This window comes from Patella vulgata, chromosome 6, assembly GCF_932274485.2.
Source record: "Patella vulgata chromosome 6, xgPatVulg1.2, whole genome shotgun sequence".
NCBI lineage: Eukaryota > Metazoa > Mollusca > Gastropoda > Patellidae > Patella > Patella vulgata.
In genome coordinates, this window is record NC_065884.2 from 72598651 (window position 1) to 72742829 (window position 144179).

The 144179-nt window shown below is 37.5% G+C and overlaps 7 protein-coding genes across 12 annotated transcripts in view; 1 reads left to right on the forward strand and 6 right to left on the reverse strand.

Moving 5' to 3' along the window:
* The window catches only part of LOC126825561 (kinesin light chain 1), a 10391-nt gene extending 9895 nt beyond the window's left edge, over positions 1-496 (reverse strand). For 2 of the 3 annotated variants that reach the window (XM_050555213.2, XM_050555215.2), the window contains exon 1: positions 1-386. This exon is cut by the window's left edge and continues 169 nt beyond it. The gene's annotated coding sequence lies outside the window, so the exon portion shown is untranslated. Of the gene's footprint in view, positions 387-423 lie in introns of those variants that run through there. The other variant, XM_050555214.2, reaches the window with a different exon arrangement.
* A 6191-nt stretch (positions 497-6687) lies between these two features.
* On the reverse strand, positions 6688-9055 carry LOC126825566 (E3 ubiquitin-protein ligase TRIM33). The gene has a single exon (XM_050555223.2). The coding sequence runs from the start codon at positions 8244-8246 to the stop codon at positions 6795-6797; it is 1452 nt and encodes a 483-aa protein (XP_050411180.1). The 5' UTR covers positions 8247-9055; the 3' UTR covers positions 6688-6794.
* A 4129-nt stretch (positions 9056-13184) lies between these two features.
* Positions 13185-25124, reverse strand: LOC130010235 (prolyl 3-hydroxylase 1-like). Its single transcript, XM_050555209.2, has 5 exons — positions 24954-25124; positions 23551-23701; positions 19435-19552; positions 18410-18482; positions 13185-17352 (listed from the first exon to the last, which is right to left on the reverse strand). The coding sequence occupies exons 1-5, from the start codon at positions 24954-24956 to the stop codon at positions 16576-16578; spliced, it is 1122 nt and encodes a 373-aa protein (XP_050411166.1). The 5' UTR covers positions 24957-25124; the 3' UTR covers positions 13185-16575.
* Positions 25125-25245: 121 nt separating this feature from the next.
* Positions 25246-56121, reverse strand: LOC126825556 (prolyl 3-hydroxylase 1). 2 transcript variants are annotated; one of them, XM_050555207.2, is made up of 14 exons: positions 55637-56121; positions 46869-47021; positions 42149-42320; positions 39738-39863; positions 38881-39011; positions 37591-37716; positions 36246-36428; positions 34179-34235; positions 32311-32461; positions 31844-31937; positions 29973-30045; positions 27747-27984; positions 26988-27094; positions 25246-25442 (listed from the first exon to the last, which is right to left on the reverse strand). In XM_050555207.2, the coding sequence occupies exons 1-14, from the start codon at positions 56048-56050 to the stop codon at positions 25278-25280; spliced, it is 2190 nt and encodes a 729-aa protein (XP_050411164.1). In that variant the 5' UTR covers positions 56051-56121; the 3' UTR covers positions 25246-25277. The 2 variants fall into 2 exon arrangements, with proteins under 2 accessions (XP_050411164.1, XP_050411162.2); XM_050555205.2 differs by having other exon boundaries at positions 25246-26559.
* A 3275-nt stretch (positions 56122-59396) lies between these two features.
* On the reverse strand, positions 59397-95754 carry LOC126825553 (NACHT and WD repeat domain-containing protein 2). 3 transcript variants are annotated; one of them, XM_050555195.2, is made up of 31 exons: positions 95619-95754; positions 94934-95164; positions 94482-94536; positions 93538-93694; positions 92521-92723; positions 92167-92279; positions 91262-91467; positions 90801-90932; positions 89540-89656; positions 88402-88607; positions 86956-87095; positions 85627-85729; positions 84083-84295; positions 81941-82147; positions 80569-80746; positions 79968-80123; positions 78679-78852; positions 77695-77839; positions 76592-76754; positions 76071-76251; positions 74522-74947; positions 72977-73207; positions 71130-71463; positions 70137-70275; positions 68527-68758; positions 67724-67821; positions 66115-66361; positions 64531-64662; positions 63316-63482; positions 61882-62056; positions 59397-60625 (listed from the first exon to the last, which is right to left on the reverse strand). In XM_050555195.2, the coding sequence occupies exons 2-31, from the start codon at positions 95014-95016 to the stop codon at positions 60579-60581; spliced, it is 5160 nt and encodes a 1719-aa protein (XP_050411152.1). In that variant the 5' UTR covers positions 95017-95164; positions 95619-95754; the 3' UTR covers positions 59397-60578. The 3 variants fall into 3 exon arrangements, with proteins under 3 accessions (XP_050411152.1, XP_050411150.1, XP_050411154.1); XM_050555193.2 differs by having other exon boundaries at positions 93538-93697; XM_050555197.2 differs by lacking the exons at positions 70137-70275; positions 71130-71463; positions 72977-73207; ... (19 more) ...; positions 94934-95164; positions 95619-95754 and adding an exon at positions 69933-70077.
* A 2946-nt stretch (positions 95755-98700) lies between these two features.
* On the forward strand, positions 98701-110006 carry LOC126825574 (uncharacterized protein CXorf65 homolog). The gene is made up of 6 exons (XM_050555237.2): positions 98701-99029; positions 101691-102353; positions 104042-104128; positions 106686-106802; positions 107780-107854; positions 108772-110006. Exons 2-6 carry the CDS (start codon positions 102290-102292, stop codon positions 108930-108932), a joined length of 504 nt encoding a protein of 167 aa, XP_050411194.1. The 5' UTR covers positions 98701-99029; positions 101691-102289; the 3' UTR covers positions 108933-110006.
* Positions 110007-113780: 3774 nt separating this feature from the next.
* Positions 113781-120397, reverse strand: LOC126825562 (adhesion G protein-coupled receptor L4-like). The gene is made up of 3 exons (XM_050555217.2): positions 120324-120397; positions 116588-117715; positions 113781-113798 (listed from the first exon to the last, which is right to left on the reverse strand). The coding sequence occupies exons 1-3, from the start codon at positions 120336-120338 to the stop codon at positions 113781-113783; spliced, it is 1161 nt and encodes a 386-aa protein (XP_050411174.2). The 5' UTR covers positions 120339-120397.
* Between the last annotated feature and the right edge of the window lie 23782 nt (positions 120398-144179).

Consider the following 144179-nt stretch of genomic DNA (forward strand, 5'->3'; position numbering starts at 1 on the left):
CATTTGAGATATTTTTACTTCCCCGGTCGGTGATAACGTTTTGTTTCAATCAAATGCAATGTAATTTTGTCGTACAAACTTCCCAACATCTGCAGTTATACGTCGTGGTGTCAGGGTTAACATAAGTTAACTTGCTACAATTTCTCAGAAATTCAACTTTTACTTTCATATTAAAATATCGTGCTATCACGCCAAGATCTATATTTAGAATATTATCAACAAGTCACGTGTTTCGTCATTGTCATATAAAGCGATGAATAAAGTACGGTATAGGTGTTACGTAAGTGTAAGAATCATTATGTAATATAGAACGAAGCTCTAAAATATCGCGCGAATCGCGATTCTTGAGCAAAGCTCTTTTCCTGTAACACAGGAGCGTAACTAAATCTGCCACCACAGACTATTGATAAAAAAAAATCAGACCTGAACCGGATACACTGGTCAAAAATGGCAATGCGCATGCCAACTTACCAAATCTCGCCCAAGCGAGATTACGCGACTCATAGATATATATTTATGGCGCGTTTAATCAATGACGTCACATATTTCTGACGTCAATGAAAATAATTCTCACACTTTTTTGTTCTTTTTTTTTAAACAAAATTAATCATACAATTTAGATCTAAACTAAATTCAGTTCGGAAAAACGAAATTATTTAACATTTTTTGTATCAGTTGAGAAACTTAAATATATTTAACAACAATCACATCAGCTTCGCTCTACTCAGGCTATGCCTGTTACATATTATGAGAAATAGGTCACCATGTAGTTATCGAATTATGTCGGTATACTGTATATGATTGATGTTAATGGCGGTTAGAATGTGAGTCAGTATATTAAGAGTTTTACAACAGTTTAAATGGAGGAATAGGGACACCGTGTAGGTTATCGAATCCATACAATAGCCATAGGAAAATCATGTAATTTTCAGATCAATTCGGTATACTGTATAGGTTTTATGTTATTTTGTGTCGTCTGCTTGTGATTAGCACGCGCTCTAGTTATCACCGGGTTACATTAAAGTTTACTTACAATGAAATGAAATGAATGGCGTTTTACGACCCACTGTTCTGCACCGACAGGGATACTGAAGACGAACGTACGTCCCCTATCTTTCTCTCCCTCAGACGAAAAGCTGCCGATCAACCACAGACGATAAAATTAGACAGCGGACACAAGAGCAAGAAGAAAAAGTGTTATTAACGGAGTTTTAGCTGATGTCAGCAATACTTTTTGATATGACATCATCATGTACATACACCGAATACAGTTGTATACAACACAATTACTATTTATCATTCAACAACGACTTTAGAACATAAGGTCTGTCATTGAGTAAAGTGGTATAGGTTTGATTCGATCATGGCTTGTACGTGACAAGGAGTGCGGTTGCCTGTCCGATCTAGTGGTCTTTCTCTGTGTCCTCCGGTTTCTCCCCACTGCTAAAGGCCCCTATATGCACAAGAAAATAATTGAAATAAAATTGAACCATATATTACTCCCAATTTGACCTGGTTTGTGTCAAAGGTCGCTTTAAACCCAATATCTTTCTTTCTATAAACATCAAATTTGTTTTTATACTTGTATCGTTTCTGCGGGACATCTTGAATTTTTATATAAATGAATCGTATAAATAATTTGATGTGCTGTTTCGAATGATATTGGTACACATAAAGTCTGTCATAGAGTCGACTGGCGTGGTTTCGAATCCCCGGTTGTACGTGGCAAGGAGTAGGGTCGCCTGTCCAACCTCGTGGGTTTTCTCCGGGGCCCCGGGTTTCCTCCCACTGCTAAAGACCCCTACGCGCAAGCGAATTATGTAAATAAAATTAAAACATATGTTAGTCCCGAAATGACCTATAATCACCTGTGTCGAGTGGACGTTAAACCCCATTTCTCTCGCTCTCTGTTACAGTATATTAATTAATATCTCGCTCTCGACCATTAAACAATACTTAATGTCAAATTGTTCACAGTTTAATCAACGCTGAAATGTGCTCAAATTGATTGTTTAACATTTAATTAAGAAATCAAAATACCAACGGTATATAATCTCCTGGGTTGGTATCAAATCTCCTGGGTTGGTATCAAAGGTATATAATCACCTGGGTTGGTATCAAAGGTATATAATCACCTGGGGTGGTATCAAAGGTATATAATCACCTGGATTGGTATCACAGATATATAATCACCTGGGTTGGTATCAACGGTATATAATCCCCTGGGTTGGTATCAACGGTATATAATCTCCTGGGTTGGTATCAAAGGTATATAATCACCTGGGTTGGTATCAACGGTATATAATCACCTGGGGTGGTATCAAAGGTATATAATCACCTGGGTTCGTATCAACGGTACCAAATCTCCTCGGTTGGTATCGATCAGATTACAATGAGACCCATCAATAGATGTTAAATATATTGTCTACTGTGGATGCAGAATGTGCGAACTGTTCCAATTCACCATATCTGTGTAAATATTGAACGGAATTGAATCATTTATGGACTGATATCCATTTTAGAGATTCAACTTTTACTATATTGTATTTTACAGTGGATATAAACTCCCTCATCAGCTTTAAACATCAGATATTCTGTTTACTGATTTTAATAATCTTTTGAAATCAGGTTTATGTCAAAATTTCTTATTGTACAAAGATAACCTATTCATGAAACAATTTCTATTTATATCAAAGAGAGTTGACAGTTGTCAATTAATAACATTGCTTGATAAACAGGGGCGGATCTAGGAATTTTGAAAAGGGGGGGGCGCCGCAAAATGGGGGCACTGACCGCGGAGACGGGGCACGCCGCTGAGAGGGGATTTTTTTTTGGGGGGGGGGGGTCCCCAAGAAAATTATCCGTCATTTCCTTGCATCTGTAGCCATTCCAAGAGCTATTTGGCTGATATTTTCGTCTAAGTAAACGTTCGGAAATCGTTGAAAAATAGCCTTAAAATCTAGCAAAAAAGCCAGTTGAACATGCGACTCGAAAATTGTCAAGGCGAGCGAGGCATTATGATGGGAAAAAAGACGAATCTTTTCCCTAGCCACTTCACTATTTAAGCCTTGTAACTTGTACTTTGTACTGTCCACACATGAAACAATGCTACATCAAGTTGCACTCATGTGCGTCGGTGATGGGCATGAGTGTATACGCCGCCGATTCCACAAGATGTCTGTCTATAGCCACTCTATAGGATTAGGGCACCGTCAGCTAAACAACAAGAATTCGTTTGAAAGTGAAAGCATTAATTAGACCAGACTGGTGTGTTTGAATCGATGGTTTGAGTAATTTGGGATCACTGCGGAACGGACATATTTGGGTATGAGAAAGGGCACTTTCAGCAGTAAAAAAGGGCACTTGCGCGCGCCCCCTTAAATCCGCTTCTGATAAAGATACCTGTAAGAGTATTGAAACGTTACAAGTATTAAACCAAGACGTAGTCAATCTATAAAAGTGTGTGTGTTTTAAATTGCATATATTTATGTACATTAAAATAAATTATTATAAATATTGTAGATTAACATGATATTAGTTTCTACTAAAAAAAAGTATAGTTTCTTTTGATTATAGTTGTAAAATTTTATAAACAAGGGTGACATATTATTGTTAATACATAGATCGTCTGTAAATTCATATTATCTACTTCTGTCGTCTGCTTGATGTACATGTTGGGGGCACGCGTTCTACATGCATAATGTTACTAAAAATAGCCCAACCACACCGTATATGTACATTATGTACATTACTGTTATTTTTCCGGTGGTTGAATAAACAACATGTCTTAACTTCTACACCAGGGTATTTATATTAATAAGTTGTTTATGTATATATAAGTTTTTTAATGACTATATATGCCAAGTGATATTGCAACCTTCTGTAGAAATTGTTGATTATTCAAATTATAAAACTTTACCATTTGAGACTCGTGATTCTGTGGACACCATTTTCTTGTGTGTATCAAACACAAGCGATATTTCAAATACTCCCCATCACCACCCTAAATTACACGGGGTTTTTTTCGTCTTTTAGATTATTTTTTATAATTTATACAATTTGTACAATCTGTTTATCATCGGATGTAAATCTTTTCTGTCTGACTGGCGTAGGGTGTTAATTTGTACAACATGATTGACATGGGATGTTAATTTGTAGGTCTACACTTTGATTGACGTGGGATATTAATTTGTAGGTCTATATTGACATGGGATGTTAATTTGTAGGTCTACACTCTGATGAACGGGAGATGTTAATTTGTAGGTCTACAGTCATATTAACGTGGGATGTTAATTAAGTAGGTCTACAGTCTGATTATGATATAAACTTTTCTAGCGGTATTTAAAATCTGTCATCTAGCGTGGAGGTCGGGTGTTCGATCCCTGCATTGGCCGAGAAAGTTCATCCAGATTTTCCAGCGTGGTTTCCCCCTTGTCAGTGATGCAGGACGGAGGGCCTGACAAGGACAGCTATCTAGCCTTTCGAATGAGACGAAAAGCCGAGGTCCCGTGTACACATTGGCGTGCACGTAAAAGATCCCTTGACACTTGGAATTCGATATAAGAGTAGACCGTAGTGCCGCTGTCCGGGCAAAATTTCCCTCATAGCACACTTTATGGCGTATGCCCGTCTTCATTAGCCCAGTTCGGAGCAAAACAGTGGGACGTTAAACCCCATTTCATTTCATTTCCATGCGGATGTTGTTCTAATATGACCATCAAATCCTGTTTATAGATTTGTATATATGCCGTCTTCTGTGTCCGTCCGTCGGTCAACAATAAAATTGGCTGGTTAGCGCGATAGAGGTTACAATTGGAATGAAATGGGGTTTAACGTCCTATGTTTTTGTTTTTGCTCCGAGTGGGCTAATGAAGATGGAGAATACAATGGGGTGTGAAGCATTTGGGTCACAAGAGCATGACTGCTATGACCTTTCCTGAATTAACACCGCCTTTTCCGTAAAACATTGTTAGCTCGATAGAAACTACAGTATTAACGGATTTGTTTCAAATTTGATTATCTGTTACAGGGACAAAAATGTATCCCCAAATCTTGTTAATGCGATAAAGGCTGCAAATTGTAACGGATTTGTTCAGATTTGGTGTGAATTATTGGGATTACGAGAGGACGACCCCAATCGTTTACCGATGGTCCGCGACGGGGATAAATCCTGTTGATTTTCATCAATCTAAGATTTTTCTGTTGTAGTCGAGAGGGGGATAAATCCTGTTGATTTTCATCAGTCTAAGATTTTCTGTTTTAGGGATTTATTTTATGTCAGGAAAAGCTTGTTAACACGATCCAGTTTAGATTTGTTAAAGTTGCTACATCCGTATGAATTCAATTTGATCAAAATACAAGTTTTCATTTCAGACAATCTGCTGTTGAGACATGGCAGCTGTGGGAACGTATTTCTTAATCATAAAGTCTATAAAGGTAGCCAATATATCTCTCCCAGAATCGCCCCCTCCCCCTCCCCCCCGAGACAGAGTAAGCGCTACTTAAGCAGGGGCCCAGTCCCAGAAAATTAAAAGCTCAGTTCTAACATATATCCGCGCCTACGGCGCTCGAATCCATTATACCAATTTCTTTGTGGTCTTATGCTATCTCGTCACTATCATATGCATGGTTGTAGCGAACCACCCAGTTGTTAGTAGTACCACTAGTGTGTAGGTCGTGGGGGGACAGATTGTACAAATGTTCTGTCAACTCTCAAACAACAAGCAGAATTGGAAGGCATTGGTGACAAGAATTTGCTCCCATCACTGAACTCAAATGCCAAGAAATTGTCTCAAATTTTCCTAGAAATATCCATTCACGCCCCCACCCAACCCCATTCACAAACATCATGGCTACGCCACTGCCCTAAGGTTCACAAACAAATAACTACAAACTCAATAACAATCATAATACATATTCCTGAAGCAATGGCCCGAGAAATCCCTCTCTGCCCATTGCTGGATTGGTGGATTGGCGTATGATATTTGAGCTTTTGAGAGAGTGTATCTGTTCTTCCCGTTCAATCACATCTATTCTAAGTACAGCAACATGGCAGTTCTTCGTTTAATCGTGGTTCTTCCCTTAAACTTTGGACAGTGATTTAAGGTATTAAAAACGGCGAAAGTCATGTTCGTCTTCATACAGTATTGTTTATATTGTATCCGTGTTAATGTCACGCAATTATTTTTTCTGCAATATTATGCTATGCACTGGTTAATTGTGCATAATAAAATCGTGAGTCATGCCGTAACGTTATGTAAACATATTTGGTCCAATTAGGCGCTCTGTTTAAAGCGTAATCATATAGTTACGCAGTCAGCTATTAGTTGTTAATCGGACTATTGACCAGTATTAATTTGGAACAGAAGTTTACTTCCATTAAAGCAGTGTTTAGTGGGATTAGCTCTAATCAAACGAAACACTGCGGGGGATATGTCATAATATGACATGAACATTATGTCAACTTGCATAAAACTGCCTTCCGTGGAGATAACGATCGGCTAACAACTATATAGGTAATACAATCTATGTTTTACAGGGGCGCATAGATGGCCAGTATTTTGTTGACATTCATTGTGGGTGGGATTGTGGATGGCGCCAAAGATTTGGAAACGCCCCCCCCCCCCAACCCGCACCTAGATCCACTACTATTTATCGGTCTATTGAGAAACATATGACAATGTGGAGTCAACAAGAAAATAGTTTATCTCCCTGCATCATAATAATTAGATTATTTAAAGATAATTCAGCCACCCGTTCAATTATTGGTTTTAATCCGAATAACAGTAACCTTATTATTCACGTCTTTTAATGTCAGTTATTTTATTAACTGTTACCTGAATTGTAAAGTTTTTATGATCATCAATAAATCCACTGACAGGATTACTGAGTCTCTTCCAGTCAATAATATCAGTATAACAGTATGCATACTGACAACCAGGTTCAACAGTCCCATTGCATTGTTTAACTACAGATTGTCTATTATCTGTTTTATTTATGACTTTATATGTGACGTCAATTTTACATGACGTAATAGTTTTATCTTCTACATCTGTAAGATATAACAAAGCACGTAATGATGATGAGCCTTTATACACAGTGATACTCCATGTAAAACCTGAAACTACATGGTGTTTACCATAATAGAAACCCTGACCGGTCCCTGGCACATTTTGTAGATCAAAAATATCTTTAAACATATTCTGATGACAACTTACAATTTTACCAAGTTGATTAGTTAACAAAGTTTTATTTATCTCTGCTACTTGAAATGTTGAATATCTTACATCAGGTATATCCAATTTTCTACAACAATTTTCATCTTTCTCCTGTCTAACTTTAAGTAATCTTTGCAAAACTTGAACAATGGAAGAATCTTCTAAAACATTCACTGAATATTTAACACTGACTTTTAAATCTTCTGTTAGTCTTTTAATGTCTTCCATTAGTTTCCCAAATTTGGATTCTTCCTTTTCACTAGATTTCTTCATTTCCTTTTTAATATTTTCCCCGATTTTACGAAATTCTGAGCAGATTTTTTTCACCTGTGTATCCACTTTGTCGCATTCTGTTTTTGTAAAGTTTTTGACTTCAGTTAACTTACTATTTAAATTATCATAATGTTTCTGAAAATCGGTAATTTGTTTTTCTAAATCTTCATTTAGCGTTTTTAAGTCTTGCCTGATACTTTGTCGGACCTCATCTTTCTTTAAATCTAAAAACTTATGTCCGTTATGATCGGCCACCAAACAGTTGAAACAAACGGCTAGTAAACAACCTTTACAGTAGATGTTTACTGTCTCTCCTTCATGGTTTGGACAGAAATCTTTCGGATGTGTCACGGAAGTGGCTGGGGTCTTTCCTTGCATTGATTTGTTTGATTGTTGACAGACTTGTGTATCATCATATCGACAAAGAACGTGGTCTTTACAAGATTTTAACTTATTGTGCGTGGTTTTACACGATTTACATAAATATTGATCACAGTCTCGACAAAAGTATTGAGATGTATCTTCAGTACATACATCACATTGTGGAATAGTAGAATTGACCTCAATGTTTAGTTTACCCCCGTCTATAAGACACAGACATAACGGACATTGGAACTGGCCTTTAGTTGTAGAGGTTTTCTTCATATAATCTTCTAAACAGATGAAACAGAACGTGTGCCGACAGCCGAGAATTACAGGTAACTGAAATTCGTGTAAACAAATACTACACAAATCCTTGTCTGTCTGTTCAGCCATGTTTAAATACACTAGTTACACCAAATACGAGTTGAAACTAGATAAAGCTATAGAATGAACTAGTTGGTTCAATATACTAGAAGGATTGAAACGCTATACAGTCTTCCAGGTAAATAGTCTGCTAGATCACTATAACATCAACACCTCTTATCTACAGTCTTCCAGGTACATAGTCTGCTAGATCACTAACAACAACACAACATCTCCTTCTCTTATTTAAGTCACCTCGAGCACTTTATCTTGCCTTGACCCCGGTATATAAACGCGGCATATAACATACCGTATATAAATCAAAAGGATTAAAACACTATAGTCTACAGTCTTACAGGTAAATACTCTTACTAGATCACTATGACATCAAGACAAATACTCCTTCTCGCCAGCAAACGTTCTTGTCTCTCGTCACACCTGGGCGCCTTATTTTTCCTTGACTCCGGTGTCATCGATCACGTGATTTTAAACAACAACTATTTGAGATATATTTACTTCCCCGGTCGGTGATATTTCACGCTTTGTTTCAATCAACATCAATGTAAAAATTTGTCGTACAAACCACCCAATTTGTACATTTATTCGTCCTTGTGTCAGCCTGCTAGGGTCAATATAATTAAACTTGCTCCAGTTTCTCAGAAACTCAACTTTTATTTTCACATTGAAATATCACGCTAGATCTATATCTAGAATATTATCAACAAGTCACGTGTGTACCATATTCAATCATAACTTGTAAGTTATATATACATACTGGTGCCCCGCACAGCCAAAATATGTCCTATTAAAAGTTGCACATGCCACAGCGAATGTGCACACTTCAGTGACTTGTCCCGGACGGATTTCTCGCTAGGGCACGCAGAGCGGGAATACACAGCAGAAAAGTCGAGATCAATGAGGCTATAATTAGCCATCGCACGCGATATGTTCAACACGATTAAAGACGTAAACAGTCTATTGTTAAATATACAGACTAATTAATCTATCAAAATTTACTTCAAATCATTCTCAAAACATTGTATCCGAGAGGGAATACACCAGCCATAAAAAATCTGTTAAAAGAGGTCATGTGTGTGTCACCCGACTAAGCTGACGTGGTACCCAGCAACGGGTGCGTGGCCGGGGGTAGTCCGGTGGCAGAAGGTCTTGTGGTGGGAGGGGGCCGTGCGTAGCCGGAGGTAGTCCGGTGGCAGAAGGGCTTGTGAGGGGGCGGGGGCGTGATCGCCACCCGACCTGTGAATTTATGAGACCAAGTTTTTTCTAGACCCGTTGTTTGCGCAGATTCCGAATCTGGGTGGTGATGGGGCGTTTGAGATGGCGTTTTAAAGAAATCAGTTGGTGTAAAATTGACCTTAAAAAGATGCATATCGTTAGCTTTTTCGTTTAATAACAATATTGTCATTCAAAATATTAAATTATAATGGTACCATGTGTTAGTACCGAAATGACCTAGTTTGTGTCGAGTGTTAAACCCCATTTCTCTCTCTTTCTGATGATAAACATATTACACTCGAACATAGTATCCTTTGATACAGACAACTCAAATACATCTTTCATATCAACTTTTACAATATTTTTATTGAAGAAAATATTTCATGGAGTTAACTGAAGATGATAGAAAATCCATATTTAAATATGTAATCTCAATATGTAAAATTTACCAGCGGCTGCCAGGCAGGATACGCCCACATTTTCGAGAGATGGATAGAAAACAAGCTAAAACGAAAGTGATTTTTCCTACAATCAAGGGCCATAATTCAGGAAATTACAATTCGATATGCACAAATATCGAAAGGAACCAAGATCTTTGAGTTATAAACTTACATTTCAAGTTTCAACAAAATCGGATAAAAATTGTGACCTCTATAGGGTTGATATACCATATTTTTACGCAATTTGAGAACGAGGGGCAGCCATTTTGTCTGTCAGTTTTTGGCCGATTTTCACGAAATTCGAACTCAGTCGTCCTTAGGGTGTAACGGTGATATAATAATATGATTTTTTAAATCGGGTAATAATTATGACCTCTATAGGTTCCACAAGCTAAAAACGTGATTTTCCGTACAATCAGGGGCCATAATTCAGGACGTTATTGTCCGATATGCGCAAATATCGAAAGGAACCGCGATCTTTGGGTTATAAACTTACATTTCAAGTTTCAACAAAATCGGATAAAAATTGTGACCTCTACAGTGTTCACAAGCCAAAAACGTGATTTTTCGTACAATCAGGGGCCATAATCCATGAAGTTACGGTCCGATAGATGCCAATATCGAAAGGAGCCGAGATCGTAGGGTGATAAACCTATATTTCAAGTTTCATTGAAATCGGATAAAAATTGTGACCTGTAGACTGTTCACAAACAATTGTGCACGGACGGACGGACAGGGACGACGACAATATACGTCCACATGAAAATGTGGGCACGTCCACATGAAAATGTGGGCGTATAAAAATAAATATTATCAGGATATGTGGACAGCAGATAGATGCTAAAAACACCAACACGATTGTCTAGGACAAGGAAATTATGGGTACGGGACAATTGGTCCCCGGACAACTCGTTCCCAGACAACTCGCCCTATAGGACTATTCGCCCCCGGATAATTCGTCCCAGACAATTCGTCCCCGAATATCCAAGGGGATGAATAGTCCTATAGTCCTGATACGAATTGTCCGGAGACGAATTGTACTCGGGGATGAATTGTCTTGGGACGAATTTCCGGAGACGAGTTGTCTGGGGACGAATTATCCTAGAGCAGGAATTTATAACACCATCGACAAGGAAAAGGTCTATCGTCTAGGCCATCGTGATACATTGATATCAACTTAAATCTAAGTGATGACCAATGATTAAATCACATTAAAATAAACATCTCTTGTTAATGGTATTAACAAACATTTGGGCCGATTCCTATTTAAGATTCAAACTTTCACAGATATGTTGATAATGATATAAAAATACCCCCGTATAATATGGCCCAGGAACCATGCATGACGTCATCACAGCCATCGTGGAATTGTGACGTCACATAAAAAAAAATTCGAAGTTTGTCCATCGATGCAAAATGTTCAAAATTCATGTTGATCGTTCATGAATTGGCAGAACCTTGAGCTATTGTCTAAGAACATTGCCATCAAGAAGAGGGGGAGAGAAATGGGGTTTAACGTCCACACGAACAAACATAGGCGTACGAGCCAGGGGGGCAGGAGCTGCCCCCCTAACTTTCGGGCAAGCTGACTTTTCGGGCAAACGGGTAAAGTGAAAACAAAAATTTATTTCATCTGCTTGGCAAAATAAAGTGCCTGAAATCTAATAAAACACTAATTTTACGGGCTGGAATAGCAGGAAAACGCGTTTGCGGCTGTCAAATATTCCAAAATTTTCTTGCGGGGTCCATACAAGGTCAGTTCCGCTTCTTCGCCTCTCGAAGAAAACCGGCACCGCTGTCTGTAAACCCGAAATTTTTTCGGGCATTTCTAGTTTTGCTTGCCTTACTGTCATCGAGCCCTAATATAACACTAATTTTACTTTTCTTTTAATTGAATGCCACGAATTTGTACAGAGTTGACTATGGATTAAAAAATGATGTCTGGAGTCACTCTACTCTGTGCGACATTTTTCGGGCATCAATTATTATTTGTGAATGCAGCTGCAACAGTCTGATTGGATGGTTGGAATTCAGAGTGGAATTTCGGTTACAAAACCATTGGATACTTTTGGAGTTTACACGTGCTAGAATAGCAGAAAACGCATTTGCGGTGGTTAAATTTTCAAAATTTTCTCTCCGGGAGGGTATACCCCCGAAACCAGCGACGATTGATTGGTTGTTTGGAATTCCGGTCAGCCAGGTAGGCTATATTGGACCAAATTGAAGTTGCTGTATTCACAGGCTGGAATAGCAGGAAAACGCGTTTGTGGCAGTTAAATTTTCAAAATTTTCTCCCAACGGTCCCGTCTTCGTGGACTGTAAACGATTGATTGGAATTCGAGTCAGCCACCTGAGGGGGGGGTGGGGCAGGGTAAGCTCCGCTCTCTTCGCCTCTCAAGGAAGACCGGCGCTCTCGAGTTCTGCCCCCCTAGCTGTCATCGAGCCTGTACGCCTATGCGAACAAACTAGGTCATTTCGGGACTAATATATGGTTCAACTTTATTTCAATAATTTGCTTGCGCGTACGGGTCTTTAGCAGTGGGAGGAAATCGGAGGACCCAGAGAAAGCCCGCGAGGATGGACAGGCGGCATTACTCCTCCTTGTCACGTACAATCAGTGATTCGTAACCACGCTAGTTGACTCAATGACAGGCATTATGATACAGCATGCACATGGTAACCATTCAGCCATCCAACCCCTCAACAAGATGAGTAAAGCTGGGGTCCCGGATCCTTGTCCTAAAATGTCACGATATATTCTCTACCATGTGACACCAACCATTAGTAAAGAAATATAACTCATTTGTAAAAATAAACCTATATGGACCAGTAAATCGACCGGACTGACCGCTTACCTATGTACCATGTACCTGAAAAAAAAGTTGTAGAAAACTGGAATTAACTGTTTTTGTATCTAAGGCACTTGTTTATTAACATACCAAAAGGTATTGAAATAAAATAGAACCATATGTTAGTCCAAATATGACTCAGTTTGTGTTGAGTAGACTTAAACCCAATTATTTTCGCTTTCCTACTACAATTGATTATCAGCTTTCTGCCAAATATGCAATCTCATTTCTGTAATCTTTTGAAAAGTAAGTACTTTAGATACATGGAGAAAACACACAAGATTGGACAGGGGACCCCCTACTCCTTGGCTCATACTAGCGAGGGATTGACACCTCATCACTTGACTCAATGACGGACCTTTAGTTACAAAAACAATTGAATCCAACTTTCTGTCAATCTGTTCCTAGTAGAAATCTTATATAAAATAATACAACAACGATTAAAATACACTTAGAATAAAATTTAATTTATTGCACAGTCATTAAAATAATAAAACTTTATGATAGAAAATATATTTGATAAATGCTTTCCATATCTGTGTGTAATATTGATATACAAATCTACACTAGGACTTTGATAAATGCTGTCTATATGTAAGTATTGATGGATTGACGTAGATTAAAAAGTCTGACTTATTAAATTTAATTGTGTTTATCCTGCCTTCACATCATATCAGAGCTTTCACTTTAAAACCAGTACCTGTCAGTCAAAACTTGATATACGAGAGAGAGAGAGAGAGAAATGGGTTTAACGTCCACTCGACACAAACTAGGTCATTTCGGGACTAACACATGGTTCAATTTTATTTCAATAATTCGCTTGCGTGTAGGGGTCTTTAGCAGTGGGAGGAAACCGGAGGACCTGGAGAAAACCCACGGGGTTGGACAGACGACCCTACTCCTTGCCATGTACAACAGGGGAATCGAAACCCCACCAGCTGACTCAATGACAGACCTTATGATAAAGCTTGCATGCTAAAAAACTACCATATTGTCCTTATATAAACCAGATATTATGGCATTATTCAAATGTTTATAATCAAAGTAACTAACACAGAAAAACTAGATATTTCACTGTGATGATTGTGTTTAAATGTTACTAATTTCATGGTATGTTAATTGACTGACAGGTGAATTATCTACTAAGTTATTATCAATTAATGCCAATCAGTCAAGACAGGTAATTATGACTTAAACCAGAGATCTGGCCCTGGTTTCACAAAATATTCTCAGACTTAGTTAAGAATTTACTCAAAATTGTTTGCCTAATTTTAACTAAAATATAGCCCTTTATAAAAGTTTTGTTGTTTTAATGTATCAAATACATCAATAAGAAACAAAGTTCAAAGTTTTGTGCTTTTGGAACCAAGATATTTCTCATAAATAGGGATTGAAAGTTGATTAAATTCTGAACTTAAAAGGGAGCCACGGTGGCCAGGTGGTTAAGACGCTGGCTCGCTAGCCAGGAGGTCGGGTGTTCGATCCCTGCATTAGCCGAGAAAGTTCATCTGGATTTGCCGACGTGGTTTCCCCATGTCAGTGGTGCAGAACTGAGGGCCTGACAAGGACAGCTGTCTAGTCCTTTGGATGATACGAAAAACTGAGGTCCCGTGTATACATTGGAATGTACGTAAAAGATCCCTTGGCAGTTGGAATTTGATATAAGAGTAGGTGATAGTGAGGCTGCCCGGGCAAAATTTCCCTCATAGCACACTGTATGGTGTATGCCCATCTTCATTAGCCCAGTATAGGAGCAGAACAGTAGGACGTTAAACCCCATTTCATTTCATTTCTTAACTTAAAACTGAGAAATCTATGTAAAACCGGGACCGGAGGCCTGTTTTACGAAATTTTAAGTAAGATAAAATCCAAATTTTAGTAATTTGATTGGATAATATTAGATTAATTTTAGTGCTTAGCCAATCAAAATTGAAGTATCTACTAAAATTATAATTTTATCTTTAGTTAAGATTTTGAGAAACCGGGCCCTGGTTTATGCTTATACTACACTGGGACTATAAATTGATGTTTGATATAAGATCAATTGTCAATAGGTTATATTAAAAATAAATTATGTAAGATTTCGATAAAGAGCTAGCCATTCTTGCTATAATAGTTTGAAAATAGATAATGTAAAAGGAAAATATTGAAAATTTCATTCAAATTACTCTATTGCGAACGAAGATATTAGCCTTTGAAGATTTAACAGTGTGCAATAATTGCAACCACCGTACTGGTTGTTTGAGATAAGTCTCGCTCCTCCATTTTTATATTAAATCAAAATATGGCTTAACTGTTCTAATTTATTTAATATCGGAGAAATACGATGCCATCTAGAGTTGATTATGGCCTGGATCAGTTAATTAATGTCTAATTAATAATTTATATAACATTTCAGGCCTAAAGAAAGACCTGCAATAGGCAGATTTAGCTCTTGCATAATGTATTTTTATTAAGGTTACTACAGAGTATAGTAATGTTTGCTATTAGATAAACTGTCAGTAAGTTAGATATATAAGGTAATAATGTACAGCAAGAAACTTCTGCTTTCACAGAAAAAAAGTGAACATAATATCAGTCGCTACACATAAATTTTAAAATGGCCATCCTACTAATGATACAGATAAGGACGGACGTACAATGCATTTCTTTTGTCAATATCGCACAAAATATTGCAAAAAGTGACCAATAAAGAAAAGATACGTTACAGATATGCACAATCTACATCCAAGATATTTATGGTTTCATAAAAAAAATTCATAAAATTTTTGATAATTGAAATTGACAAATAAAGGCTACATTCAAGAAATTTATGGTTTCATAAAAAAAAATATTGATAAGATTATTGATAACTGAAATTGACAAAAATAAAGGCTACACCCAAGATAAAAAAAAATTATAAAATTATAGATAAGTGAAATTGACAAAAATAAAGGTAAATGTCGGTGATTATTATTAATAGTAAGACTCCAAAACGAGGTTAGATCCATTTGATAAGGCCAACTTCAAGTATGGTCAAAGGTCACGAGATATAAACAGGGCTAGCTTTAATCCCAACCCTAACCCTCCTAACCCTGGACCTAGCCCTAATGCTTACCCTAATCCTAACCTACAATCTCACCAACAACAATCAGGTGCCCTAATCTTATTTACATCTCAGCGACTTTGATGATAATTGAGTTGGCCTTAAAAAATAGATCTAGCCTGTCAATTAATTACAGAGAGTTACCTGCCCATTATTATCAAAATGGCTGCCTTATTCACTCACATTTTTACAGTCTACACTCTATTCTCTCTATTTAAAAGATATGATAATAAAAAGATAAAAAAATTCCATGCATAGTTGACTGAGATTCTGGAACACAGAAATAACAGGTTCTACAAGGGTCCCACTTATTCCACACTATCTTGTCAAGCATTCATAATAAAAATAATTAATATCGCATGCGTAGTGGATTGAGATTCTGGAACACAGAAATAACAGGTTCCACTAGCTGTCCCACTCATTTCACACCATCTTCATCTCGTCAAGCATTCATAATAAAAATAATAATTAATATCCCCTGCGTAGTAGACTGAGATTCTGGAATATGGAAAAAAATAGGTACCTATAGGGTCTCGTTCATTCCATGCCTCTTCGTATCGTCAAATAATAATAAAACAACTCAAAGTAGGAGACCAGGATTTTGATCAAATATGATTATTTATCTTTGAGATCAAGGTATCCATATTTTTTAAGATGTGCTGAAAGGAAGGAATCGTGACACTGATAGTGCTGACAGTGAACCCCTCGTGCACCCACAACGAAACAAGAAATAAAATAATCGTTTTTTTTTTTTATAAATCATTTTTTTCGGTAGGAGATTCTTTATTTTCGGATGTTTCGCCATGACGATTTCCAACTTTTTCAACTTTTATATTTATGTCTATTTTTGGCTCGAATTTTAAACCACAGGTTTCCTGGCTGTCAAGGTCACTACTGCATGTAGCACCATCAGCCTCGACTTCCAGTCCAGAATCCATCACAGACACAGTCTCCGTTTCAATCTCTGAAATTCGCATAGAATCCAACTCATCTTCTTCTGTTATTTTGAAAACATCACTATCACTGTTGGAGTCAATAAATTTTGATTCTTGATTTGATTCAACTTTTTGAGAAATCATCCTTTCGGATTCTTCTTTAAAAATGTCGCTATCACTTAATGTATTTTTATCTGAAATTCTTTCGGATTCGTCCACGGACTGCGATGAGCCATCCTTTCCTGAGTCATTTTCTCTTTGTCTACTAATATTTTCTTCTTTGATATCTTCATCATCGTGGTTAGATTTTTTACCTTTATCCATTTGGCTCTCGGTAGATTTTTTGTTATTTTCTCCGTTCTTTCCATCTTTTTTATCCAGGTTCAAATCAGAGAGTGGATCCTTCTCTGCATTTCCTTGAAATATCCTGGAGATGATCTTACGGGCCTGAACATGGGCCAATTCTTTATAGTTTGGGTTCAACGTAAACCACAGAGCCAGAGCACAACGCTGACCCTTTCGTACAGCTTTTACTCCATGGAATTCCTTTGAATCAAAACCAACCAGACGTCCACACCTTGGCTTGACTTGAACCTTAAAGAAAAAAAAAATATATTGAGTTAATCCTATATTTTCTCCTCTGTTTAGATTTCATAGCGAGAGAGAGAAGGGGGAGACAGGAACGGGATAGGTAGAGGAGAGAGAGAGAGAGAGGGAAAGAGAGAGAGAGAGAGAGAGAGAGACCTCATTTTATTTTATCTCATCTCAAAGACAAGATGCTGTTCCTCACCAAGCTGTCTGTCTTGCTACACTGAAAGGTGGAAACCACACTGTAAAACCCTGAGATGCTTACATCAGGATCAAACCCTGGACCATCTAGTTCCTGTACTAGAACCGAATCCAGCGCCCACTGGTTAGTGTACATGGATTGGGCCAAACACCAGACTTTCTGGTTAGTTAAATGGTATCTTACTCACTGAGCCACTGTGGCTTCCAGAGAGATTTTAGGACTAACATATAGTTTAACGGCCACTCGACACAAACTAGGTCATTTTGGGACTAACATATGGTTAAATTTTATTTCAATAATCCGCTTGTGTGTAAGGGTCTTTAGAAGTGGGAGGAAATCGGAGGACCCGGAGAAAACCCATGAGGCTGGACAGGCAACCCTGTTCCTTGTCACATACAAGCGGGGCATCGACACCACGTCCGTTGACTCAATGACAGACCTTGTGATCAAACGCACATGCATTAACCATTCGGCAAAGGAAAATCCCCTATATATATACAGTAGAATCTGTATGAGCAGCCACAAAATTTACAAACATTCTAAATTGCCAATAAAACAAGAAAACTTCAGTGGTTTAGCTACAGTAGAATCTGTACGAGCAGCAACTCCTATTCAGCGACATCTCTTAAATCAACGGTCACTCCTCTAACGCAGCCAGTGGTCATTGTTTTAGTTATAAATTTAACAAAAACATCGAACATTCAATGGCCATTGTTGAATGATACAATCTTGTCGTAGCTCGTAGCACCTCCGCTAATCCTGTGATTAATAGTTAATTATCTGGCCCCAACTGATCAGGTAAAAATGTCTACCCGTTCAACAAGACATATTAAAATAAAACACCATATTGTTCATGTCTACCTGTTCTGTTTTGTTGGAATGTGCAAAGAAAAATTCTCCTCCTTCAAACTCATCATTCAGATACAAGATGGCGCTAGAATGAAAATTGAAATTAATATCAATAAATACATGTACATAGAGAATCTCCTACTCGTCTTTTTTGATATAAAAAAAATATCAACATAAGTTGATAAAGTAAAAAAAAACGAAGCTCTGCCGCGCTTTTTTTTACTTTATCGACACAAATGTTGATAATTTTATTTATTACTCAATCCTTTTTTACATGCACAAATAAATAAATATATTTCTTTGCTATAGATTTCACTTTTACTGAACCTGAATACATTACGGCGTAGTGATACATCATTTTTTGACAGCAATTCAACCATTGCAAAGTCCTTTATATTGAAGTAGTGTTACCATCAAGGTCAAATAGTTCATTTTTAATAAAAAAAATGAAGCGTTCTTTGAAAATAAAAAATGAACGGTTCTTTGAAAATAAAAAATGAACTGTTCTTTGAAAGTAAAAAAAGAAGTAGTTCCTTTTCAACTGACCAATCAAATTCATGTAAAGCGATATCCCCTAAGGAGATATCACAGTAGATTATGAAATTTATCACACAAGCGATATCTACACTGTAGAATGTATTATTGGGGGATAAATAGAAAATAATGAAAGGGTCCGTCACGGGTTGGGACTATTGGCGGAGACCAAGGACAGGAATTCGCTTCATTGTCCCCAGATAAACATCTCAATCTTATATGTTCGCCATATGTATGAACATTTTGACAATGATAGACAGGGGTCAAACTTTTAAAACTTAAATAACAACCTGTAATGTCTAGAGAAGAAAGGGAGGGTATATATATGTATCATAATATCTCGACGGTATATATACCTACCTAAGATATATATATATGCCTACCTGTAAGGTATATATATATGTAAGGTCCAAAGAAGAAAAGGAAGGTATATATGCCTACCTGTAAAGAATGGGAGGGTATATATTCCTACCTGTAAAGAAAGGGAGGGTATATATGCCTACCTGAAATCACGTTGGGTAAAAGCAGGAAATGATTTAATACATGATCCATCAGGTTGTAATATACAATTATCAGCATGAACAGGATGACTTAAATCATCTCTCTCTTCGCCAGATTTCACTGAAATATATAATATATAAACATTAGAACTATCTCTTCCCCCGATTTCACTGAAATATATAATATATAAACATTAGAACTATCTCTTCCCCCGATTTCACTGAAATATATAATATATAAACATTAGAACTTTCTCTTCCCCAGATTTCACTGAAATATATAATATATAAACATTAGAACTATCTCTTCTCCAGATTTTACTATAATATATAATATATAAACATTAGAACTTTCAACATAATGTAAAGCCATTAGTAAAGAGCATAACAGAACCCCCTTCCCCAATAATTTGTAGATATTTGTAGATATGTGTTTTTTAGTTTGAAAATTGTTCAGGGGATAAAAGCACCTGGAACCCCATTTTGGCTTGCTACGTCGATAGCTCCCTCTAATATAAATTATGACTTGCTACGTCGATAGCTCCCTCTAATATAAATTATGATGTGCTACGTCGATAGCTCCCTCTAATATAAATTATGCCTAATACAAATTATGACGTGCTACGTCGATAGCTCCCTCTAATATAAATTATGCCTAATACAAATTATGACGTGCTACGTCGATAGCTCCCTCTAATATAAATTATGGCTTGTTACGTCGATAGCTCCCTCTAATATAAATTATGACGTGCTACGTCGATAGCTCCCTCTAATATAAATTATGACGTGCTACGCTGATAGCTCCCTCTAATATAAATTATGACTTGCTACGTCGATAGCTCCCTCTAATATAAATTATGCCTTGCTACGTCGATAGCTCCCTCTAATATAAATTATGACGTGCTACGCTGATAGCTCCCTCTAATATAAATTATGACTTGCTACGTCGATAGCTCCCTCTAATATAAATTATGACGTGCTACGCTGATAGCTCCCTCTAATATAAATTATGCCTTGCTACGTCGATAGCTCCCTCTAATATAAATTATTACGTGCTACGCTGATAGCTCCCTCTAATATAAATTATGACTTGCTACGTCGATAGCTCCCTCTAATATAAATTATGCCTTGCTACGTCGATAGCTCCCTCTAATATAAATTATGACTTGCTACGTCGAAAGCTCCCTCTAATATAAATTATGACTTGCTACGTCAAAAGCTCCCTCTAATATAAATTATGACTTGCTACATCGATAGCTCCCTCTAATATAAATTATGACTTGCTACGTCGAAAGCTCCCTCTAATATAAATTATGACCTGCTACGTCGATAGCTCCCTCTAATATAAATTATGACTTGCTACGTCGATAGCTCCCTCTAATATAAATTATGACTTGCTATGATGATAGCTTCCCTCTAATATAAATTTTGGCTTGCTACGTCGAAAGATCCCCTCTAATATAAATTATGGCTTGCTACTTCGATAGCTTCCCTCTAATATAAATTATGACTTGCTACGTCGATAGTTCCCTCTAATATAAATTTTGACTTCCCTCTAATACAAATTTTGGCTTGCTACGACGATAGCTTCCCTCTAATATAAATTATGACGTGCTACGCTGATAGCTTCCCTCTAATATAAATTATGACGTGCTACGCTGATAGCTCCCTCTAATATAAATTTTGGCTTGCTACGACGAAAGATCCCCTCTAATATAAATTATGGCTTGCTACTTCGATAGCTTCCCTCTAATATAAATTATGACTTGCTACGCTGATAGCTCCCTCTAATATAAATTATGACTTGCTACGTCGATAGCTCCCTCTAATATAAATTATGACGTGCTACGTCGATAGCTCCCTCTAATATAAATTATGACTTGCTACATCGATAGCTCCCTCTAATATAAATTATGACTTGCTACGTCGATAGCTCCCTCTAATATAAATTATGACTTGCTACGTCGATAGCTCCCTCTAATATAAATTATGACGTGCTACGCGGATAGCTCCCTCTAATATAAATTATGACTTGCTACGTCGATAGCTCCCTCTAATATAAATTATGGCTTGCTACGTCGATAGCTCCCTCTAATATAAATTTTGGCTTGTTACCTCGATAGCTTCCCTCTAATATAAATTATGACGTGCTACGCGGATAGCTCCCTCTAATATAAATTATGACTTGCTACGTCGATAGCTCCCTCTAATATAAATTATGACGTGCTACGCTGATAGCTCCCTCTAATATAAATTATGACGTGCTACGCTGATAGCTCCCTCTAATATAAATTATGACTTGCTACGTCGATAGCTCCCTCTAATATAAATTATGACGTGCTACGCTGATAGCTCCCTCTAATATAAATTATGACGTGCTACGCTGATAGCTTCCTCTAATATAAATTATGACGTGCTACGCTGATAGCTCCCTCTAATATAAATTATGGCTTGCTACGTCGATAGCTCCCTCTAATATAAATTTTGGCTTGTTACCTCGATAGCTTCCCTCTAATATAAATTATGACGTCCTACGCGGATAGCTCCCTCTAATATAAATTATGACTTGCTACGTCGATAGCTCCCTCTAATATAAATTATGACGTGCTACGCTGATAGCTCCCTCTAATATAAATTATGACGTGCTACGCTGATAGCTTCCTCTAATATAAATTATGACGTGCTACGCTGATAGCTCCCTCTAATATAAATTATGACATGCTACGCTGATAGCTCCCTCTAATATAAATTATGACGTGCTACGCTGATAGCTCCCTCTAATATAAATTATGACGTGCTATGCTGATAGCTCCCTCTAATATAAATTATGACGTGCTACGCTGATAGCTCCCTCTAATATAAATTATGACGTGCTACGCTGATAGCTCCCTCTAATATAAATTATGACGTGCTACGCTGATAGCTCCCTCTAATATAAATTATGACATGCTACGCTGATAGCTCCCTCTAATATAAATTATGACGTGCTACGCTGATAGCTCCCTCTAATATAAATTATGACGTGCTACGCTGATAGCTCCCTCTAATATAAATTATGACGTGCTACGCTGATAGCTCCCTCTAATATAAATTATGACGTGCTACGCTGATAGCTTCCTCTAATATAAATTATGACGTGCTACGCTGATAGCTCCCTCTAATATAAATTATGACTTGCTACGTCGAAAGCTCCCTCTAATATAAATTATGGCTAATACAAATTATGACGTGCTACGTCGATAGCTCCCTCTAATATAAATTATGGCTTGTTACGTCGATAGCTCCCTCTAATATAAATTATGACGTGCTACGTCGATAGCTCCCTCTAATATAAATTATGACGTGCTACGCTGATAGCTCCCTCTAATATAAATTATGACTTGCTACGTCGATAGCTCCCTCTAATATAAATTATGCCTTGCTACGTCGATAGCTCCCTCTAATATAAATTATGGCTTGCTACGTCGATAGCTCCCTCTAATATAAATTTTGGCTTGTTACCTCGATAGCTTCCCTCTAATATAAATTTTGGCTTGTTACGTCGATAGCTCCCTCTAATATAAATTTTGGCTTGTTACCTCGATAGCTTCCCTCTAATATAAATTTTGGCTTGTTACGTCGATAGCTCCCTCTAATATAAATTATGACTTGCTACGTCGAAAGCTCCCTCTAATATAAATTATGCCTTGCTACGTCGATAGCTCCCTCTAATATAAATTATGCCTTGCTACGTCGATAGCTCCCTCTAATATAAATTATGACTTGCTACGTCGATAGCTCCCTCTAATATAAATTATGACTTGCTACGTCGATAGCTCCCTCTAATATAAATTATGACTTGCTACGTCGATAGCTCCCTCTAATATAAATTATGACTTGTTACCTCGATAGCTCCCTCTAATATAAATTATGACTTGCTACGTCGATAGCTCCCTCTAATATAAATTATGACTTGCTACGCTGATAGCTCCCTCTAATATAAATTATGACTTGCTACGCTGATAGCTCCCTCTAATATAAATTTTGTTTCCCTCTAATATAAATTTTGTTTCGACGTGTGTCCATAATATAATTACTTGATAGAGTTGAAATTTCCAAAAATAATTAACCTTAACTTACACTCAATAGCTGTTCTACACACTAGATGAGTAAAATCAAAATATAGAGGTCGAGTCAAGTTGAAATATTTCTCTACCATTAGTCGCGCTTTCTCAGCTAAATCCAAGAATAAATTGACTTCCTCTTTGTTTATTTTACGGAGATGAGCCAACTGTAATTATAGTAAGTCATGTTAAAATATGAGAGAGAGAGAGAGAGAGAGAGAGACAGAGAGAGAGAGAGAGATTTAACATCCACTGGACACAAACTAGGTCATTTTGGAACAAACATATGGTTCAATTTTATTTCAATAATTCGCTTGGGCATAGGGCTCTTTAGCAGCAGGAAGAAACCAGAGAGGAATGAAAGGTTGGGTTTAATGTCCTTTCTGCAAGGTCATTTAGGGAAAGATATAGGGTTCGATTATTTTTCAATAATTTCCTTGTGTGTAGGGTTCTTTGGCTTTGGTAGGAAACCAGTGGACCCAGAGAAAACCCATAAAGTTGGACAGACAACCCTTATTTTTGTGACCTACACCGCTGGGATCAAAAGACACCCCCATATGAAGGAAAGAATATAACATACAGTTTATTTCGTTTTCTATGGTCACATGTTTAATAATAGGGAGGATAATTTTGTCGGGACAGCAGCGTTTCCGAGTTTATGTTTTGCATCTCATTCGAGATACAATTTCCTTATAGGGTTAACGAAACGCCACCTGTGGCAAGCGGGAGCTGGGTATGACAAATCACAAGACTTTCCTCGGCTCTACCGGGACAAAAGTTTAAATAAACATGAAAAAATACAATAATTACTAAATCTGAAAACAGTTTGCTCTGGTATAATAAATAAATACTAAATTATTGTTACAGATTCAATGATCTAAAGTGAGAGATTGGGGTTAAGAAAGGAGGTTGTAAAAATATTTTTTAAATAAATTTAATGTTAACTAGAAGGAAGAATAGGCATATTCTGTCCAGTGCACAATACCCTTAAACATATCTACTATATAAAAATGTTTGCCTATCACATTTATTATCTTCCCTGGCAGCATGTTTAGCATATTACTTTGCGATCCTTATATTCCCTTTTCTATCAACTCAATGCTTGATGAATTAAACCATGCTGTCTGTGTCAAACCCAAATCCTTATTAAGTTTTATAAAATATTGAGATTAAGAATATGACTGTGTTATATTATTCAGGTAACTCAGGTATAGGACTAGAATATATCTTGATACAGGTAATGTAGAGGAAATATATCTTGATACAGGTATATAATGTACAGGAAATATATATACTAATGACTATAAATGGTAGTGCAGTGGTGAGGTCCCCACTCCTACCTCAAAGACTTTGCATGAATACAGTAATGTAGAGGAAACCCTACTCCCACCCCCACCAATGTAGAAGACACACACTCACCATTTCAAAGACTTTGCCTTTATACAGCAATGTAGGTGACTCCCTTCCTAACAACCACCTAGACCACCCACTTCCACCTCAATGACCTTTGCCTTTATACAGCAATGTAGGTGACTCCCTTCCCCCTAACAACCACCTAGACCACCCACTTCCACCTCAATGACATTTGCCTCTATACAGCAATGAAGGTGACCCCCCCCCCCCCTTCCACCTCCAAACTTCCACCTCAATGATATTTGCTTGATACAGAAATGTAGGTGACCCCCTTCCACCCCGCCCCCAACTTCCACCTCAATGATATTTGCTTGATACAGCAGTGTAGAGTTAATCCGACCAATAGTTATATATCATGCTAAGTAATATACCAATACCAACCGTAGCTGCTCTGTTAACAGTCAGCCCAATGAACATTTCGTGTATCGTGTGAGGGGAGATAAGCGAAGGTTTTGTATGTAAATGGTCGTATCCATCACCTAGCAAAGCACCATTCTAGCAGAAGGGAAGAAAGAATGATTAAAATATAATATAAACTATACAAATCACCATTAAAAGAATGTTAGAAAACATGCAAAGCTAAAATTTCCTGAATCCTCTAAATATTGTTTATGCATAGGTTAAAAAGTTAAAACTAATATTTTGTTTAAAAGCTTAAAACCGCTGATCGCCATTTAATATTTTTCATATTGATCACAAAATTTTGCTCAGATTAAAACTAAGGTTTCATTAAAAAAATTTAAAACCACTGATGTTGAATCTCCTGTTAACTATGACATTGTTAATGTTGAATCTTCAGTATCGACAGGAATGAATTCAAAGTTTCACCAGATTCTGAACGGCCTGTTCTTAATTTGATTGTATGTAAGCCTGGAGATTATCCCTCGTTACTATTTGGGTTTTAATAATAATTCTTTCCATATTTGGATTTTGTAAACAGTCTCTCCATATTTGGGTTTTAGTAATCAATCTGTCCATATTTCGGTTTTGTAATTAACGTGGTTTAAGACGTGAAAAAGGTAAATAACGATCAGCAGTCTTAAGGTGTACATGTTTCGTTGCCATGGATTCAAATCTAGATTCACTTCTCAGATTAGATTCAAAACAGACTGAATGAATGAATCAATGAATGAATGAATCAATGAATGAAATGGGGTTTCACATCCCACGTTTCTGCACCAGACGGGCTAATGAAGACAGGCATACCCCATACAGTGTGCTATGATCGAGGGGAATTATCCACACCAACAGACAGACTCTGAACCTTTATCTGCCAGTGTCTCGTTCTCAACCTGATTCCAACATTTGTTTGAATGGCTTCCGAGATTGAAAATTTGATTGAAACAAACAGAACAGAGTCTGGTTTAAATCTTGATTCAGAATCATGACAACCAAACATGTATGACACCACAAAGATAAAAAGATATATTTATTGTTGCTAGACAACGGTCACCATGGAAACTATATTAGCCCAACACCTGTATATAGAATCAAATTAGCTACATGTCATTGTCTCTACCTTTGTCACACTGTTCAAGTTTAAACCTGAAAATGATTCTTTTTTTGTATGAGGATGAACGGAACGATATCCATCTCCTAATCCTCCATTCATCTGAAATAAATCAACTTTTCATCATGCTCATGCATTCAAAACAAATAAAATTGGGTTTTATGTCAATATGTCATGAGAATGTGGGCGTATAAAAAATTCAGCAAAATGAAATAAAATAAAATGGGGTTTAATGTCATACTTTTCCGTAACAGGATCTTTTACGTGCATGCCAATGTGTACACCAGACCTTGTTTTTCATCCCATCCAAACGGTTGTATATTTGATGACAACACCACACCGCTCTCCTGCACCACTGACAAGGGGAAACCACACTGGAAAATCATAATGTTCTGGGCCAACACCGGGAGCGAACCCACAACCTCCAGGTTATCGAGCCAGAGTCTTACTCACTTAGCCACCATGGCTCCAGAATTGATAGTACATGTATTAACACCTACAATAACTCATGCATTATAGAATTCATTTACCTTTACTAGTTTTTGTAATACTTCACATTCTCCATCTTTAGCAAGACCATCTGCTACAAATGCCTTGTTGTCACGGAGATCATTACTAGTCATAGAAACAACTGTTCCTGGAAGATGAATTAATATTTGGTCAAAGTTAAAACCGAACTCGTCTCTCAGGACAAACAACTGTGGTCTGAAGTCAAATTACCTCCCTTAAATAAGCCTGATAGACAGACGTATATTCGTAATTTCTGTTTGGCTCATATCATATTTTTATATCTTTGATTACTGCCACATTTCTTAATCTACATTTAACCTGTTCAGTTAAAGTGGGGGGAGAGACAGAGAGAGACAGAGACAGACAGACAGACAGACAGACAGACAGAGAGGGTTTGTCCAATCCACAGAAACTAGGTCATTTCGGGACTTATATTTGGTTCAATTTTATTTCAATAATTCGCTTGCCTGCATGTAGGGGTCTTTAGCAGTGGTAGGAAACCAGAAGACCCAGAGAAAACCCACGAGGTTGGACAGGCGACCCTACTCCTTGTCATGTACAACCGGGAATCGAAAACAAGCCAGTTGACTCAATGACAGACCTTATGATACAATGCGCACACGCTAACCATTCAGCCACCCACCCGTTTGGCCTGAAGACACATAACACCTCCTTGATCCCCTCCCTCAATTTTTTAAGAATCGGATGTAAAGCCTGTTTATTTCAGATGATATCCTTTCCCCTAATCAAAAGTCTAAATTAAAAATTAAAATATTTACCATTTTTCTTCAATTCTTTTAAAACTTCTTCGCTACTTTTTCTGGCAACTGACGTCTTCTCGTCTTCCATCAACTGAAGCGCGATCAACGTCTGTACATAGTCTTTCTCTTCTTCCTTTTTATTGGTTGTATATTTGATGACAACACCACACCGCATCTCGATGTCAGGTATAGTGACGTTATGATATTCATTGGGTTTCATACCCACCAATCGACCACATCTACTGGAAACATTCCGCTAAAAATACACAACTTAATATATATATATTCGGTCATCTACTGCATTGGTCGAGAAAGTTCATTGGGATTTTCGACGTGGCTTCCCTTTGTCAGTAGTGCAGGACGGAGGGCCTGATAAGGACAGTTGCCTAGTCAATTGGATGGCATAAAAAAACAAGGCCCTGTGTATACACTGGCGTGCACGTAAAAAATCCCTTGGTAGTTCGAATTCGAATTAAGAGTAAGCCATGGTGCTGCTGCCTGGGAAAAATTTCCCTCATAGCACACTGTATGGCGTATGCCCGTTTTCATTAGCCCAGTTATAGCAGAACTGTAGGACGTTAAACCCAATTTCATTTCATTTCTGTCATCTGTTGAATGACATGACATCATTAAACCAGAACGTCAAAGCACTAGCAACAATAATAGCGGATCAAGCAGCTAGAATCACGAAGAAATAGCCATAATAATTATATTTAAACATACATTATACAAGAGCTAAATCTGCCTATTTCAACTCTTTCTTTAGGCCTGAAATGTTATCTAAATTATTAATTAGACATTAATTAACATGAAAAGACTTTAATTAACTCTCAATGCCATCTTATGTGTCAGATTTTCACTGAATTCGAATCCTATCTGCTGTTCAATGCTCATTTACCGATTTTAGTAATGATGATCGTGGGTAGGCCTAAAATTCAACCACCAATATCTCAAATCAGAGTGGAGCAATTTGACTGACATTTTCAGCAAATCCCCTTTACATTATCTAGTTTTCAACTATTATAGTGCGAACTGCCAGCTCTTTATCTTATCTCCCATAATATATCTTTAACAATTTGAGAATAAATACAGATAGGTGACAGTAATTGTATTATATAACGGTATCATTGTACAAGATATGATGAGCTATGTAAGAAGTAAGGGAGATAATCGAGCTAGAATTACAAAAAAATAACAGAAAAAGCATTTTTAATGAGAGTATAGTCTCATTTACACAACTCTCATAAGTGCTAATGACAATCTTAAATGATACTGGATAATCATACATTCGTATTAACAGCATGATGTGATAAATGTCTTGTCTTAAAATTTAGCCGAGTAGTGATCCTTTGAAAAAATAAAACACAAAAATAAAATCCTCCCGGCCTTATCAGATTTTAGGAAGATTGTCTGTGAATCATAATAGTTTTTTTTTGTATGGTCTTATGAATAAATTGGAAAAATATTGTATTATTGTGGGAGATTCAATAACGAATTGCCAGTTCTCACTATAATAGTTAAAAACAAGATAATGTAAAGGCAGTTTGCTAAAAATTTCATTCAAATAGTGAAATTTCCGCCCAGCCTTGATCGTTATTACTAAAGTCAATATGATAAACAGCATAGTCTCGATTATCCATTTAATCGTTAAATCGCGAAGGGAAGTTATGCAGTAAATCGGCTCATAATCCAGTAAAGATCGAAGGCTAGCGATACCATCAAGAGTTGATTATGGTCTGGATAAGTTAATTAATGTCTAATTAATAATTTAGATAACATTTCAGACCTAAAGAGAGACCTGCAATAGACAGATTTAGCTCTTGAATAATGTATCTTTAACTGTATCCTTGTATTATATGATGAGATCTATAAATATTTGCATTATATGATGAAATGAAATGTGGTTTAACGTCCTACTGTTCTTCTCCTAACCTGGGCTAATGAAGACAGACATACGTCATATAGTGTGCTATGAAGGAAATTTTGCCCGGGTAGCGGCGCTACGGCCTACTCTTATATTGAATTCCAACTGCCAAGGGATCTTTTAAGTGCACGCCAATGTGTACATGGGACCTCGGTTTTTCGTCCCATCCGAACGACTAGACAGCTGTCCTTGTCAGGCCCTCCATCCTGCATTACTGACAAGGGGAAACCAAGCCGGAAAATCAGAATGAACTTTCTCGGCCAATGCAGCATTATATGATAAGATCTATACGTGATATATATTAATACATAACAACTTACAGATGGTGTTTTATTCTGGTTGAGAAAATATAAATCAGCCGTGTTGTTCAGATCTTTCAGATATAATACAGACCTGAAAATATAATACCTTACATCAAATAGATTCTTAATATTATCATCACTATGGTCAAGCCTGGAAATAAGGCACCTGTCACAGACAATGTCAGGCACAGATTCAGGATTTGTCAGGCACTAAAACCTCTGGTGCCTGTCATTTTGTCCGGCATTGATTTGTCTTTTTTAATGATATTATCAATACATGTCCGGCACCAAGTTGAAAATGTCAGGTACTATTTCATTAGTGCCTGACATTTTGTCAGTTACATGTAAAACCGTTATTTCCAGGCCTGACTATGATCGTATGTGGCTTATTTTGTGAAATTCACTGTTTTGTTTCTTCAGAATGGGAATTTTTTTGTAAATCTTTTTATCTAGTTCTCATATTTCTAAGACAATAAAAAGGGGTTTTATAGACATTGTTTCAAAATGTTGTATATGGAGCGTTCCAAGTGAAAGTGTTGTATTTCCTTAATTTTTGTCCTACCTAAAGCATTACAATCAAACCAATGCAGCCAGTGTTGTTTAATAGTTAGCAATTACGTGTTATTGAAATTAACGTCAAGCCTCTATTGTGTGAAATCTATGAAATTGAATGCGGTAAAGATACATCATTGCTGTATATAATTGCAAATTACAAGCTTTCACTCTTATTTCTGCACTAGATGTTTAGTCTGTTATGTGTGGATAGCTACACATGTACATCTTTTACAGAAATACTTGAGAAAATCTTTAGAAATACGTCATTTTATGTACAAAATTTCTAGTCACGTTTCTATACAACAATTTGATTTGTAACCCCTATTCTGGACCTCGTAAACAACAGTGAACATCTCTTGTCTCGCTCCTTTTACATGGGTTCGTTCATCTGTCCCTTTCTGATCGGTCCCTCTGTCACATCTTTTAGAAAACAATAACTCTGCTTCTAAATTGTGGCATAATTTTGTCTCAAGACACTTTCTAGTGATAAGAGTATATACCAACTTAACAGAGCTTAGCTCGTTAATAGTGTACTTTTATTTTTTTATAACTTAAGGGGTGAGCTCGAGGCTACCTGAAAATTGTGTTCTGAAAATTTAAAGTTATTGAATTGAAAACGACACAAGTAGTTAGGAAATGTAATACACAATAGAAAAGTAACGTTAAAAAAAAATTTAAAAAAATTGTTGCTAGCACAAATTTTTTGGGAAAAAGTATGAAAATTGTTGGTACACTATATCTCTGGCACTAATAAAGATAAATGTCTCATTTTCAGACTGCTTATTCTTTAATGATAACCCTAAAATCAGACGGGGAGTTTTTCTCTATAATTTTCATAGTTTCTTGGAAAATGGTGTTTAAAACATTTGCCTTACCACAATATTTTGTCTTTTGAGAAATATTTTGATAACTTTTGAGAAATATTTTGATAACTTTTGATTCACGGTTAGATATTTGTTTATATATCACACAAATTTGGTGTAAATATCTTAATTAGTTACAAAGATATAGTGTACCAATGCTTTTCATAATTTTTCCCCCGTAAATAAGAGTTACCCTGGCAACAACATATTTTTAAAGTTACCTTTCCCTTGTTTATTACATTTCCTAACTACTTGTACCATTTTCAATTCAATACCTTTAACAATTCAGAACAAAAATTTTCGGGTAGCCTCCCCTTAATTACCTAAATCCGTTAAGTAAATTAAGCAATCATTATACATATTAAAGTTAATTGCGCTATTTCTTTGTATTTTGGTGTTTCGTTTGCAAATTTAAACCTATCTGGAAATCTGTGATTGTTTCCTCCCTTAACATATTATTAAATTTCTTACATGTATCCATTTTCATCATCGGTGGGTAATTGTGAAATATCTTCTAAACAAGATCCATCCTCTTGAGGTAAACATCGTTTATTATACTGGGACTCTATAAAACATAAATAGAATTTAATACGCATGCGGGAGGACATCATCACACACAAACAAACAGAAATAGGAAGGAGGACAGCACCACACACAAACACACAAAAATAGGATTTAATAATCATGCAATCCACTCAAACAAATGGAAACCCTAATCGTTTGAATGGGATGAAAAAGCAAGGTCCTGTGTACTCATTGGCGTGCATGTAACAGAACCCTTGTCAGATGGGATTTGATAAAAGATTAATAGTACCGCTGTCCAGGTAAAATTTCCCCATACCTCACTGTAGCCTCTTATCACATTCATAAGCCAATTGTTGATGATTGACAACAAAATATGCCCCCCCACCCCACGAAAAAAATATAGCAATATTTACCTTTGCTGAGTCCCCAACATACGATGGAAGTCTTTTTAAAATACAGAGCTGTTAAATTATAATATTTCTGCATGTAATGTCGACTAAGTTCTGACGATCGTAACAATAATCTTAATGATAACTCCAACTCATCTTCTTTACTGCCGACTTTCTATAGAAAATATAAATAAAGATAGGTTGCCATGCAAGACAGGCCCACATTTTGCCAGTTGACAGAAGACAAGCTAAGAAAAAAAAAAATTTTTTCATACAATCAGGGCCCATAATCTAGGATGCTACGGTCTACAATGTATCAATATCGAAAGATACCAAGATCTCTGTGATATAAACCTATATTACAAGTTTTATCAAAATGGGATAAAAATTGAGAATTCTAGAGTGTCCATAACCTTGGTATTACATGCTTATAGAGAAAAACAATGTTTTCATTTTTGAAACCAACCAAAAATGTAGCTCTGTAGATCTCAAAGCCCGTCTTAGTTGCATAACTAGTTGATTGGCCTTGAATCGTTCACTGCTATTAACATGACTTGAGTGGTTGAAGGACTATAACATCTTAATGTTAAGAATCACAGACTTAAGTTAAGAATTTACTCAACTTTTCATCACTGTTTATAAGAAATATTTTTGATCCATAAACACAAAACTTTGCACATAGTTCCTTTTTGATGTATATGATACATATAAAAGTTTTATAAAGGACTATATTTTAGTTAAAATAAGGTGAACAATTTTTGAGTAAATTCTTAACTTAAAGTCTCTTAGTCTCTAACTCAATATCATCCAAAATCTTCAACATTGAAAACACGAATTATTTGTCATTTTAAATTAACATTGATGCTGTGATCTGACCGGAAATAGATGGGCTTCTGATATCCAATATATAGGACAAAATAAACATTTTACCATTGGTACACGAATTGTGTACCATAATGCGTTTCAGCCCCAGTTGTAACAAGAGACTCGAGGAACGAGGCTAGAGACATTGCACCAAATCAAATGGCGTCGCCATATTCTTATCTGGAGACCATGCGCAATAAATACAATGTAGACTGGAATAACCAGATGCTAGAAATTTGCATTTTGCCGTACATAACTGATTTGAAATTAGAGTAAAAATGGAAACCATTGAATGTAAATCAGTTTATATACATTCATACTAAGTATTATATGCGTTGAGATCCAATTGTGTCAATTTCTAGGTCCCAAATGTTACTGATTTAGCTCCTTTAAGTCTGAGAATGCTTTGTGAAATCTTGAGCTTCAACCTGGATTAAATTTGCCTTTCTCTGATTCAGTCCATGAAAAAATCAACCCTTGATAGAGAAACTGAGATCAACTATTGTTGATAGACAGGGACCTACAACATGTTAATACGGCTGTGGGCCTAGGGCAACAGTATATCTAAACAATATCTATTTACAGAAACTGTATTGGAGAACAGGCAGAATCCTATAGACCTCCTGTCCAGGGACCTGTTTCAGGAAATTTTTACTAAGATAAAATCCAGATTTTAGTAATTTGATTGGATAATATTAGATTGATTTTAGTGCTTAGCCAATCAAAGTTGAAGTATCTGCTAAATTTGTATTCTATCTTTAGTTAAGATTTCGAGAAACAGGTCCCAGGCACTCCACAGGAACCACTCCTGACCGGGTTTGACAAATCCAGAATTTTATTTGAGACCTAGATTCGAACCCATCCTAGAGTCTAGTACCACTGTGACCGATCACCTTCCGCGTCAGTCTTCTGCTGTTCATACTAAACTGACACTATCTACAATTAGCGTCGATTGACAACATCCACTAAGATTGGAGCACAGACAGAAGCCTATAGACTCCCTGTCCAGGGTTACAGTATCAACTTACATCAAATATATCCCTTATTGAGATTATTCTTGATCCATTTTCGTTGTCATAATAATCCTAAAATATAATATATTATAATAATTTATCAAGTAGTTACCTTAAAACAATTCATGGAATTATATCTGGGATTTCTTCTTATTTGAAATAAATGGGGTGTAAGTCCAACTTTCCTGCATCAATTGGGTGTATGAAGGAAATTTTGTCTGGACAACGGTGCTACAACCTACTCTTATTCCAACTGTACATAGGCTGTTAACCTGAATCCTCTGACACGGGGGGAAACTCCACTGAAAAATTCTGCAGAACTTTCTTGACCAACACAGGGATTGAACACAGGGTCTCCTGGTTAGAGAAATGGGGTTTAACATCCACTTGACACAAATTAGGTCATTTCGGGATTAACATATGGTTCAATTTTAATTCATTAATTCACTTGCGCATAGGTGTCTCTAGCAGTGCATGTGCTAACCATTTGGCCATACAAAATAAAGTAAAGAAAAAATAAAATGACAGTACAATCTATTTTAAATCCACTGTCTAAATTTGACGCAAAAGATAAAGAGAGAAATGGGGTTTAACATCCACTCAACACAAATTAGGTCATTTCGGGACTAACATATGGTACAATTATATTTTGATAATTAATTCGCTTGTGAGTAGGGGTCTTTAGCAGTGGATGGAAACCAGTGATGGGATTTCAAAAAATTTATGTCGGACATTTTTTCCCGAAAATAAAGGGGCATAACTCTTACCGTAATTTAAGCAGACGTTTTCAAAAACACAATTAAGAATCACGTGTCAACAAAATATATTCAAATTCATATGTAAAAAAAAATAGGTGCACCTCGTTATATTTCATGTTTAAAACCCGCACGGTATTCAAATTTATGTCAATAATATTCCTACAAAATTACATGACATCGTAATACTATAGAATTGGCAGCGTGCCGACTGCTGCCGATTTGTTTCAAACTCCCCCAAAATTACCGTATTTTTCGGGTCATACGTCGGTACAATTTTCAGCAAAGTCCAACTTTCGTCTGATACTCCGTTTCGATTTATATACGGAAGATAAAAAAAATGACATCCCGAAATTTATTTGGCCGTATACCGTAGTTAACGACGCTCTAATGAGCGAGTGACACCAACTGCTAAATAATTGCATTCGACTGTAGCACGCGCTATCGTCTAAAACAATTAACTACTTACGTCATTCCAATCGAAATATTCGTCAACATTTCTTAGCGTGTTTATTTATTTATTTAAAGACATAAACCCCCTTCAAAATATGATCATAAATCCGACAATATGCCATCAAAATAGAATCTTTTCTCGGACATCAGGCGTATTGAATTCAGCACGTATACATCTCTTAATTTCACGTGTCTCGCGAGATTTATACTTTCATTTTAATTACTGAACTCTAAGCGCCATGTGTGTGAAATATCTTTATTTAACTTCGGCTTCCACCGAAAATATATCACAGACAAGTTATCGGATACAATGTATGTTGATTTGAGGTGTTATATACTATCATGATATGTGACATATATGACTAATTTCTACGTGTTATTGTCCGACACAAAGGAGATTAAAACGTGAGACAATGGTCTGGAGAAATCACGGGTTAATCCGATTAAGTTTATAATCACTCTTATTGGATTGATATATCGCCCGACAAAGGAGAAGCAATGACTTCTGTTAAGGATTGATTTGATGAATTGTCCGATAAAGAATTAAGTCAGCTAATCAAGGCAGAATAGTAGTTAATCAAGGTAGGTGTGTAAGACGATATAACACGATAAATAGTCGATCACTTAATTACCTAATCAATCCAGCCTATTATCAACGATAATCGGGTTACACGGTAGTTATACACTCAGTATACTATATTAATTTTGGAATTTGAATATTATTCACCATGTCTTGATGTCCGATTGGGCATATTCCCGGTCGGACAATTTTGGGCGTTTCGAAAAAAGATTCGGACAAGTCCGGAATATACGGCTAAAATCCCATCACTGATGGAAACCCACAAGGTTACACATGTAAAATTTTGAAACCAACCTCAATCATATAACTTAATTCTGTACATTGTTCATCTTTTAAAAATCCTTCAGAGGCAAATCTCTTCGTACCATTTAAATGATTTCCATTGGCTATAATTTTCAGGCCTACATCTTCATATCTATGCATATAATGTTCAAATGGTGGTTTATACGATTCATCACTTTCTTCTTCTCTTCCATACTACAAAAAATATCATCATTTCAAATAAAAAGAGAAAAAGGGGTTTAACATCCACTCGACACAAGCTAGGTCATTTTGGTACTAACATATGGTTCAATTTTATTTCAATTATTCGCTTGCCCATAGGGGTCTTTGGCAAAGGAAGGGGAACCATAGGACCGGGAGAAAACCCACTAGGTTGGATAGGTGACCCTACTCTTTGTCACGTACAAGCAGAGATTCGAAATAACATCACTTGAATCAATGGGCCTAATGATTTCACGTACAAGCATTAAACCCAAATTTAAAATAAACAGAGCTACATCACGTGATCTGAACACTGTCTTCTAAAAATATTCCAGATAGCAATGTTTTATTGTACAGGATACAAAAAATATAACAATTTAAAATAAATAAAGCTGAATTAGTTCAAACATTCAAATCAAAAACATGGCACAAAATAAAGTAATTTGACTGAAATTTTCAATATATTCATTTTGCATTATCTATTTTTGAACTAGTATAGCAAGAACGGACAGCTCTTTATCTAAATCTTACATATATATATACATGTATATATATATATATATATATGTATATATATATATAACAGTATGTAAAAGAACATATCATAGGAAGCATAAACAAAAAGCCATGCTTAATTCTAACGATGCACAATCAACAACTAGGACTCCATCGTCAATAGCAACATGTCATAAAACAGGATTCTATCATCAATAGCAACATGTCATATAAACGCTACAGGATTTTATCGTCAATAGCAACATGTTATACAAACAGGATTCTATTGTCAATAGCTACATTTCATATAAACAGGATTCTATCGTCAATAGCAACATGTTATAAAAACAGGATTCTATCGTCAATAGCAACATATCATATAAACAGGATTCTATCGTCAATAGCAACATGTTTTAAAAACAGGATTCTATCGTCAATAGCAACATGTTATATAAACAGGCTTGGAAAGAATATATTCTAGTAATCTGACAACTTTAAGGCCTTGAAAGAATACATTCTAATAATCTTACAAACATCTTGGTCTGGAAGTAATATATTCCATGGTATAGTTATCTGACATTAGGCATGTCTCAAAAGTAAATAAGCCTAGTGAATATGAGACTAATGAATAAATATTTGGCCATGCCTATAATTACATTACCATATCATCCATGCTGTCATCATGCACAGAACTCACTTCACTGTAGTCAGTGGTTACCAGATGTTTATCAGAATACTCAATTATTTTCCTCATCTCCTCTCTTCTCTTCACATATTCTACAACTTCCTGAAAATTTACCAAATGTATTTGAGACAGTATTAACATATTTTGGTCATGATTCTTTGTGCGACAGGAATAAATATTAGAATCCATGGTTACACAACGATGCTTCATATTTCGTAAATGAAATGAAATGGGGTTTAATGTCCTACCGTTCTGCTCCGAACTGGGCTAATGAAGAAGGGCATATGCCATACAGTGTGCTATGAGGGAAATTTTGACCGGACAGCGGCACTACGGCCTACTCATATATCGAATTCAAACTGTCAAGAAATCTTTTACGTGCACACCAATGTGTACATGGGACCTCGATTTTTCGTCTCATCCAAACAACTAGACAGTTGTCCCTGTCAGACCCTTGGACCTGCACCACTGACAATTCTGATGAACTTTCTTGGTCAACACCGGAAGCAAACCTGCGACCTCCAGACTAGCTAGCCAGCGTCTTACCCACTTAAGCCACTGTGGCTCCCCGTTTATATTTCAAGGCCCCTGGCTGACTAACCTGAAGGTTCAGGGTTCCATCATAGTGTTGACTGCAAAAGTTCCTTGGGATTTTTAGCGATGCAGGACGGGGTGTCTGGCAACGACGGTGCCTATTCATTTGGATAGAACGAAAAACTAAAGATCTGTGCACACATTGGCATGGATACAAAAGAACCCTTGACTGCAGTTCCATGGAATTTAATTGCAGAATAATATGACGTTAAAGCTCATTTCATTCATACATTCACGGAAGCCAAGTCGAAGCTAAAGCCAAATAACTCTAACAAAATGTGTCTTGTACACCAAAAAAACGGAAACAATTTACATGTAAAGGTACTTAGGAGTTAACCTCATTAGTGCTACACAATATACGTTTTGTTCATCCAAAAAAAGGAGGAAAAACACAGAAACCTACCCACACGTCTAGGCTTGTGCGTTTCTTACATGTCTAGGTTACCATGGAAACAAACTTACATGTCTAGGTTGCCATGGAAACAAACTTACAGGTCTAGGTTACCATGGAATCATACTAACAGGTCTAGGTCACCATGGAAACAAACTTACATGTCTAGGTTACCATGGAATCATACTTACAGGTCTAGGTCACCATGGAATCATACTTACAGGTCTAGGTCACCATGGAAACATACTTACAGGTCTAGGTCACTATGGAAACATACTTACAGGTCTAGGTTTGTGCGTATCTTCATAACCCTCGCTAATAAAATATTCTTTATTTTTCATCATAACCTTATCTTCTGGTTTAAATGCGAGGAACGAGGCTGCTGCTTCGGAGGCCTTATCAGCCTGTAGTACTGTTAGAAAAAAATCAGAGTTGATTCAAGGTTTACAACTTACAGATTAATCTGGACATACAGCCACACAAAAATGGTAATTAATATTTTCAACATCCTTATACAGAAAGTTATAGCACACTGTAGGCAAGTGAAGATCAGTTGAAACGTGGCTGTTATTCCATATACATGTACATGTAATTAATTAGTTATTATTATTTTTTCATGCTTGCCAATTACTAAAGGTCATTTAAACAACAAATTTCACATACTTTTATAATATTACATTATAATATGCGTAATGGAGATATTGTTACATACTTTTATAATATTACATTATAATATGAAATGGGTTTAACAACCTACTGTTCTGCTCCTAAACTGGGCTAATGAAGACGGGCATACGCCATACAGTGTGATATGAGGGAAATTTTGCCCAGGCAGCGGCACTATCGCCTACTCTTATATCGAATTCCAACTACCAAGGGATCTTCTACGTGCATTCCAATGTATACACGGGACTTGGTTTTTCGTCTCATCCAAAGGACTAGATAGCTGTCCTTGTCAGGCCCTCCATCTGCACCACTGACAAGAGGAAACCACGTCTAAAAAAACCTGATGCACTTTCTCAACCAATGCATAGGGATCGAAAAACCAGACCTCCAGGGTAGCGAGCCAGCGTTTTACCCACTTAGCCACCGTGGCTCCAGAAATAATAATATGCTTAATGGAGATAATGTTACATACTTTTATAATAGGTATATTGTAGATAATGATAATGTTCTGGTAAGAGATCTTCTATATCTTCTGGGAAAACAGAACTTAATTCATCTTCACAATTATACTGACATTTAATCATTGATACATAATGTTCTGAAAAATACAAAATAGAATTTATGTCCATGAAATATGACAAAACCAAGAACAGGCTGCTAGTCCACAAAGCATTTTCAGATTTAAGTTAAGAATTTACTCAACTTTCAATCACTGTTTATGAGAAACACGAAACTTTGAACATGGTTTTTTATTGGTGTATTTGATACATTAAAACAACAAAAGTTTTATAAGGGGCTACATTTTAGTTAGAATAAGGCGAACAATTCTGAGTTTATGAGAATGTTTTGTGACCTTGGGACCTGGAGTATTATTTGGATTCTGCTGAAGTACATGTATTTAACTATAGGTTATAATAGGTGAAACAAGCCAACAGGGAGGCTGATGTCCCCGGCTAAAATCTCAAAATAAGTAGATGACATAGACTAATTAATTGCACATTTATCTTTTTGAAAAGTATCGAGCAATCAGACTGATTATCTATAATTAGTCTCAGCAGTAAATATTCACGATTTTGGATTATATCAGACAACTGGCATGGTTTCGAATCTGCGGTTGTATGTGACAAGGAGTAAGGACGCCTGTCCAGCCTCGTAGGTTTTCGCCGGATCGTCCAGTTTCCTCCCACTGATAAAGACCCCTACGCAGAAGCGAATTATTGAAATAAAATTAAACCATGTTAGTCCCGAAATGACCTAGTCTGTGTCAGTGAAGGTTAAACCCCATTCATCTTTCTCTCTTTCTCTCTCTCTCTCTCTCTCTCTCTCTTCTCTCTCTTGGAATATACCAAGTACACATTGAAGAGAATATTAAAACAATGGGGTTAAACAAGGTAATGAAAACCAGCATACATCTAACAGTGTGCCGTTGGGGGAAATTTTGCCCTTGCAGCACCACTGTAATATGGAAAAGATATGAAATGGTTTATACAGTCAACTTAATTTGATTTCAATTATAAATTATCACTTGACTCAATGACAGATCTTGTGATTTCACGTTCATGTAATACAAATAGGTTCATAACAAAACACAACACAAGGTATAGAATGGATATAACTGTTACTACTTCTCCCTTTTCATGTTAACTTGAAAACGTGACCTGTATGTGTTACGAAACATGGTTATTACATAATAGAGAAGTAGTTATATCCATATATTACGAAACGTGGTTATTAAATAATAGAGAAGTATTTATATCCATATATTACGAAACGTGGTTATTAAATAATAGAGAAGTATTTATATCCATATATTACGAAACGTGGTTATTAAATAATAGAGAAGTATTTATATCCATATATTATGAAACGTGGTTATTAAATAATAGAGAAGTAGTTATATCCATATATTACGAAACATGGTTATTAAATAATAGAGAAGTAGTTATATCCATATATTACGAAACGTCGTTATTAAATAATAGAGAAGTAGTTATATCCATATATTACGAAACATGGTTATTAAATAATAGAGAAGTAGTTATATCCATATATTACGAAACGTCGTTATTAAATAATAGAGAAGTAGTTATATCCATATATTACGAAACGTCGTTATTAAATAATAGAGAAGTAGTTATATCCATATATTACGAAACGTCGTTATTAAATAATAGAGAAGTAGTTATATCCATATATTACGAAACGTCGTTATTAAATAATAGAGAAGAAGTTATATCCATATATACCTTGTGTTGTGTTTTGTTATGAATAGTTAACCGTGCATCTAGATGTCATTAAAAGAATTGATACAAATAGGTTATTACAAAATTATTTAAATAATTTCCTTGTGAAATAGTTTTATTGGAAATCGACTGAAAGCGTGTTTAACGTCCTACTGCGCTGGGTTAAAGAAGACAGGTGTTTTATTAGAAGATGGAGGAAACTGGAAAATATCCACAATCCTTGTCTCAAACAATCGACAATCATGGAAATTATTTTTCCTTTTATTTCAAATGAAAATGAAATGAAATGGGGTTTAACATCCTACTTTTATGCTCCGAAATGGGATAATGAAGATGGGCATATACCATCCAAACGACTAGACAGCTGTCCTTGTCTGGACCTCCGTCCTGCACCAATGACAAGGAGAAACCAGGTTGAAAAATTCTGATGAACTTTTTCGGCCAATGCAGGGATCCAACACCCGACCTCCAGGCTAGCGAGCCATTATTTCAAATGACTACATTTAACTATTTGTAGACAACATACCCGATCAGAGATCTTATTGACTCCACTTAGTGACTTACCTATGTGTAGACAACCAAACCCGATCCAGGGATGTTAATGGATTAAGAAACCTGGCCTGACATGTTGACAACTTACCTGCCATTGAACTAACAAATTCTAGCGGTGCTGAAGTCAGAAGAGGTCCTTCACACTCCGCTCGACATCTCTCCTCCTCTTTATAGAACTCTAATAACGCTTTCTCTATTTCTTCCACTACTTCCTCCCATAACTCATCTTCATACGCCATCATCGCTCGAATATAATGTTCCTATAATAACAGACGAAATAATCATAGTTCAAATATAATGTTCCTACACTAAATACTAATTGTAGCACCATGAGCCTTCTGTCTGACGTGGAGAGCGTCTATGGGAAACCGGTCGCCACATCCTACATACGACCCATGCATCTTTTCTTACTACATATTTCTGTAGCCTTGTGATCGTCTAGAATTTGTCTCTAGCTGTCTTTACTTCTGCTTCACGTTGTGTATTTACTTCTTACAGTTTCTTAAGACGTCTGTCTTACCAGGAATAACAATGCGACAGTTTGCTTCTACATATTTTATATATATATATATAGCTGAATACAGGTATACAAGCATAATCGATAACAATACAAGCTAAAACCATCTCTCTACCCTAGCCAGCCTCGCGGCTGTCTAGGATCTCAGATGTAAGCCCTCTGGAACCTAATAGAAGTCTGACTTACAGGGTTCCCCGGTTTCTTTTAAAGGTAAATGAATATCATGCACCATAAAGCGTGATCATGGCCCTGAACTTGTGTAATTAACAAAATGATTGGTTACTTTAAATCAAATGATGCAATTAGAATAATTCCACTCACGTGTAATTCTGGTGGTAAATGAGTGACATATGTTTTCGATAAATAACTCTTTTTTATGTGTCAACTGTCAATTACAGACTAAGTTGATTTAGTGCACACTATATATGTGAATATGTTTGAAATTACTAACTTGCCAAAGATATTAATTAATGAAATATAAAGGCATCTTATTTCAAGAGCAAAAATTCTAGCAATATTATTACATAATGAAATGGTGTTTAAAATCATACTGTTCAGCTCCGACTGGGTTAATGAAATGGTGTTAGCATCCTACTGTTCAGCTCCGACTGCGCAAACGAAATGGTGTTTAACATCCTACTGTTCTGCTCCGACTGCGCAAACGAAATGGAGTTTAATGTCCTACTGTTCTGCTCCAACTCGGCTAATGAAATGGTGTTAGTATCCTACTGTTCTGCTCCGATTTGGCTAATGAAATGGTGTTTAACATCCTACTGTTCTGCTCCGACTCGGCTAATGAAATGGAGTTTAATGTCCTACTGTTCTGCTCCTATACTGGGCTAATGAAGACGGACATAAGCCATACAGTGTGCTATGAGGGAAATTTTGCCTGGGCAGCGGCACTATGGCCTACTCTTATGCAAAGGGATCTTTTACAATGCATACAATGTGCCAATGTATACACGGGACCTCAATTTTTTGTCCCATCCAAATGACTAGACAGCTGCCTTTGTCAGGCCTTCTGTCCTGCACCACTGAAAATGAGAAACCACACCGGAAACACTAAACACAGGAGAGAGAGAGAAAGGGATAGGGTTTAACATCCACTTGACACAAACCAGGACATTTCGGGACTAACACATGGTTCAATTTTATTACAATAATTTGCTTCTGCGTAGGGCTCTTTAGCAGTGGGAGGAAACTGGTGAATCCCATATAACCGGGGAATCAAAACCATGCCAGTTGACTCAATGACAGACCTTATAACACAACGTGCACACGCTAATCATTCGGACATTCCCCCCCCCCCCCCCCCCCCGCCCACTAAATACAAGTAAATATAGTAATTGGTAAGGGCAATGTTTTCTTAACAATTTTGTGACCATCTTTTGCCTTGTTTGCAATTTCTCTTTGATTTCCAATTGTTTTTATCATTGAGTATTATATGATTCACTTTAACCCAGGTATCATTTAATCTTGTGTATCTAGCACTAATTTCTTTCACATTCGTTTAATATCAAATCTTTGTTTAAAACTCTATAAAAAATATCATTAAAAATCAACCAAAATCATCTAATTTATACTTATTTTGATAATGAGTGTCCAATTTACAAGTATTTAATTTCCTGCCCACTGTTTAAACATTAATCATTATACATCAATAATCAGTTGGGTTGTTTATTTTGTTTAACTGTGATCGAGAAATTAAACTGGACAATTGGACACCAGGCCCCACGCTGTCGGTCGCCAAAGTCGCAATTTGCGATAAAAATATGAAAGTGGCGATTAAAGTTTGATTTTGGCGATAATTTTGGCCATAATGTTTTGCGGTACTGGCGATTCTTTTTCAGAACTTGCGGAAAAAAATCTTAAAATTCTAATCGTATTTATCCTGGATTAACCATTAATTGAGTGTCAATCACGTGGCGGAATACTATAAATTAATCAACTGGCTGATAATCGGGATTGCGTCAATGATACTAATCAGTTGTCTTGGATTAATAATTAGTTGATTGATAATTGCTAATGATGTACATGTATATAAAGCCTATAAATATTTTAATGGACTGCAGAAAATAAATGATTTTAAAAACCAAAGTTGTGATCTGTATCAAAGGACTTTTTAACTAACTTTTATTATATGTGATCTAGGTGTTAAAGGATTTTTTCACTAACTTTTATTAAATGGAAATAACCACACGGATATTTTTATTTGTAAATACTCCACGGATCTAGCTATGTGGTTTTTACTGAGAGAACTTCGCTTTTCCACATTAAACAGCGGATTCTTTTTCCCACGGGGTTTTTTCAATCCACCAAGCTGGATCTCCTATTTTAACTTGTTTTCATTATGACAAAGTGAGAAGATGACCCGCCCTCTCTTCCCACGACAACGATTTCAAAACCGTGTTTAAAACCGTGTTTTAAAGTGATTTTTAGATATACAAGAACTTTTTATTTTTTTAAATCTGTTTCAAAGTGACTTTTAGATATAATATACAAGAACTTTTTATTATTTAGTGTTTTTACCTATCTTCTATATTTTACTCATTCAGATGTAAATAACTTAATTAATATCATGCATTATGTATTGGATGTTAAATTTGTAATAAACAACAACAACATAATTATTTACTCCTAATGATTAATCCAAGCGATGATTATTTGATGTTTCGTTTCGTCTTAAAATAAATGCTAATACATGTAATCAAAATGGCCGACAATTCCTTTCGAAGAGAATGAAATAGTTTGATAGTTGAACTGTGGCTTCATATATGGCACATAAGGTATACAAGTATGCCGATCGGATATCATTATTTCAAATTATATGATCACCACTGGTCGAAAACATAAGAAAGAGTTGAATAGCGACGATTCTTGAGCGAGAAATCATTTCGCCATATGTACATGTATCATATTAGCGTCGCCAAAATGCTCTAAAGGTGAACGACGGGTATAATATAATTGTAAGCAGCTCTTACAAATATAATTGAAATTTGTATCATTTTATCAGGGATTCTGATTCTGATACCTTTACGGTACCTGAAAATAACTATAGGCCTATTGTACACACAACACATAAATTTATAGAAAATTGGCAATCCTTGAATGAGATCTGACGTGTAAATACTGAAATATATTGTGCAATACGGTGTTCAAATAGACTAAAATCACCCCCCCAAAAAAAGGATCTTATTAAATCCAAACTGTGCTAATGTATTATGTACAAACAGATTTTTAAAGTTGTTGTATATTGTATTGTATATATCGGTATTGTTTTAGAATATATATAAGCCTAGCTGAGACATAAAATGTTAGATGATTTCTTTTTTATCACACATTTTTGGCAGATAAAATATTCCAGTTGGCGGAAAAAATATGAAAATTTTTTTATATAAAAATTATCATCCATTTTGGCGGAAAAAAATTGAAAGCCAGTGTGAGCCCTGTTGGACACTCATTATCAAAATTGAATGGTCAGCGTTAAACTGGACACAAGTACAAATTAGATCATTTTTGGTGATTTTAAATCATTTTTATGAATTTTTAAATAAAGATTTGATAAAAAATGAATGTGAAAGAAATTAGTGCTAGATACACAAAATTAAATGATACCCGGATTACAGTCTTATTCAGCATTTGTCATTTTAATAAATGGCCTATTTCTAGTCACATCTCGTTGGTCCTTTAGGCAAATCAAGCCCTCATGAGTGAGTGAATCGCAAAAATAATCACCTGGGTGAATGAAATGCTACCGGCACTTAAACAGACTTAAACAACTTACCTGTAAGCCAATTAACACGCCCTGTTAAGTATATAGCTTTATTATCTCAAAACCTTTCAAATATATATGAAGAGTCCAGGGGAAGAACGATCTACATGTAAGACATATAAAAGGCAAAACAGACTTTTGGTCGAGAATACGTGAACAGAACAACAAATGGATTTAATAACAACTTCAAAATGATGTTTAATATGAATCAGAATTACCAGTACAACAACTGACTTCCACTTTTCAGCCAAATTAAGGTCAAATAAAGGGTAGATGGGTGTATTTCCACAGAAAGCTTATACAATTTGCTACCAGATGGTGCCATTTATTGGGGTTCGTTGAAAAAGTGACTTAGATCGTTCTTCCCCAGACAGGGCTCTTCATATAGAAAATTGGGATAGTTCTAAGTTCTAAAAATACTTTGGAAAACATCTTGCTAAATAAAATACCTCAAAAATTGACAGACTTGCAAAAGTTTGAAGCAAAATCCCAGTGCAATAAACCAAAGTAATAACCTACCTTATATGGGCGTAACTCCAGATCAATGAATTCTGTATCTCGAACGCCAGCGTTTTCACGATAAAATTTAATGTTACTGATGGCATCGTTATTATCGGAGTTAACCACATAATATGTATACGCTGCCGATGCGGCATTCGTCACTTTATTCAACTGAAATAAAGAAATATATAATATCAAATTAGATTAGAAATCTATGAGTGGCGAGTAGCCGTCCCAGACTCATCAGACGTAAGTGAGATTCTGGGTTCGGTTTCTCGTTTGAGGTGCCCAGAATTATGAAATTCTTAGCTGGTAAGGTTACTCCACAGTAAGAGTGAAATTTTTAGCTGGTAAGGTTACTCCGCAGTGAGAGTGAAATTTTTAGCTGGTAATGTTACTCCGCAGTGAGAGTGAAATTCTTAGCTGGTAAGTGGGTAAGGCGCTGGCTCGCTAGCCTGGAGGTCGGGTGTTCGATCCCTGCATTGGCCGAGAAAGTTCATCCAGATTTCCCGGCGTGGTTCCCCCTTGTCAGTGATGCAGGACGGAGGGGCTGACAAGGACAGCTGTCTAGTCATTTGGATGATACGAAAAACCGAGGTCCCGTGTACACATTGGCGTGCACGTAAAAGATCCCTTGACAGTTGGAATTCGATATAAGAGTAGGCTGTAGTGCCGCTGTCCGGGCAAAATTACCCGCATAGCACACTGTATGGCGTATGCCCGTCTTCATTAGCCCAGTTCGGAGCAAAACAGTAGGACGTTAAACCCCATTTCATTTCATTTCATTTCGTTACTCCGCAGTGAGAGTGAAATTCTTAGCTGGTAATGTTACTCCGCAGTGAGAGTGAAATTCTTAGCTGGTAAGGTTACTCCACAGTGAGATTGAAATTCTTAGCTGGTAAGGTTACTCCACAGTGAGATTGAAATTCTTAGCTGGTAAGGTTACTCCGCAGTGAGATTGAAATTCTTAGCTGGTAAGGTTACTCCGCAGTGAGAGTGAAATTCTTAGCTGGTAAGGTTACTCCGCAGTTAGAGTGAAATTCTTAGTGAGAGTAAATAAAATTAGAAATCTATGAGTGGCGAGTAGTCGTCCTAGATTTCTCTCATGAAGCGACTAGTTTCGTTCAGTTTGAACTCATCAGGCTTAAGTGAGATTGGATGTTCCTTTCATATAGACTAGTTTGATTCAGTTCAAACTCATCAGGCTTAAGTGCGATTGGATGTTCCTTTCATATAGACTAGTTTGATTCAGTTCAAACTCATCAGGCTTAAGTGAGATTGGATGTTCCTTTCATATAGACTAGTTTGATTCAGTTCAAACTCATCAGGCTTAAGTGAGATTGTGTGGATGTTCCCTTTATATACATGTAGTCTTTCACGTAAAAACTATTTTCACCTCACCTAAACGAAATTTGATTGTTAATATAACGGATTATGATCCCACTATTGTTCCATTTAGTAAGCCCTCCCAAGATAAATGGCATCTATTATCCTATTCGGAAATAGCCCATGCCGTACACTCTCCAAAAAAAAAGATGAAAGCCAATCACATCACAAACTAGGTCATACCGGGACTAACATATGGTTCAATTTTATTTTAATAATTCGCTTCCGCATAGCGGTCTTTAGCAGTGGGAGGAAAGAGGTGGACCCAGAGAAAACCCACGAGGTTGGACACACGACCCTACTCCTTGTCAGGTACAACCGGAGAATCGAAACCACGCCAGTTGATTCAATGACAGACCTTATGATACAGCACGCATGTGTTAGCCATTCGGCCATCCACCCGCCACCCCGCTCCATGGATGAACCCAGAGGTAAGTGGAGTAGAACGGAATGAGACCAGTGTGGATACCAAGGATGATAGTGTGCCAGGCTGTAAATTGTAAACTCCTTCTCACTTCACTGATGAAAGCAAATTTTTTTTCAATCCTGTATTTTTGAAAGAAGTTTAACCTACATATATACATATATTGAATATTTGGTACATTATAATGATTCAATAATTATCAATATATAGAGAATTAATTTAATATACTATAGATCCCATTATTCTCCTGATAATCAGTAAACTAGGGTATATACAGAAAGAATAAATAGGAGATAGATTTCTTATAAACATTACAAATAGGTTAATATGTATGTAGTCAGATAATTTAACAGCTGTCCCCCGTATATACAATGTTACTATAAACCATTTGACAGCTGTCTGTAGAATAATTTAAATCAAGTTGTTGATATAGGAATATAATATTAATTAAATATTCACATTCAAGACTAAATCGTAGATATCGCAGTATAATTATAATTTAATATTCACATTCAAGAATAAATCGTTGATATCGCAGTTTAATAATAATTTATATTCACATTCAAAAATAAAATGTTGATATCGTAATATAATATTAATTGCATATTCATAGTTTTACACCAGATTAAGAATAAATTATGTAGTAGAACTTATCCTTTTCATCTACGAATCAAGGAATGGTTGATATTGCCATATAAAATTACAGTTAAAATATTCAGGAGTTTAGAAGTACATGTATAAAATCAGAAGGACAAATACTGTAATTCAAAATGCAGATGTCTATACTCAAATATTCCAATAGAAAAAAAAGAGGCTGCCATGGAGAGCAAAAGTTGGCTCGCTAACCTGAAATGAAATGAAACCGGGTTTTCCTAATGAAGACTGGCATACACCATACAGTGTGCTATGAGGGAAATTTTGCCCAAACAGTGGCACTACAGCCTACTCTTATATCAAATTCCAACTGTCAAGGGATCTTTTCGTCCCATCCGAGCTGTCCTTGTCAGGCCCCCCGTCCTGCATCACTGACAAGGGGGGGGGGGGCACGCCGGAAAATCTGGATGATCTTTCTCGGCCAATGCAAAATTTCCCTCATACCACACTGGAAGGTTGTACACCCATCTTCATTAGCCTAGAACAGTAGGTTATTACATCCCATTTCATTTCATAACTTTTGTAAAAAAAAAAAAAAATTTATGTTCTAATTCATGACATCAATTAGAAGACTCGCACCTTTCATTCAGCAGACGATCATCATTAAGACAGATCCCATCATTTCTAATGCATTATCCTTGTATTCATTGCTAAGCTTTTCTTTGTTTTAATTGAGAGTTTCGTATTTCATTTTTTGAGTGACGCCTCTTGCATATCATGTACAAGCCCAGGTCTGGAGGCTTACGACTGGCCTACGACTGGCCCCCAGATCTATTCACTTAATTTGATATTTGTTTTTTATTGTTTACAGTGTCTGTGTAGTCTGTATCTTGTCTGCCGGTTTGTTTGTGTGTTGTGCAGTGCTCCTGAGCTTACACTATTATTAAAGATTATGGAAAACGCTTCGTAATTTTAGTCCTTCTGCTCATATTCTAGTCTATATCTTTACGAACAGATGGACAAAACTTAAATCACGGCTTGTTTAATGGCAGAAAGTTACGACTACTCACTGAGAACAGAGAAAATCTACCTGTTGAAATTTACATGTAGCAAGTACCGTATTTTTCGGTGTATAAGGCGCACTTTTTTTTACCAGGTATTTTATTTTCTAGAAGGGGTGCGCCTAATACATAGTATTTAGCAAATCTTGGCCTTTCTGTGTGTCAACATAGAGGTCTGAAGTTGATCATATCGACAACAGCAATAAAGATGGCGGCCATTTCCCATACCGATATCCCGTATACCGTTAGTCATAGACGACAGTGGCAACAATATGGGTCAATAGCGGTTTAGTGTTATTAAAATATCTGCAAAGATATCGTAAATAATTAGATGACATATTTTTCTGCTATTCCGACATTCCGATGTCGTCATTTTTCGTGCAATAAATATGGCGGCCATTTAAGATACGGTATCGGCTTTTCCGTATACCGTTAGTCATATTTCTATTATTCCGGCTTTTCCATATACCGTTAGTCATAAACGACAGTGCTAACAATATCTGCAAAATTCTCGTTAATATTTCTATTATTCCTGCGTATTTGATGACATATATTTCTGCTAATCCGTTTACCGGTACAGTTAGCCACTGTCGGCAATCCAAACATCGGGGTGTTTTCTTTGAGCAAGACTGTCTTTTAGTAACCGTTTTAAGTTACCGACGGTTTTCATTCAACATGGATTCAGTGATTGGCCCATTGTTATAATTTACCGGTATAGTTAATTATCTACCAGTGAGTTGTTATCGTTTTCTTTATGAAGTCGTTTGCAGTTGACAAAACCATTGTTTCTTTGATTGGTATTAAAAATGCTATTGTATTATTTTACCGGTATAGTTAATTATCTACCAGTGAGTTGTTACCGTTTTCTTTATGAAGTTGTTTGTAGTTGACAAAATCATTGTTTTTTTGATTGGTATTAAAAATGCTATTGTATTATTTTACTGATAGATCTAAATGGCTACAATCTGGGTATTGTCATGACGCGTGGAGTGGGCGGGGCAACAGACGCTATCGTTTGTCAGTTGTTTGCATAACTTGGAGTAAACTGGAATTGTTGTTTCTCTTTTACCGGTAGTCAGGATTTAAGTTGTGAGTAGCTGATCATGATATATTATTTCTACAGGTATTATTTAATTTGTTTATCATCAAAACCGATTCATTTATCACAGACAATTACGCACGAATTTAACACGATGTAATAGACGGCCATGTTTGTTGTGGGCGGGACTTGAATGACAATTTCACTACCGTACGAGCAACAGAATTACAGCTGAAAGTTATGCAATAATGCAATTGCGTGTTATAATTAATATAAACAAATGTAACAAAAGCAATTTATTTCATAAAGAAATATAATTATATAAAGCTTGATACGGCTAAATATCGGTAATTATTATAACTGTAAACAATAGAGTTTGACCTAGTTACTGGAGATCGCAGGTGGATTTGAGTCACATATGCTATGGCACGAGTTTCACACGCGCTGGGAAAGGGTGCGCCTAAGCCACGCATATTTTTTTTTCCCTGAAACACCTCTGCCAAAGTCGCCCTGCGCCTTATCTACGCATGCGCCTTATACACCGAAAAATACGGTAACATTGACATTTTGGATCGTGTTACACTTATGGAAAGGATACATGTATGTTGACCTAATTACTTGTAATATTTAAAATATTTATGAAGCTTTTAAGATGATCTTTAAAGTGTGTTTCAGTTTGTGCAGAAGTATCAAAATAAATAAACTGATGGGTTTAGAGTTACAAAAAACTGGTTTAAAAAAAATCCTGACAGAAAAATAATCAAAATCAATAAACTGATTGGTTTAGGGTTATAAAACACTGGTTTTAAAAACAAAGCTTTTATTTATTTGCACAACCACTAATAATTTTGAATCTACACAAAAGACAGTAGGACGTTGAATCCCATTTAATTTATTTCACTTAAAGGGAGAGAGCGAGAGCAAGAGAGAGAGAGAGAGAGAGAGAGAGAGAGAGAGAGAGAGAGAGGGGGAGGGAGAGAGAGAGAGGGGGAGGGAGAGAGAGAGAGGGGAGAGGGGGAGAGAGAGATAGCAGAGAGAGAGGGAGAGAGTAGGCCATAGTGCTGCGGCCAAGGCAAAATTTCACTCATAGCACACTGCATGGTGTATGCCCGTCTTTATTAGCCCAATTCGGAGCAGAACAGTAGGACATTAAACCCCATTTCATTTCCAAAATAGAGATCATGTAGATGAAAGATAATTATACCACAGTTTGTATGCATGTACATGTATACATGTATATATACACAGGACTGTCAACTAAGGGATAATAGTATACAGTAACCTTATACACCACACCTTGTCTAACCATGGTATAACTAAAAGGTCAATACAGTTTTGTAAGATACATGTACAAGTATATACCCCAGTGGAAGATACAAGTATATTCCCCAGTGTGTCTGGCTTAATCACCACTGCCAGGGTGATGAAATGCTTGGCTAATGAAGACGGGCAGTGGCACTATCGCCTACGCTTATATCAAATTCCAACTGCCAAGGGATCTTTTACGTGCATTCTAATGTATACACGGGACCTCAGTTTTTCGTCTCATCCGAAGAACTAGACAGCTGTCCTTGTCAGGCCCTCCGTCCTGCATCACTGACAAGGGGGAACCACGCTGGAAAATGTGGATGAACTTTCTCGGCCAATGCAGGGATCGAACACCCGACCTCCAGGGTAGCGAGCCAGTGTCTTACCAACTTAACCACCGTGACCACTGCCAGGGTGATATCACGGATATGTGTTCACTGGCAAACTTGTGAGGGGAGCAAAATAAGAGGCTTGTCTCACACAGGTTGGAGCTGGGTAAGTGATAAATAGACCCCATCATTTCACTTCCATCTGACAAGGACAGCTGTCTAGTCGTTCAGATGGGACGAAAAACCAAGGTCCCGTGTACACATTTGCATGCACGTAAAATCCCTTGGCAGTTGGAATTCGATATCAGAGTAGGCCGCTGCCCGGGCAAAATTTCCCTCATAGCACACTGTATGGCGTATGCCTGTCTTCATTAGGCCCAGGTTAGGAGCAGAACAGTAGGACGTTAAACCCCATTTCATTTCATTTACTGTGTGTATGTATGTTTAATACATATAGTAATACCAATAACTCACTGTGTATGTACAATGTATGTTTAATAGTTATCATACAAATAACTCAGAGTAAATACACTTATCATACATGTGTATATATGTTTAATAGTTATCATACAAATAACCCAGAGTAAATACACTTATCATACATGTGTATGTATGTTTAATAGCTGTCATACCAATAACTCACAGTAAATATAGACATCATACCATGTGTATGTATGTTTAATACATGTAGTAATACCAATAACTCACAGTAAATACACACATTGCTCCATATCTCCATATACAATTGTATATAACCAATAGTAAATACACACATAACCCCATGTATTAATACAGTGTATATTATCAATAACTCACAGCAGCCTACATGGAAATACACACATAATTCCATGTTTCATCCAAATGACTAAGACACTATTCTTGCCAGGCCCTCTGTTCTTAACCATTGACTTGGGGGAAACCACACCTAGGAACATCCTGATGAAGTTTCTTAGTCAACACGAGAATCGCACATGGGACCTCAATCCTGATTGGCGAGCCAGCAGCTTACACAAAGAAGCACTGTGGCACCCTTTTGGAAACACCATCCCTTATTATATGAAAGATTAGATTTAATTAACAAAGCACGTGCATTTCTAAATAATGATTTATTTGTAACCCATGTGACATAATACAAAGAATACACACGTATAATCCTAATACACAAAGGAGCCAAATCGCTAATATTTGGGATCTAGAAATTGACACAAATAGGTGGCAATGCACAGGGGCGAATCTAGGAATTTTGAAAAGGGGGGGGGCGCGCCGCAAAATGAGGGCACTGACCGCGGAGACAGGGCACGCCGGTGAGAGGGGATTTTTTTTTTATTTAGGAGGGGGGTGGGTCCTCCCAAGAAAATTATCCGTCAATTCCTTGCATCTGTAGCCATTCCAAGAGCTATTTGGCTGATATTTTCGTCTAAGTAAACGTTCAGAAATCATTGAAAAAGAGCCTTAAAATCGAGCAAAAAAGCCAGTTGAACATGCGACTCGAAAATTGTCAAGGCGAGCGAGGCATATTATGATGGGAAAAAAGACGAATCTATTCCCTAGCCACTTCACTATTTAAGCCTTGTAACTTGTACTTTGTACTGTCCACACATGAAACAATGCTACATCAAGTTGCACTCATGCGCGTTGGTGATGGGCATGAGTGTATACGCTGTCAATTCCACAAGATGTCTGTCTATAGTCACTCTATAGGATTAGGGCACCGTCAGCTAAACAACAAGAATTCGTTTGCAAGTGGAAGCATTAATTAGACCAGACTGGTGTGTTTGAATCGATGGTTTGAGTCATTTGGGATCCCTGCAACGGGTTGGGAACGGACATATTTGGGTCTGAGAAAGGGCACTTTCAGCAGTAAAAAAGGGCACTGTCGAAAATTAGGGCGGGGCACGCACCCCTCGCGCCCCCCCTTAAATCCGCCTCTGATGCATATAATAATGTAATATGAATGTATATTAGCTGATGTACATTTAATCGTTTCTGTTTTTACTCTAATGTCAAATCAGGTATGTTCATAAAAATACGCCAGAAGTTTCAAGCAAATGGCAATCTCTATTATCTGGTTATTCCAGTCTACACAAGTAGTATTTATTGTGCATGCTCACCAGATAAGAACAAGAGGTCACTGTTTGACATGACTTGTGGAATATGACTAACCTCGTTCTTAGAGTCCCTTGTTACAAATGGCGCTGAAACGCATTATGGTACACGATTTGTTACCAATTGTAAAATGTTTATTTTGTCTTAAATATTGGATATCAGAAGCCCATCTTTTCCCCGTGAGATCACAACATCCATGTTGATTTAAATTGACAAATAATTTGTGTTTTCAATGTCGAAGACTTTATGATATTGAGTTAGAGACTTAGCTACTTTAAATACGTAACTACTTTGAACTAGTTTTATTTGTTTGTTTCTTTCTTACATGTATATTTGTTGTACTGTATTAATGTACTCATGTAATTGTATGCTGTTCCCCGTGGGCGTTTGTATGCAATAAAATTTATCTATATCTTTATCTTTTAAACCCCCCATGTTTTATGAGACAATGTATTATTCACCAATGCATATAATAACTGTTAATACACACTGACTAAATATGCATATAAAAACATCAAATACACACAGCCAAGACCTACCTTATAATAACAGTACTGTAGATATTCATACGGTTTTCTTTTCTTGAATAAATCTTCTATTTCTTGATTCGAAGTGCCTGGAAGTCGGTCACCTATCTTGGATTTCTTACATTTTCTTATACACTCCGACTTCGTTAAAATCTCCATCATTATTGACGAGAAGGTGCTGTTGTTTGAATTGGTCTGCGTTTTACACGAAAGCCTACAATCTATCACAGTTTTTTTGAAGAATTTATAATCGGTCAAAGCTGTTTCGAAAATCATGTAGCATTGGTACCAGTTCGACTCGCGATAGGCTGTAACTCCTTCAGAATAAAGCACGTCATAGTTGTACTGATATTCTTGTCCAGCCTTGCAAGCGATCAACGAAAGTAGTAATGTTAAAACTATACATTCGAACGTATGAGTTCCCATTTTACAAACGTTTCAAAACTTTTAGATCCCGTTGAAAACTTTTGACAACTCTAAGCGATGTTCCATGTTGGATCGCCTCTGGGTTAATGACGTCACATTAAAGGGAGGTAACTGTAAATCACCGAACAATAGGTCGTCTGCTATTTCAGACCAGTTCAGACCAGACAAATGAATTGATTGTTTTCGTAATAGGAAAATAGATTTAAATGACCAAGAATCTAGTTTTCATATTATTAATCGATTTAGATTTAGCAGATAAGCCAAACCAAAAGGAAATTCAATGGCTATAAGTTGTAAGTTATAATTGAAACATTGTTCATTTTGCGTGGGTTATAATACAGCGTGCGTACCATGTGGTGGTCGAAGTTTAGGAAATACGTCATGTTATATGAATGTCGCAAAGAAACATTGTTGATATAACGTGCAATATTTGACCATAAATCACGGATTGTTTTTGTTATAGCTTTCATTTATTAGATATATCTATCGCATAACGTCTATCTAAACAGCAAGGGTAGACTAAGTGTCTAGTCTTTCGGATGGGTCAAAAAACCGATGTCCCGAAATCTTAGGTGTAACGTCCAATCGACACAAATTAGGTCATTTCGGGACCAAAATATTGTTCAGTTTCATTTCAATAATTATTTTGCACAAAGGGGTATTTAGCTATAAGAGCAAACCGGATGACGTACACAAAAATTAAAATGGGGTTTAACCGTCTACTGTTTTGCTCTGACTGGGACAACAAAGAGCGCATACACGTGTACACCATAGCCTACAGTGTGCTATGAAGGAAATGGAAGTTTTGCCCGGACATACGGCGGACTCTAATCTCGAATTCCAACTGCCAGCCGGGTTCTTGTACATGCATGCCAATGAGTACACGAAATACGACTTTACTAATTAATAATAATTCTTCAACATTAACTGTATTAGTAATGTAATTTAGGGAGTTGGCGTCGTGGTTAGCACGGCCTATTACTCATTTATTTAAATAGACTATTTCAGAGTCTGTACTTGAGATGGGGGGATCACGGTGGCTAAGTGGGTAAGACGCTGGCTCGCTAGCCTGGAGGTCGGGTGTTCGATCCCTGCATTGGCCGAGAAAGTTCATCCAGATTTTCCGGCGTGGTTCTCCCTTGTCAGTGATGCAGGACGGGGGGGGGGGGGGGAGGCTGACAAGGAAAGCTGTCTGGCCGTTCGGATGAGACAAAAAACAAAGGTTCCGTGTACACATTGGCGTACACGTAAAAGATCCCTTGACAGATGGAATTCGATATAAGAGTAGGCCGTAGTGCCGCTGTCCGGGAAAAATTTCCCTCATAGCACACTGTATGGCGTATGCCCGTCTTCATTAGCCGAGTTTGGAGAAAAACAGTAGGACGTTAAACCCCATTTCATTTCATTTCATTTCGTGCCTGAGATGCCAACGAAGAGTCGGGTTAAGAATGTGTAGGCCCATGGCTTATAGTTAGTGTTAGACTAGACAGATGCATGTGCTTTTAGATCAACATGGTATATCATTGAGTCAAGTTGTTTGGTTACGATCCCGCGCGTGTCGTACACTATAAGTAGTAGGGTCGCCTACCAAAGCTCTTAGGTTTACTTCGGGTTCTCCGATTTCCTCCCACAGCTAAAGATTCATACAGGCATGCAAATTATTGAAATAAATGTCGACGGCTTTCGTGAACCTGAATTTCTGCGGGTCCCCCGGTTTCCTTCCTCCACTCTCAAGTAAATTATTGAAATAAACAAACGCACTATAGTTTATGTAGATTGGCTTCATGCAATCTGAATAAAACACAGATCCTATTTCGTTTCGTTTTTTATAGTTCAAAACTTCATTTTACTTGTGGGTAAATCACTAGAAACGTCAACGCTGATTGATTAATCAATGTTTGACGTCATAGGATCAAAAGCCGCTCGTAAGACCCCTGACACGACCTTCGAGTACACACACTTCTCCGCAGTTAATATTTGCTTGGCCGCTACAATCACTGATAAGGATGACATCGATGCGACTTAATGAGCCACAAATATTAACTTTTGTCCTCCGACAAATTAAATTCTAAAACATTTTGTTTTATGTATTAGAAAAATAAATAAAGACGTTTGAAGTATTTGTAGGTAAAAATTATTTCCTATTTAGTGTAAATGGGTATTTAATTGAGTAAAAGACAGCACTCTACCCGAACCAGTCACGTCTTGTAAACAATGTACGCGTCATTGAAGCAATGATTGAAGCCGCGTGATGAGACGTCACGTGTTGAAGGTAGTCATCTTTTACAGAGATATTAGAAGACTTTCTCAATCCTCTGTAAAACAGATTGCTTCATGTAGTGTAGACCATCGAAAGTATAAAAAAAACGAAACGAAATATCGATCTGATTGGGTTTCGCGTATCCTGTATTTCTAATGTAAAACATTTATTTAGATTGTGTAAGTTTGATTGTTGCGCACCCCCTCACGTGGTGTCAATGTGGTTTTCATCACTATACCATATTGCTCAACCAGCAACAGACATACCGTGGCGTAGATGTGCTACAAATCGACTCAAGCATGGTCTACATAGCCAAATTTGCTCTGCGCCGGGTGGAGTGAGTCCCCAAATACTACCTAATGATGACCACGTTCCTCGTCAGCAGTTACCTACAGCCGCTGGGTTTAACTCTTGTGGGAATGACAAGCGTTGCAGAATCGTTCGGATGTCCGTCTATCGACGTTCACGTACAAGAGCAGTTGGCATTCGAAAAAGAATAAGTAGAACCGCCACTATCCGAGCACTATCCCCACCCTTCACGATGCATCAATCTCGTTAACTTATGCTCTAGGCAACCAGTAAACTAAAGAATAACTGGAGATCTTGTAAGATTGGCAATGTTCATTCACGACACCTAGATGCTAACATTTTGCAATGAGTTTCATTGGGTTCGCTTCTGAGCTGATCTTGCTTACTTTTTGTAAATTAAAGAAAATTAAAGATATTTTGAAAACTTGTGTTCAACGGTTTGTTTCTGAGCTGATCTAGTTCTTCTTTTTCAATTCTTTCATGGCTTTCACGATCTGCTCATCTACGAGCGCATGCCAGACATCCATATTTATGTTAATACCGTCACATGACACAACTAAAGATTCATATACTGCACCCAGCGATTCATCTAAGTCATATTTCTCAGGTGGAGCTAGCTGTAGACAGGCAGCCTAAGTTTGGGATGCTAAAGATTGGTGTACTTGAGCTAACCAGACCTACCTGTGGCACCCGGCCTAATCTTGTAAAGTTGCTAAAATCAAATCTTTATGAACACTTTTAAATTCCGTGACCAGTAACATTGCGATTAAGGTGGCAAGGTTTTATTATTTCATCATATACATTGCTATAGTTTAAATAATGAATTGAAATGAAATGAGGTTTAACGTCCTACTGTTCTGCTACTATACTGGGCTAATGAAGACTGGCATACCTCATACAGTGTTATTATTATTATTATTGTTCGATTTATATAGCGCTTCATTACACATGAGTGTTTCTAAGCGCATTCACAACAAAACAGTTCAAAAACATTTTTGAAATAAGTATGTTTTTAAGTTAGTCTTAAAGCTCTGGATGGAAGAGGACTCTCTAAGAGTTTTTGGAAGATCATTCCACATTTTAGCTGCTCTGACGGAGAAAGCATATTCCCCAGAACGATTATTATATTTGGGGATCCTCAATATGCTACGATCACTTGATGGAAGGTTGGATCGCCGGGGAGTATAGAAATCAAAGAGTTCTTTTAAATAACTGGGTGCGGTGTCAGAATAAATTGATTTAAACACATTCACAAGAGCTTTAAATTGAACCCTCGCTCGAACTGGAAGCCAATGGAGTTTCTCATGTAACTTAGCTGATATATGATCAAATTTTCGTGTTTTAGTTATAAGACGTGCAGCATTATTTTGCGCTATTTGTAGTCTGTTTAAAGCTGTTTAAAGTGTGCGATGAGAGAAATTTTGCCCGGGCAGCGACATTATGGCCTACTCTTATATCAACTTCCTTCTGCCAAGGGATCTTTTACGTGCACACCAATGTATGTACGGGACCTCGGTTTTTCGTCCTATCCGAACGACTAGACAGCTGTCCTTGTCAGACCCTCCCTCCGGCCTGACAGGTGGAAACCACATCGGAAAATCCAGATGAACTTTCTCGGCCAATGCAGGGATCGAACACGCGACCTTCAAGCTAGCAAGCTAGCGTCTTACCCACGCTTTAAAAAATGAGAATCTTGACGAATCGAGGCTTTAAAGAATATATACATGCAAAGTATAAATTGTACATAAAACTAAAAAAACAAAAATAAATTTTAAATAAAATATATATACAATTGGCCGTTCCGTTAATTCTTATTTTTTTATGTTATGATAAAACAATTTTAAAAGTAGAGCAAAGCATTTTTCGGACAACATCTTCTGTTTTAACTCTTCGGATCATCAATATATCTCGTATTTTTACTTTCTTCCATTCTTCATCCCATCATTTCCCACCCATGTCCTAGTCTTCGTCTGATTCTGGGTTGGGTATTTCCTTGCTGTATTCATCTTAAAGAAAAAAAACCCAGAAAATGGTCACATTACATTTATATGAGATCGACCTCGCAGTATCGTCACAATATTATGACATCGCCTTGCAGTCCAAATATTACAACATCGTCGTATCACCACAATATTACAGCGTCTCCCTTTCATTATAAATGAAATGAAATGAAATGAAATGGGGTTTAACGTCCTACTGTTCTGCTCCTAAACTGGCCTTTCATTATAATATTACGTCACCATATCATCAAGTCACCGCTTCGCCACAATATCGCCACGTCGTCGTACCGTCATAATATCAAAGAGCCGATCCAAATATTATAATTACTGATAATTTGTAAGCTATTTAAGTTACACAAGGCGCACATACGGTCCACTTTATACTAGGCTTCGTCATATACGCATCCACACTGATCAGTCTCAAATATTAACTTTCTTCCTCCGACAAATTAAATTCTAAAACATTTTTTTTATGTATTAGAAAAATAAATAAAGACGTTTGGCGTATTTGTAGCTAACAATTATTTCCTATTTAGTGTAAATGGGTATTGAAATGACTAAAAGGCAGCATTGTGCCCGAAACAGTAACGTCTTATGTAAACAATTCGCGCACCATTCAGCCAATGATTGACGCCACGTGCTGTGGCGGCACGTGTTAAAGGCAGTCGTCTGTTACAGAGATATTAGAAACATATTGATACGCATCTAGCAGTCCTTCGCTGACTCAGTGAGTATCAAGAGGAGCATACGTCATCATGTAGTGTGCTAAGAGGGAAATTTTTACGAATGCCATGCCATTCTCCACACGCGTCTCGCTATCGTGATCCGATGTCAATGGTTATTTTACGTGCACGTCAATAAACGTGTACACGTCTGGACTCTGTTGTAACATCCGAACGACGAGGCTCTTCTGCCTTGTCCGACCCACGCTAGGCATCCCTGGCAAGGGGGCTGGGGAACAGGCTGGAAAATCCCAAGGAGCTTACTCGACTAACGCAAGAGTCTGACCCAGATTCTCCTAGTTACTGAGCCAACACAATACACACTGTACCCCCGTGGTCTTTACACAATTCCGCTGGCACTCATGCGATTTACATGGGTTATCGTCAATGAATAAACAAATAAGAAAGTGACGCCATATGTTTCGAAAGTCACGTCAGGTGTTTCAAAAGTCACGTCATGTGTTTCAAAATTCACGTTACGTGTTTTGATAGTGACGTCAGGTGTTTCGAAAGTTTAAGCCTGTACTAGTTTATTCTTACCGTCGACGTGAAACCAGATGTCAGTGTTGGTGTCTACTGGTGTTGATGATGAAGACAAAGATGATGATGAAGTTTGTAATTTTCCTGGTTTGATCCGTAAAGACGTGACACAGCAGGGTATTTGAACTCCAGCTATAACAGAACAACCGTCTGATCCTAATTGTGGATGATGCAGCTAAAGAAGAAAATAAAGTACATTTTTTTAGGTCTAACATACGGATTGAAAATCGGGAAAAGCAACCTAAGTGCCCGGGGCCGTGACACCCCCTGGGTGCCTGTTTTAGTGTCAGAACTATTGGGACTAACATTAAAGTCACTGATTATCATTAGCATATCTTCGGACGATGTTTTAATTCACGCTACATTATACTTAAAGGGACCATCCCAATTTTAACAGAGTCTCAAAAATAAAAGTCAATGTACGTATAAAATTTAAGCGCCAAAGTATAGAGTAGAGGACTGGTGTATTTACCGTGTCTCAAAATTTTAGCTCAAAATATTGAGTCGTTTGAACGTGAACCGCTTATCCGGACACGTAACCTTTTTAAGATTTCGGATCATTTTTTTCGTTGGGTGACCTAATAATCTATTACCGTTCCTTTAGATATATTGCATGACTCACGTGCTTTACTTGCTAAAGAAAGGTAAATGTCACCTGCACGTTATTTCTATAAAATAAAAGTCTGGTTTTATCTAGACACCGTATAATACAGCTTGAAGACAGTCGGGTTTAAGTTGTTTGAAAACGTATTACCGATATTGAGTTAGTTGCCCGGCCCTTAGGTAGAGAACTTTATGGGATTTTAACACAAAATTAAGCATTTTTATTCTCCAACATATTATCGGGATTGGCCCTTTAAGTTGTTTGAAAACGCATTACGTATATGAATATGGAGTTAGTTGCTCGGTCCTAAAGTAAAGGGTTTTTAAGGGCTTTTTAACACAAAATTAGGCAGTTTTATTCTCCAAAATATAACATTTTTATAATTCACAAATCGATACCAAAATATCAACAGTAGACACTCTTCCGATTTGGATTCAATTTCATTTAAAGGACAATATCACATTGGGATCACGTGGTAGATTAAGCAACACGTGGTAGCCTCTGGCTCCAAAGCACGCATCAGGTTCAGCATGAAAAACTTGAAGAAATATAAACTGGAAGTAGAGATAAATAAACATGCAATTTTCCGCCCTACATTTCAACCAACCAACTTCTTAACCCTTGTATCCTTCGCCGCTTCATGAATATTCACTAAAACCTGGCAGAAAATGTATATCCAGCCCCCTTTTTTTTAAATTCGACACCAAAAAGTCATCAGAGATCGTCATGCAGGGGGGGGGGAAGCTAAAAATAGCTTTGGCCCTTGCTTCGTAGGAGACGGTGTAGGAATAATTGTTGAGCTCGGTCCAAGTACAATAAAGAGAAGGTACCTTCATGTCTGAGGTAAATGATGCTACCAGATTATTTGAGTGTTTATCTCTGATATAAAGAGTTTGATCTTTCTCGGCTATACCATAAGTCGTGTAGTACGGACTAGACAGATTACCATCAATTATAATCGGAGCATTGTGGGCATCTCTAACTTCATACGTTTTACCTGTAATAAAATACAACCGATTGTCCAATCACAAATATCGACTAGGCCAATATTAAGACTTGTTAACGCCATACAGTGTTCTATTAGGGATATTTGTGCCTGGACATCACAACTATCAGGGGCGGATCCAGCTACATAGAAACAAAGTTTTAAAACAATACTTTTTTTATGAGAAAATTGTAGCTTTCGTAGTGTTGGCTTTCTCTCTTTAAAACGCTCAGTGTGTTTGCCTACGTATTAAAGGGACAATAACACTCTTGCTGACTTGAAAGCTCCAGAAAATAAATAATATCTCTATCTAAGTACTAGATGTTTAAAGATACATTATGGGAGATTCGGTAACGAGTTGGCAGTTCTCACTATAATAGTTAAAAACTAGATAATGTAAAGGCAATTTGGTGAAAATTTCATTCAAATTGATCCACTATGAACCGAGAACAAAGCGACTGAAATTCCCATAAGCCTCGGTCATCATTACTAAAGTCAGTACGATAAACAGCATAGTCTCGATTATCCATTTAATCGTTTAATGGAGAAGGAAAGTTATGCAGTAAATCGGCTTACAATCCACTACAGATCGCAGGCTAGCGCTGCCATCTAGAGTTGATTATGGCCTGGATAGGTTAATAATTTAGATAACATTTCAGGCCTAAAAGAAAGACCTGAAATAGGCAGATTTAGCTCTTGCATAATGTATGTTTAAGTGTCCTACCTGTTGTGTAAATTATCCATTACAACCTATTTTACTTGTCCAGAGAGTTCGAAAATATTTTTAAATCACTGACAAGGGGGGAACCACGCCAGAAAATCTGGATGAACTTTCTCGGCTAATGCAGGGATCGAACACCCGACCTCCAGGCTAGCAAGCCAGCGTCTTACCCACTTAGCCACCGTGATCTCCCGTTTATTCTGAGATTTGATACCTTACTGCTATTTGAATGAAGGCACTTGTACTAAACGCAAACTCGGTTGTATTTTGTTTGCGTGGAGATTGCCCCCCGAGCGAATATTTGGGAACAGTTATTTACTGTTCGAGGGCTTTACTTACCGTCGTTCAGATGGGACACAACCATAAATGTACCGTTATTAAATGAACAAAGGATTTTTTCCTCCGTTATAAATACAGCATGGTCAATCCATTCATTTCCATGACGACACAATTCTGGGGAAACTGTTTTATCTGTAAAATAGAAAATTGAGCTATACTTCTACTGGTATTAAAGGACCAATAAAACATTAACGGTTAACCGTGGTAGCTAAGGTGGTTCTGCGAAAAGATCGCGGGGGTGGATGGCCGAATGGTTAGCACGTGTGAGCTGTATTATAAGGTTTGTCATTGAGTCAACTGGAGTGGTTTCTATTCCACAGTTGTACGTGACAAAAAGTAGGATCGCCTGTCCAATCTCGTGGGTTTTCCCCAGTTTACTCCCACTGCTAAAGAAATAAAATTAAACCATATATTAGTCCTGGATTGACATAGTTTGTGTCGAGTGGACGTTAAAACCCATCTCTCTCTCTCTCTCTCTCTCTCTCTTTTCGTGTAGGACAGTAGGCCGTTCAAACCCATTTCATTTTATTTCACTTAAAGGAGCCAAACCTCTAACTAAATATAATCCATAATATTGGAAATTGAAAACACAAAATAGAATTCAAAATTGGTCCCTTTCAATCAATATTGATGTTGTTATCTTACCATTAAAATATGGGATTCTAATATCAAATATTTAAGACACATTGTAACATGCTTAAGGGTGAATCTTACGTTTTGATTGGTCGATTAGACACTGTCTATTGGACAATAACACCCCTCTAAATTAGAAAAATCACTGCGTATTAATATTATGCGTACTACTTTAATGGAGATAACCACAATGGAGACACTCAATTTTGATCTCGGTACATTAGATGAAATATTTAGAGATATGTCCGAAGATGAACTTGAAACGCCAACCCCCTTGTCAGGTAACCGCTACAAACAACAAAATATACAATAATCTATTACAAAAACATAATCTATTACAAAAACAGAAACATAAAAGCGAGCCAAATCTAACATGAGCAGCCCGTTATCCCGCTACGTCACAACGTTTTCATTACGTCAAAATTGATTTCTTTGGTTTTTACGTCACTAAAAACCGATTTGCAGTGAGACGAATTTTGTAAAAATTCTAAAAAATAGCATGTTTCAATGTCGATAAACACCTCCTGTTTCGCATTTAGAGGGGTGTTATTGTCCAATAGACATGTCCTGAGATTTTACATTGGAACATTACATTGCCACTGTCCGGGCAAAATTTCCCTCATAGTACACTGTATGGCGTATGCCCGTCTTCATTAGCCCAGTTCGGAGCAGCCTGGGCCCTTATTCACGAAAACTTAAATTAAAATCCTTAAAATCGATTTTAAGAGATTTAAGTTTTCGTGAATAAGGGCCCAGAACAGTAGGACGAAAAACCCCATTTCATTTCATTTCATTTTTTTATTGATGGTCTATATATAATTGCCCTAAACATTTGTTACTTTACTTGTTTAAACACGTCGAGAGAATGTTCTCTCCCACGGCCACGTTGCCCAAATAGATTAGTTCGTCCATGGGATAAGTGTGTGTTGATTTCTGATGTAGCCTACTTACCATTAAGACGATCATATACAATGATTTTAAGGACTTTAACAAGGAAAATGATAAATTGCCCGTCCTCAGAAATAGACAGGAGGTCGAAATCGCCTCCCTTTAACTTTGTTTCTTGCATTTCGCTGCACATGTCACACTTCTTCAATTTTGTCGAAACTTTATCAATTTTGCCTTCTTTTATTTCAAAGACTTCTATCATAGATTTGCTTGATGTTTCAGCAACAAGTATCGTCTCCTGCTTGTTAACCTTAAACAAACAAAATGAAGGAGAACTGTGCAGCAAACCAAGAACAAAACAAACAATAATAGAGCACCAGCAGCTGACTTTAGATATATATATTGTATGAATGGAAAAAAATATTGGTAAATTCTCTGCAAATTAATGTACATGGCTTCGAAACTGTTACCGTCGCTCACCAACCCGGCGGTGTTTATCCGCCAACACCCGGACCTCAAGGCTCTGAGCCAGCGCCATATACTCTCTGCGTCGATAAGATCGGAAATAGCAAACCAATATATAAATGAAATGAAATGAAATGGGGTTTAACGTCCTACTGTTCTGCTCCTATACTGGGCTAATGAAGAGGGGCATACGCCATACAGTGTGGTATGAGGGAAATTTTGCCCGGGCAGTGGCAATGTAATGTTCTAATGTAAAATCTCAGGACATGTCTATTGGACAATAACACCCCTCTAAATGCGAAACAGGAGGTGTTTATCGACATTGAAACATGCCAACTGCCAAGGGATCTTTTACGTGCATTCCAATGTTTACACGGGACCTCGGTTTTTCGTATCATCCGAAGGACTAGACAGCTGTCCTTGTCAGTCCTCCGTCCTACATCACTGACAAGGGGAAACCACGTCGGAAAATCGGGATGAATTTTCTCGACCAATGCAGGGATCGAACACCCGACCTCTAGGCTAGCGAGCCTGCGCCTTACCCACTTAGCCACCATGGCTCCCAAACCACTGAAACTATTTATGGCATAACAATTACTGGTTTATTAAAATGGAACGTTTCGACGAAGATACTCTCATCTATATCAAGCAAATGATATATAACACAAATTACTAAATGCCACTGAAAGAACAATACATGTATATATAACACAATGTACACAAATTTAAACCTAATTTCGGCCCGCGCATCAGTGACAGAGTTCCTAGTGCTTGACCTCGTAAGGAACCCCCTACTACTGCCCCCCCCCCCCCGCGCCAGGAGAAAATATTTGGAACATTGTCTCTAAATGGTGTTTAATCCTAATTGTGGTACGCGCATCAGGGATGGAACTCTCTGCGCCTGACCCAGCTACCAGTTCGTCCCGACCAGGAGTAAATGTTAGGAACACTGACAGTAAATGGCGCTTTCCAGAGTATATTGCATCCAGATGTTTCTAACTTATGCACAAATTAAGTGCGTGGCAATCTTTCCAATTCATCAAAAACGACGTACATTCAAGACCCAAACGACGTAAAGACTTTTGGGGCCCTAAACTATGTGAGCCCCCCCCCCCCCCCCACACACACACACACACACGGCCTTCTATACTAACAGACACCTTCGCAGTCTATCGATACAGCACAATCAGAATATTTGTCTATTTACCCAGTATCCGGAGCATCTATCGACATAACGTTCTGACTTTTTATCTTCTATAGATATTGTAATTAAGCTGTTTTCATCACCATGTATGCCGACAATACCTGTAAAACAGTAGGTACAAAGTAGGTATAAATTAATCATTTAAACTATAACACATGCTTAGTTTCTCCTTGCAGTAGTCCTGGGCGCAACAAGGCAAAACATAAAATGAAGTAGTGCAGGGCGCAACAAGGAAACACATAAAATAAAACAGAGCAGGGCGCATAAAACAACACATAAAATAAAATAGAGCAGGGCGCATAAAACACATAAAATAAAATAGTGCTGGGTGCAACAAGGCAACACATAAAAAAAAATAGTGCAGGACGCAACAAGACAACGCATGAAATAAAATAGTACAGGACTCAACAAGGAAACACATAAAATAAAACAGAGCAGGGCGCATAAAACAACACATAAAATAAAATAGTGCAGGGCGCAACAAGACAACGCATGAAATAAAATAGTACAGGGCGCAACAAGGCAACGCATGAAATAAAATAGTACAGAGCTCAACAAGGCAACACAAAAACAACATAGTGCTGAACGCAACAAGTCAACACATAAAATAAAATAGTGCAGGGCGCAACAAGGCGACACATAAAATTAAATAGTGCAGGGCGCAACAAGGCAAAACATAAAATATATTGCGATTTTAGCAATCTAAGACCCCAAGCCCACCCTCATTCTGCTGATAAGAATATTATCATAATAATAATTATAATAAATTGTATCTGAAATCAGATATAAAAGAAAAACACCCTTACTCATGTTTGATTGAATGAAGCTGAACGATGAAAGGTCCACGTCTTTGGTTTCATCATCATTATCATCATTGTCTACCTTGTAATCATCCTCTTTAATCTCCATGGTATTCAGATCCAATCGATATATCTTCTTGGTCTCATTCCGTTGGCGTTTGGGTTGGATGATGATTGAAGGGTCTGGGTTGGATTCTGATGTAGGTATCACTTCAATATCTGTATCTGTAGTCCTCCACTAAAATCACAAAATACGCACAAAACTAGATTCTAAAAAACGTATTATATTTGTTAGATTAAACACCTAAAACAAATCGTGAAAGTGTTGCGATGGGAGAATTCAAAATGATAAAAACCTTACCAATTAATAGACTTGCTATTTTCAGAACAACCGATACAGTTTATCATTCGGTGAGGTTACATAGCTAATAAGTTTTGTTTGCGGAATAGTGGACTACCGTGAACGTCATCTAGATTTACATATTTTATATGTGCGTTTGTTGTTTGAGGGTGTCTGTGTATATTATGTCCTGTTCACAGGTTACGTCATCTAGATTTACTGACGCCATCTAGATTTACTGACGTCATCTAGCTTTACTGACGTCATCTACATTTACTGATGTCATCTAGCTTTACTGACGTCATCTAGATTTACCTACGTCATCTAGATTTACTTATGTTACACTCGGCAAACCTCGGCAGATTCCGATACCCTGCATCTAGCCTCGGCTGTATGACAGTAAGTGATATGTACCCACACCTATACAATTGCGATGCGCCACCGGCTTACTTATTAGGAAAACTTGCCGCTTTTGGAAAGAAGTTCTCACAATTGCGTCGTTCGAAGAGTGTGTAGAATTCTCAGTGCAAACCTTTCATTGTCTAAAGAAAATCGGATAAACTTGAGACTTCAGACTTTGTATGATAAAACATTTTTCAAATGCGTCGCCATGGGCAACGCCGTTGGTAATCCAGGAACTTGAAAGTAGTTTCAAAGGCGGATTTCGTCATACCGCCGAAGCCAGATGAAGAGTACTGGAATATGCTGAGGTTTGCCGAGTACTTATGTTATATGTGCGTTTGTTTTTTGAGGGGTCTGTGTTTATTATGTCCTGTCCCCGGGTTACGTCATCTAGATATACTGACGCCATCTAGATTTACTGATTTCATCTAGATTTACTTACATCATCTAGATCTACTGACGCCTTCTAGATTTACTTACGTCATCTATATATATTTATGTTAGTTATGGACGTTTGTTTTGTAATGTGTCTGTGTTTATTATGTCCTGTCCCCAGGTTACGTCATCTAGATTTACTGACGCCATCCAGATTTACTGATTTCATCTAGGACACACGAACTACATATACATTGCAAGATAAAAACAACCAATATCATCTAGTTTTACTTACGCCTTTTAATTGTGACTTTCTAACCATTTTGTTTTCTATAACATCCCAAACTGATATATAATGGACGTAATCCTTTTCTTTTATTTCTACTGACGTCATCTAGATTTACTGATTTCATCTAGGGCACACAAACTATACATACATATATACACATTGCAAGATATTAACAACCAATATCAAATTAAGTGATCTAGTTTTACTTACGCCTTTTAATTGTGACTTTCTAACCATTTTGTTTTCTATAACATCCCAAACTGATATATAATGAACGTAATCCTTTTCTTTTATTTCTGCAGAATGTAACACACAGTATCTACCATTGCCTGGAACACACTTCACAGATCTGTCGCATATAAAAATTTTATTAGACATGAATTCTAAAGAATACATTTTATCGAGCAGTTTTCAATTAAAAGGTCATGATGATGTAGGCTGATTAGGAACTATAACCTACTTTCTACCAGATCAGATACAAGACATCTCGGTCATGAACATCCAGCACCATTGAATACCAAACCCTGAAGCACATTTGTGTCCATAGAAACACCATAAACCTCAAACAAATGTTTGTCCATGGAAACACAACAGTTATTACATCAGGAAATTTATAATTAGCAAACGGCATACCTACTATAGGTCACTGGGTGCACAAAATTTCAGAGAGATAAATTGAACCGGCTGTGGTATGCTCTGAAAAACTTATTCTGGATTCTGGTTAAAACTCAGATCCTTTCGTTTCGGTGTTTTAGTTCACTGCACTGTGATCTGGAAGAGTTGATAAATGACACACATTCTGTTTTGAAACAACGACGCTAATCGGTTAATTGATTGACTGACATCATAGGGCCAATAGTGTCTTGTATGACCCCTTACGCGACCACTCACTACAAACGGTCCGATCGTCATGTAGTGGAGGCTACCGAAAGCATAGAAAAAACACAAAAGCATAAATCTGTATTTTAATCCGATTGAAAAAACGGAAGGACCGAAGGACGCAGAGATGGAAGGCTCGATGGAGCCCATTTCAGTATGCCACCCTCAACTTCAGTCGGCACAGAACAAAAGATGTACACCGTGGCGATCACGTCACAAAACCCATGAATGGCATGGACAGAAAAGATTCCGACGCCCCCTTCCCATTTGAGATGCTCAGATGACTGACAAATAATGAATCTACTTTTATATAAAGAAGACCACCTTATTATCGGTAGCTTGTCACCAACATCCGTGTTTTGAATGTCGTCCGATTCTTTCAATAACTTGGACAGGTTTTCGTATTTCCATATCCTGAGATTGCCATCATCACCAACAGTAAGGACACGACTTGACGACGTGCCACCACCATCATTCTCACTAGATAGTGAAGACTGTAGAACTGTTATACCAGCCACTTTTAAATGACACGGATGGATATCTAACCACGCCCTCTGCTGAGTTTGAACATCAACCAGAACTACTCTCCGTTTAGATGGGAAGTACAAATATTTGTCGGAGAAGAATCTGAAATCCTGCGGAGAATCTTCATCGTACCCTGAAATAAGTGTAAGATTGGTTATGGGACCGGATCTGGTTACAGATCCGCACAAACTACAGAGCGAAACCCGATTTCTGATTGGTTGTTTTTTGAGTGACTTCAAAAATGGCTGCTTCCGCCCAAGTAAGAATTGTTTAGTTTGTGCGGGTCTGTAACAGTAAATATTTAACAATATCAATTCAATGAAATTAAAATTAAAAATAAATAAACAGACAAGGAAAATATATTGATCTGAAAGATCCACAATTCGTCGCTCTTCTGGCGAACCGACGAATCTGATATATTTAAGTATTGAGAATTATGTGTTTAAAATTTGCGATCTGTTGTTATCTCTGAAGCCATCGTATAAAAACATTTATTTGTGATTTAATATTTTATACATATACATCAGGACACCGAACGCCATTTACATAAACGTTATTATTTGATGGCTACAGAGATAACAACAGAACGCAAATTTCAAACGCATAATTCTCAATCAGATTCGTCGATTCGCCAGAAACGTGACGAATTTATAGAAAACATATAATGCACCCCAAAATTAATCCGTTATACATGACTTCGAATATTGTCATAGTAAAATGAAATGAAATGGGGTTTAACGTCCGACTGTGCTATGGGGAAAATTTTGCCCGGACAGCGGCGGCCTACATATATTTCGAATTCAAACCGTCAAGGGTTATTTTACGCGAATGCGAATGTGTACACGGAATCCGCCGTCCTGCACCACTGCCAAGGGGGGGGGGGACGCTGGAAAATCTTTAGGAGATACTAGAAAAGAATGCTTTTCTTGGATTTGTTTGTTTTTCAAAGTGAGTGAAGCTTGTGTCACTACAGACCCGGGACTGTACAATGCGATGGGCGCTTACGACTGGCCGCTGGATCCATTAACTTATCTGATATAGGCACTTGTTATTTTTTGTGTCGTCTTATCCACAAATTTGCCTTGTGGCTTCTGTACAGCTGAGTCGGGATTCAGGGATAGCTCAGTCTCTGCCCTCACGCCGCTAGATAGATTACCGTGAAACTTTCATCTGGAATTTGAATTTTTTCTCGTTTTGCCATGATCGGCGGTAACCCCTAAACCGCGGGGCCCTGGTCCTGGGCCCCTCAGGCCCATGCCTAAGCTAGGCTTTGGCCGTAGTGTTTAATAGCCTGATCAAACTGAAGTACCGCAGTAGACGCTTACGGCTAGGCCCTGGATCCGTTTATTTGATCTGGTATTTACGTTTGCTATTTGAGGTGTCTGTGTAAATTGTGTCGTGTCCCTGGTTTGTCTTGCGCAGTTGTTAATGTGGCGTATTATTAGAGAGAGAGAGGGAGAGAAATGGGGTTTAACGTCCACTCGACACAAAATAGGTTATTTCGGGACCAACACATGGTCTTTTAGCAGTGAGAAAACCCACGAGGTTGGACAGGCGACCCTACTCTTTGTCACGTACAACCGGGGAATCGAAACCCCGCCAGTTGACTCAGTGACAGACCTTATGATATAACGCTTAGACACTACCTTTAATAAAATGAAGCTGTTTTAAATCTGTGGATGAGAGAATCAAAATATATTTATCACATTTACTGCTGATCACTATACCACTACCATCACCAGTAAAACACATAGCATCAATCTTGTGACTCTCTTCGCTATAAGGCTCATCCGATCTTTCGGCCGTCTGTTTTCCAATATCAAACACTCGCAGTACACGACGTGTTTCGTCCGTCCACGCCATGTAATTCTTGCAGCCTGAAACAATAAAAATGAAATGGGGTTTAACGTCTTACTGCTCTGCTCCGATTTGGCTAATAAAGACGGGCATACTCTTACATCGGATTCCATCTGCCAAGGGATCTTTTACACAGGACCTCGGGTTTTCGTCACACCCGAAGAACTAGACAGCTGTCCTCCGTCCTGCATCACTGCGCCCCCACTGTGCCAGTCCCCCCAACTGTCATCGAGGCCGCGCCTATGGATTTGTTTTCAAATCTAGATTACTATAATGATGAACACAATATCATCAGTGAGACAGAAGACCGTTGCGGCCGTCTGTTACCCGAAATGTTTTCGGGCATTTCGGATTCTGCTCCCACTAACTGTCATCGAGGCCGTACGCCTATGGATTTATTTTCAGATCTAGATTACTATAATGATTAACACAATATCAGCAGTAAGACAGATTACAAATACAAAGCTAGCACCGAACGCAGAACAGTTTTGGCACATGTAACCAGCAGAACTTTAGAATGGGAGGGCAGTCCACGAGACTCCTTGTTTCCAATAATGTAATACTCTTAGTTTCTTGTCACATGGTGAATGTTGCCTGACTTCCGTTCTATTTGCAGCATTATACTAGACGTTAAGTAGCTGACAATGTATAAAATTCTCGCGAGACAATTATGATCCAGTTCCCCACAAATGTTAAGGATATGGTCGTGGGGTCCCAAAATACCCCTTGCATGCACAGATCTACATGATGTTACTCATTTTATTGTCAATGACGTTATACGTACCTGATGTTAATGACTGTAGACCTACCTGATGTTAATGACGTTAGACTTACCTGGTGTTAATGGCTGTAGACCAACCTGATATTAATGACTGTAGAACTACCTGATGTTAATGACTGTAGACCTACATGATGTTGATGAAGTTAGACCTACCTGATGTTGATGACGTTAGACGTACCTGGTGTTAATGACGTTAGACTTACCTGATGTTAATGACCTTAGGCTTACCTGATGTTAATGACATTACACCTACCTTATGTTAATGACTGTAGACCTACATGATGTTGATGACGTTAGACCTACCTGATGTTGATGACGTTAGACGTACCTGGTGTTAATGACGTTAGACATACCTGATGTTAATGACGTTAGACTTACCTGATGTTAATGACCTTAGACTTACCTGATATTAATGACATTACACCTACCTTATGTTAATGACTGTAGACCTACCTGATGTTGATGACGTTAGACGTACCTGGTATTAATGACGTTAGACCTACCTGATGTTAATGAACGTAGTCCTACCTGATGTTAATGACGTTAGACTTACCTGATGTTAATGACTCTTTACCAGTTTTATAATTTTGTAACGGGTCCATTTTCTGTTGTTCATAATCCTTTAAACTCCCATCCTTCACTTTAAGCAATTTCCAATAATCATTCCAAAACAATCCGACATATTGTTTAGCATCCTTGCCTGCAACTTGTTTAGCATGTCCGCCTAGGCATATTATCGGCAATTCGGTGTTTGAATCAATAGGTGGTCGATGGTCCTTGAACGTGTACGTTGATAAAAGAATCCTTTTCTGGGTATCGTAAGCTGTCAGCGCATCCTCTGTCATCACCAAGATAAATCTATCATCCATAGTGAGTAATGTTTTTGAAACACGAGGTCCTGTTAGTGTTAGAGTATTTATTGGTCGCACCTCATGCACGTCCCAAAACTGCAGCAAACATTTCCTTTCATTGGTTCCACCTGTAAAATGGACGTTAGCATCTTAAACATACAATATGCAAGAGCTAAATCTGCCTATCGCAGGCCTTTCTTAGGCCTGAAATGTTATCTAAATTATTAATTAGACATTAATTAACTTATCCAGACAATAATCCACTGTCGATGTTATCACTAGCCTGCGATATTTACTGGATTAGGATCCTATTTGCTGCTCAACTTTCATTCATGATTAAATCATGAACTGGATAATCGAGACTATGTCTTTTATGGTACCGACTTTAGAAAAGATGATCGAGGCTAGGCCGAAAATTCAATCGCTAAATTCTCGGTTCAGAGTGGATAAATTTGACTGAAATTTTCAGCAAATGCCCTTTACATTATCTAGTTTTTAACTATTATAATGAGAACTGTCAGCTCCTTATTTAATCTCCCATAATGTATCTTTAAAGTTATAATCTAATTTTAAACCTAGCAAAAACACGCCCCATCTTTACATGGAGTTAAAATTGCCTTCACACAATCATTGAATCTCAAATACAGTGTATGAAAATAAAACATTTTGGTGAGAGTGATAATATTTTTAATCCATAAACAAAGCAAAAACACCCCCATCTTTACATGGACCTAAACATGCCTCCACACAATCATTGAATCTCAAATACAGTGTATAAAAATAGAACTTTTTAGTGAGAGTGATAATGGTTTTTTGGGGGGAGCCATGGCGTATTTCATTAATCGGTGCCCCGATCTGGTTCTTTGATTTGCGCTTCAAAATTTTAAAACCCAATCTATATATTGGTTGGCACATTGACCGTAATAGGGGGCCTGACATCCAAGCGCTGGCTCACTAGTCAGAAGGTTCTTGGTTCCATCCTCGTGTTGGCTAATAAAGTTGCACGATATATTGACAAGGAAAAGGGATTTAGACGTCCGGATGATAAGAAATCCCGCTGTTCGGGCAAAATTTCGCTCATAGCACATTGTATGTCGTATGCCCGTCTTCATTAGCCTGCCCAGTCGGAGCACAACAGTAGAACGTTAGACCCCATTCCTTTTCATTAATTTTCATCTGCATTAAATCTTCCTTCTTCAATACCCCAGTTAGTGTAGACAAGTTGGACGTTAAACCCCAAAACTAACTTACATGTGATAGCCGTGGTTCCATCCCTGGTTACATGTAAATCTATGATGTCACATCCGCCATGAACCGGAAGACAACATGTTAACCCCTGACCCACACTGGACAAGATTTTACTCTTGGTGGATATTGTCGTAAACCCAGCATCTTCACATTTATGCAGCAAGGTTTCAAGTTCCTTGGATTTCTAAATAAAAGAAACACGTGGATGAGTGGATTATTTCCCGAGGGAGGATTATTTCGGAGGAGTGGATTATTTCGAGACGACCATCCATTGGATATATGGTTTTATTTCAATAATTCGCTTACCTGAACGGGTGTCTTTAGCAAAGGGGGGGGGGCGTAGTCAGGTGAGTTTAGAATACAAGCCTGGCATCCAGGGCTCACGCTATGGCTTTCAATTTCATCCCCCCCCCGCCAACTGGAATATTTATCTGTAAAAACTGAGCTATAGAACACGGAACATGTAAGAATTTCAGATTGGCCTATATGTTCATCTGAATCCCTACAGTAATACTAGAACCTACTTTGGACGAGGTGATTCGGCCAAGAACCTGTACCGGAAGTTGGTGAGGATCCCTTGACAATGCATTCTGGGATATCTGTAAAACAACTTTTATCATCATACAATCCGCCATTTTGTTTTCACCATAAACGTTGACAGCTTCTGCTATATCGGATATGACACTTCTGAAATACACACACTTGTGGTTTGAGTTAACGGTAGGTTGAAATAGGGGCGGGGCAGGGGGCGGGGAAGGTCCGGGGAGGAGCTGTTGTGGGTGTATTTTATTTATGGTTTTATATATGGTGTCCGGAGCCACGGTGGCTAAGTGGGCAAGACACTGGCTTGCTAGCCTGACGGTCGCGTGTTTGATCCCTGTGCATTGGTTGAGAAAGGTCATCGGGATTTTCCGACTTGGTTTCCCCTTGCCAGTGGTGCAAGACGGAGGAGTCGTTAGGATGGTACGAAAAACCGAGGTCCCGTGTATACATTGGCCTGCACTTTAAAGATCCCGTGGCAGTTGGAATTCGATATAAGAGTAGGCCATAGTGCGGCTGCCCGGGCAAAACTTCACTCATAGAACAGTGTATGGCATATGCTCGTCTTCATTAGACCAGTCGGAGCAGAACAGTAGGACGTTAAACCCCATTTCATTTCATTTGTTATCAATGTACACAGTTGTAGCGAATGCATATTCCTGGGGGCAATGCCTTGAGGCACTGGCTTTAGGGGGCTGCAGCCGATGGGTCGCTGTCAACTGGGGGCCCTTCTTGGATTAAGTGAAAAGTCATCAATGAATCAAAGACAGAAAGAAAGATATGGGGTTTAACGTCCACTCGACACAAACTAGGTGATTTCGGGACTAACATATGGTTCAATTTTATTTCAATAATTCGCAAGTGCGTAGGGGTCTTTAGCAGTGGGAGGAAACCGGAAGATCCGGAGAAAATCCATAAGGTTGGACAGGCGATCCTCCTCCTTGTCACGTACAACCGGGGAATCGAAACCACGCCAGTTGACTCAATGACAGACCGTATGATACAACCGCACACGCTAACCATTCGGCCATCCAACCCCATTTACAGAAATTTATTAAAAGTCTGTTTTGAGAAATAAAATACTAACTCAACTCCAATGTGTTTAATCTTTGCTACCAAGAATTCCAGATTACACAAACACCGAGTCTTCAAATCATCCGGATTATATCCTGTCATGATCCATGGCAGGTTGTTTAACTTCCGGATGCTGTCATTCGTGAATTTTTTGCTGTCTACAAAATATCAGAATCGTATCCAGTTATTAAACAAAGGCCAGACTAAAGCTTAGTGTAAATAATATGGACACGGTAAAGAAGTATGGACACGGTAAAGAAGTATGGACACGGGAAAGAAGTATGGACACGGTAAAGAAGTATGGACACGGGAAAGAAGTATGGACACGGGAAAGAAGTGAGAAGGGGTTTTTCAACGGCCTACTTGTCTGTACAAATCCAGAAAAGGAAGACTTGTGTGATTTTAGAAAATACAAAAAAATTGGCGTGGATCGCGGCATCTCCGCCTACTCTTCCCTGAATTCAAAGTCGTTCTTATAGACACTGACTGTTACAATTAAAAAATGTATCGCCCGTATAGGTGTGCAAAATTTCCCTCATGACGCATGTCTTTCTTCATTATCCAAGACGTTGACAGAAACCCAATCTCATCTGTATGCTGGTTGTTATTGGAGAGAGAGAGAGAGAGAGAGAGAGAGAGAGAGAGAGAGTGAAATGGGGTTTAACGTCCACTCGACACAAACTAGTTCGTTTCAGGACTAACATATGGTTTAATTTTAATGCAATAATTCGCTTGCGCGTAGGGGTCTTTAGCAGTGGGAGGAAACCGGAGGATCCGGAGAAAACCCACGAGGTTGGACAGGCGACCCTTCTCCTTGTCACGTAAAACTGGGGAATCGAAACCACGCCAGTTGACTCAATGACAGGCCTTATGATACAGCGCGCACGTGCTAACCATTCGGCCATCCAACCCCAGGTTGTTATTCGAACAGTAATAATAGCAGCGAGATATAGTCGATATTATGATCAAAACCCGGTCTAGATATACCATTACCAACCATCGAAGTATGTTTTCAGTTTGTCCAAAAGAATATTTCGTAATGGTCGATGTTCTGACTTGTCAGTATCTGGACATGATTCCTTCTTCTGAAGAAGATACACTTCTGATACTTGCTGTCTGAATTCTGTTTGACCCAACACCACAACCGACAAATCATCGAAATCACGCCGTTCTAAAAGAATAAACAGAATATTACAGTTAGAAATTTGGGCTGGCATTTCAGGAACGCGCCCGGGAGAGGAAAGTATCGGTATCAGGTTCGACCCCGGACAAAAGCATAGCCTGCGATATGCACAACACTCATCAATACGAATGAATGTGCTATTCCTTTACCATTAGCTATCATATAGAACAGTGCTTCGCAACCAAGGCGACCTTCGGTTATCGTGATTTTCTGACTATGGTCGAACTAACTGAATCCGAATTTCATTTAGACCGGACCATAGTCCGAAAATACTGAACCATGCTATTGTGGCATGGTCGGAGTAGTTCCAAGATGGCGGTGTCGATGAAACCAAAGTGTAGAATATTTCAAAAGAATCTATTTTTGTTAAGTATATGATTTTAGGAAAGTTTGAATGAATTTTAAATGGTTGCTACTTCTATGATCAGATATTTTGTGACCCGTTTGTTATGTCCGAATCTAAAAATACGCATAATTTCAATACTTGCGCTATGCAAAAAGTAAAGTCAAATTAGAAGGAATTTTGTCGTCTCTAAAATTAATTTGAGTAGCGCAAATTTAACTTCATGAAAGTATTATTTGTTTATCAAACTATATAACACAGCGATTCATTATCCTCCATGGAGAGAATAGATATAGACCTTCCTTGTGCTTAGGGGGATTTTAGGGGTTATGGCCGAGGTCTAAAGCAGAGTAAAATGACATCCCTATGTCCCTGGGGGCAGCCATCTTTGAACAGACGATGGCCCGGACCATCCGCGTACGGTTTCTAGTTCCGACCACTAGTCGTGAAAAAACTATAACCGGTGGTCGCCCTGTGTGCCGCGAAATTTTGAACGGCACATGAAGAAAATGCAAAAAACCATGTGATCCCAATTGAGTATTCACTGGTGTCTACTGGTCTTTTTCTTTATTTAGATGGGGTCATTCTATATGTTTTTGACTAGTCTGTATGCAGTCTATGACTTAAAACGTTTTTATTTTGCAAAATTCAAATATTTTTCAAATATATTTAGCCAAGTGTGCCGCTATTTTTTATGTGTTCCAAAGTATGACGTTGGCAAAAAAAGGTTAAGAACCACTGATATAGAACGATAACTTACCAATGGCGACATCCAGATCACGGAGAAGCCTTAGCAGTATAGAAATAGGTATACGTTTATCGGGTATAACCCAGTAGCCATTTTCTACTTGTTTTACCACATCATTATGAAAGGATAACAGATCTATTAATTCTTTCTCGGTGAACCCTCTTTTAGCTGGAAAAACGAGACAGCAAATAAAATTAGTTTGAAGAATGTCGCATCCTTTAAATAGCCTGAAATATTTAGGGAGAATGATCTAGATGTATTTATTCCGTTTAAACGCCTTTATGTTGTGGGGGCTTAAATGGTCGAATGGTTAGCACGTGCGTGCTGTATTATAAGGTCTATCATTGAGTCAACTGGCGTGGTTTCAATTCCCCCGGTTGTACGTGACAAGGAGTAGGGTTGCCTGTCCAACCCCGGGGCTTTTCTCTGGGTCATCCCGTTTCCTCCCACTGCTAAAGACCCCTACGCGCAAGCGAATTATTGAAATAAAATTGAACCACGTGTTAGTCCCGAAATGACCTAGTTTGTGGCGAGTGGATGTTAAACCCCAATCCTCTCTCTCTTTCTTTATGTTGTCATGGTTACAAAACAAAATAAATAATAACATGTTTACCTATAGTGAGATACCCCAATGTCTTTTTGACTAATTCTATTCCATGTATTTTCTCCAGACTCTCAAATATGGCTCGAATTCTAAAACCTATGGCGCTGCCTTCATCCCCATGGCTGACGAGTTGAGTAATAATACTTGCACTAGGATCTGCTGTGTTCGTTTTATTTTCTTCATTGACCTGCAGACATTCAAGCAAATAGCGGGTGCGATTTTATGACGATTATGGATAATCTATGGTCGCTTTGATATAAACAAACTGGTGTCACGTATACGCCTTAGCTAAAATCATTTCCAGGGAGAGAGAGAGAGAGAGAGAGAGATAGAGAGAGAGAGATGGGGTTTAACGTCCACTCGACACAAACTAGGTCATTTTAGGACTAACACATGGTTCAATTGTATTTCAAAAATTCGCTTGCGCGTAAGGGTCTTTAGCAGTGGGATGAAACCGGAGGACTGGGAGAAAACCCACGAGGTTGGACAGGCGACCCTACTCCTTGTCACGTACAACCGGGGAATCGAAACCCCGCCAGTTGACTAAATGACAGAACGTATGATACAGCGCAGCACGCACGTGCTAACCATTCGGCCCTCCAACCTTCCCATGGGCATATCTCATAGCACATTGCATTGCGTAGGGTTGGAGAAGAACGATTGCACGTTAAACCCTATTTCTTTTCATATCCATTCCTCTCAGAACACAAGATTTATAAAATATTAAGTATTTGCCGTGCAATAGTAGATATGTCTCGTGATATAGACGTATAATATTACATGTTCAATTTTTTTCAACCAATATAACCTTAACGTTACAATTTCAAATTTTCTAAGAAAGTCAAAACATAATTATTTCTATGTCTTTTGCTCAATAGGTTGTCAACTCACTATAATACGATCATAGGTGCCATTCTCACACTTAAAACTCATTTACACCGGAAATAATAACACTATTACCTCCCTTGTTTTTCTACACCCCCCCCCCCCATCTTCAAACGTTTGAATTTGAAGAGGAAAATGATATTTTTGCCAATTTCTCAACTGGCAATAGTGAATTATAAGATTAATAGGATTATTCTTTAACAAGGTAGGACGGTTTATAGATACCATCTATTTTAGGGCTTTATTTGAATACATTCTAAAAATATAACTTAAAAATATGAAATTGCAACTTTAAAGGTACGCATGGTCAATTATTTAAAAAAGAACATTCTACAATACTTTAAGAATGCAATCTTTTTATTGGCTTACCACTCAAATCTCTGCTATGATTTTAGTGCTAAGCCAATGAACCATTACTATTCTTACAATATTTCATGATGGAGATATTTTGATTTTGACGACGAGGGACTGTAAATAGAAGCGATATTTAGCTTACCTGGTTGACGTCATTTAGATCATATGACGTCCATTTTACAACCACGTCATACAGTAAGCGAACCATTAGCGGACTGTGAAATTTTTCTAAAACTTGTCCAACTATTTTCTTCTGAATGTCTGTCAATCTTCTATTTTCTTGTTTTAATAAATGAAGGAGAACATTTTCAGCCTCTTCTTGTGTAAATTTATTTATTTCTAGTTTGTCCTATAAATATAAATATATTTCAGAAACCATATTGGCCTCGATGTTCTTGTGTGTAATTTTAGTTAAATACCATTATTGGCATGGATATTCACGAGTAATGAGTAAACATCTCTAGGCAAACGATGTGCATGGATATAGTAGATCGATACTAAAATTGTATTTAGCAATAAAGCATACAATTCTGTGCTCTACTTTTCGCGGCATAAATGACAAGGTTCCAATTTATCATTCGGACCTACGGGAACCGTACACCCCATTAAGAACACTAAGATCCCAAGATAAAAATCTTCTTGTTGTGCCAAAAAGCAAAACGTTTCGTTTCGGCCAGATGTGCTCCAACAGAATGGAATGAATTGCCAATGGTCGTCAAGAACTCACTTTCTTTAGAAGCATTTAGATCTAAACTCAAACCATACTTTTTCACAATAGCGTTCACCGTGTGACTTTGTGGACTGCGTTTCAAGCATTCTTAGTCATCAAGAGAGAGTTTAAAGATACATTCCCGCGTAGAAACTGGGTGAAGAGAGAGTTTAAAGATACATTCCCGCGTAGAAACTGGGTGAAGAGAGAGTTTAAAGATACATTCCCGCGTAGAAACTGGGTGATTTAAAGGTATATATGGACTAAAAACATATTCAAACAATTTAATTTGTTATAATTTTGCTTTAAATCCTTCTCAAACATTGTAATTGCCAAGGAATGCCCTGCTATAAAAATTCGATCAAACCAGGTCATGTTTATGTCACGTGACGTACCTCTCTCGCAAGTCAGAGGAGAATTCATTGCATACATAAGACGATGTTGTCTTTAATCGTTTACTATTTATTCAAATATCGAATCCTAATTAAATTCTCGGATTAACCACCACCTGCCTCTTTTTCCGTCATTTTTATCTCAGAAAGTGTTGTACGTCTAACTCTTCATAAAGTTTATCAACTTGTACATCAAGCGTTCAATGTTCACGTGTGACCTTCGACATCACGCGTGCAGAAATTCCTAATCGTCGGGCTGTCGATTAGGGGAACCCTTACATTTTTGTCCTGTATACGCGCCATGAGTGCTTTTCGGGGAATCCAGTATTTTTCTAGTAAGATTGGATATCTATACTTTCCATATATTCCAAAATTGCCATACTTTTATTGGAAATAACCACCCGATAAATACTTTTCTGGGAACCCATCTTTCATGTCCACTCGACACCAACTGGGTCATTTCGGGACTAACATATGGTTCAATTTTATTTCAATAATTCGCTTTCACGAGAGGACACGGAGAAAACCCACGAGTTTGGACAGGCGACCCTACTCCTTGCCACGTACAACCGGGGAATCGAAACCACGCCAGCTGACTCAATGACAGGCCTTATGTTTCGGCCATTCAACCCATATTGTAAATAGACTATTATTATTTGATTATTATATTCTTAATCTTTAAGTGGCATTTAGCGATTGGAAAACACATTAATAGAACACAATTTTTATGGGAAACAATCACTGGTTTATTCTAAAAGCACGACGTTTCGACAAGTTAATGGACTATGCAATGCCTACATTAATTTATTATAAGTGTTATCCATATCTTAGTAAATGGTTTCATCCCTATTACCTCATTGAAACAACATAACAGCATCCAACGGCTCCCTTTGATGGTCTTCATAATTAGCTAAATGTTTTCCATTTGTTGTTGATTGTCTAATTAACTACCCTACTTATCCTATGTCTAATTTGTTTAATCCTTTATCTTTATTGTTATTGTTATTTTATCTTATTATATGGTTTCACCATGTCCACTCTTATATATTCATCTGAAGTTTATGAAATGTCATTGTGCTTGATAACGATAAGAGGATACTTGTCGAAACGTCGTGCTTTTAGAATAAACCAGTGATTGTTTCCCATAAAAATTGTGTTCTATTAATATTATATTCTTACTTACCGCCTTGTCAAATCCCACAGGACTGTCAGCGGTGATTATAACTGTAACACACTTTGATAACTGGTCTGGAATCCAGGCGCGATTTGACGCCTCTTCCGGGGGACTCAGACGATCCAAAGAGTCAATAATGATGACTATTTCCTTTAAAGTTCTCGCCAACATGTCGTTCAGTCCATGACAGATGGCGCTGTAGTCCGTCTCCTTTAGCATGTCCTGAAAATGTAATGAAATGGCGTTTAATTGCCCGCTTTTCTGCACCGACGGACTTAATGAAGACGGGCAGGCACCATACAGTGTGCTTAGATGGAAATTATACCCTGACAGCAGCAGCGCTACGCCCTACTCTTGGGGGGGAGCAATAACCGAATGGTTAGCACTCGACACAAACTAGGTCATTTCGGGACTAACATATGGTTAGCAGTGGGAGGAAAACTGAGGAACAAGAGAAAACCCACGAGGTTGGACAAGCGACCCTACTCCTAGTCACCTACAACCGGGGAATCGAAACCACGCAAGTTGACTTAATGACCGATCTTATGATACAACGCGCACGCGCTAACCATTCGGTCATCCACCCCTCCCCTCCCGCGTGTCAATCTGGACAACAGAAATGAGGGGGTATCGAACGGATCCAGTCTCAAAACAGATCTCAGTAAGGAACTTTGCGCACGCGCTAGTGTTCAGTTTGACCTTGACCCTTTGACTTGTTTCCCTGTGACTGAAATAATTTTTTTGTGAAGAGTTCCACAATTTAGTGTGCCAGGGGCGGTTCGGAGAACGGTTATTACATAGGAATTTCTTAAATATCATCGCGGCCTGGACCGGTTCCGAGCACAGGCCAGCTTATGGGGCCTCGAGGTTCATGGTAAAAAGAGGAAAAAAAAGCTATTAAATTCCAGATGACAATTTCATTCATCGGTCTTGCGGCACGATGGGCGGAGACTGGATGAGTGTGCGATTCTTCAACGTTCTCTGTGATTGGTCGAAACCCGTGACATAGGCGAATGCGTGCCATTCGAAAGGATATAATGATCTTTTCGTAGCGGTAGGGGTCCCACGATTCTAGTCTGGCCGCAGGCCCCGTTCCGTTTAAGCTGGTCTTTGGTTCCGAGTACGGTACGCTTATCGCAGGAAAGTGTACACACAGTTTAAAGCGAGAATTTCAAATTTTCTAAGAAAGTCAAAACATAATTATTTCTATGTCTTTTGCTCTATAGGTTGTCAACTCACAATTATACGATCATAGGTGTCATTCTCACACTTAAAACTCATTTACACAGGAAATAATAACACAATTACCCCCCAATTACCTCCCTTGTTTTCTATTCTCCACCATGGAGTAGCTTAGTTTTCAAACGTTTGGATTTGAAGAGGAAGATGATATTTTTGCCAATTTCTCAGCTGGCAATAGTGAATTATAGGATTAATAGGATTATTCTTTAACAAGGTAGGACTGTTTATAGATACCATCTATTTTCAGGCTTTATTTTAATAAATTTTAAAAATATAACTTAAAAATTTGAAATTCCCGCTTTAAGACTCACCGGTTCGATCACTGTATCATCATTGATTACCCTGCTGATCTGAAGATAAATACTAATCAGTGTAGATTTAACCGTCATACTTTCTGGAGTCAGACCACCGAATCTAAAATAAAAAGTACCTTTGTCGTATGAAATGAAATGAAATGAAATGGGGTTTAACGTCCTACTGTTCTGCTCCTATACTGGGCTAATGAAGACGGGCATACGCCATACAGTGTGCTATGAGGGAAATTTTGCCCGGGCAGCGGCACTATCGCCTACTCTTATATCGAATTCCAACTGCCAAGGGATCTTTTACGTGCATTCCAATGTATACACGGGACCTCGGTTTTTCGTCTCATCCGAAGGACTAGACAGCTGTCCTTGTCAGGCCCTCCGTTCTGCACCACTGACAAGGGGAAACCACGTCGGAAAATCCAGATGAACTTTCTCCGCCAATGCAGGGATCGAACACCCGACCTCCAGGCTAGCGAGCCAGCGTCTTAACCAACCAGCCACCGTGGCTCCCCCTTTGTCGTATGACACTAGGGCGGTTTAAGCTCTTCTCAGAAAATGGGGTGGGAGGTTGATCAGCGGGGTCGCTGCGAGCAACTGTTGGCTAGAACCAGAGATGGGATACTTAAACTGAAATAACATTATTTTTTCTACAAAGAAAACATCTGCAAGTGTGGGGGTGGGGTGGGGGTGAAGCAGAGGGGACGTGGCATAACCCAGTGCAAACATCAATTCGCCATTGTTTATGCTGGTTGATATTAGCGCAACACAAGATCCATGCATTCGGGCTCGTCCATGATTTTACTCTTGGGAATCAGACCACCAAAGCTTAAACTGTATTCTCTTCACACCCGGCATTTATAGTCCGGTCGCCAAATCCAATGTTTCGAGTGAACCTGGAAATTATATACAAAGTTTTTTCTATGATTGATTTTAGTAGCCTAGGCTGTCCTCGTTCAGAATCTGCTGGGTGAACATCGGTCACCCTTGAGCGTTTTGAGAAATTCAAGATAGCGTCCAAGTCGGCCGCCACATCAATTAAATCCCCTATAGCTCCCATAGTATTTATTCTAGGATGTATACAATTTTGGTGTATACAATTTCCAGGTTCAGCCATAGTTCTGTCGGACTAATTTGAAGGCCACGGATCATGCTAAGCTAAATTATATTTGGAGTCCGTTTAGACTATTGTATATGTGGACGGTTAGCAATCAGTAATAATGTATGTCATGCAGAAGGCAGGGTGTCCTTAGTTTAGTTTGAACACCTAGTCAATACTTCCAATCAAGCTTACAAAGTGTGTAAATAGTAATCGTGTAATAATAACTTCAGTACCTTATAATAACTGCTGATGGTGTATCTAACTCCCAACACTGCTGGACAACCTTAGCTACCAATGATGACTTTCCACATCCAGTCTCTCCATGTATAAGCAACGGAAGCTTGTTATCTTTTTGTATGTGGTCGCGAATAATCTGTAAAGAAATGTAATGAAATGAGGTTTAACGTCGTACTGTTCTGCTCCTAACCTGGGCTAATGAAGACGGGCATATGCCATACAGTGTGCTATGAGGGGAATTTTGCCCGGACAGCGGCACTACGGCCTACTCTTATATCGAATTCCAACTGCCAATGGATCTTTTACGCGCACTCCATGTGTACACAGGACCTCGGTTTTTCGTCCCATCCGAACGACTAGACAGCTGTCCTTGTCAGGCCCTCCATCCTGCATCAAATCTGTAAAGAAGTCCAATAATGTGTATAAATATGTGTACCGAGAAAGTTCGCCCAGATTTTCCGGCGTGGTTGCCCCTTGTCAGTGATGCAGGACGTAGGGCCTGCCCAGGACATCTGTCTAGTCATTCGGATGAGACGAAAAACCGAGGTCCCGTGTACACATAAGCGTGCACGTAAAAGATCCCTTGAAAGTTGGAATTCGATATAAGAGTAGGCCGTAGACCACTGCCCGGGCAAAATGTCCCTCATAGCACACTGTATGGCGTATGCCCGTCTTCATTAGCCCATTTCGGAGCAAAACAGTAGGACGTTAAATCCAATTTCATTTCATTTTGTTCCCATCATATTATAATAAACATCATAGACTCGATTGTCCAACTAATGAGAATTTGTGCGTATTGCGACTGGTTGACAGAATGTAGGTGAGTGTAACTTTGATCCCACCTTTCGTTGTCAATATGTTTCTCACCTTTGTATTTTAAATCCACTGACAGAGATTCAGTTTTAGACGAGTTATTTGCCCCTGATTTTGATAATCTCGCTTGCGAATGAGAACAATAATAATAATAATAATAAAAATCAATCTGTTTTACAGAGGATTACTAAAGTCTTCTTATATCTCTGTAAAAGATGACTACCTTTAACACTTGACGTCTCATCACTCAATGGCGCGTGCATTATTTACATAAGACGTTACTACATCAGGCAGAATGGAGGCTTTTACTCATTTCAATACAGGAAATAATTTTTACCTACAAATATTTCAAACGTCTTTATTTATTTTTCTAATATATAAAAAATAATATTTTAGAATTAAATTTGTCGGAGGAAAAAAGTTAATATTTGTGGCTCATTAAGTCGCATCGATGTCATTCTTATCAGTGATTGTAGCGGCGTAGCGAATATTCACTGCGGATCAATGTGACTAATAATTTATTTTACGAAAGTAATAGACTTTAGACGTTTTACTATTTCATAGCTTTATGTTGTTTATGATCAAGATTTTCAATGTTGTTTTTTTTTATTTTTGTTTGGGCTACAAACCTTAAGATAGTGTTCTTTTCTGTCTGAAAAATTGCGACACAAATTTTGGCAGTGTATGATATGGCGTGAGATATCCTTTAATAGAAAATCCAATTCCCTTTCTTCTCGCTCTTTGATTCCACTGTTTATCATGTCGGATAGCTTGGTTACACAACTCTCACAGAATTTACTGATGTAAGTTTTATGTTCAGTAGAATCATTTGCTGCTGTAACAAAATAATAATCAGTTATATCTGTACTGAAATGTCATATTATTAGAGTCATACGCTCCTAAAGTGCTAATTCCAGGCCAAGGGGGGGTGGGGGGTGGGGGTTGGGTGGCCGAATGGTTAGCACGCACGCGCTGTATCATACGGCCTGTCATTGAGTCAACTGACGTGGTTTCGAATCCCAGGTTGTACGTGGCAAGGAGAAGGGTCGCCTGTCCAACCTCGTAGGTTTTCTCCGGGTCCTCCGGTTTCCTCCCACTGCTAAAGACCCCTACGCGCAAGCGAATTATTGAAATAAAATTAAACCATATGTTAGTCCCGAAATGAAATAGTTTGTGTCGAATGGACGTTAAACCCCATATCTCTCTCTCTCTCTCTCTCTCTCTCTCTCCCTTCCAGGCCAATAAAGAAAGACATACAAATTCCAGCGTATAGTTCTTTACGTTTATGCCAATGTATAAACGGGGCTCCGGTTTATCATCCTATCTCAACCACCCTGATAATACCAATGTACACAGAATAAAAAAAAATAAAAACCATATTATTATTACAAACCGACTATCCACACTCAAAACCAATTCCAACACTCAAAGCCAGTTATAACACTCCAAAAAAAGGGGATGGAGAGTGGTAGTGTCCAGTCAACATAAACAGGTCATTTCGGGGCTAGCCTATGGTTCAATTTCTGGTTTCAATAATTGGCTTGCTATTCAATTGTAATTAACTACTATTGTACTATAAATTGGTTTCTTTAATATTGGCTGATGTCAACGAAATTAGTAAATAGTATTTCACAGGAAATAACAAGACGGATCAAATAGCATTAGATTATACTGATATTGAATAACGAATTCTAAAACATTCATTTCGAATAGCGTTGAATAATTATTGTAATACATGTATGTGTGGGATCACTAGGAGATATTTACCTTCTGTCCAGGAAACATCAAAGTTTATAATATTCTGTTCCGGTAACTTATCTTTCATTTTCTTTTCTTTTAACTCTTCAAACAGTTGTTTAGATACGTCATTATCTGCTGAGATATCTGAAATAGAACCCAGACGTGTTCAACTACTACGTCATTTAAAACAACCCGCAAATCAACCCGCAAACGCAGAACTGCCTGAAGGGGTTATTTTTCACCCTAACCTCGATTTCCAATCGGCGACAATTGGTTACACAAATCAGGTGGCAAGCACGGGAAACTAAATGATTGACCTTAATCCTACGCCCCTAAGCAAAGTAAACGATTTTCTACACGATAATCATCTCACTGAACATGCCTATTAGATTCTGGATAATATGCAATATTTCTCACGCTTTGTCCTGCATTCTAAAATGTAACCTGTAGTTAGTGAAACAATCAAGTCCGTCATATATACTCACAGTTGCGTTCTATATTTAAAAAAATGTGTAGTTTTATCTGAATATTTCAGTGTAGTTTTATCTGAATATTTCAGTGTAGTTTTATCTGAATATTTCAGTGTAGTTTTATTTAAATATTTCAGATACTGTGTAGTTTTATCTAAATATTTCAGTTAATTACTATATTTAAGATTGTGGACGATATGGCATCGTCATATCTCTGCAAACTCGACGACGTCAGAGGCACACTAAAAGTCACCCGTTTTACCCAAGCACCATCACTTGTCTACCCCAAAGGTCGAGCGAACAATACATTTTACGGTGACCGAATCTTCTCACGATATGCCCCTATCTTATGGAATGGACTGCCATGCGAAATTAGAGCCGTGATAAACATTGAAACTTTCAAAAAATGAATCAAAACTCGTCTTTTCCGACCCCATTTCGGATGTTAAACCTTTTCTTCTTATGTAGTTTTATTATCTGTAAGTTTTTATCTTATAGTTTCTCTTTTACATATCTTATTACAGTTTTACTGAAATTTTACTTAAGTTTTCCTCTTATGTAGTTTTATATTATCTGTAACAATCTTATTTTAAATATTTTTTTTTGTAAGGCGCTTTGAAAATGTGCCATGCTTTTTACTGTGTAAATAGTTATGTTTTAGAATGCGCTATATAAGAATGTATAATTATTATTATATCATAATTATGTAGCTTTATCTGAAAATTGTAGGTACGGTGTAGTTGACGGTGTTGTTCTATCTGGATATTTGAGGTACTGTGTAGTTGTATCTGAATATGAGAGGTACTGTTTAGTTTTACCTGAATATTTAGGTGTAGTTTTTGGATCCTGTTCATGTATATCTCTAATAGTTCTATAAAACCATAAACACGTCTTCTTTACTTCCTCTTGATCTCTATTTAATATACCAGCTTCTATCTCCTTCTCTGTCACTATATATAAACCATGAAATAACAACATAGAAACCATGACAACATAGAAACCATGATATAACAACATATAAACCATGATATAACATCATATAAACCATGACAACATATAAACCATGATATAACAACGTATAAACCATGACGTGACAACATATAAACCATGACATGACAGCATATACCCCACGCCAACCCCACCCCACCCCCACAAACACAAGAAGTACCATAAGGTGTAAAACTTACATGTAATTCCCGCTATAGTTTAAAAAACCACGAGAAAAATTATCAGGTGTAAATGCATACAAGTAATTGACGAGATAGTTAAAGTTATTTACCGGAAGTGATATATTTTCTCTGCCCCTCTCTCGACATTTTACTAACAGCTTGTCTGGCTATGATCTTGGTAAACTCCGCTGAATCTGTTCCAAAACTGTTTTGACCCTGCTCCTGCTTTTCATTTTTTGTATAATCAGGATAGATCTTGGTGACTGGTAAAATAACATACTCTGCTGGAATTCTGTTCTCGTCATATTTATACCATCTATACAAAATATACACACAATATATAGACAGAATATACACACAATATATAGACAGAATATACACACAAAATACACACAAAAAATATACACACAGAATATACACACAAGATATACACACAGAATATACACACAAAATATACACACAGAATATAAACACAAAATATACACACATAATATACACACAAAATACACGCACATAATATACACACAAGATATACACACAGAATATAAAAACAAAATATACACACAAAATACATACACAAAATACACACACAAAATATACACACAATTAATGAATGCTATGAGGTTTAACATCCTTCTTTTCTCTTAATATAAACGGGCACACAATAAGGTTAACGTCCTTCCGAAATTATCCCTCTTCGTCCCATCCGAACGACTAGACACCGTTCCTTGTCAAGCTCTCCGCTCTATACAACATAGCAAGAAACAAACACGCTGGAATACTCAGATTTAATATCTCTGGGATCCAACTCGGACCGACTTGTTAATAAGCCAGCGCCATACTGAAGGATCCACTCAAGAGAATTACAGAACAGGACATAGAGCGACAAAAAATTGAAACTGCAATTTAGAGTTGCCCGGTTGACAACGCAGGAGAATTCCCGAACACACACACACAGCAAAATGTTACAAGGAGAAATATTCTGGGTTTTGATTCTAATAATAACCAATCGTACTTATCAATCAGCTCTTTTTCTTTATACTGTAGACCATCGGTTAGGATGTTATAATCTGTTTCACTTATCTCGGTAGGATACGGACACCAACCATATCTCTGGGCATACAACGTCTAATAAATAAACATATGTAAAACAAAAAATACGGACTCAAACCATATTTGTGGGCATACAACGTCTAATAAATGAATGTATTTAAAAAGACTATTGAATATTTCCCACCTAACTCAACTATAAAATATAGCCCACATGGCCGAACTATTAAATATGGCCGAACTATAAAATATTGCCCACCTAACTCAACTATAAAATATAGCCCACCTAGCCCAACTATAAAATATATACTTAACTTACCACAAATGAGGGTCCTGTGGATATTTCATTACAAAGTTTGATTTCATTTAGACAAATTTCGGTTGTTTTATGAAGAATCTGCATTTCTTCTCGAATTCCCCACCTCATATCTACAACCTGAAAATCGTATCCTCTCTCCTTACAGAATAGTTGTAGCTTGGGGTAACTTATTTCCATCCAAGCATTCCTTTCATGCTCAGTATCTGTAAATTCACATAACAAGTTTGGAAATGAAATGGAATTTTAACGTCCTATCTCTCTGAAACGTAGGGTTATTTAGAAGCGGGGGGGGGGTACCCGGAGAAAACCCACGAGGTTTGACAGGCGATCCTACTTCTTGTCGCGTACAACGGGGAATGAAACCACGTCACTTGGCTCAATAACAAGCCCGATGACCCATCGTGCACGCGTAACACCCCCTCCACCCCCCCCCCCCCTAATAAAAACAAAAAGCGGGTTTCGGATGATACTCTTCCTCGAACCCTTGGCAACTGGAATTCGACATACAAATAGATTTTACCATATGTTAAGTTGAAAATAATCGAAATATATACTGATGGCAAAAAACATTGTCAATTTAATACCTGGAACTTATTTCGAGTAAGTTATTCAGCTTCAACTGTGTTTGAAAACCACAAGGGAATGGCTCAGTGAGTAAGACGCTGGCCCGCTAACGTGAGAGTCTCGGGTTCGTCCCCGGTATTTGCCGAGGAAGTTCACCAGGATTGTCCGGAGTAGTTTCTCTTTGTCAGGGGTGCAGAATGAGGGGTCTGACAAGCGAAAAATATTATGAAGCCATATCAGTTGCTTGCTTAGCTTAATATGTCATAAACACATTACTGGCAAAGACTAAACAAAACGCTGATTCCAACCTGTCGGAACCAGGAGTGGGATTGTCGTCTATACGCCATATAGTACATTGTATATTCACAAGGTAATACTTTAGATCGCCTCGTACAACTTGGGATCCGCCCTTGTTCGTACATCTGCCCATCAACATTTTAAAATTTAAAATACCTGTAAATGTGCTACTTGTAAATATTCGAACTATTTTAGCTACTGGCGGACATTTTACATTTATGTTTCCATGAAGTATTTTATCTTTGATTTCTGCATCACTGGAACCACCTGTTCCTACTAGAGGCAAATCATCCTGCCGTTCAGTGGGGTTCTCCTGCTAGAAAAGAAAAAAGAGCAATAGAAACATCAGTGCAACAATCAACACATTACGGCTAGCACCCATTCAACTGGTCTAATATTTAAGCCCGTTGTCTGTTGCTTGCAATGTCTGTGTGCTGTGTGAATTTTGAGCAACTGGCTCAATAACCGGTTTGGTCCTGGTCCAGTCTAGTTTCCCCTTACCGGCGGTGCAGAACAAGAGTCTAGTCGTCCGAATGGGACGAGAAGCCCACCCATTTACACTTGGCATGCACATAAAACAACAAGTTGGTATCTAATGAAAATTAGGCGAAGACACCGCTGTCCGAGCAAAAATCTACTTCACGTGAAAATAGAAAAAATGAACAAACATCGTGTTGGGGTGACATTTTAAAAAAAAAAACAGTAATATTTTGAAATATAACAATAATATTCTCTCAACGTTTTAAAGTACTTGCTTGGTAACCTGGGAGCTGGATGGCTGAATGGTTAGTCTGTCATTGAGTCAATTGGCGTGGTTTCGATTCCCCGGTTGTACGTGACAAGGGATAGGGTCCCCCTGTCCCAACCCCGTGGGTTTTCTCCGGTTTCCTCCCACTGCTAAAGACCCCTAAGCGCAAGCGAATTATTGAAATAAAATTAAACCATGTTAGTCCCGAAATGACCTTGTTTGTGTCGAGTGGACGCTCTCTCTCTCTCTCTCTCTCTCTCTCTCTCGCTTGATAACGTTGAGAGAATACTCTTCGTAACGTCTGCCGGTCAAATAAATTAATATGACCAATACTTTCTTCAATGGATCTTACATTTTGACTTGGTGCTGACTGAACTGTAGTGGGTGTTTTGCTGATCGGAATATACCTGAAATTGTATAATATACATAGCCTGTTTATTATGTTGGAATAAAATATAACTGTTTATGACTGGGAATAAACAGTTTATGAGCCACCCTTTGACTAGGATTCTGGAATCTTTATCAACAGTAAATGGGGTTAGCGTCCTACGTTTTTGTACCAATATGTAGACCAGGTAGTATGCCGTTTTATGAATATTGCACACACAGCGGTATTTCATAGGGACGAGGTCGGCGCCAACTCTGGACCCAGGGTGTTCATCCCATGGGGAAACCAGGCTGCCAAGATTGGGTCACGTGGCACTCTATAGTCATATCTGCAGCATGACGGCAGGTAATATTTGATAATATCGAGAATATGACGTCATCCAATATTTCATAATATCCGACAAACAAAATACGAACCTTGCTCTATATTCTGTAGAAGGACGAACTTCCAGTTGGGTATTCGTGATAACATCAAAACTTTTTGAAGATCCGCAACCCATTTTATTGATGACAGAGAAAACAGATTCTTTAGCTCAGATAAACAATGGATCCCGAATAGATCTTGTTATATTCCAAATCCAGCACTGACCAGCAGTAGAAACATTTACACAGCATCTGAACAACTTCTGATTTCAACAGTTCTCGACCCTACAGTAGAAATAATAAACTATCAACTTACTGTATTTCTCCCCAAAATTAGAAATAATAAAACCTAGATACTAATCGAGATTCTTCCTTCTCTTTACCGATCATAAGATGTCCAGTTTTTTGTGGATTACGATTTGAATTAAAATATATATCTTCCTTCTCCTATTAACAGAACACAGTTTTTATGGGATACAATCACTAGTTTTATTCTAAAAGCACGACGTTTCGACACGTATCCTCTTATCCTAGTTTGGTGATTATACATTTGCCAATACCAGAATACAAACTAACAAGACACAGAAACTTAAAAATGAACGTCCTGGCAAAGTTATCCCAAGATTATTCCTTCTTCTTAACGATCATAAGGTTCCAATTTTTTGTGGATTACGATTTGAATTGAAATATATAATCCTCCTTCTCCGTCTTATATATTTGCAAATGCACGAATACAAACCATACAAACCAACAAGACATAGACACTTAAGAATGCACGTCCTGGCAAAGTTATCTCAAGACTTAAAATGGTCGAGTCGACACCTGAATGACACATATATCCATTAAACAACAACAATACGTTAAGTATATCCTTGGGTCGATTGGTGTAAAATAGTTTTATTTAACGTCCGCTTCTCTAATAAAAACATACATATAAATATCGCAGTTGCTTGATTTATTAAGTCCTTAATAACCCCGTATTTAGTTATTTTTATAAAGTTTTAATTGCATAATACATGTATAATATAATATTGTACAGTATATAACTTTAACATAAAGAGATCGTTTTTACGTCCTTAGTTACCATGTGTGTTTACACAATTTAAATATAAACAGATTATCTTTTTAAAGGAACACGACTGGATATAGACATTTCTAGCTTCCAGTTTCTGTGACATATGGGAGATGCTAATTGTAGGCCGGCTGGTGAGGTTCGGGAATTTCCGGAGTCCACAATGGCTGCTTTATATAATGAGTATTTTGGGGAATACTATTCCTAACCCTAACCCTGTTTAGAAGACTGAACTTGGATCCAATTTTTCCTTTTAGGGTTAGGTCTAAGAATTTGGTGGAAAGGGTTAGGGTTAGTATTCTCCAAAATACTAATTTATATAAAGCGGCCATTTTGGACGCCGGAAATTCCCGAACGTCTCCAGTCGGCCTACAATTAGCAGTATATATTGAAAGCATCAATCCTCCAGACGGCCATTTAATCAGTGTCCATATCTAAATTTTACCAAAATAAGGGTCAGTAATTTACATGATTCAAACAAAAACCCTAAAATGATTAGATACCATCTGGAATCAAAATTAGTTATAATTTTTCACAATCAACACTACTTGTCAATTTACCTTTTGATAACATTACTTTTTATAATAAATGGTTGAAAAGTCTTTTAATTTTGAAATACTGAGTGAAAACGCCATTGCCTGGGCAATATTCCCGTCCTACTGTTTTGCTCCAACTGGGCTAATGAAGACGATCATACGTCATACAGTGCGCTATGAGGGACATTTTGCACAAGGGGTCGATTACGTGCACGCCAATGTGGAGATGGGACCTCGGTTTTTCTTCCGATTCGAACAACTAAACAGATGTCCTTGTCACAAGGGGAAACCAAACCGGAAAAAAAACCGATAAACTTTCTCGGCTAACACAGAAGACCGAAGCTAACGAGACAACGTCTTACCCACTTAGCCACCATGGCTCTCTAGAAATAAAAATGACCGTATAATTTTAGGGCTGAAGTGGAAAGAACGTTAAAACCTCATTCCATCCAAGCTTTCGAAGAAGGAAAAGGCTATATTCTTAAAGTAGTGTAGAATGTTTTGTTTTAACAAGACCATGTGTACCTTTAATGTTTTAAACATGTAATATTATACGACTATCGCACGAGGTATATCTAATATTACACGGCAAATAATTAATATTTTATAAATCTTTTGTTCTGAAGAGAGAGAGAGAGAGAGAGAGAGAGTGGGGGGGGCGGGGGTAACGTCTACTCGATACAAACTAGGTCATTTCGGGACTAACCTATGGCTCAATTTATATTTCAGTAATTCGCTTGCGCTTAGTGGGTCTTTAGCAGTGGGAGGGAACCGGAGGACCCGGAGGACCCGGAGACCTGTCACGTACAACCGAGGAATCGAAACCACGCCAGTTACTCAATAAAAGACCTTATAATACAACGCGCTCGCACAAACCTGCGGACAAGACAAAGATATTGTAAGAATAAACAACACTTATCAAATCAAGGGAATGGATCTGGGGCCGGGTCTGTAATGACACCTGTAGGGTAAATAGTTTTCTTCTGTCACCAGTCCAACCTCGTGGGTTTTACTCCGGGTTCTCCTGTTTCCTCCCACTGTTAAAGACCCCTACGCGCAAGCGAATTATAGAAATAAAATTGAACCATGTGTTAGTCCCGAAATGACCTAGTTTGTGTCGAGTGGACGTTAAACCCCATTTCTCTCTCTCTTCTTTCACCAGTATTGCCAGTCACGGACTATACTGTTTATAACGGTCAACACAAGTAGCTGTTATTCATTTTATACCGTTATCTAATCATCTCTCGCAGCCATGTTTACAGCGCGTCCCTAGCAACCATACAGCTATAGTAGTAGTAGACATAGCCGACACTTATAACTCATGTTTATACAGGGCGGATCTCGGGTTATTTTAAAACACCATCTGGTCATATTCTGTTTGCTTATATCCACTGCCCACAAAGGCTGAGGTGGATGAGGCGCGCAATTTTGTGAATGGTCTTTGACGTATGACAAATTGTGGTAGTTGCTACGACCTTACGTTCTTCGTCTTTTGAAGACATGGACTCTTATTGACGACTGCCATACACGAGGGTAAGACTTGTAAGAAAACCCAACGCCACTTTTCACCCTTCTTTTCACATTGCCGTTCTTTCTGTTTATTTATTTTAGCGCATTAAACAATGACAGTGGGGCTTAATTGTAGATATTCTTCAAAGGGCCGTCTCTAAAACAAATACAAGCCAAGGGGACCGCGGTGGATGGGCTCGATCCCGGTGAACTAGCGTGTACACCATTAGTTATACGTTAAAGACCCAGCTTTCTAGGCGAAAAGTTGGTTTAAACAATATTTAATTAAAATATTTCATAACTAAATTGGAGAATACGAAAACTAGAACAAATATGTTTATAAACATCGCTTGTATCGTCTTCATTATCCCGGTTGATGCAGAAAACTGGGACGTAAAACCCCATTTTATTTCAAAAAAATGAAATTTACCCTTAAGTATAGGTCCGCCTTATTATGAAAACCCCTATGTATATGGGCGGTGTATACAAGGATAACAGGCAAAACAGGAGTAGAGCTTAATCATAGACTTATTATTGGAGGTTAGTGATCCTTGAATACCCCTTAAGTATAGGTCCGCCTTATTATGAAAACCCCTATGTATATGGGCGGTGTATACAAGGATAACAGGCAATACAGGAGTATAGCTTAATCATAGACTTATTATTGGAGGTTAGTGATCCTTGAATACCCCTTAATGATAGGTCCGCCTTATTATGAAAACCACTATGTATATGACAATACAGGAGTATAGCTTTATGATAGATTTATTATTGGTGCGTAGTGATCCTTGAATACCCCAGTGATTGTCTATATACCTATCATACATAGACCAGTATATTATATATAAGGTAACACGATGTTATAGTCTAGTAGATTGTGTAGTAACTGTGTAATCTCTAACAGCCCGTCATGTTAGGTATGTTGAATTAGTTATGCGAACATTATTTTCGTGTTTTGACTATTGACTTGGATCATATGCAAGTGGAATTTATTTGAATAATTGTTGAGAGGAATAATCCTCATGTTCGACAAGTAAGTTGAATTGGTTTTGTAGATATATTTTCGTGTTTTTACTATTGACTTGGATCGTATGCAAGTGGAATTTATTTGAATAACTATTAAGATGAATAATCTTCTGTCAACTGTATGTTGTTTTTATTTTTAATCTAATATAAACAGATGTCATGGTTGTCAAGAGGGCCATGGTAGTCAAGTAACAAGCCAACTGGACTCTCGACTGGAATGTCGGTTAGATTTTATCAAAGGCCATGAGATATAAACAGGGCTAGCACTACCTCTTACTCAAACCCTGGACCTAGCCCTAACCCTTGCCCAAACCCTAACCGACAATCTCGTCAACAATCACGTGACCTAACCCTATTTACATCTCAGCGACCTTGTGGAAATCGGGAGGTGGCCTTAGGAAATAGATCTATCCGTGTCCTAACCTTATTTACATCTCAGAGACCTTGACAAAATCGGGAGGTGGCCTTAGGAAATAGATCTAGCCGTGGCATGTCCCGGGTGGGGTTGGAATTATTATATCGTCGATCTGTTCAACTCCACTCCTATGTTATAATCCGACCCATGTCATCGTAGTTTAATTCAAGTAGTACACTAATAATACATCATTGAAATTTCATAGGTCCTGTTTAGAATCGAAACGATAAGAGGTGTGGTTTCCCAGCTATGCCTGATAAGGGGGAACCACATGCAGGACTGAGGGGCTGACAAGGAAAGCTGTCTAGTCGTTCGGATAGGACACAAACCGAGATCCCGTGTACACATTGGCGTGCACGTAAAAGATCCCTTGACAGTTGGAATTCGATATAAGAGTAGGCCGTGGTGCCGCTTTCCGGGCAAAATTTCCCTCATAGCACACACTGTATGTCGTATGTCCGTCTTCATTAGCCCAGTTCGGAGCCGAACAGTAGGACGTTAAACCCCATTTCATTTCATAGCACACTGTATGGCGTATGCCCGTCTCCATTAGCCCAGTTTGGAGCAGAACAGTAGCACGTTAAAACCCATTTCATTTCACTTCGAAACAATAAGAATTTAATCAGCCCCATGTCACCTGACGTGTAATTTAGTTCAAGTAGTACTTCATTGAAATTTTATACTAAAACGGTTGTACGTGACAAGGAGGAAGGTCGCCTGTCCAACTTCGAGGGTTTTCTCTGGGTCCTCCAGTTTCCTCATACTGCTAAAGACCCCTATGCGAAAGCGAATTAGGGAAATAAAATTTAACCATATGTAAGTCCCGAAATGACCTGGTTTGTGTCGAGTGGACGTTAAACCTCATTTCTCTCTCTCTCTCTATCTCTCCCTCTCTCTCTCTCTCTCTTATACTAAAAACTTCGGATCAAGTTATTTAACGAAACGAATTGTTTTTATATAAATAATATACTGTATAAATAATATTCCTTGCATTATATAAGCATATAAATATTTACACACATTCACGATAGATCAAGTCATGTCACTGGTGTACAACTTTGGCCGCTGTAGTGATAATGGCCTACGTGTTATTTAATCTCCAATGGTGGACAGTATTTAAGGAACGTTATAAAATGTCTATATATCGGTTATTAGTATTTTTATTTCTACTAACAACCGTTAATAGTCCGGTAAATCATTGTACCTATGTTAGATATCTTTACCTATATCAACTATTATAAATACCTATATAGATTTATAGCGTGGTAAATCACTTGACAGTGACGGACATCTTGTACCTATAGATAATCATAAAGCGATAGTTGTATATTATAATATTGGGTGGTTGAGATGGTCTAGTGGTCTAGAGAGTTGCGCTTCAAGTTCTAGCTGGCCGGTCATCTCTGGCTTGAAATCAACGTTGGTGTTTTAACTAGAAAATGGTATATTTGTCAAATTCTCTTCTAACACTTGATTTATAGGATTTAGGATTATTCTTTAACAAGGTAGGACTGTGTGTATATATTTCATATGTTTTAAGGCTTTATTTTAATATATGCTAAACATATAATTTTAACATATTCTAAACACGTAATTTTAACATATTCTAAACATATAATTTTAACATATTCTAAACATGTAATTTTAACATATTCTAAATATAATTTTAACATATTCTAAACATGTAATTTTAACACATTCTAAGCATGTAATTTTAACATATTCTAAACATTCTAAACGTCCTACTGTTCTGCTCCGAACTGGGCTAATGAAGGCGGGCATACGCCATACAGTGTGCTATGAGGGAAATTTTGCCCGGACACCCGCACTATCGCCTACTCTTATATCGAATTCCAACTGCCAAGGGATTTTTACGTGCATTCCAATGTATACACGGGACCTCGGTTTTTCGTCTCATCCGAAGGACTAGACAGCTGTCCTTGTCAGGCCCTCCGTTCAGGCCAATGCAGGGATCGAACACCCTTCTTTCTAAAAGCGGCAAGTAAACCGATGCCGCATCACAATTGTATGGGTGTAGCTACGTATTACTTACCGCCATACAGCCGAGGCTAGATGTAGGCTACCGGAATCTACCGAGGTTTGCCGAGTGTATTTGAATCAGATTGGATAAGTGTGTAATACAGCCGAGGCGAGATGTCGGGTACCGGAATGTACCGAGGTTTGCCGAAATTTGCCGAATATGATTACGAGAATGATTGGCTTGGTCTCAATGTTTTATTATTTTATTTACAGGTTTAACGAATCAAGAACCAGAGCGTAAACTAATCTGTTATTTCTTGTTCCTAGAACTAACAATGGTCGTGTGAATTCCTGAGTGACGAATACAAGAGTACTTGATTTAATCAAATTGGGAAATACGCAAGTTGCATCTGAATTACGTGAACTAGAGTGTGGCTGACTACATGAGAACAGGAGTGTGTTATAGGAGACCAATTCAACCATTGATTAAAATTGTTTATTGTGATCAATTTTGTAGGAATTGATTTATCGACAGATACGCCATTGTTGTGTATGATTAACGACAATCTGGTCACGCGCTATTACATTCATATTTTGTGCATAATAGGACTCAAAACAGTCTGCTGTAGGCCTACAGCCATTTCTTGACAAGGAATTCGATATAAGGCCTATTGGGTTAACTGAATCGTGAAAATTAATTAGAATTTGATATTACATGTGATTTGAGATAGGCTCAGACTTGATGTTTATGCTGACGCGTACTTAATTAAAATGCTTGTATTGCAAATATTTTGACATTAAGTGAAAGATATAGTTTCTGAAATCATGTGTAAAACGTGAACTCTAGACGTGGAATTGATTGTGACGTCAACATGGCTATTATACCGGGAGAAGAGATCTTATTGGACCAGTCATTTATCAAAGTTAAATATGGCGGTAAGTCTTTGTTTATCAAAATGTGAAAACAAATGCAGTTACGTGCGATCTGTCCAGCTCTAACCGTATTAAATAATGGAGAGAGAGGGAGACTAACACATAGTTCAATTTTAATTTAATAATTCGCTTTCGCGTAGGGGTCTTTAGCAGTGAGAGTAAACCGTAGAACCCGGAGAAAACCCACGAGGTTGGACAGGCGACCCTACTCCTTGTCAAGTACAACAGGGGAATCGAAACCACGCTAGTTGACTCAATGACAAACCTTATGATACAGCGCGCACGTGCTAACCAATCGCCCATTCGCCCCGCCCCAATCATATAATGGACAATGCGTTTCACTGAATACAATTTACAATGCGTGTTTAACGTGCACTCCGGTGCCTACAGAGGACCTGTATTTTTCGCCCCTTGACTTATTAGCCCGGCAATAACAACCTCTGTCAAGTGGTGAACTTGGTTTGAAAAAATACTAAGGTTCTAGGGGTACGCGCCAACACTGAAATCCCCGAACACCATGGGCGTCACAATTGTTTTTCTGGGCGGGGGGGGGGGGGTTGAATATACTTGGACCCCCGCAAAAATTTACATAGTAGGCCCTAACTCCTATTTATTTACAACAATTATAAGGATTAGTTAAGATTCTATCTGTATAAACCTGTACATATCCCAATATGTTGGTGTGATGTTTTAGTTTAATCCCGTAAAATATGCTAAAACCGTGTTTACAGAATACTGAAACTTTAAAGAAAATTCACGAGGGTGACCCCCCCCCCCCTCCCACACTCTCCCTATCGCGCTAAATCGGCTGCTGCGCAGCTTGTGCCTCCGGCGTCACAGATTATCAACATTTTATATAATTTCATTTGCGGACCCCCACCCCCTAATATATATTTCACGACTACGCCTCTACCGAACACACTTTTCGTGAGTCTATTCCTCGACTAAGAGAAATCAGGTTAATCTATATTCCGACTAATCTGGCCAAGTACCTGCTAATCTGGCCAAGTACCTGCTAATCTGGCCAAATACCTGCTAATCTCTCTAATTACAGGTAAACGTTGTTAAAATACTTTAATTGTAATTGAACACTGCCAAGGAATATTCTTACTGGCAGATCATATACAAACGATTATGTCGAGGCTGGTGTATTTCCAAATCTATTCTGCTCCTATACTGGGCTAATGAAGACGGGCTTATGCCATACAGTGTGCTATGTGGGAAATTTTGCCCGGACAGCGGCGTTATGGCTTACTCTTATATCGAGGGTTCCTTAACGTGCACGCCAACGTGTACCAAAGACCTATCTTGGCCAACCAACTTCGGGAGAGAAACCCGGACCACCCTCTGCTATAAACCCCTAGTCGCCAGCAAATTATAGAAATCTAATCGAACCATATCTTAGTCCTGAAATGACCTGTTTGTGTCGATTCCCCAGTTATACGTCCTACCTCGTGGGGTTTCTCCGGGACCTCCGGTTTCCACCCACTACTAAAGACCCCTAACCGCAAGCGAATTATTAAAATAAAATTGAATCATAGGTTCGTCCCAAAATGACCTGGTTTGTGTCGAGTGGACGTTACCCCCCCCTCTCTCTCTCTCTCTCTCTCTCTCTCTCTCTCTCTATCTCCCCCCTCAACCCTTGTCTCATAGTCCACCAGTTGTTTATATATTGATATATTACATTACAGATAATGAGGAGGCTATATTTAATCCCTGGTGTTCTACATATACACTATTAGAATGGATTAGAAAAAGATGTAAATGTGGCCATGACAGTAAGATATTAATTATACATAGATTGTAAATTATATGTAGTAGGAAAAATGAAATAAAGAAATTCGATTAAAACATAGATCCTATTTCGTTTCGTTTTTTATAGTTCAAAATTTTGTTTTACTTGTCTTTACTACACTAGGATCTGGAAGAGTTGTTTTATAACCCACGTTCTGGATGATGTGAGGGATTAGTCAATGAAACGGTCTGTACGGCTAGCTTTTGGCGTGAGCTGCATGGAACTACGGGTAATCCACTAGAAACATCAATGGTTATTGGTTAATCAAATATCTGACGTCATAGGGTCAAAAGTCGCATGTATGACCCCTGACACGATCTCCCACTATAACTGGTCAGCTCTTCATGTTGTGTAGGCTATCGAAAGTATAAAAAAACGAAACGAAATATAGATCTGTATTCTAATCAGATTGAAAATAAAATGGATCGTGTACGTAAAAAATCAGTTTGTGCACGGGACCTCGTCTTCTCTTCTTATTCCAAGGTCGTCTGTCCTGCATCACTGAGCAGGGGGAACCAGATTGACGGACAATTGGATAATATCAGATTGTCCCTCGTTAAAATATACACAGATGGATTATTTGATATAGAATCAAACTATTAACGATAGATAATCTCCTGGCGGGGACATCTCACTGTGCCCCCTGCTATTGTTCTCATGGGGGGATTAATCAAGTAAGGGGATTATCGAATACAATGGTGTTAAAAGTATAGTCTGTTTTTTGAAACTACTAGGTTTAAACTAATTAACAACTTTATTCACAATAAATTTCATAAAAGTAACAACAAATACATGTATCAAACATAAATCATAACCCTACTAAATGTGATATGGCGTCAGTATATTCAATTGCACTTTTTACTCCATTTAACAGTTTGATTTTTAGATCATTAATAGATTCTTCTACTCTTTTATATTTTCGTCTTTTAGGGGGCAATCGTCCCCCGTTAGTTATCCAATTGAACTATTGTATTTTCAGTAAAAGTCTGCTGGTGCTATTGGGTTTCGTATTTTTTTACTCTGTAATTATACCCCAAATTAACTAAATTTTGACCTCCTTGAGAATTAGGAATAAACCCTATGCGAACTTGAGCCATTTTAAAAGATATAATGTAATTGGGGTTCGTTCGTTCGTTTCTGGGGTTTTACGTCCACTTCCACCTAAGGTGATATCGTAGACAACTATCCTTATATAATGATAGTGAGTTTCTAATCATATATTTGATTGATTTATGAGTACTGTCTGAATGAAAGGTAGGTGAATAATATTTAAGATACTCGTTAACCGATGACACGTGAACTTAACTTATATATTTTAATCATTAAAATAATTAAATTTTAACTAGGTGAACAGTACTAATAAGGATACAGTCTATAATCCTTTGTTTACTTAAATTTTCACACCACTACCCTATAACACCAGTTGATTGGGGGGCACAGTGAGATTAAACCCTCCTGGCATGTATTCAATCAGATTTTAAAAGAGGCCCATCAGAAGAATGTAACGAAGATTACAGGTGGTGCTCGCTTGTTTTGACCACTCCCAGTGTATTTTGTCTGTAGAGATTGGCATGACAAATGTTCGTATCTTTCTAAATGTTATGGAAGATTCGATTTAGAGCTAGCATTTCTCACTATATAGGTTAAAAACTACTGATGTTCAAAAGAAAGTATACAAACTAAAAGTATGACTAAGTTTTGTTTAGATTAAAAACATTTGATGAAGCATTACTGAGTTTGTCTCTTGCGTCCGAACTCAACATTTCTAAGCAAAATAAAAATGTGAAACAAATTGACATTCTACCCAAATACTGTATACAATGAAAAATGATTTTGGTTGATGCAGCACAAAATGCACAGTGTATACTTTCTTTTTGGACATTAGTATAGTTAATGTAAAGGGCATTTGCTAAAAACAATTCAATCAAATTGATCCACTCTGAACCGAGATATTAGAGATTGAATTTTGGGCCTAGTCTCGATCATCATTACTCAAGTCGATACGATAAAAAAACATAATCTCGATTATTCATTTTTTGATTTAATCATGGATGAGCGTTGAACAGCAGATCGCATTACCATCCAGTAAATATCGCTGACTAGCAATAGCATCGAGAGTTGATTATGGTCTGGATAAGTTAAGAAATGTCTAATTATTAATTTAGATAACATTTCAGCGTAAAGAAAGACCTGCAATATGCAGATTTAGCTCTTGCATAATGTATGTTTAACGTCTAATTAATAATTTAGATAACATTTTAGGCCTAAAGAAAGACTTGCAATTGTCAGATTTAGCTCTTGTATAATGTATGTTCAACATTTACGACTGATATTCTTTTCAGAGCTTCAACTTTCATAATATTATAGTTTGCAATAATCCCTTAAAACTTACAGAAATTGTAAAATTATTAGACTTGTTGCGATTTCTATAATATTTGTCTACAATTGCAGTTGTAGATATATAGGCTTGGGTAAAAACCCAATAACGTGGCGTATATTGTTTTTAATTGATATATTGTTCTTTACTTGGTATATTTCAGTTACCATAGATCTAATAGATCTAGAAGGTCACGTGAGAAACTTGTCAACTGGTATTGAGGAATACGCCAATGATCTACTTCATGGAAGAGAAACCTATATACTTATTAGAGTAGAAAGTAAGATATGGTTTTATTTTAAGAGCGGTGTTGATGTATGGTCATCCATTCAGTCCTGGGTTCGATCCACGATTGTGAGTGACAAAGAATACGGTTCTAGCTGTGTTTGTGTCAGACTTTTACTATGTGTACTAAATAATGTTCTCCGTTATGTTAGAACGTAGGAGTCAGTTTCCTTGGATGGATTGGTTTCCAGGACGGCCGGAGTCAGTATTTCCAGAACGACCGGCTTCTTCTGGGTTCAGTTTGTAGGATCAGTCGTTCTTAGACGGATTAATTTTATTCCGTGGGAGTTTTGCTAACCAGTCTTTCAAGGTGAAGCCACTGTTCTCCGAAAGGGCATGTTCCTGGGATCAGTCTTCGACGAATGGGTTGCTGCTTGAATCAGTCTTCCCTTGATGGGACCCTCCCAAGCCCTTTATTTCTTGAGTCTTTCGTCTCTAGGTCCTCCGGTTTCCTCCCACTGCTAAAGATCCCTACGCGCATGCGAATTATTGAAATAAAAATTGAATATTTGTTAGTCCCGAAATGCCCTAGTTTGTGTCGAGTGGAAGTTAAACCCCATTTCTCTGTATTTAGATGGCAGGACTTGCCTTTTCCAGGAATTATTTACCCAGGCATGAACCAATGGTGTTGGATTGGGGACCAAGAAATGTATAACAATTAAACCCAGACACCCCTTGTTAAAGTTGGCCCTCAGTGCAAATGCCCCCCTTAGCACATTTTATTCTTCCCCTTTATTCCATTTCAAGGAATTGTTTTCAAGGGAGAGAGAGAGAAATGGGGTTTAACGTCCACTCGACACAAACTAGGTCATTTCGGGACTAACATATGGGTTTTTTTTAAATTTTATTTCAATAATTCGCTTACGCGTAGGGCTCTTTAGCAGTGGGAGGAAACCGGAGGACCCGGAGAAAACCCACGAGGTTGGATTGTTTTCAAGGATGTATGATAAAGATGTGAGTTGTTTGTTTCAGGAGAAAGTGAATCTGGGCCTAACAGATATATTTCATTATTAAATAATCTAGAACAAACTAATCCAGAATTAATGGGTAAGTACATTACTGAATAATCTAGAACAATCTAATCCAGAATTAATGGGTAAGTATGTCGTCTATCTACAGTGCCGACAATCTCATTAGAATACAGATCTATAAGTTGTACTCGAAGGTCGTGTCAGGGCTCGTACGAGTGACTTTTGACCCAATCAGTGTTGATGTTTCTAGTGGTTTACCCACAGTTGTGTGCATGACAAGCTAGGAAGTCGCCGTAACAGATGGTTTCATTGGCTAATATCTCATGCCACCCAGAATGCATACTATATAACAACTCTTCCAACGAAATTTTAAACTATTAAACACGAAACGAAATAGGATCTGTGTTATGATCAGATTGCAGTGCCCAATTATCCGAAATGCCTGCGGTATTTTGTTTCTTGCTGACAAGGATGTCTGATCAGACGATGTTGTTATATAATTTGTTACTCCATTAATTAATGCATTTCTAATAGATTGTACGAAAAGAGAGTGTGACATTTAAGTTAATGGGGTGGGGAGTCGACTGTCGAGGGGCCCAAAGAAAGTTGAAGTTTAAGGGACCTGCCGTGGGTTAATAAGATAATGTCTATCCAGTGAGGGGTCATTGGTGAGTTATCATCGCTTATATACCCAAATTAATCCTATAGATTAAACGTAACAATAATCAGTGATGCAGGATGGAGGGCTTGAAAATGACAGCTGTCTAGTCGTTCGAATGGTACGAAAAACCGAGGTCCCGTGTACACATTGGCGTGCACGTAAAAGATCCCTTGACGGTTGGAATTCAAAATAAGAGTAGGTCATAGTGTCGCTGTCCGGGCAAAATTTCCCTCATACCACACTGTATGGCGTATGCCCGTCTTCATTAGCCAAGTTCGGAGCAGAACAGTGGGACGTTAAACCTCATTTCATTTTTCTATGTTTCCTTTCAGTGAAATTAAATAATTTATCCAGGCCGACTACAAGAAATAAGAAAGATAGACCCAAGAAGAATAATAACAACCACGGTTCGAGATCACTTAAAGGGCATCGTCTGGAATCCCCGACCAAACGTCCAACAAGCAGTGAGAGACACAATAAACACACAAAATAAACACCCCACCCCATGCTCCTTATTTACCACAAATAAACACCCCACCCCATGCTCCTGGTATACCACAAATAAACACCTCACCACAAATAAACCAGACATCACACGACCATTGTATACCACAAATAAACTTAAACTTGAGAAATTTCTAATTAGCAAAATGCCCAATAAAGCAACAATACTAAGGCTGGTATCTTAGATCGTTTATGGGATGTGGCTTGGGTTCGTTTAATTATCCCTCCCAGAACGTTATTGAAGGGGTTGAAATATATCTGTCAATAAATGGTTCAATTTCATTCAGTATTTACAAAGATATGATGAATGAACAAATTGTCCACATTCACTATCCACTACTGATGATATAAACATGTAGACGGTCAAAGGAAGTCAGTGCTACCTATAATCTTCGTGAAAATGTTGAATCCAGGTCGGGAAGTTATCTTCCGATAATTCATTGTTTTCTTAATTAAATTTTATTGTGCAAAATGTAAGCCAAATGTAAACAGTAATCAATGGTTTTAGACATTTAGAAAGCAAATGATCGATGTTCTCGGACCTATATTTATATAAATTATGCTGCCAATAATTGTAACCCCACCCTTCCCCTTACCCATACTATTGTGTTTTGAAGAACTGTAGCAATCGCATGAACTATAAAATTGTTTCTGATGTAATGAGGGTCTTTAGTTAAGACTGGTTATCAGGAACTCCCTAAAATAACCCTACATCGAATATTGTTTTAAAGATAAAGACCTTAATAATCTGTGATTTAATGAAGACTGCGGGAAAAACTTATGTTTGAGATGTACAGCTTATGTTTGTGATATACAGCTTGTGTTGGAGATATACAATAACTTGCAGTGTGATGCAGCTTCTTTATCATCAACAGAATATTCTCCAAGACTGATTGATATATGCTAGAGAATATTTGAGCAGACCACCTTTTGTTTTATAGTTTCATTTGACTGGTGTTGGAGAAAAATATCGCAAAAATCTGTTCGTGTTATTTGGTAGTGATTATTACTGGAAATATCCAATAAAGATTTTAGCCTTATCAAACACTGAGGGGGTTTCAGGATGAGGAAGGGGTGAGTTAAATGGGGTTTACGTCCTACCTACCGAGATAATGAAGACGGTTTCAGGTGAAATATGTACCTTTGATTATCTCTGATACACAGCAATGTAAATCTGGGATTGACGATGTTTGAGTAGGTGTATCTCAGATCCATTCTCCCGTGCAAGTTTCGCTATCCAGCAATCGTCAGTGTACACTGCAAGGGAAGACAACTCTGCTTGGGAGATGTATCCCAGATCACGTATTTGTATTATACAGGGCAGCAGCATCTACAAAATCAAATTTAGGACTGCTGCTTATGATGATATGTATACGGCTACCAGAAACCTGTAAGGTTGCAAACTGTCTATACCCACGACTTGTAGGATTGTAAACAGTCTATATCCTAGACTTGTAGGATTATAAAAACGTCTATATCCGAGACGTGTAGGATTGTAAACAGTCTATATCCGAGACTTATAGGGTTGTAAACTGTCTATAACCGGGACATATAGCGTTATAAACAGTCTATATCCGAGACTTATAGGATTGTAAACCGAACCACTTTAATCAATGACATATCGATCTTGTGATTTTACGCGCACGTGTTAAACCACTAGACACCCCCACGCACACGCACACACATACACACCAATGTGTACACGGGACCTCGTTCCCTTGCCAGGCCCTCTGTTCTACACCACTGACAAGGAGGGACCAGGCATGAAAACTTCCTATGAACGTTGGTGAAGTTAGAGAGCAAAGAAATGAACTCAAATGAAATGGGGTTTAACTCCTACTGATCTGCTCCTATTCGACTGAAGGCTTAAAATCGACTACAGAGCACAATACTATCTGTGCAAGAACAGGTTAAAATTGGTTAGGACTAGTAAACTTTCTAGAACCTCAAACATGGCCGTCTATTTGAATGTATATACATACGCTTATATTGCACTTCCGAGGTGGGAAGACGAGAAGTCGAGATTGTGACCACAGGAATGTGACCTTCTATCCGTATATATATGCATACACCATGTCGTACCAGACAATATATAATAAAAATCAACAGGAATGCAATGCCTGTTGAAAACTCGATCTTACCTGCTCTCGCTTCGGCTCGTTTTTTTTCAACAATTCGTAATGTCAGGCAACCAAACCTCTGTCAATTCACTCGGATATGTTTTTTCTTCAATCTAGTCGTTTTGATTTGCATAAATACTCCCACAAAACGATATCATCGCCACTTGTTTCCAATATTTACATCGTTTTCGTCCATTTTCATTTTGTCACTGCCGCCATGCGCTGACGTCACACAAATAGACGCATTCGGCAGACCTCGTTTTTTTTTGTTGCTGGGGTTGAGGGATTCTACCGATATTCGCCGAATATGTATAGACGTTTCACTGACGCATGAGACGACCCTACTCCTTATTATGTGTTAACCATTCGGCCATTTTAGTAGCTTTTCATGTAAGCAATTTTAAAATGGGAGCTAAAGAATAAAATTTGCCTAATTTTTTTAGTACCGTAGCTTTTCATGTAAGCAATTTTAAAATGGGAGCTATAGGATAAAATTTGCCTAATTTTTGTGATTTAAACAATGGTTTTTTTTTAAAATCAACTTCATAGGGCTTTGGCAGAGTAACACGAAATGTTAAATCAGATGAACTAAAAATTATATTGATATCACATAATATTGTATTTATAAATATTTTTCCAATTACAAGACCTGTCACAGCTTGTGTTATCCTATAGCTCCCATTTTAAAATTGCTTACATGAAAAGTTACGGTACTAAAAAAAAATAGGCAAATTTTATTCTTTAGCTCCCATTTTAAAATTGCTTACATGAAAAGCTACTAAAATTGCCGAATAGTTAACACATAATAAGGAGTAGGGTCGTCTCATGCGTCAGTGAAACGTCTATACATATTCGGCGAATATCGGTAGAATCCCTCAACCCCAGCAACAAAAAAAAAACGAGGTCTGCCGAATGCGTCTATTTGTGTGACGTCAGCGCATGGCGGCAGTGACAAAATGAAAATGGACGAAAACGATGTAAATATTGGAAACAAGTGGCGATGATATCGTTTTGTGGGAGTATTTATGCAAATCAAAACGACTAGATTGAAGAACAAACATATCTGAGTGAATTGACAGAGGTTTGGTTGCCTGACAATGACATTACGAATTGTTGAAAAAAAAAACGAGCCGAAGCGAGAGCAGGTAAGATCGAGTTTTCAACAGGCATTGCATTCCTGTTGTTTGTTATTATATATTGTCTGGTTCGACATGGTGTATGCATATATATACGGATAGAAGGTCACATTCCTGTGTTGTGACAAAGCGAGAACGCGAGAAAAACTAAAAGGCGATAACGCGAGGGCCCGAGGAGTCGATGATTTTCAAATTCGAGAACGCGAGGGAGCGAGAGGTCGAAGGCGAGAACTCGAGGACGGGAGTGCGATGATTTTCAAATGCGAGAAATCGAGAGAGCGCGAAGTCAAGGGTGAGAAGTCGAGGGAGCGAAAAGTCGACGTGAGAAGTCGAGGGACGAGGGAGCGAGAAGTCGATGTAAAGACAATCCCGTGTTCTCGGGGTGCGATCCTCGCATTCTCGCCCTGTTTCCTCGCGATCTCGCACTTCCGTTCTTGACTTCTCGGTCCATCGACTATAATACATATATACCTTATATAGGTCGGCGGAGGTGGGTTTGGGTGGCAGAATGGTTAACGTGTGCACGCTACATCGTAAGGTCTGGCATTGAGTCAACTGGCGTGGTTTCGATTCCCCGGTTGTACGATTTCCCCCACTGCTAAAGACCCCTACGCGCAAGCGAATTATTGAAATAAAAGTTAACCATATGTTAGTCCCGAAATGACCTAGTTTTTGTCCAGTGGACGTTAAACTCCATTTCTCTCTTTCTCTTTCCCACACGAAATACCCCCAATTTGTCTGCGATATCCCCCTCGGTTGAAACAGACGTTAAACAGTAATAGACCAAGAAGAAGAAAATAAAATGAAATTGAGTTTAACGTCCCACTGTTCTGCTCCGAACTGGGCTAATGAAGACGGGCATACGCCATACAGTGTGCTATGAGGGAAATTTTGCCCGGACAGCGGCACTACCGCCTACTCTTATATCGAATTCCAAGGGATCTTTTACATGCACTCCAATGTGTACACAGGACCTAGGTTTTTCGTCCCATCCGAACGACTTGACGACTTGTCAGGCATCATTGACAAGGGGGAACCACGCCGGAAAATCTGGATGAACTTTCTCGGCCACTGCAGGGATCGAACACCCGACATCCATGCTAGCGAGCCAGCGTCTTACCCACTTACCCACTTAGCCACCGCGACCCCTTCCAAAATATGATGTCTATTTCGATACACGACGTGAAGTAAAGAATTAGCGATCGTGACGAAGGACACTAATCCTTATTTTTTTTTTGGTGCTGTTTTGCAGACTTTAAACAGGGTAAAAAAAACCTCCAAATTTTATTTTGATTGCTCGATGCTTTATACCGAATCCCCCCCCCCCCAAAAAAAAACCAACAAAAAAACAAGCCAGTAATTAACGCGTACCACCTTGCGACATCAGCTTCACTATTGGTCAGTAGTAATCCATGTTATTTATGATGTTGCTACTATTACTAGCTGGGAGCGGCGGGGGGGGGGGGGGCGGTGTCAACGTCCACCTTACTGCCCAGGTCGCCAAACTAGTAGCATGATTGTCCAATAGAAATGGTATGAATCCTAGATAAAATTAAAGATATTCGTATCTTATAGTTAACACTACAGTTTATTACAATACTATAATAAACAATATATAATAGACAATATAGAATATATAATACACAATATATAATAAACAATACTATAATAGTCAATATATAATAGACTATATATAATGGACAATATATAATAAAGAATATATATTATTTAATTACCTGTATTGTTACTTATATTTCACTCGTGATATATCGCATGTATACCTTAGTTGTTAAACGGTTTGTGAAATATTGTCGTGTAAGAAACAACAGATCATACATACCAGCTATACTAGTTTTATATTACAAGTGCCCCTCGAGGATAATAATTAATTAAATAAGTAATTAAATTGATAAAATGCGAAAGGTTATATATATACATATAACAAAGTCTTGAGGGTGTTGTTACAAATTATTTTATAAATGTCAGATGTACTTTATGGTTTATTCATTAACCGTTCTTATAGAGTTGTATTCCTAAACCAACACTTGTAATCATTGGAGACAAGTTATATTTCATCATTCCAGTGATCTATACTGGAAGTTATAGATGATCACTTCCAATCTCGTGGGTTTTCCTCCGGTTTCCTCCCACTGCTAAAGACCCCTACGCGCAAGCGATTTATTGAAATAAAATTGAACATATGTTAGTCTCGAAATGACCTAGTTTGTGTCGAGTGGACGTTAAACCCCATTTCTCTCTCTCTCTATAGATGATCACTAAACCAGCATATGATTATCATATCTATTATTGGAGAATCCAGAAATAAACAAATTCTACTACTACTACTACAACTACTACTACAACTACTACTACTACTACTACTACTACTACTACAACTACTACTACTACTACTACTACTACTACTACAAATACTACTACAACTACTACTACTACTACTACTACTACTACTACTACTACTACTACTACTACTACTACTACAAATACTACTACTACAACTACAACTACTACTACTACTACTACTACTACTACTGCCTGCTACTACTACTACTACTACTACTACTACTACTACTACTACTGCCTGCTACTACTACTACTACTACTACTACTACTACTACTACTACTGCCTGCTACTACTACTACTACTACTACTACTACTACTACTACTACCACCACCACTACTGCCTACTACTACTACTACTACTACTACTACTACTACTACTACTGCCTGCTACTACTACTACTACTACTGCTACTACTGCCTGCTACTACTACTGCTACTACTACTACTACTACTACTACTACTACTACTACAAATACTACTGCCTGCTACTACTACTACTACTACTACTACTACTACCACCACCACTACTGCCTACTACTACTACTACTACTACTACTACTACAAATACTACTGCCTGCTACTACTACTACTACTACTACTACTACCACCACCACTACTGCCTACTACTACTACTACTACTACTGCTACTACTGCCTGCTACTACTACTGCTACTACTACTACTACTACTACTACTACTACTACTACTGCCTGCTACTACTACTACTACTACTACAAATACTACTGCCAGCTACTACTACTACTACTACTACTACTACTACTACTACTACTGCCTGCTACTACTACTACCACTACCACTACTACTACTGCCTGCTACTACTACTACTACTACTACTACTACTACTACTACTACTATTACTACTGATGCTACTACAACTACAACTTCTACAACTACTACTACTATTACAACAACAAACTACAACTATTACTACTACTACTACTGCCTGCTACTACTACTACTACTACTACTACTACTACTACTGCCTGCTACTACTACTACAACTACTACTACTGCTACTACTACTACTACTACTACTACTACTACTGCCTGCTACTACTACTACTACTACTACTACTCCTACTACTACTACTACTACTACTGCCTGCTACTACTACTACTACCACTACTACTACTACTACTACTACTACTGCTACTACTACTACTACTACTACTACTACTACTACTACTACTACCACTACTACTACTGCCTGCTACTACTACTGCCTGCTACTACTACTACTACTACTACTACTACTACTACTATTACTACTGATGCTACTACAACTACTACTTCTACAACTACTACTACTATTACAACAACAAACTACAACTATTACTACTACTACAGCACTATATAAATGTCGCCCGCGTTCTCCAATGAGTAAGTCCTCTAGGTATTGTGTCGTATGTTTACAGTCCTATGCATATGGCCAGGTATATCTAAGTTATTGTTCTGTCTACAACCAACCAGACCAACATGTAGCTGTTAAACAAAGATGTCAGAGCTTTAAGATGGATGAAAACCCTGTATTTACTACAAGCCAGATCTACACTGACTTAAGTTGGCTAGATTTTGTAGCCTGTTCACTTGAGCCCGATTCAGTCCCACTTAACAGTATTCGCTTCCATTTAGAAAGCACAGATTTATTTAATATAAAGGACCACAGAATGAAGACCCCTTGAGATGCATTAAAAATTACAGACAAATATTCTAAAGCCCAACTAGTGATAAAATTGGATAAAACAGCTAGCAACCAAAACAGACCCGTCAGAACAGAAAGCTTTGTATAAATTACAATATTGTTTCGTTCTCCAGATTGTTTTCCCTGTTGTTTAACGCGAGAGATGGAGATAATTGTCCACAAAAAGAAAACAATATTTAGGATAATGATAAGACATAAGGGTAAAACAAAACAATAGCCAACAAGTTTTTTAGAGGATAGATAACACACATTACCCCCATAACCTATCTCCATCCCCCCTGACAACGTGACATTTGCAATAACTATACAAACTATCAGTATCATTGGTAACCCATTGGCATAAACAAGGTATTTCAATGTCTGAATACCGTGAGATTGAGCAGAATGTCTGACCAGTTTCTGTAAAACAAATACCTTGAACATGTGATAGGTACATACATTCATCCATAGTGCCATACCGAGCCAGAGGTAATGGATGCTTATTCCAATACTTCTACACAATATTTTATCTTGTGTCTGATCCAGGCCCGTAATTAACATTAACTGAGCCAGAAAAAGATTAAGCATTAACCCTATGTTGTTGATGCCTGGCTGTGTTCTCATTTCTGGGAACATACCATATGTTATTAAAGCTATACATATAGATATCAAAGACAGAGTGATCAAAACAATAGTTAAATACCGGAGAATCCAATCAAACTTTGTGTGGGTGTCATAGTACTCTATGGTTTCGTTACTATGCGTAAAGTTGGTTTTATTGAGAAACGTTTGAAAACATACTCGAAGGTCATGCTGATACACTGAATACTCACCATGAGATAAGGTAAGATTGAGATGTTCAACAGATGCCAATGCTTTATCGGTATCAAACTCTTTGTCTTTCTTATCAAATTCGATAAATGAACAGGACATCTGGTGGCTTATTGGTTCATAGTTGTATTTGGCGGCTATTATTTCTCCGACCTCTGAAACAGGCTTTTCGGAACAACACAACTTCGTGGTTATGTTGGAGACAAAATGTCGCATTATAGGCTGCGCATGGGATACGTATGTATAATTTATTTTGCGCTCAAGTGATAATGCTGAAGCCCAGAAGAATCCACTACCACTCCTGGGGATAACAGTTTCAAAGTCCTTTAATGTGATGTTGCTATTCACGATAAACCAAATATTCATATAGAAATAGGAAGATTCCCCGATCAACACTGGTTTAGAAGTAGTGACTGTATAATCAGTAGAGTATATCAGTAACGATATTGATGTCATCATGTTTCCTATCATTTGTTTAAAGAATGGAACCCGAGCTCTGGTTGGTATCTTTAAATTAATCATCATTTGATAGGTATTACCCAATGCTGTCATATTATCATACTCACACTCTCCACCTCGTAGTATCTTATTAGAGTAACACTGAATGGGTCGACATTTGTTCTAAAATAAATAATATAACAATAAATTAATTAATATAATAGTTAATTAGTAATTTGTGGTAAATCGTACGAACATGTGCATAAAAGTTCTAAAAAGTGGTCACAAATCATGTTAAGACTAAGTGTATTGCTTTTTGTCTTAAAGGGACCGTGAATTTAACCAGAGCCCCAAGAGAGAGGGAGAGAAATGGGGTTTAACTTCCACTCGACACAAACTAGGTCATTTCGGGGCTAACATATGGGTCTATTTTATTTCAACAATTCGCTTGCACGTAGGAGTCTTTAGCCCTGGGAGGAAACTGGAGGACCCGGAGAAAACCCACGAGGTTGGACAGGCGACCCTACTCCTTGTCACGTACAACCTGGGAATCGAAACCCCGCCAGTTGACTCAATGATAGAGACCGTATGATATAGCGCGCAAATGTTAACCATTCGGCCATCCACCCCTCTAAGACGATTGAATTAAATTTAAAGGTTTTGGAGAACAATTGGTACTGATAGGAATAACAACGACTTGCTGTAATATACCTGTGTTAGGAATAAAAACCACGTGCTGTAAGATACCTGTGATAGGAATAACAACCACGTGCTGTAAGATACCTGTGATAGGAATAACAACCACGTGCTGTAAGATACCTGTGATCTCAATATAAACAGCAACCTCAGTGAAATAATCATATCATTCATTATTAGTCCCAACAGCGTCGTGGTTAACCTTGGCCCTGTGCATCAAGCTTAGTCCCAACAGGGTCGTGGTTGACCATAGCCATGTGCATCAACCTTAGTCTCAACAGAGTTGAGCTTAACCTTGGCCATGTGCACCAACCTTAGTCCCAACAAAGTCGTGCTTAACCTTGGCCCTGTGCATCAACCTTAGTCCCAACAAAGTCATGGTTAACCTTGGCTCTGTGCACCAACCTTAGTCCCAACAAAGTCGTGCTTAACCTTGGCCCTGTGCATCAACCTTAGTCCCAACAAAGTCGTGGTTAACCTTGGCTCTGTGCACCAACCTTAGTCCCAACAGAGTCGTGGTTAACCTTGGCCCTGTGCATCAACCTTAGTCCCAACAGAGTCGTGGTTAACCTTGGCCCTGTGCATCAACCTTAGTCCCAACAGAGTCGTGGTTAACCTTGGCCCTGTGCATCAACCTTACATGCATTTAATGGGTTTTTTTGTATAAATAATTCCAAGTCGTCATCTTTATGAATTTGTAATAATTATGAATCATGCCATCAACGTTACGGGATAATCTATCGTCATTATTTTTTATTTATATATCGTATTTTACAGTAAACGCATGATGTCAATTATTCTCATGATTGCATGTGAATTAATGATATACCAGAATGGTAGTATCAACGTGACATTGTCGTGTTTAACTCTTATATTATACTATCAATGTGACATTGTCGTGGTTAACTCTCATATCAAACTATCAATGTGACATTGTCCTGGTTAACTCTCATATCATACTACCAATGTGATATTGTCGTGGTTAACTCTTATATCATACTATCAAAGTGACATTGTCGTGGTTAACTCTTATATCAAACTATCAATGTGACATTGTCGTGGTTAACTCTCATATCATACTATCAATGTGACATTGTCATGGTTAACTCTTATATCATACGATCAATGTGACATTGTCGTGGTTAACTCTTATATCATACGATCAATGTGACATTGTCGTGGTTAACTCTTATATCATACTATCAATGTGACATTGTCGTGGTTAACTCTTATATCAAACTATCAATGTGACATTGTCGTGGTTAACTCTCATATCATACTATCAATGTGATATTGTCGTGGTTAACTCTTATATCATACTATCAATGTGACATTGTCGTGGTTAACTCTTATATCAAACTATCAATGTGACATTGTCGTGGTTAACTCTTATATCAAACTATCAATGTGACATTGTCCTGGTTAACTCTCATATCATACTATCAATGTGACATTGTCCTGGTTAACTCTTATATCATACGATCAATGTGACATTGTCATGGTTAACTCTTATATCATACATGTACTATCAATGTCACATTGTCGTGGTTAACTCTTATATCATACTATCAATGTGACATTGTCATGGTTAACTCTTATATCATACTATCAATGTCACATTGTCGTGGTTAACTCTCATATCATACTACCAACGTGACATTGTCGTGGTTAACTCTCATATCATACTACCAACGTGACATTGTCGTGGTTAACTCTTATATCATACTACCAACGTGACATTGTCGTGGTTAACTCTTGTATCATACTATCAACGCACTATACGAGTATATAGTGTAAGTTTTATACCAGAGGTCAGATTCAAAATGACCTCGCTGTGATTATAGAAGTATTTAGTGATTTCACACAGCCATAATTTTTTATCTGAAAAATTTATATATATATATATATTATCAAATATACTCGTATTAAATCTGAAAAGTTTAGATATACATATATCATCCATGTATTTAATCAAATTTCATTTTTCAAACTTTATGGCTCAGACACTTATGGGTATATGGGTCCCGAGACCTACGTTTCTGGCTGGATACAGGAGACGAGGTACAGTGTAATATAATACTAGTAAGATACTTACCGCTCGAGCATCCATCCAAGAAATCCTTCCGTCGCATGATTTCACCGATTTTTCAAACTGATCCGTGAAACCAACTAGAGTTTTCACAGGGTAAATTGGTTGGCCTTTAGCCATTGCCAATCTATACCCGTTGCATAAAGCGCAATACATGTTCCTGTAAACTTTCTTGGTTTTTGAGTTCTGGACGAGGACAAAGTATTTGGTACAAATTTCAGACAATTCTTGGTATAATCCTGGGAATTTCGGATCGCACTCAGAAATTATTGGTTCCGATCTCCGAATATCACAATATCTCAACTTTGCAAATTGTGGTGGAACAATGTAATCCTCGCAGACAGCAACCCTGTTTTTATTGTATTTACATTCGCCTCGAATTTTCCAATGTGTACATGAAGTTTCTTTGTTAAGAAATGCACATTGGTTGTTGATGTATGTTTTGCCAGTTTTGGGACAGGAAACAGGTAGGACCGTATGGTCACAGTTTTCTAGAAGTCCATCTTGACGTTTATAGTTAGCAACCATATAGAAACCATCACCATGTGATAGGTCCTTAAATCGGTATTTTGATTCTCTGGGTGTTGCGATGCACGTGAAATCCGACTGTATTTCCTGTGTGTGAAGGCCGTTATTAACCTTTATATCAACACAACAATCTCCGTAAAACAGACATTCCTCATCACACATACAACGAAGACAATCCAGTCCTCCGAGTACGTGACGTTCATGTTCAAGACAATGTGGACACAGCAAGAGAACGTCCACATCGTCGGTGGAAACGATTCCTGGCAAGGTAACAACTACAATATAAACTAAGATTTGCACAGCTTTCTGAAATAAAAATAAGATAAATATTTCGTTTTATTATCAGATAAAGTAGTTTTCAACAGTTCAAGAGGCGATATCGCTGTCACCAAGAAAATGAATGTACTTAATTTTAAATAATATATTTGAAATAATTCTAGAACCACCTTTAATTCTTACTTAACATCCGAGCACTCGGCTAGTTACGGGTGATATATTTAGAAATGAAATGAGGTAAGTTACAGGTGATATATTTAGAAATAAAATGAGGTAAGTTACGGGTGATATATTTAGAAATAAAATGAGGTAAGTTACAGGTGATATATTTAGAAATGAAATGAATTTCGTTACGGGTGATATATTTAGAAATAAAATGAGGTAAGTTACAGGTGATATATTTAGAAATGAAATGAGGTTACTTACGGGTGATATATTTAGAAATAAAATGAGGTAAGTTACGGGTGATATATTTAGAAATAAAATGAGGTAAGTTACAGGTGATATATTTAGAAATGAAATGAGGTTACTTACGGGTGATATATTTAGAAATGAAATGAGGTTAGTTACGGGTGATATATTTAGAAATGAAATGAGGTTAGTTACAGGTGATATATTTAGAAATGAAATGAGGTTACTTACGGGTGATATATTTAGAAATGAAATGAGGTTAGTTACGGGTGATATATTTAGAAATGAAATGAGGTTAGTTACGGGTGATATATTTAGAAATGAAATGAGGTTACTTACGGGTGATATATTTAGAAATGAAATGAGGTTAGTTACAGGTGATATATTTAGAAATAAAATGAGGTAAGTTACAGGTGATATATTTAGAAATGAAATGAGGTTAGTTACGGGTGATATATTTAGAAATGAAATGAGGTTACTTACGGGTGATATATTTAGAAATCAAATGAGGTTACTTACGGGTGATATATTTAGAGATGAAATGAGGTTATTTACAGGTGATATATTTAGAAATGGAATGAGGTTAGCTACGGGAGATATATTTAGAAATGGAATGAGGTTAGCTACGGGGATATATTTAGAAATGAAATGGGGTGTAACGTGATATATTTAGAAATGAAATGGGGTGTAATGTGATATATTTAGAAATGAAATGGGGTTTAACGTGATATATTTAGCCCAAACCCCTTAGAATATTTGTAATGGTAAATTGAAAATAAAATCTTTTATATATCAGGGGTGGATGGATAATATAGTTGTCTCAGTTATTGCGTATAGTCTAAAGTTAAGTCGAGTCGCATCACATCGATAAAGTTATTTGTTTTACCAATAGCGCTAATTGCTATTTTAAGATCCGGTACAAATTTTAACTTGCCAGACAGGGACTTTGTTCATGAAAACTGAAGCTAAAATACGTTTTGAATATATAATATTTTACATGGACGAGTATCCAAAACAACGAAACACAATCTTCCGAAATTAAACAAAATATACCGAAACATAATAGAATAACAAAGAAAATGAAAGGAAATCTGCTAAGAAGAAACCCGAGGAGAAAGGTAGTAGCACCCGTACGTCCACCAGTGCTTGTATTCACTTACTCTCGAACCCGAACATGATCTTCCGAAAAGAAACAAAATATACCAATACATAATGAAATAACAAAATATTGAAAAAAAATCAGCTAAAAGGAAACCAAAGAAGAAAATTCGTCCACCAGTGCTGGTATTCACTTACTCTGCAATCCGAACATGATTAGAGGTACAAAATATTTCTACATGTATTTATAAACACAATATAGTTTATTAGTTCACAAAACATACCTATCACCATCACCAACATTACTTCTATGTCATAAATAATTTTATGTCTATGTCATGTTTTGGACCTGCGGATTGGTCTACGATTATTAACAATATGAACATATGTCTTCTAACTGTCGTGAAAAAAAATAATAATTCTATTTTTATGTCATCTTATTATAGTTTAATAAAACAAGTATATATACTGATGAAAAATGAAACCCACCTTCATGATTTTAATATTGAACATACGGACATCCTTCCTTTAGTAATCTTAGTTACAAAACAAATTTATCTGATGGAAGAACATTGGTTTTATTCCACCATAAATTTATTAATGAGATTATATAAATATTCATAACCACCGATAGTGGAACGAATAATGATCCACAAGATGACCGTCACATTTACAAATCAAACTTAGAATCTCTCGGTCATCCAATGGAAATGAAATGAAATGAAATGGGGTTTAACGCCCTACTGTTCTACCCCGACTGGGATGGAGGCCGAATGGTTAGCACGTGTGTCATTGAGGTGTAGGGTGGCCCGTCCAACCTCATGGGTTTTCTTCCGGGTCCCCCGGTTTCCTCCCACTGCTAAAGACCACTACGCGCAAGCGAATTATTGAAATTAAGTTGAACCATATGTTAGTCCCGAAATGACCTAGTTTGTGACGAGTGAACGTTTACCCCCCCCCCCCCCCTCTCTCTCTCTCTCTATAGCATACTCTTATATCGAATTCCAACTGCGAAGGGATCTTTTACGTGTACGCCAATGTATATACGGGATCTCGGTTGTTCGTAATATCCGAACGACTAGATAGCTGTCCTTTTCAGGCCATCAGTCCTACACCACTGGCGGGGCAATTACCATTTTCTGGTATGATGGGTATGTGTTCTATTTGGGAACCTTCTTAAGTCAACTTTATTGCATATAATTGGACTAATGTGTGCATCAGATGGTTGGACATCAGTATTCCACTTCCAGAAATTGATAGTGACAGAACTGTCAGTGAGTTGGTCTGGGAAAGTCGGAGAATAATGTAAGATATCTACTTAGCCCAGTTCTCGCTGTCACCCATTTTAAACATACATTATGCAAGAGCTAAATCTGCTTATTACAAGTCTTTCTTTAGGCCTGAAATGTTATCTAAATTATCAATTAGACATTAATTAACTTATCCAGACCATAATAAACTCTCGATGTCAAGGCTAGCCTTCGATGTTGGCTGTATTAGATTCCTATATGCCGCTAACGGCCGTTGATAATTAAATCAATAAAAGTGGATAATCGAGACTAAGCTGTTTATAATAATGATTTCAGTAATGATGACCGAGACTATGCCAAAATTTCACCCGCTTCTGTCTCGGCTCATAGTGGATCAATTTGACTGAAATTTTCAGTAAATTACCTTTACACTATCTAGTTTTTAACTATTATAGCGAGAACTGCCATCTCGTTATCTTGAAATGAAATGGAGTTTAACGTCCTACTGTTCTGCTCCTAACCTGGGCTAATGAAGACGGGATCTCGTTATCTTATCTCCCATAATGTATCTTTAATATCTCAAACAGGGCACCATTCATAGAATATATAGTATTGCATATTATATAGTATTACAATTGGTCCTACCAGTCATTGGGTTATCGTTTGTCGTGGTTCAAATAGTAAAAATCAATAAATTGCCATCATTCGCCATTCGCGGGGTTTCATTGTGAATTACAGTATTGTGGGAAAACACGTCATTTTTTTAAAACTGACCTCTAGAAGAGAAACCAATCATTGGGTTATCGTTTGTGGTGGTCCAAATAGTAATAATCAAAATAATGCGTTTGACATTAAAACTAAATGTTGGGCCAGAATATATCTATATGTCACACACTCACATTGCGTTGTTGCGTTGTGTTTTACAGTAAAGGTACTTATTAATAATTTAGCTCATCACTATGAAATTTATTCACACAAATCATGCTTTACAATAGATATTTATATCGTCGGTATGATGGTAGAACTCTACCATTTTCAAAAATTTACATTCGAATTAAAGTCTGATTAAAATACAGATCTATATTTCGTTTCGTTTTTTTTTTTATACTTTCGATAGCCTACACTACATGAAGATCTGACAACTTGTATTGGTAGTTCGTGTCATGAGCCGTGCGAGCGGCTTTTGACCCTATGGCGTCAGACATTGATTAATCAATCAGCGTTGACGTTTCTAGTGGTTTACCCGCAGTTCCGAACATGATACGCCAAGACGGCGGTAATATAACAACTCTTCCAGATCCTAGTGTAGTAAAGACAAGTAAAACGAAATTTTGAACTACAAAAAAACGAAACGAAAAAGGATCTGTGTTATATAACAACTCTTCCAGATCCTAGTGTAGTAAAGCACTGAAAAAAAACTTGTATTTTCAACACAAGTTAGGTGTCTCTATTTAACAACACAATCTTGTGTTAAATGTTGAAACAACACAAAACTTGTGTTATTTTCAACACAAGTTAGGTGTCTCTATTTAACAACACAATCTTGTGTTAAATGTTGAAACAACACAAAACTTGTGTTAAATGTTGAAACAACACAAAACTTGTGTTAAATGTTGAAACAACACAAAACTTGTGTTAAATGTTGAAACAACACAAAACTTGTCTGAAAATCTACACATTATTTGTGTTGAAATTTCTGAAACTTGTTTGTGTTGAAATTTCTGAAACTTGTGTTGAAATTTCTGAAACTTGTGTTGAAATTTCTGAAACTCGTGTTGTTTCGTACAAACGTATGTATAACAAAAACTTGTGTTGTATTTTACCAATTTATATCCAGTATAACAACCTTTCGAATGCAACCCCTTCCATTCGTTCTGTTTAAACTGTAATTATTGATAAATGACATAATAATTTTGTTTGTTAAATTATTATTTATTCAATAAATGATATGAAAATAAATTAATGCCTAATTAATACCAATACAGACATCCCGAAGGTTAATAAACAAAGTTAATTCCAATACTAATAAAATTGTGTTATACAATGAAAAAATACCCCCCCCATTCCCAATTATTAAATAAAAAGTAGCTATTTAAATTGAAAAATAAAGCACCGAGACATTTGGAATATTAATCAAAAAAGTTAATTTCAATACTAATAAAATTGTGTTCAATAATAACAATATCCCCCCACCCCTCAAAAAAAGCTATTTAATTTTTTTTTACAATTAACCTTAAAAAGAACTGAGAATATAATATATATGTTCACAATATCCCTACCCCATGGTCCCAAAACATACATTTTAAATATATCTAAATTTAATATCAACCAAACCAAGCACTAAAGACATTAATAATGCACTAAATTGAAATACTTTTACGAAAAAATAGTCCCTTTAACTGATTAGGAATTCAAAATTTTCTACAGTATATAAATGGGAACTAAAAGATAAAGCACAGGCAAATAATTATAGATAGATAAAATAAATATAGCATAAAAATCAAACAAAATGGAGAAAATTAAAAATTTGTAAAACAAAAATTGATTAATTAATAAAACCATTTATTAACATTCGAAATGTTCACTAAATGTTTAAAAATAAAGGTTGATTTCTTCCTACAATAATAAATTTTTATAATTATCGAATGTTACTATTAATTATTGATGATCCCTCTATATTATTTCAAATTTTCAGGCCAAATCTTTAGTGTTTAGGATTACACTGCATTCTATATAATGAAACAATATTAGAGATGGTTTGGTATTTGACATTAAAAACAAAAATGTGATTAAAAAGGCAATGGTGACATATAACTTTTGGGTTTCCACAATAAGATCTGTAAAAGAATTTGATGACTTTATATTCAGAATTTAGAGTTGTTTTCTTTCTTTGGTATTAATATTCACTAAATAGATATAATTCTCCAAGGATGTTCAAGTGATTATTATAAATACACTTATCGACAAATGGGGTTTTGATGTGGATTTAACTTGGTACACCAGTCATGGGTATATAGTTATTTAGATGGCAGAATAAAAGTAAAATAACTCATTGAGCAGGGGGCGGCGGCGGGGGCGGGGGAGTTGAAAAGAGCATAATTTAACAATATATTATATTATTTTGAGACTCATATGTATGACTACATGCGAATGCAAGAGGGGGGGGGGGGGTATTTTAGTCAGGTAGCATTATTGCTTACTCATGTACACCAAAAACACGTCATCTCGCCTAAACAGATGTTTTACGCCAAAACGCTTCAACTTGATTGATTGCCATGTTTTTGGTGTATATTTATATCTTTTCCTGGGCGCCGAATCGAACTACGGCTTTTAAAATGTTCAAAAATCGACGTAAATTGATTTTTTCAACGATAGTTGGTATACAACGATGAGCACATGAGTGAGTAGACTGTGGGAAAGTTACGACAACTCATTTCCAGGCGCCATTTTGGGTCCCAATTATGACGCCATAAAAGCTATGACGTCATGGCTTCATACAGGTTTACATACCAAAATTGGTTTTTTTCTTGCAGTATTAGGCGTTGAGGGATAATATAATGTTTTACCCTAAAAAAAATGCAAAAGAAACCAATGCAGTTTGGTTCAGTGATAAATATATCAAACAAAATCATACCCAAAATCGGGGAATTTTCTGAGAGCGATATCTCGTAATCAGTGTGTTTTACTATTTACTCGTTGGATTATAAATGATTTCTTTTTAAATTCCTCAAAAAAAGAGTGGTTATGCAAGCGAAAGGTGCCGAAAAATCGAATTTGACAAACGTCAAATTAAAAAAAAGAAGTATTTGTTATATGGTGCCGGGCGTTTCTTTCATAATGGCCGCCAAATTTGGTAATAGTATTATTATTATTATTATTACAGCATATTTATAGCGCGCCCTTTCATAAAACATGTTCAGGGGCACTTTACAAAGTGACAATGTAATCATAAATAAACAACAAGATTATGGACATGTTAACAATTGTATACAGAGTCAGTTAAAAGCATCATTAAATAAATGTGATTTAAGTTGTTTTTTAAAAGAATATAGCGATGTACAACATCTTAAACTAAATGGTAGATTATCCCATAAAACAGGTGCTTGATAACTAAAAGAGACTAGTTGAACAGTTTTGGGCTTTAAAAATAGTTTATCTGATGTACGTAATGTTCGACCATTATATCGTGGTTATGTACGCGAAATGTGCGGAAATCGAATTTGACAAACATCAATTAAAGAAATGTATTTTCCATGTGGTGCCGGGCGTTTCTTTTAAAAGGGCTACCGAATTTGGTAATACATGTATAAGGCAATTTAACAAAAAAAACATAAATTTGGTAGACTAAAAGGGCATCTCTTAAGATACGTAAGATATGACTTTTGCAATGTCCTTTATATGGTTTTCGATGTCTCTGAATTTGAAGATAAATTTTGAAAATACAAAATAGCAGCAACACCAATTGGCGGATATTAAATTAATCGTCATTTTTCCTGTTGGATATTAGATAGTATCTCTTAAGCATGATGTACACTGTAGTTCGATGTACCCTGTAGTTCAGATACAGTCTCCAAACCGTGTTTACACTGACTGTAGTTTGGGTGTAGTTCGTCAAATGAAGATGAATTTTACGATACAAAAAAATGAATATATTGTAAACGCGCTTTAAATATCTGGATGCGATAGACTTCGTGATAAAAAAATTCAAGGTACATTATATCATTGGCAATAATAAGATCCAATTTTAGTTTTTAGTTACACACTGTTAACCACCAATAGATGTTGTAATGACAATAAATCATAAAATGTATTCAGCTCGACGTAAGACATAAATAGATACAGTTGGTTTAACTTGAATAGAAGTTTTAATTATCTATGCTGCATATATGCATATATCACCTTGCAGCTGGATCACATTACATATCTTTTTAGTTGATGTTCATATCGTCTTACGTATTTGTCAACATCAAGGTTAGTGCGACCCATTTGTGACAATTTCTAGTTCCCAAATATTAGCGATTTAGCTCCTTTAAAAGCGAATGCAAGTTAAATATGTTTAATCAGAGGCGGATTCAATGGGGGGCGCGAGGGCCCCCCCCCCCCAATTTTCAACAGTGCCCTTTTTTACGGCTGAAAGTGCCTTTTCTCAGACTCAAATATGTCCGTTCCCAACCCGTTGTAGGGATCCCAAATGACTCGAACCATCGACTCAAACACACCAGTCTGGCAAATAGCTCTTGGAATGGCTACAGATGCAAGGAAATGACGGATAATTTTCTTGGGGACCCCCCCCCCCCCTCAGCGGCAAGCCCCGTCTCCGCGGTCAATGCCTTCATTTTGCAGCCCTCCCCCCTTTTCAAAATTCCTAGATCCGCCCCTGGTTTAATAGTACTTTTATCTAGTGTATCTTTTATTTTGATTTTTCTTATAGAATAAGGCTATATAACAATAATGTGCGCTTCTTGCTATTCAAAAAAAGTAGGGGATATTTGATTTTTAAGTGTTATTAAAGTCACCTAATGAAACTGACGAAGAAACAAATGACAAAATGAAATGAAGTTCACATTCATCGATTTATTCCAAATGATCGTTAGACTAAGTAAGGCACAGACTGACCATTATAAGGGTAAAATGATACCCGGGGTCAAACAGCAAAGTTACCACAGCATCACAACCAAGTCAGTAACGGGTAAATCCTCCTCTGTTTGCCAAACAAGCATTGATCCGACGTGGCATACTCCTAATGAGACGTCTAAGGTCATTTTGGTCCAGATTGTCCCATTCCTGTTGCAACGCAGCAGCAAGTTCTTGGACATTGGCAGGACGTTGTTGACGTTGACGTAACCTCTGTCCAAGCATGTCCCAGACATGCTCGATGGGGGAGAGGTCGGGACTCAGTGCTGGCCAAGGTAATGTGGTGATGTTCTGTTGTTGGAGGTAACCTGTAACGATCCTGGCCCTGTGACATCTTGCGTTGTCATCCTGGAAGATGAAACGGCGGCCATGACGTCGTGCGAACGGCACAACATGGACTGCCAAGATGTTGTCCCGGTAGTACTGGCCTGTAACACGCCCTGCAACAACATGTAAAGCCGTTCTTCTAGCAACAGTGATGCCTCCCCACACCATAACAGAACCACCCCCAAATCGATCATGTCTGATGACGTTAACGTCTTGGAAGCGCTCGTTTCGACGACGCCACACCCTCCTACGTCTGTCCAAAAAATCAACAGTGAGCCTTGACTCATCTGAAAACATCACATTGCTCCAGTGTCGCTTATCCCAGTGTTGACGATCCCTACACCAACGACGTCTTGCCTGAATGTGATGATCTCTCAAACAAGGGATCACGCGAGGACGTCGGGCGCGAAGGTGACCCCTATGCAGTCGATTCCGAATCGTCTGGCCACTCACTCTCACACCAGTGTCTGTTTGAAGACGAGCGCTGATCTGATTTGCTGTGATGACACGATTTCTCAAGGCCAAGGTACGGATAAATCGATCCTGGGCTTGAGTTGTCGCCCTTGGTCGACCTGAGCGTGGTCTGTCCTGTACAGATTGTGTATCACGGTATCTGGACCATAGCCTGCTTATGACAGACTGAGAAACATTCATCGTCCGCGCCACAACCGCCTGTGTTGTGCCGATCTGTAGCATGCCAAGGGCACGTAACCTTTCATTTTGGGTAAGCCGACGCATATCAAGATTTGTTTTCTGGTCACTAAAACAATTAAACTGATGTTTCCACCCTGGAATTCAATGCCACAATGACTGTAACATTCAAAGTCAGAGTCGTGCAAATCTTGGGTTGGACCCCCATGATGATCCCAAGCATCACCTGCATTCCATGCGGTAGCTATTGGTGCGTTTGGGCGTCACATGTAACTGGAAATGTTTCTTCTGTTAGGTTCTATAGTGACTTCTTTCGTAGTCATTAGCATATTTTAGTATTATGCCCCCAAAATCAAATATCCCCTACTTTTTTTGAATAGTATATAATACTAATAATAGTATGTTCAGCTATACTTTTCGTTTAAAAAATGTATGTTTTATGTCCTATATACACTTATTCGCTGAAATCTATGACATCCAACAATATAATAGGTCATATAAATAGATAATAAGTTTGCATGACGTCATATGAAATTCCTGGCTTCACAGTTGTCGCAACTTTATCTATACACGGCGTTGCGTCGACCAACCATGCAATGTGAAGTAGATGTCAATATGGTTATGTGCATAGGCGTACGAGCTGGGGGGGGTGGGGGTGGGGGGGCTGGGGGCGGCGCCCCCCCCCCATTTTGGGAACCAAATGCTGGGAAAATTTGGGCACACAATTGTACTTTGTAAAAGTTGTATAAAAAAATATTGTGTTCTTGAATGTGTCCAATTTAACAGCGAATTTATTATTATTATGTAACATACTAAGAACCTAACTACATTTTTGGGGCACCAACCACCACCGCCCCCCAGTCAAAAATTTCCCCGTACGCCTATGGTTATGTGTAAGAATATTCAGTTCAATATATTCACGGTGTATGATTTTATTCATACTTCAATTTTAGTGAGTTACTTCTGCAACGTTTTTAGAAAAAATTGCTATTAATTTGGCCAGTACTGTAATAGCAAGTGTATTAATATTTTCTGTTCAGTCTGTACACAGTAACATATCTGAGAACCATATTATCATTTCTGCCCAAGGCTCCCTGTGATTTATAGTTAGCAGTGATACAAGGCAATTACCAATTTTCCATGCTCTTGGCCTGAAGAAATAAAATAATAAAAGTCAAGTTTTTATTATTATGCAAGTGGAAAAATACAATTCTTCATGGTATGATTTGAATAAATACAACTGATTTGAAGTTGGAATTATTATTTGTCTAAGATGACTGGGCATTTACAAATTGAAATAGCTACTCTTCATCAAGAAAATACATGAATATTTTTCCCAATTCACCTGGATTTTATTGTAGGTCTTTGTACGTGAAATAGCTTTATTTAACGTCCGCTTCCACCGAAGTGATATTGCAGAAAATTAACAAATTCGGATTCCCTTTTAAAGGAATTAGACTACACTATCGCTGGATTGTATTATATTCAAAATGGCGCCCAGAACACAAAACAAACATTGCAATTCAGGGCGGACTGGTGTCGAGGTTGTATCCTAAGAATGATTTTTTGAATATTTAATCAAACAGAACACAATTATGCACATGCAGTTATGATATAATATTAAATTAGCTTACCTCAAATACCTCGAAATATACTGTTTGGTCAGTTTGTCCGCCCGCCATATTTCTATTAGTCACACATCCTTCGGCCAATTAAAATGGACGTATATTTTGTTTTAACCGAAACGAAAAATTTGCGTTATAAATACATTGTATTAGAAAATACCAAAATCACAAACCTGATATTTTTATTTTCTGAACAAACTTTTTTCACAACAATATCACTTTTTTCGATACTAATGCTTAATAATACAGTTAACATTTGCAGTACCACAGGGTTTAATACCGCAAAATTACTTCAATAAATATTTCTTTCTTTGTTTTAAGAGTGATTCATTTTAATTGGTCATTTACAGGTAAGAATAAATTTCCAATTTCGATTAACGATTTAAAACGTAGATATAACACAATTGTTATTGTCTTTGATGTGTCAAGTTTATTGGGGCGATATCAATCAGACACTTCCAAATGCAGACATTGTAATAACCTGTCTCTGTATATTGTCTGAGACAAGATGTGAAAATAAACAAAGAGTAGAATCAGAATAATCTTTTATTATATCTAATTAAATAAATAGTTTATATTTAGATAATAATTGACTAAAACTTTGATCTCTTATATCAGTATACTGTTATAAAATACGTTGTTTTAAAAGAGATATTAAATGCATCGCACGATACATACATTTCGATTTCTACTTAATGTTTGTAATAATTAATATATCCTTTTAGATAATTAGAAATATTAAAAAATAAATCAAGTGAATTACTCGACATTCAAATTCAGGAAGAGTGGTTTTACATATAGGCTAGGCCAGATCCCTAATCCAGTTCCCCAATCCCATTCAGATTTTCTCAATAAATAAAAAACATAATGTGATAAAGGAACATAATAAATGTTATCTTTAATGTCGACGTAATTAATTATATGGAAAAAAAAAACACATAAGATTTTATAAATGTACACAAGTTTGTGTTAAGACATTGAAAAGAACACAAACTTGTGTCATTGCAATGCAATACAACACAAACATGTGTTAAATATTTTTAACACAAGTTCTTGTGTTGAGATCCAACACAAGGGTTTTTTCAGTAAGACAAGTAAAACGAAATTTTGAACTACAAAAGAACGAAACGAAATAGGATCTGTGTTTTAATCAGATTGATCCGAATCATGTTCCGTCTTACCATATTTGTACACTTTAAATGCCGAAATTATCAATCTTCTGAAATTGGTATGGGATGTACACAGTGCCCGATCTTAGGGGAAGGGGCGCGGCTAAGTGAAACAAATGACCCTGCTCTCTACCGCTATTTGGGTTAAGTCAGCTGCATTCGACAGAACCCCTTTTACACATTAAAGGGCTCGAAGGGCGGGGTTTAACGTCCACTCAACACAAACTAGGTCATTTCGGTTCGAACACATGGTTCAATTTTATTTCAATAATTCGCTTGCGCGTAGGGTTCTTTAGCAGTGGGAGGAAACCGGAGAACCCCGAAGAAAAGGTTGGACAGGCGACGTACAACCTGGGAATCGAAAACACGCCAGTTGACTCAATGACAGACCTTATGATACAACGCGCAAGCGCTAACCCACACCCGCCAACCCAATCCGGAGGTCCCATGTTCGATCATTGCGTTGGCAGAGAAAGTTCCGGCGTGGTTCCACCTTGTCAGTGATGCAGGACGGAGAACCTGCCAAGGGACAACGTATAATGATTCCGATGGGACGAACAACCGAGGTCCCGTGTACACATTGGCGTGCACATATATGAACCCTTGACAGTTGGAATTTGATATAAGAGTAGACCGTTGTACCGCTGAGAGGGCAAAATTTCCCTAATAACACACTCTATGGCGTATGCTCGTCTTCATTAGCCCAGTCGGAGCAGAGCAGTAGGGCGTTAAACTCCATTACGTTTCATGTAAATAATTCATATATGACATTAACTCTAAACTTCGGATCAGAGCAATCTAAATATCACATACCTCTATTGCATTTTGTTTAGTAATATAGTTGCAAACGGTGGTTATTAAATTAGCTAATGAATGCCCATAAAACCATGTTCTTCCATCAGATAAATTTATTTTGTAACTGAGATTACTAAAGGAAGGATGTCCATATGTTCAATATAAAAATCATGAAGGTGGGTTTAATTTCTATTCAGTAAAAATATAATTGTTTTATTGAACTATAATAAGATGATATAAGAATAGAATTGTGTTTTTTTTCATGCCAGTTAGAAGACATATGTTCATATTGTTAATAATCGTAGGTCAATCCGTAGGTCATAGACATAAAACTACATGTACTTGTGTTTATAAATACATGTAGTAATATTCTGTACCTCCAATCATGCTCGGATTGCAGAGTAAGTGAACACCAGCACTGGTGGACGACCTTTCATCTGTACGCAATAACTGAGACAACTATATTATCCAGCCATCCCTGATATATAAAAGATTTTATTTTCAATTTACGATTACAAATATTCTAAGGGGTTTGGGTTAAATCCCAATTTCATTTCTAAATATATCACCTGTAAGTAGCCGATTGCTCGGATTTTAAACAAGAAGGGAGGTCGGTCTAGAATTATTTCAAATTATAATATTATTTAAAATCATTTCCATTTATTTTCTTGGTGACAGCTATATCGCCTCTTGAACATTTGAAAACTGATAATTAAAGCAAATAATTATCTTTTTTTTCTTCAGAAAGCGGTGCAAATCTTAGTTTATATTGTCGTCGTTACCTTGCCAGGAATCGTTTCTCCTGACGAGGTGGGTCTTCTCTTGCTGTGCCCACATTGTCTTGAACATGAAGGTCACGTACTTGGAGGACTGGAATGTCTTCGTTGTATGTGTGATGAGGAATGTCTGTTTTACGGAGATTGTTGTGTTGATATAAAGAAATTTAGGTGCCCAGTTGATAGGCTTGTCTTCCTCTATTTCCACAAATTCGGTAGCGAATATAATTGAACCATATGAGGGGATCAAAAGCAATTTAAAGAATGGATTAAAAATATTGAAAAATATTGTGTTTTGGCCACAGTACCTGAGGATCGGGTAAAGTTAGTTGCATGTCAATCTAGTAGTGCGGTTGTGAGTCATTTTATTCAAAGAAAAATGATAGCAGACGCGAATGTAACGTGGGATGCTTTAAAACGGGATTTAATGGAGCTAAATCGCTAATATTTGGGACCTAGAAATTGACACAAATGGACTGAAACGCATTATAATAATGTAAAAAGTGTATAAACTAATTTACATTCAATCGTTTCTGTTTTACTGTAATTTCTAATCAGTTATTTCGGCGATATATGCTAGAAGTCTCAATCGAATGGCAATCTCTAGCGTCTGGTTATTCCTTTCTACACCGATAGTATTTATTGTGCATGTTTTCCAAATGAAAATATAGCGTCACCGTTTGACATGACTTGTGGAATATGTCTAGCCTCTTTCTTCGAGTCCCTTGTTACAAATGGCACTGAAACGCATTATGGTACACGATTCGGGTACCAATGGTAAAATGTTCATTTTGTCTTAAATATTGGATATCAGAAGCCTATCTTTTTCCGGTAAGATCACAACATCAATGTTGATTTAAATTGACAAATAATTCGTGTTTTCAATGACGAAGATTTTGGACGATACTGAATTAGAGACTTAGCTACTTTAATTGGTACTTTTTCGGAAATTACGGGTACACAACAGGCATTGGCCATATTAACAAAACTCAAACAGAAACCCGAAGAAAACGTGTAAGTTTTTGGTGAAAATTTTTTATCATTAGCTGTTGAAGCATTTCCAGGTTATGCCGGACAGCCGGAATTTGACAGACAATTAATTAATTTCTTTGTAGATGGACTTCAGCACGAATATATCAAAACAAAAATTTTACGTGAAGATCCGCAGACTTTTGCCGCAACTGTAGAATTGGCTAGGCAAGAACAAAATATAAGGAAAAGATTCGCGTTAAGAATAGGAGGGCAACAAGAACGAATATATACCAATAGCGAAAATGAACCTATGGATATCGATTATGTAAGAAATCGCACGTGTGGAATATGTTTTCGTCGTGGTCGTGAATGTCGACAAAGGCGAGAGGTAAACGAGGTTAAGGCGAGTTTTCAGGGAAATTAGACTTGTTGGTTTTGCGGCATAGACGGACATTTAAAACGTGACTGTAGGAAACTTACTGACTATCTTAAATCAAATCCAAAATTTAAGCCTAAAACACTACGGAAACGGGAAAACTAAGATACTCTTTCCGAGGGGCCTACGGAAGGAGTAGATATCAAAGGCCTTTATCTGGCATAAATATTTCTGGCTCTTTTAGTTTGTGTTTGATTAAAATAGAAAAACGAAATTTTCAATCATTAGTTGACACCGGGGCTCAAGTATCTTTAATTAGTAAGGAGATGTATGATTCTTTAAAATATAAACCAAAACTGGACAAAAGTAAAATTATATTACAGTCAGTAAATGGTATTGAACTTAAATTGGTAGGTTCTGCACACTTGGAATTTCAAATTAAGGGTAAAAATTAAAGACATGTGTTTCATGTTGTTTCAAATATGAATAGAAACGTAATTTTAGGTCGAGATTTTCTTGTTTCTCATGGCTGTAGGCTTTTCTTTGATTTAGGATGTATGAAAATTGGTAAAATGTATGTTTCCTTGGATAATGACGCACTAATATCTTCTGTTTTGCGAGTAGCAAACGAAGTAATTTTAAAACCTCAGACAAGGTTTGTCATTAATGTGAAATTGAAGAAACATGTTACGATAGTTGGCAAGATTTAATCATAGCTGAACAAGCACGTACAGGGGGATGGATTCAGAGGGGGGGGGGGCTGCTCAGCCACATAATTGAATCACCATGTCATTGTATTAATTCATAATAAAAATTGACGTCAAACGAGAGGTTGAATGTCTCTGTTTAAAAAGCTCAATGTGTATGTATATTCGCCAAAATGACGATAGAGGCAATGCGGGGGGGGGGGGATACATTGTCTCGGGACCTTGGCAAACCCCCTCCTGCAAAAATTCCTGGATCCGCCCCTGAAGTAAAGGGTTTGTGAGCAGTGAACCAGGACTTATGGTCAACAATTCATTGTTCAGCATGAAACGTGCTAAAAGTTTAGAAGAACCCCAGTTTTTATTGTAAACAGTACGAACAAAACGTTTGGTCGCGTTGTTGAGGCGATTGACAGTACGATAGCGTCGGTAGATCAGGTTTTACGGGGGACTTCGCAGTGTACTGATGCTAATTTAAATGAAATATTTGCTAAGAATAATGTGCCAGAAACGGAACGCGTTAAGTTATTTAATCTTTTGAAGAAAAATCATGATTTATTTGCTGTAAGTGACTCGGAGTTAGGACATGCTGATACTGTAAAAATGACTATTGACACGGGTAACCATTTCCCAATCAAACAACGGGTATATCGTACTCCGTTAACGTCTAGACCTATTGTTGATACGGCAATTGATGAGATGTTACGTAATAATATAATAAAAGAGAGTAATAGTCCTTGGTCGTTTCCTATTGTCTTAGTGAACAAGAAAGGTGGAACAAAAAGATTTTGCGTTGATTTTCGGAAGCTTAATAAAATTACTAAAACTGTTAGTTGGCCCCGTCCATTGATTGAGGACATGTTAGGGAGAATAGATAAGTCAGAATACTTCACAACTCTGGATATGAAATCAGGATATTGGCAAGTTTTGGTAGATGAAACAGATAAGGAAAAGGCAGCGTTCGTATGCCATAGAGGTTTGTTTGAATTTAATGTAATGCCATTTAGAATTAATAATTGTCCAAGCATTTTCTCGCATTTAATGGCACGCGTTCTTAAAGGACTTGACGATTTTGCAATAGCATATATTGACGATATATTAATTTATTCTCGTTCGAAGCGAGAACATTATTAACAAATTAAGCTTGTATATAATAGGTTGAGACAGCATGGGTTGAAATTAAAACCATCTAAATGTAATTTTTTTCAACACGAAACTAAATATTTAGGCTTTGTGATCACTCCTAGAGGGTATGGATCAACCTCGTACGGTAAAAGAAGTTAGGAGTTTTATGGGAATGTGTAGTTATTATAGACGCTTCATTCCGAATTTTTCTAAAATTGCTGAACCTTTAATTAAATTAACGAAAAAATATGCAAAATTTAATGTCAAGCTGCTTTTGAATTTTTAAAAGAAAGTTTAACGACGATTTTGTTATTAGCTTACACGGATCCTAATTTAGCGTATATACTTTATACTGATGCAAGCGATACATCTATAGGCGCAGCGTTAGTGCAGGTACATGAAGATGAAAACGGAGAAAAAGTCGAACGACCAAGTTACTTTTATTCACACAAGTTGTCGAAGTCACAAGTGAAGTGGAGTGTGGTAGAGCGTTAGGCTTATTCAATCCATTACGCGTTACAAAAATTGGATTATTATGTACATAATGCCAAATTTACGATTCGAACTGATCATAAACCTTTGCAATATCTGTTGGAATCGCCAATACAAAATAAGAAAATACAGCTATGGGCATTAGGAATCGCGGGTTTTAATTGTACGATTGAATATGTGCCCGGAAAACAAAATTCTAAAGCTGATCTTCTCTCTAGAGTTCCGTCAAAACAAGTAGCAAATGATAATAACGTTTCCGGTGAAACAATCGAACCACGCACAAGTGATAATATGTTTGAGATTAGTGCATTCAATTCAAATGAATTTGATCATTATACTTATGCGAAAAGTACTGTTGCGGATAAAGATTTGCCGGATAAAATAGATTTAAATGTGGATAATTGTGACATAGAAAAAGAACAAAGTGACGATCCGTAAATTGTAACTATTATTAAACATTTAAAATCAAATTCAGGTGGTAGTAAGACAAAAAATAGATTTCTTCTTATAGACAAAGTATTATATTTCATCTCAAATCCTGATGATAATCCGACACTGGGGTTATACATACCTCAACACCTTCAAAATACTGTTAAGCGTGGATAAAACACATGATACCATAAAGACATTATTATTTCCCAAACATGTATGTCCGCATTCATAACCATGTAAATGAATGTGTGTTATGTCAGTCGAGGTCTTTAACTAAACAAAATCCACCTATGCAGTTCTATGATATACCACCTAATGTTAGAGCGAAGATAGGGTTAGACTTATCGGTACCATAATTCACAACTCTTCCGGGGAACAAATATATAATTAGTTTTATTTGTCATTTTTCTGGTTATGGGATGGCCTTTGCAGTCAAAAGTAAATATGCAGAGAATGTCGTCCATTTACTGTTAGAAGAAATCTCCTCTCGATATGGTGCTCCGTTAGAATTGGTTACAGACAACGGTAGTGAGAATGTAAATAGAATAATGAAGAATACACTTAAGGAATTAAATATTAAACATGTCCTTACCTCATTCTACCACCCGGAAAGCCATAGTAGGGTTGAGCGCTTCCACAGAACGCTCCATGACTTATTATCTAAGAAGATCGCAGAAAGTTATAACACTTGGGATTTTTACTTAAATCAAACTTTGGCCGCTTTTCGATTTAATGTCAATGAATCTACAAAGTTTTCTCCTTTTTACTTGTTGTATAATCGCGATCCTGTATTGCCATTGGACAACATTTTGAAACCTCGACGGAAATACTTGGGAACAGATCCTCACGAAATAGCGTTGCAAAATCTGCATCAGGCTTTTCTTTTGGTTCACAAGAGGTTAAAGAAAACGCAGCGTAAAAACGCTGAATATGTGAACAAAAAGGCAACTAATACCCTTTTTTAAGGTGGGTGATCCGGTGTATTACAAAAACCATCTTCAGAAACATAAATTACAGGAAAGATGGAAATGAAATGAAATGAAATGGGGTTTAACGTCCTATTGTTCTGCTCCTAACCTGGGCTAATGAAGACGAGCATACGCCATACAGTGTGCTATGAGGGAAATTGTGCCCGGGCAGCAGCGCTAAGGCTTACTCTTATATCGAATTCCAACTGCCTAGGGATCTTTTACTTGCACGCCAATGTGTACACGGGGCCTCGGTTTTTCGTCCCATCCGAACGACTAGACAGCTGTCCTTGTCAGGCCCTCCTTCCTGCATCACTGATAAGGGGAAACCATGCCGGAAAATCGGGATGAACTTTCTCGGCCAATGCAGGGATCGAACACCCGACCTCCAGGCTAGCGAGCCAGCGTCTTACCCACTTAGCCACGTGATCCCCCAGGAAAGATGGAATCCATATTATCGGATAATTGAACAAGCGTCACCGGTCTCCTTTATAATACATAATCAACTAACAGGCCGGACTACACGGTCGAATGCACAAGATCTGCGTTTAGCAAAACTTGATAATTTGCAAATTCCGGAAAAACAATCCGATAAGGAAAAGTTACTGCGAAAAGCGGAATACGTGGAAGATCCATCGAGCTCCGATTCTAGCTCAGAAAACGAAACCAGTGAGTCCGATGAGGGTGTACCGTTGGCTCAACTGGCTACACGATTGAGGCGGGAAAGATCGGATAGCGCATTAGACGAGGAAGATATTCCGTAAATGGAATTGTCCATGAAAATGTAAAGGAAACGAATAGTTTGCCATCATGTAGAAGTGATACCTCTGATGATGAACGCAACATGGATGTGGATGTCCTTGAGTGCGATATAAAGAGCGATTGTAAATCAAAATCTGAAAAATCGCCGAACAAAAAGACGAAAAAGTTGTTAAAACTTATTGCCAGTTTACTAGGAGTATTTGATTTGTTTTACGTTAATGATTAATTAACTGAAGCGATTTTAGTTAAGGATGCCAAAAACAGTTAGTTGTGTTACTTCGTGGACTTACCAGACTCACGATTTCCCCTGATTAAAGTGTTACTACGTTGTGTAGACTGTATTTTTGTTTCATAAAACTATCAAATCATTCAAAAAAAGAAAGCTTAAAGGAGCTAAATCGCTAACATTTGGGACCTAGAAATTGACACAAGTGGGTCGCAACTCGTATAATACTGTAATATGAATGTATATAAACTGAAATACATTCAATGGTGTCCGTTTTTACTCTAATTTCAAATCAGTCATGTTCCGCGAAATAAGCCAGCAGTCTCAATCGAATGCAAATTTCTAGCGCCTGGTTATTCCAGTCTACATACGCCGTTTGGTTTGGTGCAATATGTCTAGCCTAGTTCCTCGAGTCTCTTGCTAGAACTGGGGCTGAAACCCATTATGGTACACGATTCGTGTACCAATGGTAAAATGTTTATTTTGTCTTAAATATTGGATATCAGAAGCCTATCTTTTTCTGGTAAGATCACAACATCAATGTTGATTTAAATTGACAAATAATTTGTGTATTCAATGTTGAAGATTTTGGATGATATTGAGTTAGAGACTTAGCTACTTTAAGACACTCTGTGGGAATTTCTACACAATTACTAAATTACCACCAAAATTAGAACATTTAAGAGAAATTTCTTTGGAAAGTTTAATTTATAAATTGGATAACTTATGAGGCAATTAAAGAAAGACAAAGCCTGACCATTTTGGTATTATGTATTAATAATTATTGGTTCAACACTGGTAATTCTTATTGGCTTTATATGTTGCTATAAACGCAACTCCAAATTAAAAATTTTCTTAAGCCATTGTTTTGGAATGAAAAATTGTGAAATCGTCCCAAGATCAGTGCAAGAGACGAAATGGCTCTATCTAGAAAGGGCGAGTTAACTGATGAAGATGCATTAGCAACCATCCAGCCACAGGCTACCATTATCCAATCAACGCCCGAACGTACTGGTAATAGGATTCCGAAGGAAAGGAAATTACCGGAGAAGTTACCTCAAGACGTCATCGTACCTGATTTACGGGAGTTGTTCTGTGTGACTTCATAAGAAGTGTTGTGTTAAACAGTCACCCACTGAATGTGTGTATGTTATATAACTCTATGTGTTATGGGTGAATAACCCACTAATCAGTGACTCTTTGTGCGTGTATGTCGACAGCTTATATAGTATTGCGCTTATATAATATATCCTTATTATGCTTATATCTATATAGACATATCTATTCAGAGTGTTTTCTGTGTTCGGGGGCTTACGGTGGCTAAGTGGGTTAGACGCTGGCTCGCTAGCTTGGAGGTCGGGTGTTCGATCCCTGCATTGGCAGAGAAAGTTCATCCAGATTTTCCGGCGTGGTTTCCCCTTGTCAGTGGTACAGGACGGAGGGCCTGACAAGAACGGAGGGACGAAAAACCGAGGTCCCGTGTAGGCCGTAGTGCCGCTGTCCAGGCAAAATTTCCCTCATAGCACACTGTATGGCGTATGCCCGTCTTCATTAGCCTAGTTCAGAGCAGAACAGTAGGACGTTAAACCCCATTTCATTTCATTTCATTTCGTTTTCTGTGTTCAGTTCCAGTCAGTTATAGTAGACACGCGTAAGTCTACACGTTGAATGGTAGCTGTGTTGACTGTCAAACTGTCATTAACAATTAAACATGGTGTAACCTTTCACTTTTTGTGGTAACCAGAAGTCAAATATGTGACACTACACGCGGTGACTGAGTTTATATTATCAAACAAACTATGGAGATCAAACTCATTAGGTCAGATGTTGTTGAATGATATGTGCTGTAGCAGAACTTATATTTCATAATCATTATCTATCTGTAAAGGAACGATTGTTAGTTTCCAGATTGTGAATAGGATTGGACGAACGTTTAAAAACAGTTATGTTTTGTGTTTTACCATATGAGTGTGAATCGTTATCAAGATTGACATTAGGACACTTCAAAAATCAAAAACTTTTGAATTTGACTTAGGTATTTTTTTAGGTTTTTTTTTCACGGTATTTAAATTAAAGTGAACTATTTTCGGAATTTCAAGTACAGTGATGAACTTTTATCATATATTGAAATATTTTATACATGAAATTTTATTATATTGATGTAATTTTATTTCCTTTGCAAGGCTTCTTCGTTCTCCAGTTTTCTTTTACTCCCCATAATACCTATATTTTTTATTCCATGTTGTTACTATATCATCAACATGTCTTAGCGATGGGAGAAATGTAGCACTTTGGTCCTTGAGACAATTTTGGGTTTTTTGGTAAATTATTTCTTCACTCTGCCTATAGAGTCAAGTCTTACGTACTTAATGAACGAGAATATATAGTTATACATAAAAAAACCCAGTGAAATTTTGGTTAAATCATAATCATTGTCAAAATATCCATCAAATTCTGGCTGATTATTGACCCCTTGGTTGGTAGACCAAAATAGGTAATGTCTCCTATCTCTATGGTTTGAAATAAAGTGTTTCATTCCTTATATGGGATGAAAATTAACGTCACGGCTATCGAAAACGTGCAGAAATTAGGGGGTATAAATTAGGGTGTATAAATTAGGGTGTGGGAGCGAGCTGGATCAGAGCTTACCAAGAAATTCCTAGCTGCCATTATCATTGAGAACGAGGAACATTACAACTTAGAAATAAATTGTTTCAATGGCATTTAGTAATTGAACTAGAGTATACAGGTCACAATTCTATGGAATACAATTACTGCTTTTTACTGAGCAACGTTTCGACTAGGCTTCTCTAGTCATTATCAAGCTATGATAAAAAATGAAAATATGACAGGACAATATATACATGTACACAACAATGCTCAGTTAATGCTGACAAACCAGGGACATCACTATAACATCCAGTCAAGTATCACTCAATATTTTAAATTGTCAGCCTTCAGGGGACATTGATCATTTGTGCAGTCATTGTTCTAAGGGTTTTTCGTATATCAGTAGAATCACTCGCATCAACATGCACATATCAATTATTTTTGTCATAACACCAATCAAATCTCATCTTCTTGGGATGTTGTCATTATCAAAACCTCATCAAATCGTTGTAAATACTCCACAACAATCTATTCTTTTATCATATGTGTTTATTTCAGTGAAAGGGGTCGTTGATAACATTTCATCAATTTTCATTTTCTTTCAACGTTTGTATTATTAAAACCCACTAATCATTGTGTATACTCCACAACAACT

What these genes read in the sequence shown, in the direction of transcription:
- LOC130010235 (XM_050555209.2), bottom strand. An exon ending in GTGTAGAACAGCTATTGAGT is followed by an intron (nt 19,553 to 23,550) that starts GTAAGTTAAGGT and finishes TATATATTTCAG; the next exon opens with TGAAATCTGGCGAAGAGAGA. An exon ending in ATTCCAACAAAACAGAACAG is followed by an intron (nt 17,353 to 18,409) that starts GTAGACATGAAC and finishes TTTTTCTTTAAG; the next exon opens with GTTCAAGTCAAGCCAAGGTG.
- LOC126825553 (XM_050555193.2), bottom strand. Translation starts at nt 95,016, where the DNA reads ATGGGTTGCGGATCTTCAAAAAGTTTTGATGTTATCACGAATACCCAA. An exon ending in TACAAGTAGCACATTTACAG is followed by an intron (nt 92,724 to 93,537) that starts GTATTTTAAATT and finishes GTGAATTTACAG; the next exon opens with ATACTGAGCATGAAAGGAAT. An exon ending in TGTATATGATCGTCTTAATG is followed by an intron (nt 64,663 to 66,114) that starts GTAAGTAGGCTA and finishes TCTATTTTACAG; the next exon opens with ATAAAACAGTTTCCCCAGAA.
- LOC126825574 (XM_050555237.2), top strand. Translation starts at nt 102,290, where the DNA reads ATGGCTATTATACCGGGAGAAGAGATCTTATTGGACCAGTCATTTATC. An exon ending in TATACTTATTAGAGTAGAAA is followed by an intron (nt 106,803 to 107,779) that starts GTAAGATATGGT and finishes TGTTTGTTTCAG; the next exon opens with GAGAAAGTGAATCTGGGCCT. An exon ending in AACTAATCCAGAATTAATGG is followed by an intron (nt 107,855 to 108,771) that starts GTAAGTACATTA and finishes GTTTCCTTTCAG; the next exon opens with TGAAATTAAATAATTTATCC.
- LOC126825556 (XM_050555207.2), bottom strand. Translation starts at nt 56,050, where the DNA reads ATGGGAACTCATACGTTCGAATGTATAGTTTTAACATTACTACTTTCG. An exon ending in ACAATATACCTATTATAAAA is followed by an intron (nt 39,012 to 39,737) that starts GTATGTAACATT and finishes TTTTTCTAACAG; the next exon opens with TACTACAGGCTGATAAGGCC. An exon ending in ATGTTGGGGACTCAGCAAAG is followed by an intron (nt 31,938 to 32,310) that starts GTAAATATTGCT and finishes TATGTTTTATAG; the next exon opens with AGTCCCAGTATAATAAACGA.
- LOC126825566 (XM_050555223.2), bottom strand. Translation starts at nt 8,246, where the DNA reads ATGGCTGAACAGACAGACAAGGATTTGTGTAGTATTTGTTTACACGAA.